This window comes from Magallana gigas, chromosome 9 (assembly GCF_963853765.1).
Source record: "Magallana gigas chromosome 9, xbMagGiga1.1, whole genome shotgun sequence".
Classification (NCBI taxonomy): Eukaryota; Metazoa; Mollusca; class Bivalvia; order Ostreida; family Ostreidae; genus Magallana; species Magallana gigas.
The window spans coordinates 44487840-44632018 of record NC_088861.1 but is presented as its reverse complement, the minus strand read 5'-3'; the positions used below and the strand labels follow the sequence as shown (position 1 = coordinate 44632018).

General features: G+C 33.8%; 8 protein-coding genes and 1 long non-coding RNA gene across 12 annotated transcripts; 5 read left to right on the top strand and 4 right to left on the bottom strand.

The window, feature by feature from the left end:
• The first annotated feature begins 23320 nt into the window (after window positions 1-23320).
• On the top strand, window positions 23321-24726 carry LOC136271919 (V(D)J recombination-activating protein 1-like). Its single transcript, XM_066072509.1, has 2 exons — window positions 23321-24450; window positions 24708-24726. Exons 1-2 carry the CDS (start codon window positions 23375-23377, stop codon window positions 24724-24726), a joined length of 1095 nt encoding a protein of 364 aa, XP_065928581.1. The 5' UTR covers window positions 23321-23374.
• Window positions 24727-32296: 7570 nt separating this feature from the next.
• Window positions 32297-55403, top strand: LOC117691599 (uncharacterized). The gene is made up of 3 exons (XR_010709314.1): window positions 32297-32946; window positions 38437-38506; window positions 53603-55403. It is a non-coding gene; the product is annotated as an uncharacterized lncRNA (long non-coding RNA).
• Window positions 55404-62286: 6883 nt separating this feature from the next.
• On the top strand, window positions 62287-87492 carry LOC105331677 (mediator of RNA polymerase II transcription subunit 14). Of its 3 annotated transcripts, XM_066070512.1 has the most exons (39): window positions 62287-62390; window positions 64341-64542; window positions 64835-64967; window positions 65463-65557; window positions 65796-65874; window positions 66130-66259; window positions 66537-66577; window positions 67060-67147; window positions 67675-67782; window positions 68227-68270; window positions 68587-68675; window positions 68989-69026; window positions 69932-70113; window positions 70266-70305; window positions 70788-70916; window positions 71415-71493; window positions 71723-71882; window positions 74464-74656; window positions 75049-75095; window positions 75462-75590; window positions 75854-75930; window positions 76506-76617; window positions 76953-77001; window positions 77462-77599; window positions 77898-77989; window positions 78143-78292; window positions 79180-79254; window positions 79478-79554; window positions 79779-79896; window positions 80361-80606; window positions 82945-83134; window positions 83440-83631; window positions 84052-84257; window positions 84895-85015; window positions 85425-85486; window positions 85680-85787; window positions 85967-86101; window positions 86469-86713; window positions 86756-87492. In XM_066070512.1, exons 2-38 carry the CDS (start codon window positions 64412-64414, stop codon window positions 86709-86711), a joined length of 4326 nt encoding a protein of 1441 aa, XP_065926584.1. In that variant the 5' UTR covers window positions 62287-62390; window positions 64341-64411; the 3' UTR covers window positions 86712-86713; window positions 86756-87492. The 3 variants fall into 3 exon arrangements, with proteins under 3 accessions (XP_065926584.1, XP_065926585.1, XP_065926586.1); XM_066070513.1 differs by having other exon boundaries at window positions 62337-62390; window positions 64387-64542; window positions 86469-87492; XM_066070514.1 differs by lacking the exons at window positions 62287-62390; window positions 64341-64542; window positions 64835-64967; window positions 65463-65557; window positions 65796-65874 and having other exon boundaries at window positions 66252-66293; window positions 86469-87492.
• A 762-nt stretch (window positions 87493-88254) lies between these two features.
• On the bottom strand, window positions 88255-108091 carry LOC105331678 (coiled-coil domain-containing protein 28B). 2 transcript variants are annotated; one of them, XM_066070515.1, is made up of 8 exons: window positions 108075-108091; window positions 97092-97127; window positions 95332-95459; window positions 93146-93289; window positions 92843-92942; window positions 92228-92288; window positions 91873-91895; window positions 88255-90968 (listed from the first exon to the last, which is right to left on the bottom strand). In XM_066070515.1, exons 3-8 carry the CDS (start codon window positions 95411-95413, stop codon window positions 90935-90937), a joined length of 444 nt encoding a protein of 147 aa, XP_065926587.1. In that variant the 5' UTR covers window positions 95414-95459; window positions 97092-97127; window positions 108075-108091; the 3' UTR covers window positions 88255-90934. The 2 variants fall into 2 exon arrangements, with proteins under 2 accessions (XP_065926587.1, XP_065926589.1); XM_066070517.1 differs by lacking the exon at window positions 108075-108091 and having other exon boundaries at window positions 97109-97382.
• Window positions 104044-104763, bottom strand: LOC117681053 (uncharacterized). The gene has a single exon (XM_066072508.1). The coding sequence runs from the start codon at window positions 104461-104463 to the stop codon at window positions 104044-104046; it is 420 nt and encodes a 139-aa protein (XP_065928580.1). The 5' UTR covers window positions 104464-104763.
• Window positions 108092-113175: 5084 nt separating the features above from the next.
• Window positions 113176-115634, top strand: LOC117691598 (secretin receptor-like). Its single transcript, XM_066072232.1, has 6 exons — window positions 113176-113392; window positions 113729-113801; window positions 113942-114025; window positions 114449-114587; window positions 114794-114835; window positions 115306-115634. The coding sequence occupies exons 3-6, from the start codon at window positions 114003-114005 to the stop codon at window positions 115600-115602; spliced, it is 501 nt and encodes a 166-aa protein (XP_065928304.1). The 5' UTR covers window positions 113176-113392; window positions 113729-113801; window positions 113942-114002; the 3' UTR covers window positions 115603-115634.
• A 317-nt stretch (window positions 115635-115951) lies between these two features.
• LOC117691597 (E3 ubiquitin-protein ligase TRIM45-like) lies at window positions 115952-122115 on the bottom strand. Its single transcript, XM_034478031.2, has 3 exons — window positions 121997-122115; window positions 119648-120892; window positions 115952-116052 (listed from the first exon to the last, which is right to left on the bottom strand). The coding sequence occupies exons 2-3, from the start codon at window positions 120870-120872 to the stop codon at window positions 115952-115954; spliced, it is 1326 nt and encodes a 441-aa protein (XP_034333922.2). The 5' UTR covers window positions 120873-120892; window positions 121997-122115.
• A 13374-nt stretch (window positions 122116-135489) lies between these two features.
• Window positions 135490-138401, bottom strand: LOC105326022 (uncharacterized). The gene is made up of 3 exons (XM_011425854.4): window positions 138284-138401; window positions 137574-137800; window positions 135490-136411 (listed from the first exon to the last, which is right to left on the bottom strand). Exons 1-3 carry the CDS (start codon window positions 138293-138295, stop codon window positions 135664-135666), a joined length of 987 nt encoding a protein of 328 aa, XP_011424156.3. The 5' UTR covers window positions 138296-138401; the 3' UTR covers window positions 135490-135663.
• A 1075-nt stretch (window positions 138402-139476) lies between these two features.
• On the top strand, window positions 139477-141439 carry LOC105326021 (orexin receptor type 2). The gene has a single exon (XM_011425853.4). The coding sequence runs from the start codon at window positions 139947-139949 to the stop codon at window positions 141093-141095; it is 1149 nt and encodes a 382-aa protein (XP_011424155.3). The 5' UTR covers window positions 139477-139946; the 3' UTR covers window positions 141096-141439.
• Window positions 141440-144179: the final 2740 nt, after the last annotated feature.

Sequence of the window (144179 nt, the reverse complement as noted above, 5' to 3'; positions counted from 1 at the left end):
TTCATACACGGCATAAAAGGTTACAAAGGTTAATATATAGAATACACAATACATGACTCAATATTGCAGACACAGAATCGCCAAATATGTCACATGTTGTTAAACTCTCAATTTGGATATTATTCTGCCCGTATTGTGCACCTGGTTTCATAACATCATTTAGGAATACTACGCATTGCTACAAGAGTCACAGAGTTCATTCTGTCAATCATCATTAACACCATTCAGTGCGCAGCATCTAGGTACACATAAATATCATAGTGACCATTATGTAATACTAGCAATTCAAGGTCATAGCATGGCTATCTGTTTACATACGTCCCCCAAACAAAAGAAATATCCCGAAGGGAGATTTCTCATGCCTGGCGCCCGGAATAAGAAAGCGTCCTTGATCTACCCTTGATCAGACGAACTGCCTAGTGACATACCAGTCAGAACATCTATGTTAAGAGATAGTAACAAGTGACATGTTTCCACCTCCGGCTTGAAACACCATTCATCTATAAAAACAAATCTATAACCAGGATGTATACATGTTCATAAAATCATATAGCTTGATTATATCGCATTACAATCATGAAAACAATAATGAATAAAGTATGACAATAATGACTAAGATGAAATAACCGTAGTTGAATATAATCGTAATTCATCATCAAAGTAATACGAAGTATGGTTAAGCTTGATGTCATTTATATATACAAAGTCAGTGCATGCTTATAAGTTCACAAAAATATCTCTTCCTTCCTAGGGGCGAGGTTAGCGTCATAGGTTCGGAGTCCATCGGTTTCTTCCTGACTTTCTCCAGAGTGAATCAACAAATACAAGATTTACATTAGCACAAGATAACGCACATTTCTACTTTAACACATTTCACATTTTTTAATTTTCGCTAATTTTCACAATCCGTTCATAAGGAATACACAACTTCTTCGCGGCTGTAGCTTAATTATTCATCCATCATCGGCACCCGTGGATAGAGGGTCGGCGCGGATGGCGAGGCGACTTCTCGCGGAGCGTCTCCTGCGTTCCTCTGTTGCGTAGACATCGCGGCCTTCTCTTCCAGGTATTTACGTGCCAGCTCTGGGTCCGGTCGATAGTATTTGGTCCACGGATAGTCTTCATTTTCCTCCTCTCCAAGAAATTGTTGTGCTAGTTTAGTCGAAATTGTCCCCGTGTTACTGGTCAATTTGCGAGTTGCGATTCTTCCGCCTCGTCGGGGTTTCTCTTGGATCCTAGTGACTTTCGGGATTGGTTCAAGTTTAATAATGTCGCTAGAGGTCCTTTTCTCTCGATTCTCACAACAAAATACAGTGTCTTTAAAAGAACCTTTGTTATCTCCGTCACTACCCCTTTTTCGACAACCTGTCCAGCAACCACTACATCATATACCACCCCACTTTTTAATAGTTTTACGTTTCTTTCTTACAAAGTCCTATCGTTATTGTTACTGCCAAAGTTAAACACACATAAAACCAGGGGCTTCCCATCCAAGACGAGGATTTCATGGGTTGCAAATTAATTAGTGGCAATTCCGCCATTAGTGCATTCATAGGGAAAATTTTTAATATCTTTTAGTCTTAAGACATTAAACAATGAAAACCTGATCAACCATGTCACATACTCAAGACGTCGATCGCAAAATTTGATTGTTTTTACGAATTATCTTAAATCACTTACAAAAATTAGTCTTACAGTTTCTTTACTTAGTCGTTGTTTCATGTATTTCGAGTATATGTTAAATCTCTTCAACTCCGCATACATGTATTTATACAAATAACCGAGGTGCTGAGTCCGCGTTTGCTTGTCAGCGTATCTCAAAACATGTTTTGATGTCACAGGGGTCATCCTGTCATACATCTTTAAAAGCGTGCAATATATACAAAGCTAAGCTTATTCAAGATTATTTACATCTACATTCGGTTTCGAGTGACGCCCTCCCTCCTAACGCTCGCGGAGGTGATTTCTCCTCTAATGATTAGCATAACCATATCAGAGTATGGCTCTGTATCACTCAAATAATGGCTGTATATGTTCAAGGTTGCTGTCAATGTGACTCCTCCAAACTTTATTTTGAAATAAAGTTCACTAGGGGGCGTCAATCTCAGTTCCAATAACTCAGATTCTGACATCTGAAAATAAAGGATACTTTATCTACCCTATTACTAACTGTTTTAAGACAACTAAACAATCCTCTTTAAATTTTTGTTTATTAGATTTACGGGGTTTAGGGATTGGTTTGAAGCCTATACCTACTTTAGGGGCTATTTCATCTATTTCCATATTTTCTTCTAAGGGTACATTTGGATTATCTAAGGGTATTTCATAGTCTTGACCACTATTTTCACCACACTGATTTGACTCATGGGTCTCATCCGATTCTGAATCTACGGTCTGATCATTCTCGTGTTTATACTGCTGATCATCCATGATCGTCTTAGCTCTTATACGTCTTTGAAGTTCTGCTAGGGGAATATCCTCTTTGTCTGAAGATCCTTCTCTTTCCCATTGTTTGGACTGTATAGCTCTTTCCAATGGTTCTGGTTGCATGTCTTCATTTTCTGACGACGATTCATCTTCCGGTGGCACCACATAGTTAGTTTTTCTTAGAGTTCTTCCACCATCTTCAGTAGTTTGTGAAAGGGGCCAGTGCGAAATATCTGCCAGTCTTAATTGTCGTGCATGGCATTTGGTGGTTAATCCAGTCAATTGATCTCTCACCACGAAACTAACTGGTCCTTTCTGCTCTATGATTCGATAATATGGTAGCCACTTTTTATCTAACTTATTTTGTCTTCTGTTGTTCTTAAGGTAGACAGGGTCACCTACCTGAAAATTTTCATCTTTGCTTCTCTTATCGGCTTGAGCTTTCTGTTTCTTCTTGGCTTCCTTCATATTACGATGTACTAGCAGGAAAGCTTTATGCTGTTCTTGAAGGGCGATCTTGTGTTGATCTTCTCCCGCATATCTCCTTCGAGGTTTCATTAACGTATCAAGAGGTAATACGACATCTCTGTTGTACATAAGGTAATATGGGGAAAACTTTGACGAATCGTTAGGATGGAAACGAATGGCTGCCAACGTCTGATTAAGATGAATATCCCATGTTTGAGCGTTGTCTGTTGTTTTCTTAGCCATCACGTCATGTAGAGTTCTATGAAATCGTTCTACTTTACCATTACCTTGAGGGCTGTAATAAGATGTTTTGATATGGTTGATATTCAATTCTTTTAAAGTTTCTTCCACTTTCTTATTCACATTTTCTGTTCCGTTGTCTGTGAGGATTTGAAGAGGACAGCCATATCTTGGATATATTTCTTCTAAGATAAGATGTACTATGTTGTCAGCTGACTTATCAGGGACGGGAAAAGCTTCTGGCCAACCAGAGTAAATGTCTATAAAAGAAACTATGTACTTGTTTCCCGACAAGGATGTTGGATATGGTCCTGATAGATCAAGTCCTACTTTAGCCATTGGAAAAGGTGGTATATCTGTCTCTTGAAGTGGAGGTTGATTTTTCTTATTGCTCCTCGTTTGGCATACTACACATCCTTCTATATAAGAGTATAACCTTTTGTACAAATTTGGTATGTAGTACTTTTGTCTGATTACGTCATATGTTTTGTCCACTCCCATATGTCCAAGTCCGTCATGATATTGCTGCACTACTAAAAGTTCTAACTTACGTGGTACATACAGGCGAAGTTTTGGGCCTTCTGAGTCTCCATCTGAAAGATAGTACATTAAACCATCAATTTCCAAAAACTTCTTTTCTTCGGTTGCCGTTGCTGTTCCTTTATTTAACCGATTCTTCAGTTTCTTGATCTGCTCATCGTGTTGTTGACTTTCTTTGATGTTGATTTCTTCTGGTAGATCAATAAAGGGTTTGACCAATTCGTCGTGTTGTTTAACTTCACATCTGGCTAATCTCTTAGGCGAAAAGGCATTGGAGTTAAGTACGTTCACTTCAAAGAAATTGTCCTTAACATCTGGTTCATCATGCTCTGATTGTTTTTCCTCTTCACACTCGAGGTTGACTGTCGGTAATCGGGATAAGAGATCTGCACAGCAGTTAAATCTTCCTTCTATGTACTCTACCTTACAGTTATATCCTGCAATACTTAATGTCCATAGTTGAATTTTCTTATTTTGCATTGGAGATTCTAAGATATACTTGAGCGGCTTATGGTCTGTTCTTATAGTAAACTGAGCACCGTGTAAATAATGGTCTAACTTCTGAAGGGCGTAATGGATTGCAAATGCCTCCTTTTCTATGGTTGACCACTTTTCTTGAGTTTTACTCAGCTTGTGGGATAAGTAATATATTGGCTTATCTTCTCCCTCATCTGTCTTTTGAGTAAGGCACGCTCCAATACAGTTGTCGCTGGCATCGGTGTGCAGGATGTAAGGCTTATTAGTATCTGGATATGCTAGTAAAGGCACTACCGTTAAACTTTCTTTAATAAAGTCAAACGCTTTTTGGCAACATGGTGTCCATTTGAACCTTGCATATTTTCTGGTTAAGTCAATCAATGGTTCCGCAATCTTAGAGAAGTTCGGTATAAATCTCCTATAATAACTACACATACCTATAAAGCCACGAACTTCTCGGACTGTAGTGGGCGCTGGTAACTTTCTTATAGCTTCGACTTTCTTTGGATCAGGTGTAACGCCATGTTCATCAATGATGAAACCAAGATATTCTGTCTGTTCCTTGAAGAAACTACATTTCTTTAGCTTCATTTTAAGTCCATGCTTCCTTAGGCGATTGAAAACGTCTTGAATATGCCGAAGATGATCTTCCGGTGTCTCTGAGAATATAAGAATGTCATCCAGGTATGCGATGGCAAACTCCTCTTGTCCTTGAAGAACTATGTTCATCAGCTCTTGAAAGACTGCCGGTGCATTACTCAACCCAAATGGCATCCGGTTGAATTGGAATAGTCCTTTGTGACATGCAAAGGCCGTTTTTTCCTTACTTGAATCTTCTAATTTCACTTGCCAATATCCACTCTTTAAGTCTAGTGCAGTGAAATATTTTGCCTTACCTAGTAAACATAGGATATCATCAATCAACGGTAGCGGGAATGATACGGGTTTCACTATCTTATTCAAGCTTCTAAAGTCAACGCACATCCGGTCTGATCCGTCCTTTTTCTTCACCACTACTAAGGGAAATGACCAAGGCGATTGTGATCTCTCAATAATCTTTGCGTCCATCATTTCTAGTATGGCCTTGTCAATTATCTGTCTTTTATTTAAGGGTACACGGTAGGGTCTGTTCTTTATTGGGTGGTGATCTCCAGTTTCTATCTTCATTTTAACAGTATCAGTCACTCCAAGATCACTGTCTTTCTTTGCAAATAAATCATTGTTTTTGCTCACCAGTCTTTTGATTGAGTGTTCAAATCTCTTAGGTACATCAATTTCTTCTTTTGTGTCTTGAGTAGTCTGTATTTCTGAGATTTCCTTCTGTTTTAATGCGGTAATTCGTCCTACTATGTAGCCTCTTGGAATTTTATAATTTTTGTTAGTTTGCTTAACGAAGATCATTGGAACTTTCTTATCTTTCCGAACTATACAAACGGCGTCTTTTAAATATAGTCCTGGGTCTTCCATAATGCAGTTATTGTCTATGCTGTTCACTTCAACCAAGTCATTTTTTTCCAGAGGAAAATTGTTATTTATTTTTCCATAGAATACAGTCACCGTGTTTGGTATCATAATAAGTTTCTTAGGAGTTCTTACAATAGTTGAGATGTGTAAATCGTCTTTAAGTTCCGCGTATACTTTGCCATCAATACGCATGAGTCCAAGATCAAAGTATAAACGAACATTGTTTTTCTTGAGCCAATCACGACCGAGAATCATGTTTCGGTTGAGTCCCTTTGTCACATAAAGTTTGTGGTCTAAAGTTAACCCTGAAATCTTAAAGGAAATATTTACATACCCTATCGCAATTAAAGAATTGCCATTTGCTGCTTGTAAAGAGGGGATGTCATTATTAAACAACTTGGGGCGGGGAAATAGATTATCATACATTTTCTTACTAATTAGAGATACGGCTGCACCTGTATCTACCAAAGCTCTAAATTTATTTTTACCTACTTTTAATAAACAGCTACTGGGGTTGTTAGTAAAATTAATTTCATATGTAGGTCTTTGTTTAAAGTTCTTTCTTCGGGCTTCAACGAAGGAAGAACGTCTTAGTTTTCCTGTTTTTGTTTGTCAAAATAAGAGCGCGATTTGAAATTTTGAGACGATCCCCTATTTACTTGGTCGCTAGATTTATATGTTCGGCCTTGACGATTTGATGGTCTGCCCCGATTTTGCTGCGCTCTTTGATACATATGCGAGCCCCAACAATCTGCACGCACATGACCTACTTTACCACAATTCCAACATTATACAGGCGAACGGGGTTTCTGCTCTATATTATGGACGGGTTTGTTTTGACTGGGTCGTTTATTTATTTGAGGACTGGACCTGACTTGGGGTTTATTTTGAGTACAAAATCAAGCCCTATGACCCGCCTGTTTGCATTTAAAACACCTACTATTACGCGCATGGTCAATTTCCATTGGTTCTACATGCCTTGTTTCTACTGAGGTAAGATTATCTGCTCTATCCTTTAATAAGGGAAGAGTAGTATCAAAATTTGAAAGAGTCCGTCTGTTGTCATTACTCTGTACAATTTCTTTCATATTTGACCCTCTTATCGCTAGTCTCTGTCTCAGATTTTGTTCTCGCATTGCTATTTGAATTGCGGATTCTAAATCTTTAGGGTTTTCTCGCAAAATTTTCATTCTGAGATAGTCGAATGTCAACCCGTCACAAAAGATATCTACTAACTGTTGTTGTATCACAGGATCTTTTAGTCTGTCATTACTGTAGGCGTCTTCCGCGATTTGCAATAGTCTCTCGGCGAACAACTGAACACTTTCACTTGAATTTTGTCGAGTCTTACGCATTACTGCTAACGCGTGTTGGGGATCTGTTATTTCTGCAAATCTATTTTTAAGGGATTCCTTAAGATCGTTCCAAGATGGGATTTCTTCAGACGCATTTGTTTCATCTAAATACCTTTTAATATAATCCCCAACTGAACCCTTACTCGTTATGTATGCAAGCATGGGGATCTCATGACCTTGTTTCCCAGACATAACACTGTACTTTTCAACTTCCTTTATCCACTGTTTAAATGTTTGAGCATCTCCCTCAAAAGGAGTTATCACAGAAGATAGGGGCACTGAGAGTGCGGCTGTTATAGCTTTAACTTGACCAATAAAAAAATCTTTTTCATCATCCTGATCTGGGACTCGGTGTCGAGTTTCACGAGTTTCTCGGAGTCCCCCACCTTGTATGAGGCATCACTTACTCACAATACGTTCATTCATACACGGCATAAAAGGTTACAAAGGTTAATATATAGAATACACAATACATGACTCAATATAGAATACTAGAGCTATCGTTGCAGACACAGAATCGCCAAATATGTCACATGTTGTTAAACTCTCAATTTGGATATTATTCTGCCCGTATTATGCACCTGGTTTCATAACATCATTTAGGAATACTACGCATTGCTACAAGAGTCACAGAGTTCATTCTGTCAATTATCATTAACACCATTCAGTGCGCAGCATCTAGGTCCACATAAATATCATAGTGACCATTATGTAATACTAGCAATTCAAGGTCATAGCATGGCTATCTGTTTACACATAACCGGAATTGTAATATGTAGAAATTGAATATAATAAATACTGATTATGTAAAAAAAAAAATGCAGACCATACGTGCTGAGCCATTTAATTATGCATGTTTATGCCCTCAAAACATTGGGCAAATATTGCATTTTTCCGTATATCAAAATTGTTTAAGGAATGAAAAAAATATTTATTAGTTTTATACGAAATAAAAAGGTTTGGAACAGTTTTCGCTTTAAAAACCACGAAGTAAACTGTCCCAAACTATATTATGTCGTATAAAACTAATTAATATTGAATTCATTTCTATTAATTTAATGTTTTGTAATGAATTGTGAATTTAAAAAAGTCATCTGACTGTCAAATTGTACAAAATTCAAACGTAACGTTAGGCGGATTGATACGTTTTTGACGTTAATTTTACTATGACGTAGACAACATTCTTCATACGATATTAAATAATTTTATCATCAAATCAGAAAGCGGGTTACATCCAAAATTATATTATTTTTCAAAAGATAAAACGTGTAAATGAATTGGAATTTTTGTTAACTTGTAATGTAAACTAACGTTATTAAATCCTGTTTTGCAAAAATCCTTAATGTAAACTAATCTGGTTTATATCATGACAAAAATGTTGTATGCTGCTTTGAACTTACTTATGCTTTGATTATGCTGGTTGATTTTGATTTTGATAATATGAAATTTTATTTTAACATGTTATTTGTGAAGATTTCAATTTTAAAATTTACTGATGAATTCAACATCAATGACTGAATTCAACTTATCATCCTAACTCACACTGTTACTTATGTATTCTTTTATGTATAGGAACAAGTTTGATTTATTGTTTTATTAGTAACTTTGATAACATTTCTGTGTCTTCATTTTTAGAACTTTACGACTGAAGACTGAAATGGAAAATTTAATTGAATTGATGTCACAAGAAGGCAACATAAAGCTACATCGTGGGAGTGTGTAGTCAGAGCAAATGAATAAAGAAGTATTATCGTTAGCTTTCCTATGTTAGAAAGCAGGAATATTTTGTAATTAAAAAGGTTTGTAAAGTGAAAAAATGACTTTAGACAAATTTAGACAAAAGATGAGACACCGTTTTAAAAACAAAAGGATGAAACAGTCTTGAAATTGCTCTTTTGGACAAAAAAAATATTAAGCATATTCCCATGTTGTCTGTTGTGGTTGAAATTGGAGTGGCATCTCGTGAAAATTTAATCATGCTGAACAAATTTGAAATACCTTATATTTACATTCACTTTCTTTCCCCCTATTAAATTGCACTGATTGATTTGAGTGATATTTACGCATAACACTGATGACCGAATCACTAAATCTGGTGCGCATAAATGCATTCTGTTTTCTTCAGTATTTCACGAAGAACATGTCTGACTCTCCTCGCGACTTTCAGACCCGATAACGACCTGATACGTTCGCTGATAACTATTTCATTGATGTAAATATTTTTAACAGTTAAATGAACCAGTTTATTAATTTCATATTATACAAACAGTTTTATTCTTCAAATAACAGAATAACCAAAAAATGTGTTACCAGAATCTAATACGCTGTTCACTATTTTTGTCAGCATAACTCGGTTGTTCTAATGGCTCTTCCGTTAATTGTGTACAACTTGTTAAATAAGGAAGAGATTGTGAAAATAAATATAATTCTTATTTTGAAGGATGTAGTCTCATAACCGCAAATGTATGTGGAAATAAATTTTGATTTGTAAGCCCACACCCTTGCATTATCTGACCACATTTATAAAAAAAAAGATTCAATGCTTAAATAACTAGAATTTAGTGAATGAATATCCCATTTATTTTCAAATATTTCTCATAATGATTACATTATTAAAAGATTTTTTTTTATCATACACTATGCGAAATCTACATTTGATTCATATTTTGAAATTAAAATGTACTATTGCTTTAAATGAATCCTTTAGGTTTTAGGAGATCGTTCATTTTTGCATCAGGTGTTTGTTTTACCACATTTTTAAAAAAGTTTCTTTTGCTCGCAAGTGTTAGTTTTTGATATGCTTCTGGTGTATTTTTATTTTAGTTTTAAATGATGAATTTTAATTATTTCGTTATATTTGTTAAATATCTTATTACTGAACTAATTAGATTGATTGTAAGATGTCTATTAATATTAGTATATGACTGTATATATTCCAACTGTTTAATGATATCTTATATTTTTAGGTCACTTGAGTAAACTCATTTTTGATGTGAGGCATCTCTATGGTAAGAGCAATCAAAATTGTGAAATCCATGGATCTACCACCCCCGGGGCGCCACATGTGGGGCCAAATATACAAAAAAGGCCAAATTTTCAAAAATCTTCTTCTCTACTCCCACACATGTGAGGAAAAAACTGGTTGCATAGTTATGATGTCCATGAAGCCCTCTACCAAAATTGTGGCCCCTGGGTCAGGTGTTCTGGCTCTAGGATGGGGCTAATATGGCCATATAGTAAAAATGTATTAAATCTTAGAAAATCTTCTTCTCTACTCCCATATATATTTGTTAAAAACTAAATAGATGATTGTAATGTCCATGAAGCCCTCTACAAAAATAGTGAAATTCATGACCCTTTGGTCAGGGGTTCTGGCTGTAGGGTGGGGTCATCATGGCCGTATAGTACAAATGTATTACATCTTAGAAAATCTTTTCTCTACTCCCATATATATTTGTTAAAAACTAAATGCATGATTATGAAGTCCATAAGGCCCTCTACCAAAATTGTGAAATTCATGGCCCCTTGGTCAAGGGTTCAGGCTCTAGGGTGGGGCCAATATGGCCATATTGTAAAAATGTATTAAATCTTAGAAAATCTTCATCTCTTCTCCCACACACGTTGGCAAAAAACTGAATAAATGGTTTTGATGTCCACTAACTCCTCTACCTTATTTGTGAAATATATGGCCCCTGGGTCAGGGGTTCAGGACATGAGGAAGGGGAGCAATGTGGCAATATTGTGTTATTGCATATAATGTTTAAAAATTTTCTTCTCTATTCTCACACATCTGTATTAAAAACTGACTTATAAATATGTTTACCAGGAAGTCCTCTACTGAAATTTAAATTTTCAAGTCCCATGGAGTATGGGTTTTGACTCTAGGGCAGGGCCAAAATGGATGTATAGGTGTTAATGCATATAATGTTAAAAAATTATTGTAACACATGAAAGGAAAACTTAATTCATGATTTTGTAGACCAGATCTTTAAGTTTTTCACCAAAACTATAGGTTTCATAGTTCTTTTTGAAAGATTTCAGGCAGGGAGGCGGTCGTCTTGACAAATTTATAATTTTTCTACTTCTGAATGAAACCTAATCAGTTTAATGCATATATGAGACTCCTTGATAAGTTTGTTTATGGGTTATAAGCTACTCAGGTGACCGTTAAGGCCAGTTGGCCTCTTGTTAATTTCTTGCAGTTTTGAACTAATGTTGTCCAGGCGCAGCTAAAAAAATAGAATGTTCACTTAATTTAAATATAACGATTTTAAAAGATACTGTGAATGTATTCATTTAAAAATTTTTTTTTTACTTCAAAATTTTATTTCATGATTAATCCGAACGGATTTCATAGTTGGCTAAACAGATTTTTTTTCCCTTGTTATGTATATGTAAACCATTAAAATTGAAATAGTTGATACCTGAATTTAATAAATGTGTTGTTCATTCTAAACTGTTATGTGTATAGCAAATGCATGTATATGTACATTAAGAATTTTCTTAAATGTCATACTTTTGGCCATGTAAATGTCACTAGTTAACTCCTAATTTAGTAATTGAAATGTTATTTTTGATTTTTGATCTTCGATTTTTGTTTTAGCAATGTACATTTAAGAAAACATTTTGCATGATTAAAATGATTTTGATACTTTTCGTAAATATATCATTGTTTAATTGTGTTAGTTTATTTATCCAGGAATTGTTTAAAATCATAAAAAAAACTATATGCTTCAAAATCTGATTTTATAAAGCTTGGTATTATTATTAACTACATGGAAAGCAAAAACTTGAGAGGGTTAAAGGGAGATAATACCTATCATATTCAACAAAAAATTGAATAAATCGAAGAAACAATAAATAAAACTGATATTCTAAAAACATTATATATATATATATATATATATATATATATATATATATATATATATAAAGTCTCTTTTTCAATGAATAAGAAAAAAAACCTTTAAGACACTGTTTCCAAATATTTATAGAAAGAATATTAAATAATAAATATTAAGAACAAAAAAATATTTATATGCCTTTTGGTATCAACAAAAGGGAACAATATTGTCTTTATAGACTAAATAATTACTAGTTTGAAGAGACACTTCCTATATTTTATGTCCCATTATTTATACATTTTTCATATATTATTTTTTTATGTACTAATAACTGCTATCAATGTGCTTACTATGGACTCTCATCTATATTTCTAATGTTTTTGGCGCAATATTGTTGTATGATGACACTTGCCAGACTGTATTCATATTGTAACGTCATAGTTTATGTTCTACGTTGTGTTGCTATAGACAATAAACACCGACTAATGAAGACCAGTAACACGGTCGAAATATTTGGAAACAGTGTTTTAATGTTTGATATATTTAAGAAATGAACTCAATGTCTACCCAAATTATATGAGTATAACCTTGGTTGGGGCAATTTACGCTTTATAATTCGCGAAGCGGATTATAAAAAAGCGTAGATTGCTCCAACCCAGGTTATACGAGTATAACTTAAATAATGAGTTCATTCCTTATAATTAAATTTTCTGTAGGTTGCTGTACAAATAGAGTCCGTTTTACTTTTAAAAATTATATATATATATATATATATATATATATATATATATATATATATAGATATAGATATATATAGATATATATAGATATTATAAATCCACACACGTAGCATTATATGCAAAAATCGCAACACCGAAAATATATACTCCATTTCTTTCGAATTCTTTTTTATGGGAACATTTTATCGAAACTTTCGAATTTAATCCAGAGCACTTTCGCCTGATCGGCTCTTCAGTGGGTTTTATATTGTAATAGCAATAATAAACAATGCTAGTGGCGAATCGAATGTAATCGGATGCCCCACTTTTCGGGATGGGGTCAGTGACCAGTTCCAGTAAGTGCATACAGGAAAAACCACAATAAAGTCAACAAATGGCAGGAAATGATAATTAACCACTTTCAAATCGGTTTTAGGGATTCAAAGAAGGCAAAAGCCAGTGTAAACCAAACGCATCAAACACATTCAAACGCTGCGCAATTCACATTCCATCGAACGTTACATGAGTCCAAGATTGTGGCATACCATGTAGATGAGAAAGTTACGTTTTCTCTCTATCACGGTATAGAAAGGTTACGAAAAAAATAAGTTAGTATAACGAAAACTCTGCTAAACGAGTGAGAGAAGAACCACGTTCACGCCATTGGGTTCTGGAAACATGCATGGACATGGCTATGAGTTCTACGTTCACTCTAAAAAATAGTTAATAGTAAATATCAATTACACCATTTACGTACTTTCTAAAATTTCTAAATAAAACGTATAGTTTTACCCTATGAAATACTTTGATGAATGTACAAATAAATGCTATTATTTACAATAATGCTGTATTATGTAATATTGTTGATGTGGCTAGGATTTATAGAAAAACATAAAACATGGTTGTGTGTATAAACTGCCATTTATTTTTGCTAATAAGAAAAATTAGGCAATAAGGGGAGGTCTTCAAACAGTCATAATATCAATTACCAGACATTGAATGTAAGTTATAAAAGGTGGGCAAATGACCTCCCCCATATTAAACAAATGTATACAATATCATCATGTACCAAATATCCATACAACAAAAATATTGTTGAACAAAAACAGCCACCAAAAGCAAACAGCAGGTTTGCACAAAAAAGACTAGCCAGATCATGGTAGTCAACAATATGAAAGATGGCAGTACATACAACACATATGGCAATGACTAACCCCTGACTTATACGGAGATATAAATATTAACATATCATGAAGGCACATATTATCTATATAACCAAACCAGTTAAAAATTTGAATACCACTAGGAACATCTTATTTTTAATCTTGCAAGCATAAGCACATCAGTTGACTTCTGCCCTGTGTTAATATAACTGTATAATATACATGTTAAAAGTTTTTTTTACTATAAAACATGTTTTAAAAGACAGATATACATGTAATCAAACATTTTCAGAACCAGTAGGCACATGTTACTCAAATGACAAAATCAAAGATCAGAAACAATGGTTAAAAAACTATACAGCACATAAACACATCAGTTTACTTCTGGCATATGTTATGTTATGTGTAACCATATTATGCACATAGTATAGATGAATGTTATACATGAATCACACTTGAATAATGTCCAACATCATAAGACAAATGATAAGGAATTGTGATGGGAATTGAATTTTGACATACAACTAATCTATACATTGAATTAAAAACACACACACAATGCATATCAGATAAAATTATAATTAATACATAGCAGTTAACTTCTGAAATGTGAAAATCTTCCAAGAAAAATATATATACATAGCATTTGCTTTACGTATTCAAAATGTAAAGCTTGACAAACGTATGTATCCGCCAATAGCATCAGATTTCTATCTTCCCATTTTTTGAATGCAGTTTTCAGAATAACCCAAATGTGCAAAATGAGTGGCTGCCCCTATCCTGAAGCTGTGCCCCTTTTATAGAACAGGGTTCAAACCAACAAAATCAATAATACTAGTAAGATTTTTCACTACAAATGCATAAGTTACTGGTTTACATCCCATAAATTGAAACAATGGACTTGACTTGTGGCCAAACGTATTGACGTAATAATATAATGCTTGAACGGGGCACATTTCCTTATTATCTGATGCTTTAAGATGGATTTGGGGTTCTGGCTGTAGGGTGGGGTCATCATGGCCGTATAGTACAAATGTATTACATCTTAGAAAATCTTTTCTCTACTCCCATATATATTTGTTAAAAACTAAATGCATGATTATGAAGTCCATAAGGCCCTCTACCAAAATTGTGAAATTCATGGCCCCTTGGTCAAGGGTTCAGGCTCTAGGGTGGGGCCAATATGGCCATATTGTAAAAATGTATTAAATCTTAGAAAATCTTCATCTCTTCTCCCACACACGTTGGCAAAAAACTGAATAAATGGTTTTGATGTCCACTAACTCCTCTACCTTATTTGTGAAATATATGGCCCCTGGGTCAGGGGTTCAGGACATGAGGAAGGGGAGCAATGTGGCAATATTGTGTTATTGCATATAATGTTTAAAAATTTTCTTCTCTATTCTCACACATCTGTATTAAAAACTGACTTATAAATATGTTTACCAGGAAGTCCTCTACTGAAATTTAAATTTTCAAGTCCCATGGAGTATGGGTTTTGACTCTAGGGCAGGGCCAAAATGGATGTATAGGTGTTAATGCATATAATGTTAAAAAATTATTGTAACACATGAAAGGAAAACTTAATTCATGATTTTGTAGACCAGATCTTTAAGTTTTTCACCAAAACTATAGGTTTCATAGTTCTTTTTGAAAGATTTCAGGCAGGGAGGCGGTCGTCTTGACAAATTTATAATTTTTCTACTTCTGAATGAAACCTAATCAGTTTAATGCATATATGAGACTCCTTGATAAGTTTGTTTATGGGTTATAAGCTACTCAGGTGACCGTTAAGGCCAGTTGGCCTCTTGTTAATTTCTTGCAGTTTTGAACTAATGTTGTCCAGGCGCAGCTAAAAAAATAGAATGTTCACTTAATTTAAATATAACGATTTTAAAAGATACTGTGAATGTATTCATTTAAAAATTTTTTTTTTACTTCAAAATTTTATTTCATGATTAATCCGAACGGATTTCATAGTTGGCTAAACAGATTTTTTTTCCCTTGTTATGTATATGTAAACCATTAAAATTGAAATAGTTGATACCTGAATTTAATAAATGTGTTGTTCATTCTAAACTGTTATGTGTATAGCAAATGCATGTATATGTACATTAAGAATTTTCTTAAATGTCATACTTTTGGCCATGTAAATGTCACTAGTTAACTCCTAATTTAGTAATTGAAATGTTATTTTTGATTTTTGATCTTCGATTTTTGTTTTAGCAATGTACATTTAAGAAAACATTTTGCATGATTAAAATGATTTTGATACTTTTCGTAAATATATCATTGTTTAATTGTGTTAGTTTATTTATCCAGGAATTGTTTAAAATCATAAAAAAAACTATATGCTTCAAAATCTGATTTTATAAAGCTTGGTATTATTATTAACTACATGGAAAGCAAAAACTTGAGAGGGTTAAAGGGAGATAATACCTATCATATTCAACAAAAAATTGAATAAATCGAAGAAACAATAAATAAAACTGATATTCTAAAAACATTATATATATATATATATATATATATATATATATATATATATATATATATATATATATATATAAAGTCTCTTTTTCAATGAATAAGAAAAAAAACCTTTAAGACACTGTTTCCAAATATTTATAGAAAGAATATTAAATAATAAATATTAAGAACAAAAAAATATTTATATGCCTTTTGGTATCAACAAAAGGGAACAATATTGTCTTTATAGACTAAATAATTACTAGTTTGAAGAGACACTTCCTATATTTTATGTCCCATTATTTATACATTTTTCATATATTATTTTTTTATGTACTAATAACTGCTATCAATGTGCTTACTATGGACTCTCATCTATATTTCTTATGTTTTTGGCGCAATATTGTTGTATGATGACACTTGCCAGACTGTATTCATATTGTAACGTCATAGTTTATGTTCTACGTTGTGTTGCTATAGACAATAAACACCGACTAATGAAGACCAGTAACACGGTCGAAATATTTGGAAACAGTGTTTTAATGTTTGATATATTTAAGAAATGAACTCAATGTCTACCCAAATTATATGAGTATAACCTTGGTTGGGGCAATTTACGCTTTATAATTCGCGAAGCGGATTATAAAAAAGCGTAGATTGCTCCAACCCAGGTTATACGAGTATAACTTAAATAATGAGTTCATTCCTTATAATTAAATTTTCTGTAGGTTGCTGTACAAATAGAGTCCGTTTTACTTTTAAAAATTATATATATATATATATATATATATATATATATATATATATATATATATATATATATATAGATATAGATATATATAGATATATATAGATATTATAAATCCACACACGTAGCATTATATGCAAAAATCGCAACACCGAAAATATATACTCCATTTCTTTCGAATTCTTTTTTATGGGAACATTTTATCGAAACTTTCGAATTTAATCCAGAGCACTTTCGCCTGATCGGCTCTTCAGTGGGTTTTATATTGTAATAGCAATAATAAACAATGCTAGTGGCGAATCGAATGTAATCGGATGCCCCACTTTTCGGGATGGGGTCAGTGACCAGTTCCAGTAAGTGCATACAGGAAAAACCACAATAAAGTCAACAAATGGCAGGAAATGATAATTAACCACTTTCAAATCGGTTTTAGGGATTCAAAGAAGGCAAAAGCCAGTGTAAACCAAACGCATCAAACACATTCAAACGCTGCGCAATTCACATTCCATCGAACGTTACATGAGTCCAAGATTGTGGCATACCATGTAGATGAGAAAGTTACGTTTTCTCTCTATCACGGTATAGAAAGGTTACGAAAAAAATAAGTTAGTATAACGAAAACTCTGCTAAACGAGTGAGAGAAGAACCACGTTCACGCCATTGGGTTCTGGAAACATGCATGGACATGGCTATGAGTTCTACGTTCACTCTAAAAAATAGTTAATAGTAAATATCAATTACACCATTTACGTAGTTTCTAAAATTTCTAAATAAAACGTATAGTTTTACCCTATGAAATACTTTGATGAATGTACAAATAAATGCTATTATTTACAATAATGCTGTATTATGTAATATTGTTGATGTGGCTAGGATTTATAGAAAAACATAAAACATGGTTGTGTGTATAAACTGCCATTTATTTTTGCTAATAAGAAAAATTAGGCAATAAGGGGAGGTCTTCAAACAGTCATAATATCAATTACCAGACATTGAATGTAAGTTATAAAAGGTGGGCAAATGACCTCCCCCATATTAAACAAATGTATACAATATCATCATGTACCAAATATCCATACAACAAAAATATTGTTGAACAAAAACAGCCACCAAAAGCAAACAGCAGGTTTGCACAAAAAAGACTAGCCAGATCATGGTAGTCAACAATATGAAAGATGGCAGTACATACAACACATATGGCAATGACTAACCCCTGACTTATACGGAGATATAAATATTAACATATCATGAAGGCACATATTATCTATATAACCAAACCAGTTAAAAATTTGAATACCACTAGGAACATCTTATTTTTAATCTTGCAAGCATAAGCACATCAGTTGACTTCTGCCCTGTGTTAATATAACTGTATAATATACATGTTAAAAGTTTTTTTTACTATAAAACATGTTTTAAAAGACAGATATACATGTAATCAAACATTTTCAGAACCAGTAGGCACATGTTACTCAAATGACAAAATCAAAGATCAGAAACAATGGTTAAAAAACTATACAGCACATAAACACATCAGTTTACTTCTGGCATATGTTATGTTATGTGTAACCATATTATGCACATAGTATAGATGAATGTTATACATGAATCACACTTGAATAATGTCCAACATCATAAGACAAATGATAAGGAATTGTGATGGGAATTGAATTTTGACATACAACTAATCTATACATTGAATTAAAAACACACACACAATGCATATCAGATAAAATTATAATTAATACATAGCAGTTAACTTCTGAAATGTGAAAATCTTCCAAGAAAAATATATATACATAGCATTTGCTTTACGTATTCAAAATGTAAAGCTTGACAAACGTATGTATCCGCCAATAGCATCAGATTTCTATCTTCCCATTTTTTGAATGCAGTTTTCAGAATAACCCAAATGTGCAAAATGAGTGGCTGCCCCTATCCTGAAGCTGTGCCCCTTTTATAGAACAGGGTTCAAACCAACAAAATCAATAATACTAGTAAGATTTTTCACTACAAATGCATAAGTTACTGGTTTACATCCCATAAATTGAAACAATGGACTTGACTTGTGGCCAAACGTATTGACGTAATAATATAATGCTTGAACGGGGCACATTTCCTTATTATCTGATGCTTTAAGATGGATTTGAAAAATGTCATGTTTTATTTGTTTTGAAATTTTTTAACACAATTTCAACAGCCACAGGTGTTGTTTGAAGCATTTCAAAAGTAGCATCATTTCTTTGAATTACTTTACACTGATCAGTTTTGTATTTACAACAATCTCACCAAAGCGCAAGAAAGCATTGAACGCTAACAAAAAAATGGATTTCAGAAGAATCCTATTGTACACATTTTTAACAGAAAGATCCATTGATTTTAACATATTTGCCAAAATGGGACCTGTAATCGGTAACCTGGAATCTTTACTAGGTGCAGAATGATGGCATCCCTGTATGATTTTCCTAACTAAGAATGTTTCAGATGGATCTTGAAGGCTAGGAATTTTGTGTACATAGCTTATGGCTGAAACATGAGAAAATATACTATTTGGGGAAAAGCTAAGAGAAAACAGACAAGCAATAAAATTGCATAATATTGCAGGTGAAAGAGGAATGGAAGTTATATTTGGAAAGTTTTGAATAAAGAGATTCCATCTTCTTTTGTAGGCATTTTTGTGTTGTCACATAATGCCGCGCCTAAAAGCTGCTGAGCTTGCTAAGTTAGAGTTCCATCAGGGGTTCTAGAATGAGTGTTGGGTTGGGTTCAAATTGAGGCATGTACTGAAAGGCTGCCTCAAACTGGAAAGGAGACAATTTGTCAACTGCAATATTGTATTTGGCAGGTATATGTTTCGCTCGAAAATGAATATTCCATTTCAGGTTTGCTAGCATTAGGCGGCGTACAAATTTCAATAGAGTCACTTCTTTAGAAGTCTGTTTATTGATAACCTGTACAACAGCTAAATTGTCAGACATGAAGAGAACCTTTTTGTTTGTCATCTCCTCACCCCAAATCTCAATGGTCAAAACAATTGGAAAGAGCTCTTTAGTAGCAATTTGATAATTTTCCATACATGTATTTTCTCGCCAATGTAAAACAAACCAGTTTGAACCAAAATTAGCTGCATAGCCTAAAGAACCTGATGCATCTGTATAGAGTGTGATATGATCTGATGAAAACCATTTTTGGGACAAAAACACAGATTTACCATTAAACGAGGCCAAAAATGAAACCCATGTTTCAATATCTGATTTTGTTTCATTGATAGCGGTATTTACAAACCTGTTGACAGCTGACAGATAAAATGACGTAGTCAAAACATCGCGCGACTAAACGCCGCACTCTGTTGGCTAATGTATACAATTAAAGAAGATCAGCTAAATACTCAAAAATTAGAATTACAATTATATTATGAGTAGACTATTATTTTTGGTACTGGCATAAAAATAACATATCACCATTTACATAAATGCTATTATTTACAATAATGCTGTATGATACTAATATATCAAGTAATCTGTGTTTTTACGTGTTACAATATTTATCACCTTTTGAAATTATTTATAAACAAATGCTAGGGAAAAATACTGAGCCGTGAATTTAGAAACGTTGCTAAAGACGTCATAAGATCATTGCAAAGATATCATTATATAGAAAATACAAAAATTACTTCATTGAAAAAAAAGGATATAAGATACAGTCGTTTGACCAGTTCCGAATTTTGACCAGTTTCGAATAGTTAAGAAGTTAAATAGCAAAAAATTAATGAAATAAAAAATGTGGGAAAAAATCAATACCTTTAATATAAACATTAATGCTTGTTTGAATTCTGCTGTAGTTTCATTTTTGTGGTCATACATGTATTTGATATCGGTCTTAGATTAGTCGACCTACTTTCGCTTTGTAATAAATCCAGGTCATTGGAACGCTAATATGCACGTACAATTGTCTGTCGGTGCCTTTAATTTTTACTTGTAACAAGATTTCTTTTTTTAAATGAAGGTTTGGTATGTATTCTAACATACCCAAAAGCAAACAGGATAAAAAATAAAATAAAAACGCAAATGGAAGCAGAATTTTATTTAGCCGTCATTTTACGAGTTCCGAATACCCAATTTGTTTCCCTCTGTTTTAGGATTTAATGAAGATATTGATTGAAAGAAATACTTCTGAAATTCATTAAATGTCTTTCTCCGTCTTAAATAAATCATATTGTACCACAATAATGATAAGTGGAGGGGCTGCGACTGTATTCCGACAAGATGTTAGAAACCAGGCTAAATTATTGTTACGGTGATTTTGTCTGTCATTTCCGTGCAAATCAAACTGTATTGTTAAGAAAATATCAATAACTGAGATGTTTGCATTAAACCTGTTATTCAACAGGTTCAATCAATAGTTTTAGGACCGAAAGTTTTTTATCTACATTCCATATGTATAGGAACAGTTATGTTATTCGGAACCCATCGGCTTATTCGCAACTGGTAAAATGGCTTCCCACGTAATTTGTTAGAATAAAATTCTATTTAAAAAAAATTAAATACAGTAATATTGCATTTATATCAGCAGGGATATGGTGTATATCGGCCAAAAAATTAGATCTAAAAATAACACCCAGGAACATTTACAGCACCTCCAAATCTATACCCTATTCGGAACTGGTCAAACAACTGTATTTCAAAGTCATAACTGAATTATTTTTTTTTATCATTAAAGATACACAACAATCAATCAAAAAATTGTAAAACTGATTTAATTCCTTCTTTTTATTTTGTACAATTTGAAAAGAAAGTTCATCAGACCATTATACATTATGCCCTTCAGATTTCAAAACGGCTTATAAAATATTCCAAAGTCATAATAAACAACCCTTTTTAAATAATCATTTAAGACATATAGAGATTACTGAAATAATATGTAAAATTATTTAATTTTTTTTTAAATCATCTACAACTTGAAATCAAAGTTCATCAGGTCGTAAGGACATTATATTCATAAGGTCATTATACACTTCCACATAGATGTGCGCATGTGCATACAAATATTTGCTCAAAATCGCTTTATCATATGGTGTGAAACATTCAACCGGTGAAGTAAAAGCTGTTGAAGGTAGTAAGTTACTTTGTATTGATTAATATGAATGAATCTATAACTTCTCTCTATTTACACTCATGAATACTCTAAAGGTTTCTTTAACCACTGGTTGGGTACACAGGGGCTCGTCATGCACTATCAAACTTCCCGTCTCCTACTCAGTCGGCCATTGTTTAAAAAAATACATTACAACTATGACGTCACGGTGCTTTCCAGACTCCGCTTCAGATTTAAAACTACAAGATATGGTACATGCGCAAGGAGTACCGAATATTATTCTATTTTTATATCTCTGCGCATAAACTTGAAACAGAAAGTACATGCAATAACGAACCCGACCGGTATGAGTTAAGTTTGATCGTCTGAGAGAAAATTTTGAAACGGTAATTTAAAATTGATATTGTTTACTTCCGGTACATTTTTTTGATAACATTATGCTCTTGTAAATAAATGTTTGATTAATTTTTATTGTTTTATGAAATTTTTCTGTAAAAAGAGATAATTTTACCAAGGTCATAAAGGACATGTAGATTCACGTAAATTTTTGTTTACTTGTGTACACTATCAATAAACAGGGTTACACATTCATTGAAATTGAAAAGTCTTGGTACAAAAAGTGCTGAAAATGGTAGTTAATGGCAAATGAAGAAAAGAAACTGCAGATTTAACGAAATAAATACAAGCTGCCTCTGTTAAAATTACAATAGTTATAGTAGCATGGCAACTGTTGAAAGTTTTTATGTTTTGTTATGTTCTGTTAGCTTGTGTGATTAAAAAATTCATCAAAAATAGTTCGAATACTACTTATATATACAGTAAAGGTCAATGAGCGGCTCAATAATACCATTTATACCTATGTGTACCTATTTTATTTTCACCTTGCGTTTCCTTGCTCAAAATTAAGGCCTATGGCCTGGGAACACCCCATCTGTTTAAATATTCAACATATATGTACATAAGTTGTATTGATAGAAAATTTGAATATATGTCAAGATTGACTGGACATACATATATACGTATAAATTGGTTTTTCATCAGATATTTGATATGAATTGCCTGTACATGGCCAGTCATGCGTTTCATGTACTTTTTGCTTATATATAGCAAGTCAACAACTTTCATAAAACATGTTGTAAATCAGTGTGTCCATATGCAAATGATTAAAAATGATTGATGCATGATGAGGGGATTGGGCCAATATGGGATGGTAAATTGAAAATATATATGGGGGCAGTTGGACAGTTATTTATTTCATGTCTATTTGCATATGAACACATTTATTTGCTACATAGAGAAAAACACAGAAAAATATGATGGTGATATAATTTATTTTGAAATATTTTATTTCACTTCTTCCACAGAAATGGAGCATGAATTAAAGTTGAACAGTTTGTGCAGACTTTGTGGTGTAAAAATTCCCATAAATTCAAAGTCTCATCCCAAAGAAAACTTCAAGTCGGCAATCACATCCCTTTACAACATCGACATTGACAGTGACTCTTTGAACATTCATCCTTCTAAAATTTGTACCCCATGTAGACTTAGACTTACACGATACAGTCAAGCTGAAGATGCCACATTAATTAACTTGCCTGTTTTGCATGAATTTTTGCCCCATTCTGACAATTGTGACATTTGTTATGTAAAACCTGGCCGACCAAAGAAAGTGTTAAAGAGAAAATTAAGTGTCCCATCCCAGTCTACTAAGAACAGTTTTATTTGTCAAGAACATTCCTATCACAGCGCGGACAAAGACAGTCAAGACAGATCAAGACCTTCAACATCCCCCGACTGTCCATCATCTTCAACATCATCCTCTTCTTCTACCGATCATCCATCATGTTCGTCAACATGCTCCATTCCTGTCCCTGTAGATAGTTCCCCCTTTCCCCCTCTAGATAAGTTGGCAATTGCTGATGCATGTGCTTCTGAGCCTGTTTCATCTGAAAAATTCAAAAATGTTGTTATTAGGAGCATTCCTATTGAGCGATTTTGTCAAGTAGAAGTTGCCCAATCATTTATGTGTTCGATTTGTCGTGGTGTTCCTTGTGAACCATATATTTCAAAATGCAATCATATTTTTTGCAAAGAATGCATAGTTGGCTGGTTTTCCATATCAAGTGCATGTCCTGTATGTAGGTCATTACTTGATGAGAGTGAGGTGTCCCCCCTTCATGGTCATCTTCTTCAAATTTATGATACCCTGTTAGTGCATTGTATACATACAAACTGTTCCCAATCACTTGTTATTAGAGATATTGATAAACATGAAAATGTCTGTACAATGAAAGGCAAAAAAGTTTTGTATGATGTTACAACAAAACCTAAGGTGTTTAAATTACCTCTTCATTCTGTTTCTGCAAAGCACACACGTCATAAACGTTTGAAACCCATTATATCTCAGGTAAATGAATTTTGCCAAACGCAAGATGAAAATGAGTCTGATGTTTTGTTTTTCATGTTGAAAGACCATTTGAAAGATATTAATGATCCACGTTGGAAACAGATTGAAAATTTGTGGCTAGGAAATGATAATATCCTTTCTCTAGAACAATGTTTAGCTATACGCGTTGATCTTTTACAAAGCAAAGGACAATATAGATCCCAGTATGAATTCCTTTCCCAAAATAATGTTCATGTTTTTCAAGCACCCAGTAAAATGGAAAGTTGTGAAAATTTGTTTTTGCCTTCTGCAGCTGTTTATCAGATTATTAATTATGATGGCAATGTACTGTTTGAAAACTCCCAAAATCCTTGTACAGATCCTTTGAATATAAATGAATGTTTTATGCAAGGTTTTGTTGAATTGGCAACTCCAAACTGTATGGGAGTTCGGTATTGTTATTTTGATGCACTGTCTGTTTCTTTACAAGAATTAGAGCCTGAAATTGTGAATGGGTTAGAAAACCATGATTTAATTGTTGAAAATGTAATTTTACATACACATGTTAAAGATGGGTGTGATGGAATGGGTGAAGGTTCTATTTATAAAGAAAAAGATTTTAAAATGTTACCAGACAAAGCCTTCAGATTTTCTTTTTGTATAGTTAAAATTGAAGCCGAATATCAAGGCAAAAAGTATGATGTGTTTACTGAGCCATTGCCAAACAGTGTTCGAACAAATAGACCCCTTTCGGTATCAATTTCGGATGAAAATAACCATGTATCAAATGTTGTTTGTATTCTACCCATTGAAAATGAAAGAGAAATTTTAATGCAAAATCGCATGAATGTGAAAACAAAACAGGGTTGGATATGTCATAAATTTTCATTTTTTAATTCAATGGTTGACGAAAAAAGGGACAGAGGAGATTCTGGTCTTCAGGGTAGTGGGTCAAAATATTTATGTACATTATGTGATGCAGACAAACATGCTGCAAAAGAATTACTTGAATCTTTTGTAATTAATAGGTCAATTTCTGAATGTACAAATATTGCTGAAATTTTGCGTGTCAATCCAAATGTTTTGTCTGAAAATGAATTGAAAAAATTATCAAAGGGTGTGAAATCTGCTCCACTTTCAAAAATTGAACCAATACAGAAAGGCATAGATGCAACACATGCAGATATCAATTTAGGACAGTTTTTTAAGAAAGTTATTATACGTGAAATTGCTGGGGTTACAAAATGGGAACTCACACAAGATGTTAAGTCATTAGTTCAAAGTGCAGAATCATTGCTTGATCAACATTTGAAATTTAATTGTGGAATTAATCCCCAACTTATGATGCCTGGCAACTATGCAAGGACTCTTTTTGAAACTCCCCATTCTGTTTTGTTAGAACTTATTTCAGATTCTACCAGAAAAGAAAATCTTTCTTCTGTTTTGAGTATATTTTTACACCTTAGAAAGGTATATAGATGTAAAGACCCTTTAAAGGAATGTCCACTAGATGTAAAAAATTACAAAAAATGTGCTGTTGAAATGGGAACTCTTTTACTTCAAAATTTTGATTACGTAGAGTGGCCCAATTATTTACATAAAATTATTGAACATGTTCAGCAACTTATAGAAGACCCAAATGGGCCTGGGTCAGTGGGGGCTTTTAGTAGTGAGGGCAACGAGGCAGGGAACAAACTGTTTAGACATTTTAGAAAAAATCTCTCGCGACGTGGGAATACTTATGGTAGTTTGTGTGATGTTTTAAAACTGCATTGGCTGTATAGCAGCAAGGCTCTTTTTAAGCTTGCCGAAGTTGAGCACAAGAAAATTCGCTGTTCTTTATGTTTTACAAGTGGACATAATAAGAGAACTTGTCCACTTCTAAAAACTAGTTTGTAACTCTTTCATATAAATATTCCAATAGATTATAATCATTAACTTCATTTTATTTCATGAAACATCAATGTTCATGAACATAATACATGTATAATTATTTTGAAAATTTGTCTAAGTTATACATTCATATTGTACTACATATTGATCAGAAATATGTTAAGTATTAAGGGTATGTTTCTGTACAGAGGTATTTTATATGCACATAACAATTAAGGTTGTACACATTTGTAAATATGTAAATACTACACATCTTTCATGTGTATAGATCTATATGATATATTACGACATAATTCATCTTGTATGGATTAAGTTTGATATGCCTATCACACTGTAAACATGTACATTATTTATGACCATACAATAAATAAATGTACATATATGCATATTAATACACTACAATGATCTTCAGGAAGTGCTACTCCATGTAGTAGCCCTTAAATTAAACAAGGAACATAATTATTTACAACTTTGACTTTATCCCAAAATCTAAAGTCTGTCCCAAGATATTTATGCTGCACATTTGGACGATTTTTAATAAAAATACACATACCTGTAAAAGAAGTGTAATTGAAATCCATTTAAGGGAAAATTTTTAAAATAACTTCATTCACATATTATCATTTTTCCCTCCTAAAAATTCACAGTAAAGAAAACAGATTCCCTACGAAGATTTATAATGGGAAATATTTACATCTTTTCTCCATTTGGCAAAATGTGAATTGAGAATACCATGAGACAGAGTATAGTTGATATATGCTTGAAAACAATTTTACATTTTACAGAAAATTCTACACAGGAAGTTTTCTCTTCTTACCCTTACATGACTTTGAACAAGTTGAACAAAAAAATTTTCTGCGGCTCATGTCAGTATTCAGTACACCTACACAAAATTGATGGAGCCACCTTTTACAAACACCCTCACACTGAATCCAAGAAATGGGAGATATTTCTGATGACTGAATAATTTTACAATCATTACCAAAGTCACATGGACTTGGTACCATTGGTTTACTGGTAAATACAAAATATTGTAAATGCACCCCCCCCCCCACATATCATTAAACAATCATTTGACAATTTACAAACTGAATGACCAGCTGACTTAAAAGACTAATCAAATTGAATAATATCACACAAATATGTTTCTACATTTAATACTGAAACAGAACTTCTGCCTTGAAGATTATTTTCATCTACCCCCCCCCCCCCCCAACAACAAATATGTATGGGCCAATCACTCCTGCTGAATGGTATGAAACACCAACAGCAGGAGAATTGGCAAATGTAAAAATTTCTGTTTGAAAATGTCTATCAGAATCCATCTTTAAAACAAATACATTTGATAATGGTATTCTTTGAAGATCACTTTCAGTTTTTATTACACCACCAATATATACAACAGACTTCATACCTCTGATGTCCATTTGTGTAGCGGTGTGATATGCTCGTGGATGAGAACCTGAGACAGAAAGTTTAGTCCAAAAAAGACGCTCATAATCAAACATATAAAAACTGCTATCATTTGTAACATTCGTAAAAAGAGATGAACCAATACATGAATTTCTATGTGGAAAACAAACTCCACCATGTAAAATAGCACAACAATCAAAATATGTAAAAGAATGACCAGATCTACCAGAAGGAATATCCCCTTCTAATTTTCTTACAGAAATGCCACCTGGCGGTTGAATAATTTCTACAATACCTTTTGTGTCATTTAACTTAACAACATATAATTCATTTGACATTGAAAAAGAAGACAAATTAAGTCCACCCCAAATAAACAACATAGCATCCATCACTTGACTGCAAGTGTGGGAACTGACCACCTGACAGTTTAATTTCTAATAAATTTTCAATGTTGATATCATTATCATCAACGGCATAAGATATTCTGTACAATTTATTTGACATATTCCAAGTACTCTCTTGCCCTCGCCTGGCACCACCAAAATATAAATAGGTATGACAATTGATAGGTAAATACACATGTCCTTCTGGGGGAAAATAATTTAACTCATCTTCAACTGCTCTCTTCCTCGTAATTCTTCTTAAGGGATTTGTAGTGTGGTTTTTAAAAGGTAACGCACGAAATTGTTTGTACAAACTCATCATGCACAGTTGATAAAAACGTAGTAAACAAACAGGAAAATGAACAAATATACCTAGGGGCCCGTCACCAAGTAACATGCATATAAATACTGTAATTAAGAATGTATACACTTTGGGGTTTTTTTTAGGGTGTGTGCAGATATATATATATATATATATATATATATATATATATATATATATATATATATATATATATATATATATATATATATATATATATATATATATATATATATATATTAGGAATCATTCTTTGAGTATTATGAGGTGATAATTTTGGTCGGGGCATTATCAAATCCAATAAAGCCCGAAGTGCTTTATGATAGATTTGATCACGCCCCGACCGAAATTATCACCTCATAATATTCAAAGAATGATTCCTTATTACTTATATTTATATATTTTAAGCCATCGTACGATTAAATCTTTAGATATAAATAAGTAAACCCCGCCGGCGCCTTAATTTGGCGTCATTTGTATTATTGATTATATAGTACAAAATTGATATGTAGTGCTATCACAGACAAAGACACTGGATAATGTAAATATATATATATATATATACACACACATACACACACCAATATAATTTTCTTAGTGTGTATATTAATAATTCAGTAATTCACTTTAATTTATTTTATTAAGAAAAACTTTTTAAGAATCAGAATGCAACTCACCTATACATGTGTTGACATGTGTTGGTTGAATTGATGGATTAATAATTCGATCAGCTGTATAAGTAAATATAAGTATTTCTTTCTACAAAAATAAAGTAAATCTAATTAGCTTAGCTTAGCCATTCTTATGCTATTATTAACATAGGTATCATTTGAAATGGATAACAATAGCTCTACATATTTAAGAAAAACAATGATGCAAGTTAAATGTTTAAATAACATTATGTATTATTATCAGAGAGATAAATAACGTTTATTAATGTCTGTTATTATATGGATTATGGTCCTGTGTTATACATGTAATGGAATGAAAATACATACATTTCATTAAATTATATTACATGAAACAATCTTATCAAAAAATACATTATATACCATTAACCATTCTTTATATATAAATAATTGACAAAATATAACTTACCTTGAAAACAGTTCAATATATAACACCAGCTAGTACCAGAAGACTATGGGGGAAGAAGAAGAAGACCGAAGCAGAAGAAGAAAACGAACGCCCGCGCAATATTTATGCAAAAACGGATGTGAAGAAATTATCGTTCTTGTAACTGGAAACACGAAAGAGTTACCGCTCTTGGGTAGGAGTTATCGTACTTGTTACCGGAAATACGGAAAGAGTTATTGTTCTAACGCACGAGTTATTGTTCTTAGCAGGAGACGCCGTAAAGTGCGGAAGTTTGATAGTGCGTCACTAAGTTTCGTCTTTTCATATTTGAGCACCCCTATACAACAAAATACACACTTGTTTATTTTATTGTATAGGGGTGATCAGATACAAAAATGATGCAAACTTCGTGCCAAAGGCTCGTCACGACGTCTAAATCTTTTTTAAATCTCTGATTACCCCTATACAATAAAATACTCAATGTGTAGTTTATTGTATTCTTTACTTTGTGACAAGCCACTGTGGTACTTGTTTTTGGACTGAAACTTCAAGTCGAACTGTTCTAAATAACATGGAAGGAACATCCATTTAAGGTTATCCCACTCCTCAATATTCTAGTATCAAGAATTTCTTGAGAAGTATATATTTTAAATCTGTAAAAAAAACGTACTTTCGGAAAATACAAAGATAATTGGGGTCAGTGTTCATCCCTCTGAGTTATAGCCAATTTAATTGTACCTTTTTGCACTTAAATGCAATTTCAGCCTGAGTAGGATTTGTAGTCAATATTTCTTATTAAGCAAACTTATTTTTTCAAATAATGTTTTTAATTGTGCACAATAGTCACATTGAGTAGAGGGATTATTATTTTTTTGTGACTTGCGACTTGAATATCAAGATTTTTATAAGATTAACCCAGTTTGCCTAGATATGTAGTTAGTATCATTTTCACATAATGCTTTATGAGTTATGGCCAATTTAATTGGACCTTTTTGCACCTTAAATGCAATTTCAGCCTGATAAAGATTTGTTGTCAGTGTTTTTAATTAAGCAACTTATTTTTTCAAATGGTTTTTATAATGCACAAATAATATTGCACAATGGTCACATTGAATAGAGGGATTATGAAAAAATGTACGAAGCTGCATTAATTTTTTATGACTTTTTTTGCACTTAAAATAGACAATTTCTATAACAGTTACAATTTGCTTTGAAAAAAAAAATTGTATATCAAGATTTTGAATTAAAAAAGACGATTTCTGTAACAGTAACAATTTGATTTGAAATAAGAAAACAATTAATATCAAGATTTTTATTAGATTAACCCAGTTTGCCTAGATATGTATTTAGTATCATTTTGACATAATTGCTTTATGAGTTATGGCCAATTTAATTGGACCTTTTTGCACCTAAAAGGCAATTTCAGCCTTATTAGGATTTGTTGTCAGTGTTTTATTAAGCATTATTATTTTTCACAATGTTTTTAATAAGGCACAAATAATAATGCACAATGGTCACATTAAATAGAGGGATAATGAAAAAAGAATGTACGAAACTTCATTAATTTTTTGTGACTTTTTGCACTAAAAATAGACAGTTTCTATAACAGTTACAATTTGACGTGAAATAAAAAAAAGGAATATCAAGATTTTTATAAGATTAACCCAGTTTGCCTAGATATGAATTTAGTATCATTTTGACATAATATAAAATGGGTGTCAGTGATGTCAAATTTCAGCAACATGGCTTAAAGGGTAAAACTCTTCCAAAATTTCGCTTAAAAAATCAGACATTTTCTTTATATTTGCATAATGTTATACTTAACGTCTATCACTCTTTCAAGATTTAATTTTGTACATGTCAAACAGAACCTATAGAATAATAAATACATATTCATTTAAAATATAATGATCATCTGCGCAATGAAATCAATTTGAGAAGTGAGATACCTTAAAAGTATTTTTATTTTGGCTAACCCGAAAAACTACAACTATTTAGTTTATTAAAAAAAACGTAGTCCAATGGGTTTTTTCCTGTTTTTCATCATGTTTTTATAATGATTTCTGCTATTTTACCCCTCGATATACTTTTTTGCAAACGGTTGAATTTTGGGTTCTATTTTTCTTATTTTCATTAGTATGATTTATGAAAGAACTAATAGGCTATGTAACATTTACAAAAAAATTACAATGATGTATGAAAAAGGAACTTAAACACAATGAATTTAAATATTCCTTTCTTTTCCCTTTATTCCCATCCTAATTAAATAATGTTTATTATATATTTGTGTATATTTTCTATGTAAAATTATAACAAATAAACATGCTATAAGTATGCTATATCTGAGATAGTTTTCTTGCGGTCTGCCAATGGTAAATAGCCATCGAAACTTCTCACCGGAAGCATTCCATTTCCATAATTTTAAATCTCGGAACACCTCTGGTGTTGTCCAAGTCACGTGGTTAAATTCAAAGTTCGATAACTCTAATTTGTTTACCATCAATAAAATCGGCATCGCTGACAATTAAAGTTTTCTTTGGTATAATAAAATACCTATTTACTGATTATTCGGACAATAACAAAATTATTGTGCCCATTTTCATCGCCTTCTTCTCGTGAAATAGATGCTGTCTCGAGGAACAATAAACTTGCTAACGTCCTTGTAGCCATTGAATAGGTAATACTATCTTTTATCATCAAATGTACCACTGGTCAACGATGATAACTAATTGCATATACACTGTTTGTAATACATTTAAACATACGATATGATTTTTCAGATACCGTTTGCTTTTTTTTTTAATTTAGGTGTATAAACAGCTGCAGTCCAACCATTTAACAATATGGTAGATAAAGAAGAAGAAAATTTTTTGGTGATCGTGTTTCTTCTCATGAAATTTGGATCAATGGTTCTTCAGGAAAAATTTCGAATGGAATGCCCAAATCCGAAAGATTTTTTCCAAGAAAAAAAACATAAAATACTTCATTTGACACTTAACAAACAATGTTGTTTAAAAAAGTGCGATATAAACAACCGTGAAATACCAATATCTCGGAGGAATTTAAACCTGATTTACGACAACATTTGGAATTGTTGTAAAAACTATAAAAACTGCTGTTCCTGTAACTTTGTCCCTAAATCTAGATTTGAACACGATAATTGGGATATAACCCTGACAAGTTGCTTGCTTTTAGAAGTATGTTCATTGAGAGCTTCAGACAGGACGCCTATCGAAGAATTACGAAAGCTACGTAACGACAATTTAACTCTGCACAGAGGGAACATTGTTATGTCAACTAATGAGTACGATACCACTTTTAAAGACTTGTCACACTATATTAGGACCATTGCTGCCAAATGTGATCAATCTTTCCACAGATGGATTTGTGATCAAATAGAAAAATTGAAAGCAAACCGCTTAACCACCGACAATTTAATTGAAGCACAACTGTATTTGGCAAAGGTAAACAAAGGTTGGCCATTCAAAACGTCATTTGGTCTTTCCACCTCTGGTTAAACATCTCTTGATTTAGTTGTTTATTTTTTCTTTTTTTTTGGAGTGGCTTTTTAATTTATCTAAACAATCAAAACTTAACGTAATGGGCCATTAAACGTTATGATCCAAAATTACATTTTGTTTAAAAACTTCCACAATTATTGCCCTTTGAGGAGAAAATACTTGTAATCGATATTCCTTTGAAACCTTAGAAAATAGTTACTTGAAACCTTTACCAATGTCTTAAGTTCACTTAGAGGGCTCTACAATTAATTCATACTAAAAGGATTTGAAATCCTTCTAGCAGATTTTGTTCCTAAAAGTATTTGAATTTTAATTTAAACACTAGTTACTTTTAGCTTCCCTGAGCATTTCTGATCACTTATTGTATGTCTGTTTGTCTGTCCGTCTGTCAATTTTTCTGCCTGTAAACCTTTTACATTTTCGACTTCTCTCCAGAACCATAGGGTCAATTTCAACCAAACTTGGCACAAAATATTGTTATTGTTATCATAATTAAAGGGGATTCAAGTCTGTATTTTTCAAAAAGTATTGTGTCTAGGAGGTGTGCATCCTCTGCTGACATATGAATATATATAGAGAAAATAATCTTTAAAATCTTCTCAGAAACCAATTGGCCAGGAAAGCCAGGAAAGCTGAAACTTGTAATGAAACATCCACAGGTAGTAATGTTTCAGCTTTGTTTAAAAAATATCCTTGGGGATATGGTGGAGGCACAATGAGTGGTTAAATTTTTATATATGAATATATTGAGAAAAAAAATCTTTAAAAAAATCTTTAAAAATCTTCTTCGAAACTGATTGGCCAGAAAAGATCGTCAGGTAGTGTAGATTCAGGTTTGCTCAAATCATGATCCCAGGTGGTAGGGTTGGACCACAATTGGAGATCAATCTTTACATAGGAATATATTTAAAAAATGTTCAAAAATCTTCTTGTTAACCGATTAGCCAGAAAAACTTAAACTTGTGTGGAAGCATTCTCAGAAAGTGTAAATTCAAGTTTGTTCAAGTCATAATTCTTGCGGTAGAAGGGAGCCTCAATGGAAGGGGGTTCAAATATTAAAATAGGAATATAGAGAGAGAAATCGTAAAAACTTTTATAAAACTTGTCTAGAAAAGCTGTAATTAAAGTGAGAGTAACCTTAGTTAGTGTAGATTCAAATTCGTCAAAATAATATTCTGCAGAGAAAGTCATTGTATGCAACCACAGATTTTACTAAGAAATTTTTTAGAATATTTAGATTTTTCAGTGCCTTTGTCGGTAATTACACTATGTATCGATTTTGTACCATACAGTTCAATAAATTCAAATGACGTATAATTGGAGCAAAAGGGGGTTTGCTTATTTTTAATCAAATATTTAATCATACAACTGCTGAAAATTATATAAATATAAGTAATAAGGAATCAATTTTTGAATATTGTGAGGTGATAATTTTGGTCATATTGGGATCAAATCTATCATAAAGCCCTTCGGCCTTTATTGAATTTAATCACGCCAGGTCCGAAATTTTCACCTCATAATACTCAAAGAATGATTCCTTATTACTCAATTCTTCTCAAATACCTGAATGTTATAATGTATGGAATTACTTACAGTTGTATATGCAATCAATTTGATTTAGTGATCTTATTTTTAATTGTTTAGGGTTTGGCACCTGAAAAATTCTTTAGTCTCCATAAGGGGCTCAAAATTTATTGTTGTTGTAGGTTTATATCCCATATACAAACAGTTGTGTGAGATCTTTTTGAGAACTGCAATGGCCAATATATAATATTACTGTAACACTACTAGCTCTAAAAACTCCTGACCATATGAAAATCCCCTGTCTTCCCCTGTCTCCTCCTGTGTTTTCACCGTCATCCCCTGTACATCCGCTGTGTGCCTCTGTACAGAGCCCCTAAATATCCTGTCATCCCTGTGCGCCCCTGCAAACATCCCCTGTGTGCCACTAGTACGCCCCTGCCACCCCCTGTACGCCCCTGACAAAAAAAAATGTGAAAGGATTTAGTATGATTTTTTAAAAATTGACATTGACCTTCAAATGTTATGTAATTTTGATTGATCAACTTTTTATTTTCAAGCAGTCCGATGTCTCTACGACGTATGGCGCAAAATTAGGAAGAGTTTTTAAGGTTTTTCAGGTGTGATAACTGCTTAAAGGAGACTTCGGATTCTTTTTGGTACGAATTGATTGAAAATCCACCTTAAGACATACGTTGGTAAAAGTATTAAATCTCTATCTCTGCCGTATTAAGAGGAGTAACAACTATTTCACGATAGGGACTAAATGGTTGTATTTTGAAATGTCAAAAAAGTTCTACTACGTCCAAGGTAAAGTTTTTTTAATACAATTTTAAAACAAAAAATATGAAAACTCAATTTTGTACAGATATTTTTGAATAACTATAAGTTTGATCTTTATGTTAGTTTGATTGGCCAAAGTATAATCTTTAATCCCAAGTGGTTCGTTGTCTCTACAACGTATAGTAAAAAAGTTGTAAGTAAGAATCTCTCAGGGGCAATATCTGCCGGAAGGGGGCCTTGTGCCCTTTCGGTAAAATACACCGAAGGAGCCTCTTAGTGGGCTTAGCACATTAGTAAAAGTTTCAAGTCTCTATCGCTTATGGTTTTAGAGAAGTAGAAATGTCTTCTCAATCAACCAATATTCCGTTGCACGAGTTCTGATTTTGTCGGCTAAATCGGCCAAGGATTGTAGAAGAGCAGAGTAAATAGTAAACCCTTGGCTAGCAAGGATGCTATTCCCCTGAAACCATGAGAAATAGACACTTAAAACGTTTACCAATGCTTTAAGGACACCTAGTTGGTTCTTCAGTATATTCATATCAAAAGGGTCTGAGGCCCCCTTTAGCAGATATTGCACCTGAAACAAACCTGCAGGGGACTCTACTGCGTTTACCTTGGCGTTTTACATTATTTAAGGGCGCAGCGGGATCGCCGTGAGGACGCAGCTCCGGTGTGACAGGGGTTTTACATATTACATGTCTTAATACCCCAGCCCCCCCCCCCTCCTGAACATTCTTAAAATTGAAATGTTTATTTGTACGAAAACATTCAAGCGGAATTCGGTCGAGTGCAATATGTAGTGGTTGAGACTTCCTCTGACAATAGAGCAGTTGTGTGGCCTATTTTTATCTTATTAAAAATGGGTTTTCCGTTTTAACTGGAAGTGTGTCACATGTTTTGATAGAATTAATTCTTTCTCTGTTTGGTTTTTTTTTGGCTGGTGTTTTTTCAGCTGTAAGTAATTTGATATTTTTTTAAAAGGGAGTACCACTTAGTTCATAAAATTCCCAGTTAAGACCTTAAATCTTTTACATTTTCGCAAAAAGTGAAAAATAAAATATTATATCATATTAAGTGAACCTAAATCTAAATATCAACTACTGATTCCAATTAGTACCATTAATTAAGAAATCTTAATGACTGCCATGCAATCCAATGAACATAAATTCAGATATGCGTATAAACATAAGATAGCACGGAAATTTGTCCTTACTAAAATCACAACATTAACATGTAATTCATAGATTCCTTGAAATATTCCATTTTTTTTAATTGTACAGTTTTAATTAATTAATTGTACATATGGCATCACGTAGTTACATTAACCAAATATCAAATAACAGTTACTATGTACGCGGTTTACTATGCACTGAATATATCAAATGATTTTAAAGGTTGTTTTAACCTACCTAGCTCCTGACATTACATTCCTGCTCGCCTCAGAAACAAAAATACGTCAGGCTGCACATAAAACAGCTGCCAATTGTTTACAAATATTTACACACAATCTTTGACTTATATTGCCGTCATTTCGTAACAGAATCTGTGGGGACATGTAACTTGACTCTTAGTATAATTTTTTTTATACACGCGCTCTGTTACAGAGAGAAAATTAATAGGGCTCGCGGTTTGTCAAAGAAAATCTAGTTGTACCTACTCTGTTTATTTTCAAAAATAAACCTGTATTTTTTTCAAATAAATGCAAGAATTCAATAGTGAATTGAAACTTAATACAACGTTTACATTCCCTTTAAATAAAAGGGAAACGAAAACGTTGTATGGAAGAAGCTTTAATTTTAGTTTTAGATATTATTTATATTATTTATAATTTCTATAAAATCAATTCTAACATTTTACTATTTGCCATAAAGACTTTGAAACACTTAAGATGGAAGTGTCTACCTTGGCTGATCAAAATGACGGATAGGTCAAACGTCAATGTCTAATAAAAGAAATTACACAGGGAAAGGGAAAGCAATTCATCAATTATATTGAAACAGAAATGTTTTACAGCGAATTACAGAATACCATAAGAGTTTTCTATCGTTTGCTGAATTACTTAATAAAGGTATATGATTTGGTTGCCATTTATCACATTAAGGTCCTATAGCTACTCAAGTGTATATTGTTATTATACATTCAACCATTTCATATTGTACAAAGACAACTAGCCTCTAGAATACTTTCTTCTGTTGTTAGGTATTCTATTTGAAGTCTTTTGAAAAGAATGTTCACCAGGCAAGCATTTCTGTTCTGTACAGAATAAGGTTAATGATATTTTAGAACATTTCTGATAAACATTATAGGGTTTTTTTAAGCATAGGAGTTTTTTCTTTAAAAAAATATCATTATCATGAAGGGATTTGTGATTTCCTCAATACCCAGTACACCATTAATCACTAGTATAATAGTACTTTAAGCTATAACTGTTTAATTACTGGAAGTTAAAATTATAGCAACAATGATTGATAAAATATACTGAATTTTTTTTAAAAAGAAATTGATTGTTTACTAGATATAGCCCACTATATTAATGTAATGAGTAATCACCACTTTGCGAAAACTGACTGAAACTAGTTGTACACCCTATTGAGCTATCTAGCAAGAAAACACTAATTTTGTAACTCACTGTAAAAATGAAAAAATAATAAGTGGAAAGGTCTCTTATTGTGTGCGAACAATTAATCTATTAGTTTTTAATATGCTCCTTTATATCTTTTACGAAACATGTTATTTTATTGTCTCTTTATATAGCTCATTAAGACAACAGATAGATAAATATCAAATAAAGTCCAAATGATCAAGGTTGTTAATTAAATCAAGTGTTTATAAAACAGCCATTTCATTTATTGGAACATATAAAAAAAACACCCTATAACGTATACCACTGATTGCCGATTGGCATTTCTAAAGATCACTTCTTGTTTTAGTTTCTTTTTTCACATCGCGTCGTCTTGATTAACTTTTAGTTGATCAAATGATAGAGAACCTGCATGCAAATGAAATCACAAAAGACTTTTCGTGACTTAATTTTTATCAAAAGTAGAATATGAAAAGCAAAACACAAACATTCTTATGTAGGCTTGAAGTATTTTTTAGAATATTATTTACGTGTTCTTCTTGTTTCAGAATATGATGAAATGCATGGAAGACTTGACAGATGGGTTAAAGCAAGACAATGAAATGGAAAATATTGAAAGTAAGTGAGGAAGGTAAAAAAAAAAAGAAAGTGTATATTTGGAGGTAGTTATTCCTTCAAAAAATGTGTAAGTCTAAAACACACACACACACACACACACACACACACACACACACACACACACACACACACACACACACACACACACACACACATATATATATATATATATATATATATATATATATATATATATATATATATATATTATATAATGCGACAGTCCAAATTAAATAAATTGTTTACTGTTAGCGCTTTCAGCCATGTCGGCTCTTCAGACAGTTACAGGCTTGGGGCGAATTACATTGTAAAGTAATGCATTACATTACCATTACATGAGTAAAGTAATGCATTACCATTACCATTACTTTTTTTTAAGTAAAGCTAATAAAGAGTTTTTGCAAATGTTATAAATATACAACATTCTCTAACATATCTACAGCTTCATGCTCAGTATCAGGTTCAAATTCAATGAATAAACAGAGTCATTCTTTATTTGCTCAATATATAATCATATTGTGGCAATATGAACAACATATTAAACTAGTAGACTAATTGTTCTCGAACAATTAGAGGTCTTTCCACCTCATTGTTGTTTATGTTTGAAATAAGATTGCTTCATTAAAATAAAGAAATTTGTCTGCGTTACTTCATAAAAAAAAGTGTCAAACGATTAAGTTTGCAATTTTTTATTGCTTGACCTTGACCTTTGACCTTTATGTCATTTTCATCTGACAAGGTGGACGCTTCAATACCAAATGGTCCGATGACTCTATGATTATTGATTCAAAAGTTATTTGTGTTTTTTATTGAATGTTCGAAACGTTCAGGGGCAATAACTGCTAGAAAGGGACTTCGGACCCTGTCGATATGATAGATTGAAGAAGCGTCTAAGTATACTGAATACATTAGTAAAAGTTTCAAGTCTCTATCTCTAACGGTTAATGAGGAGTATCGATAACAAGCATTTTGTACAATAAGGGCAATAACTCTATAAATGTTACATGGTAAGGGTCAAAAGTTTATATTTTGAAATGTCTTTAGATGTCCTACTACATCCATGAAAAAGTTTTTCTCTACCATCCTGAACAAAAGAGATACAAAAACTCATTAATTAAGACATTTCCAAATGACCTTGACCTTTGACTTTTATGTCATTTTGTTCGGCCAAGATAGACGCTTCCATCCCAAGTGATCCGAAGTCTCCATGATAAGTAATGAAAAAGTTGGAAGTGATTTTATAAAAATGAAAATACTTTCAGGGGCAATAACTACTAGAAGGGGGCTCAGATCATTTTGGTATGAATAGATTGAAGAACCCTCTAAGTGTACTGAAGACATTGGTGAAAGTTTTAAGTTTCTATCTCTAATGGTTTCAGAGGAGTAGCGATAACAAGCTTTTCGTACAAAAGGGGCAATAACTCTGTAACTATTTATAAGAAGGAGCCAAGGGGATATATTTTGAAATGTCTTAAGATGTCCTACTAAATCCATGAAAAAGTTTTTCTCTACCATCCTAAACAAAAGAGATCTAAAAACTCATTAATTAAGAGATTTGCAGATGACCTTGACCTTTGACCTTTATGTCATTTTGTTCGGCCAAGGTAGACGCTTCCATCCCAAGTGGTCCGAAGTCTCTATGATAAATAATAAAAAAGTTGGAAGTGATTTTATGGAAATTCAAATACTTTCAGGGGCAATAACTGATAGAAGGGGGGCTCAGATCCTTTCGTTATGAATAGATTGAAGAACCCTCTAAATGTACTGAAGACATTGGTAAAAGTTCCAAGTCTCTATCTCTTATGATTTCAGAGGAGTAGCGATAACAGGCTTTTCGTACACAAGGGCAATAACTTTGTAAGTTCTGGGAGTGATCAAGCAAAGGGTCATTTGGTACCATAACTTTTAATGGCCAGTAGCATAAAGAAAAAATAAATTCAATATCTCTTGAAATAAAAAAGTTGTCCCAAGGAAAATAGAAAAGAAAAATTATAAGAATAATAAAAAACATAAAGAAAACAAAAGGTCTTTCACCTGAAAGGTGGAAAGACCTAATAAGTAAAATGGTATTTATAGACATTTGGCATGATACAATATCAGGTATGAAATAGAGACACAGGATAACATGCGTAACAAAAAACAATTTATGAAATAATGTTGCGGTTTTTAAAAGCTAAATATAGATATATCCCCAGATTACACAAATCTTTAAAATTTTGGACACTTAATTTTATTAATTTATAAACAGATGATTTTTCCCAGCTAATTTCTTAATTTATTTTATTCGCATTTCTTTTTACGGAGGACACTTTAAGACAAAAGATTGCTGTTGCACTTAATGATCGAAGTTTCAAAGGGTTCATCTTTTAAATGCATCCACCTTCCGGTTTATACTAAATTAAATGTTTTGCAGGAGCAGTCAATGCTTGGACTGGAAAATACTGTTTGACGATCTTTATCTTAGGATATATTAAGTGCAATAATGAATTAAATACATAAATCTTGTATTTTCTATCAGTCCAAACTAATGTACAGTGAAATTAATATACAAGAGAGAGAGATAGAGAGAAAGAGACAGAGAGAGAGAGAGAGAAAGAGAGAGAGAGAGAGAGAGAGAGAGAGAGAGAGAGGGAGAAAGAGAGAGAAAATAAGTAAGATTATTTTCAAATAGGTTATAATAATGGAAGTGATATTGATTTTCATCATGGATGGACAGTGCATTTATTTTGCTTTTAAAGGTGCATGTCTGTCTCCTATTCTATTGTGACATAGCGAAGGGAAGGGGATTGGGGTGTTTAGCACTTCTTATAACAATAGATTGTTTTGATACTTAGATTATCCAGGGGGGCATAGTGTGTTGTTGACACATTTCTTATTGAAGTGCAAACTAATTGGAGTAAATTGTTTAAATGATTAAAAACTCTTAATAACAACACTCTTAAAAATGTTATGAAATTGTGCTGTTATCTTTCGTAATATAAACAATTCAAAAATGAATTTTAAAAACCTTTTTTGATAAAACATGTACAATTAAAACATTTTTTTCTCAATTAGAATTATTTCTTTCTTCTTTAAAAATAAATTTAATCAAATTCAATTTCAACTATTCATTTATTCATCACATTTTTAAAAGTGAACATGCATAAATATGCATAGTAATGCAAAGTAATGCCATGTAATGCCAGCATTACACTAGATTTTAGAAAGTAATGCATTACATTAGCATTACTTGTAATGCTAATTTTGAGGCATTACACATTACTAGCATTACTTTGAAAACATGTAATGCATTGCAATGCATTACCATTACATTTAGCATTACCCCAAGCCTGGACAGTTATACAAAATTAAACAGTTGTTTGTAACGTGAACGCGATACCAGTAAACAATTTATTTAATTTGGACTGTCGCATTCTGTTTTATTTATTTAAGTATTTTTTGCTGTACCAAGGCTTTATATATATATATATATATATATATATATATATATATATATATATATATATATATATATATATATATATATATATATATATATATATATATATATATATATATATATATATACCGTATAACGGGTATTTTCTGCGGTTGTTTATTTTCTGCCGTATTTTGCGGATAAGAAAAATCCGCAAAAATTCAAAACGCAAAATATTCTTTTTAAAAAATCACTAATTTTGACACTATTTAAAATACAAGGTATAATTTTCAAACGTGATCAGTCCGTTATTAGGGGGCTCTGCGTCGTATTTCACAATTAATTATCTCATGTTACCTGTGCGATATCAATTATAGCTGAACAGATATAAGGACTGTGTGTTTAGTCGAGTATGAAATAAAAATGATCTGAGAAAAGTTCACAAGCAGTATTTAGTAGACTTGTAAAACATTTGAGAGTTAGTTCTCATTCACCGTGAACACGGTAAGAATGTCGATTTTAAGATATGTAAAGCGCGGAAGTATTCTTCCAAATCCTAACGGACAGTTATCGGCAAGTTTATCCCCTAGATCTATCCAAGAGTATAACACAAGGGTGTCTGAAGTTATGGATAAATCTACAACACCAAATTCGAGCAAAAAACGTGGTTCATATTCGACCTATTCACCCAGGGACCGAGCCATAATCGGGAACTACGCCGCTGAACATGGACCTGCCGCAGCTATGAGAAAATTCAAAGCCGATTATCCAGAATTAAAAGAGTCCACGACAAGATATTTTAGAGATTCATATAAACGCGAGCTTACAAACAGAAAAAGAAAATTAGACTTTGATTGTTCTGAAGAGTGCCAAATCACAGAAATTCAAACTAAAAGACGCGGTCGTAAAACTCTATTGTCAGACGATATGGATCATCAAGTTCAGATTTATATTACTAATACAGAAATAAAAACGCTACAATAGTGTAAGTTTGGTTCTCTAGTTTACGTTCCCTAAAGCAAATCCGGTAAACATGTGTATTTTTTTTTTTGCGGTCTAATGTAACCGCAGAAATTGAAAACGCAGAATATAATTTGATACTTTTAAGGGGTTAAACCGCAAAAATTTCAAGCCGCAGAAAATACCCGTTATACGGTGTATATATATATATATATATATATATATATCGTCGCTTGAGAACCATAATGTTCTATGTGCCATTTTTGAAAAAAATGAGTTCTATACATCACTGTTATCCTTACAATCAGCTCTTTCTTAACACAATACAAAGTTATGGAGAAAATGATCAAATACAAAGGTATAAACAATTCTTTTCTGTTCTATCTCCAAAACCCTTAAATTCATCAGAACCAAAATGTTCTATGTCCATTGACCAATGGCATTGTGTCTTGACCACATGTGGCTATGTGTTTTCAATGCAGATGGACGACAACAAGATTGGGTCAGTATAATTCTATTATTTTTAATGTTTTTTTTCATTGTTTATCATAATTCTTATAATATTATGACACAGGAGGAGTATCAGCGTTAAATAATATTCACATAATGTTCAAAATATCAATAAAAAGCAGTATTAACAGGCAACAAACTTCCAAATGGAGATAGAACATTCTGATTTTAAACATATTTATCTTTTGTTAGAAATTAGAACATTAAACAAATATTGTGATGCTTTTTCATTTTTATTGATTTGAAGCAAATGTAGGATTTTTAAACAATTTCTGATATAACTTAATAAATTTATGTATTTCTGTTATAGGTTTAAGTTGACGGAACTCCCAGACAACATATTAGTGTCTATTTTCAAATTATTTGATCTACAATTTTTACTCCAAGTAGTCAATAGAACATGTAAGCGGCTACATTCACTTATTGAAGAGAATTCAATACTGTGGCGTTTCTTTGAATTTGACATAGAACTTGCTGTAAAATCATCGGATCTTGAAAGAATTTTGCAACATTCGAGCTGCTTCAGAAGATTTTTATTACCACGCTCCAATTTTGAAATCCAAATTCCAAACACAATTATTGAGGGTTCCTTGGAGAGGTGTAGGTACTTATATTGGTTGGATCTATCTGACAGTACAATTACTTCGCTCTCATTCCTTCGGAAGACCCCAGAACTAGAGGTGTTAGACTTAACAGGCTGCAAACTTCTGCATGACAGTGAATTTCTTGAAATTCATAACTGCACAAAATTGGACCACCTATTCTTATCATTTACAAATATAACGCCATATACATTTGTTGCAGTAGCATCAAAACAGAATCTGATTACTCTGGATGGGTGTGGAATAGAGTTGAATGTGTCACAGTGTAAAAGGATTCTAAAAGAAAATTGCAGACATCTTCAGTACTTTTCTTTATCTCTAGCTGCTTCAGTTAACCATTATTTGTTTGGAAGCGAGATTACATCAGTTTTTTGTGACTGTCAATTTAACATTTACAAAATATGAATGTTGAAGAAGCTTTGATGTTGCTTGATCGCTTATGTGAAAATGACAACTCAAGCAATCAGACCTACGAAGTTGACCCTGTCATAGCTTTGTCTTCTGATGCCACATTATCTCTAAGCAACTTGAATTCAAATCCAGATAAGCAAACAAAAGATTTTAATTCTGATAGTCACATTGAAAGTACTATTGATAGCAACAACAATTCGTTTAACATCGAGGAGCCTGAAAACTTATTTGAAAGTCTTGAAGAAGAAAGCTCTATTGAAGATCCCAACGATCCAGACTTTAACATAAATGAGGAGAATGGCGATTCATCAGATGGAGAGGCCAATAATTTGGATGCATTTGAGGCGTCAACAGCCACTGAGGAAGAATTTGAGGCGTCAACAGCCACTGAGGAAGAAAGCCTTTCAGAAAATGTTCAGTCAGAAGACACCACTAGGGATGATACTGAAGAAAATACTCTAATTGGTGATAGCAGTTCAGGAGAGGATATAGGTGCAAGAAAAAGCAGAAAGCGGACACGAAACGAAGATCAATGGAAAAAAAATATAAGAAAGAGACAACGTCAATCAGGGAAAGAATACAAGGACTCAAAAGGAAATATCCAGCGAAAAAGAGAAATAAAGAACAGAAAAGATTGTAATGGAAAATGTAAATTTCGATGTAGCTTAAACATTACATCCGAGGAAAGGGATGCTATATTCACCAAGTTTTGGAATTTATCAGATGATGGAAAGAATGCATTTTATGCCAAAACAACAGAGCGGACGGTGAAAGAACGTGTGAGAACTACAGCTGCTAAATCGAGACGCAAATACTCATATAGATACTTCTTTGTAAAGGGGGAGGAAAAAGTTAGAGTTTGTAAGGAATTTTACTTAAGTTCCATTGACATAAGTCAAAGAAGAATTGAGTGGTTTCATGACAAGGCAGCTAGAAATGAGTTCACAGACAAAAGAGGTAAACACACAAAATCACGAACTACAGATGATGCACGGACTTTTATAAGAGAGCATATTGAGTCCTTCCCTAGGATGCCATCTCATTATTGTAGAGCATCCTCTTCAAAGGAATACCTTGCTTCGGATCTTAATTTGTCTAAAATGTATAATCTCTACGTTGAGAAGTGTGCTGAGAATGATGTTGTACCTGTGAAGTCTCACATGTATCGCAATATCTTTAATACAGAATTTAACCTAGGCTTCCATGTACCAAAAAAAGATAGGTGTGATCAGTGTATGGAGTATCAGGCGGAAACAGATGCAAACAAGGTTACAAGAACATTGCAAGAAAAGTTCGATGCGCATCAAAAAGATAAATCTGAAACACGTGAAGAACGAGAAAGTGACAGAAAATCAACTAACAAAACAGAGGCCATCCTTTGTTTTGATTTGCAGAATGTCCTGACTTGTCCGAGAGCAAATGTTTCTAATTTTTTCTACAAGCGAAAACTGAATGTTTTCAATTTAACTGCCCATTGTTCATTAGATAAAAAAGCATATAATGCAATATGGGCAGAATGCATTGCCGGTAGAGGCGCAAATGAAATTGCAAGTGCCCTCCAAGTTATCCTTAGTGCTGTCTTGAAGGACCATCCACAAGTCAACTCGATAATTCTGTGGTCTGATTCCTGTGTCCCACAGAATCGTAATTCTGTGATGTCTCTAGCCTTAAAGACCTTTATGTCCCAAAACCCTAGCATAAATAAGATAGCTCAAAAGTTCTGTACACCTGGACACTCTTCCATCCAGGAAGTTGACAACATTCACAGTCACCTGGAAAAAGGCCTACGAATATCTGAAATTTACAGTCCTGTTTCTTTGCTACGAGTTTTAAGAAATATCAGGCCTAAGCACTCAAAGGTCATACAATTACAAAAATCCCACTTCTACAATTTTCAGAGAGTTTCATCAACTTTGAAATTTAGTAACGTGCCATACTCAAAAGTAAAGCATATCCAGTATGTATCAGGGAAGCCTTTTCATGTGCAGTTCAAAATGTCCTTTGCAGACATAGAGTTTACAGATGTTTCCATAAGAAGTCAAACTACGAGAAGCAAGGACCCATGTCCTAACATTTATCTTCCTTTGCCAAAGAATATCTCAAAGTCTCCTGTTCTTACCAAAGAAAAGAAACATGATTTCGAATCTATGTTAAGATTCATGCCCCTTCAAGACCGTTAATTCTTTGAGGTATTTTGCCATTTGAAAAGGAAGTAATAGCTACCTACTTATATTTCAAGCAGAAAAACATTGAATTGTTCCTACGTAGAAATTAGTTATGAGAAAATGTTGCATTTTTGAATTTCTAGCATTTTGAGTTTTGCAATTTTGTATCATTTAGATGTTCAAACTTATGTTTAATGTTGAGAAAAGTAACTCATTGTTCTGAGCATTACTATTAAAGTAGAACAAAACATTGTTGTGGTTCTTTTTCAATTATTTTTGCATCCATTTTATCCCCCCCCCCCCCGACTTTAAATAAAAAATAGAAAACTAAGCTATATAACCTAACTGCATACCATTCTCCAGTTATGAAAATATATTGGTTTCTTAAAAATAAAAGTATTATTTATTAATTAGTCACTTTTTATTTTCATATAATATGGTGTATCTCCAAATGTATTTTTTATTTTGATATAATACATAAAACCAATTTGTGCTATTTCCAAATACAATATAACTATCAATAGATATGCAAAAAGGTTATGTAACAGTGTTCTATCTCCAAATGAACAACGTCGAATTTGATATTTTTGGAACCCTTAAAGCCAACTACAGTGTCTATTTTAACAGAAATAACTCCCACAAATATAAATGTTAAAGGTTTAATTCAATTGGACATATGCATTAAAAGATATAGGGTCTCAAACTTTGAGTTCAATTTTCTCAAAATTAACTTTTTGGTGATAGAACAATATGGTTCTCATGCGACGATATATATATATATATATATATATATATATATATATATATATATATATAAATATATATATATATATATATATATATATATATATATATATATATATAGCACTGAATAAAATAAAAGCACTGAAAAGAGTCAACATCCCTAGGCATCTTTAAAGTGTCGGATTTAATATATAGATACTAAGCCAGTAAACTAAATATATACTGCATGAACAATTGATATTGTCAAATCTTCGGGACAATCAGTCCCTTTTTCAGGAGGAAAGTCAAGTTTTAAAGGTTTAAAAAGTGATCAGTATAAACTTCATTCCGATCTAAACTGTAAGCGCCCTACGAGTTAACAACGGGGCTTTTAAGTTTCCTTTATTAACCCGAACGTCATGTTTTAATTAGCTAGTTAACTCAATCAGGCGTGAAGTTGGCAGTCGATTGATTACTTGATAGCGATAAACCACATCGCCAACACCTTCTCAAATATTGTGATTCAAAACTGTTAAAAATGTAGCTGTTGTTCTATTTATTTATTGTTTCTTTCGAAGTGTTAGTTGCGATGGTAGATTTTGTTATACCCGCACTTTCTAAAGAAAGTTCGGGTATATTGTTGTTACCCTGTTCCGTCCGTCCGTCTGTCCGTCCATCCGTCCGTCCGTCCGTCTGTCACGTTTTACTTTCTCAAACTGCTCTTACATCTTATAAACCAGCAAACTGAACTCTTGGAGTTTGATTTGGGGTATCATGTTGTTTTGTATAAAGGTTTCAAAAATTCTCTGTTAGTCCTGGGGGTCAAATAATCGTTAAAAAATGACGTTTTTTCACAAAAAAAAACCTTCTTCCTCGAACTCCTCCTATATTTTCAACAGTAGACAAATCATCTTTTGGAATATGTTTTAGGGTATCCTATAGATGCACAATAAGGTTTCGGAATTTTCAATTTTGTCCTGGGGGTCATGGCTGAAAAATGACGTTTTTTTAACAAAAAAAAAATGGTTTCAAAAACGTTTTTTTTTTTGCATTAGCCAAATAATCTAGAATATGATTGGGGGTGTCATATTGAGGTGTGATCAGGTTCCAGAATTATTATTTTTATTAAGGGGATCAGTGGGCAACAAAAATGATGGGTTTTTTTTCAAAAAAAGTATGGTTCCCAGAACTCCTCTTACAACTTTTGGAGTAGCTACGTCATCTCTTGGGATATAATTGGGGCTGTCCTATAGATGTGCAATAAGGTTTTAAAAATTTAAATTTCATCCAGGGAGTCAAATAGTAGCAGAAAATTGACTTCATCACTGAAAAAAAAACCACAGATCCAAGAGCTCCTCTTATGATTTAATGGATAGACACATTATATCTTGGGATATGATAGGGACTGTTCTATAGATGTGCAGTAAGGTTTTAAAAATTTAAATTTCATCCAGGGAGTCAAAAAGTAGCAGAAAATTGACGTTTATCACTTCAAAAAAACATAGATCCTAGAACTCCTTTTATGATTTAATGGATAGACACATTACATCTTGGTATATGATAGGAACTGTGACATAGATGTGCATTACGGTTTTGAAAAATTAAATTTAACCCTGAGGCCCATTACCTACATACCTTTTGATGTCCTTTAAGGATCAAGAATATATATGGTTAAGGGGTGGGGATCTCAACCGTTTCGAGATATTCGTGCACTTCCTGTTCGAGGGGGGTCATGACAACCCCCAAGGCCCATGACCTACATACCATTTGATGCCCCTTGACACAAGGAAAAAGAATATATTTTGTTTAAGGTGGGGATCTCAACTGTTTTGAAGATATTAAGGGACTTGCTGTTTGAGGGGGTCAGGACCACCCACAGGGCCCATGACCTACATAACATTTGATGCTCCTGGACATCAGAAACATGAGTATATATATTATTTAGGGGTCATGATTATAACAGTTTCTGAGATATATGGTAATTTCAAATTCCTAGGGAGTGGGGATGATCCAGGGGTCAGATCTAATAAACCCTATATATTGCCAGTGACAGTTAATATATGATTATGAAAACCCTATATTATTATCTTTGTCCGTTTTCAAGTTACCATTTACAATAGAGTCTACGATTCTTCCTACAAGGTTCAATGTTAGACTCCACACCCTTTTGACCCCACACTCTTTTGAACCCACGTCCTTTTGACCCCCCAAAAAAGTGGTTGTCTAACCCATGAGAAAAATCAAACCAGGGTGCACAACTAGATATGCAGGCCTATCATATCCTAGAGTTTTGTACAATTCTGTTCAGCCATCTCTGAGAAACAAGTTCAGAGCGGGAAAAAAGAAAAAGAAGAAGACGAAGAATAATAATACATGTATTAAGAACCATACAAAAATAATAAGTCTCCAAATTTCATTCGGGAGACTTAATAATAAAGATTAAATAGAGATAGGGTCATCAAACATCAATAATTTAAAGATTATTGACAATTTCTGATTCAAAGGGGGTCAGGATGACCCCTTAGGGTCATGACTTACATGCCATAATGATCTGATGCGCCATGACTTAAGGAAGAATAATATCTTTGGATTAAGGTGTGGATCTCAATGGTTTTTATGATATTTGATAATTTCAGGAAGAGCACTTGGGATCATGACCTACATACCATCTGAAATGCCTTGAACAAAGAAACAATAATATAATATGTACATGATATATGATTCAATTTAAGAACCCAGATATAGATCAACCATCTATGTTTTGTAATACTTCCTATGCATATACATGTATACATGTATTAGTTTGTGGTTTTTTTCTATACTATTCATGTTCATGACTGTAGTATGGCTTAGTCTTATTTTAAATTACATTAAAAAATTGTCAAATATATGACTTGGAACCCCCACCCCCAAACAAACTCAAATATAAACTGCCCCCCCCCCCCGCCCCCACCTTTATTGTCGAATGATCTATTAAAATCAAAATATAATTTGGGTGTCTAGAAACTTTTATAAACTTGTTAAAAATGTCATTCTTAAAAAAAATTACATTACACCTTGCATAATTAACAAATGATCTATTGAGATATGATCAGAGGTCATATTTCTACCTTGGGATCAATAACTAGTAATCATTGACAAGTTAAAATTAATAACAATAAATGATTCAATTTATAAATGTTTATACTCCACATTCACCCCCCCCCCCCAATCTAATCTGGTTAAAAAGATTCAGTCTTCTTAATACATTCTTACATGTGTGCAGTAGCATAAATTTTAAATCATTTCTTGATTGCTTTTTCTCTCCTGATGCACATTAACATTTTGGAAATTGCTTGGTTCAATTTTTAAGATTTATAAACAAAATGTTATATGCATGTGTATTCGCCCATTTGGGGCAATTGTAAAGTCTCCTAAACACAGCAGTGACATCATTAGGCTAGGAATTACCCACATAGATCAAACACTACTGTAACATATGAATAAGATAAAATACTTTATCATTTCTAGTTCTAGAATGTCATGGTGTCTCCAAGGGGGCATACTCTATATACAATTTTACACGCAATGACACAAAGAGCAAGAATAAATTATATGGTTTAGGGATGAGGATCTCAGATCTCAGAAGTTAACAAAATATACAGTGTATCATCATTTCCTATTAAAGACAACACCTGGGGGTCATTAATGTACTATACACCATTTGATGCATCATAATGACATTAGAAGATATTTTGTATTTTCCTGATCGCTTCATGACCAGAACAGCCCCATAAGGTCATGACCTACATTGTATTTGATGCATTATAATACATTAAGAAAGAAATACTCCTTCCTTCCTATTATAACTCATAATTATAAAAACGATAAGTGTCTAGTACACTTACTTACATGTAATACACATATTTAATAAGAAATTGTTTATACAGGGTCAATATGGGGTCAACTCAATAGTGCAAGTCTGACAAATGAAAAAAAATAACCTTTGCAACTAAAATGACAGAAACTTTACAAATGCGATAGGATAGGTAACGATGATAAGCTTATTTAAATATTAAAAGATGATGATACGGGAGATCACATTTAGAAAGTGAAAGAAGAACTTTAATATGTATGCTGGCATCTCATTATTTTGTGCTGCGACTACTACATGTATTATGCTTACCTATATTGGTCAACATCATAATGATAATCCAATTAAAACACAATAATGAATTCCTTTAGCTGACCTTAACTAATCTCTTTCTGCATATGGAAAACACAGACATGTATACTTACACGTGAACCCATCTAATCGAAGAGCTGGGTAAAACTAGTACCCACTAATGAGACCTGCAGACCTGTGTTGTGTACGTATCAGACAAAGATCAGTTATTTGTAACATGCATGTATTTTTATGACCTATTCTTCAAATCCACTTGCACTATTCTATTAGGTAAATAACAGCTTTAAGGTGGTGCAGGACACCTGCATATTGTGATGTATACTTCCTATTGAGATAAACAATAAAGTATATTAGATATTAATTAAATATTTACCCCCCCTTCCCCCACAAATAATGTTACCTAACATTGAAGCGCAATGGGTTAGAGTGTTTACATGTCTGTAAGAGCATTGGGGTCCAAGGTGTATTTTTGGTTTTTTTTTACAATTGATATAAATGATTTTTCATTGAGGGGAGGGGGGTCTGGACCCCTCACTCCCACCCCCTTTTCTCTGTGCACACGATGATGTACATGTAGGCACACAGAAGCAAATCTAAAACCGGAAACCGCGTCGGGGAGGGGGCATAATTTAATTTTGGTTGTAATAATTATATAGACCGTTATACTTTCTATGACATGAAATGTTAAGATTATTGATTAACTGAAATTTCACTGCAACCCCAAATTGCACATAAAGTGCTGCTCATGTGTATTATCATACTCATCCTTCATTTATGAAAATTATAATTTTTAAATGTATTACTGGAGCTGGCATGTGGCCTTCATTTTTAATTAAACTGGTACAAAACAGTGTTATTTAGGGGCAAACACTTGGTGCAGGTATTATTGTCTAATGACAGCATCTAGTTGTACTTGTTTTTACCCCTGAAATTTATTTCTTTTGTCCTGAAGAAGGGACTGGGTGTCCCGAAAAGGACTGCAAACGATACATGTAGCATTGTCTAGCAGCCTACATAAAGTCAATTTTTGATAATTGTTTCATTATTTTTTTTAAATGTAAACATTCATGTATATTTTCATTAAATATAAATGATTTGGTCAAAAAAGAGATGTAACTTTGTATTTTGGGTTAAAATAGCTCATGCTCATTTCGTAATAGGAACTACATTTAACGGGAAACAGAATTCTTTAAAAAAAAATCGTTTCCCCCATGAAACAAAAATTTCCGTTTGAGGGATTTTATACAATGTAATTTAGCATATTTATACCAGAGGGTTTGTTGTTTCACGGGGGAAAATATGTCTACAGACCATAATACATTCCCCAAAAAAGCATTCTGCATTCTAACGTTACAAAAAATAATTAACAAATATGAATAAAATGCAATAAAATGAAAATTTGCTTAAATATCCAACGTAAACATGTGACTAATAAGTTTTTAAGCACATATTAGCAGCTAAATAATATTTTTCTCAGTCACAGAGACCGATTTCAACAACAAAAAATTGCTATCCCCCCCTCCCCGGAAGTAAAACTTTTGTTTTAAAATTGCTAATTTTATTACACATTTTATTTTGACATAAATTTGATTATACGTTTTAGTAGATATCTTTATTTTTGTATATCTGACAGAAACAGGCTTTGGCGTTCACAGTTTTTTGACAATCAAAAAAATGTGGTAGTATCTGTAGGGACACTATGAAATAAAATTAAAACATTATTTACAACACCTACACCTAGCACAGGCTACAGGATTTGGATGAACACATAGTGTGTTCTTTGATAACTAGCAAACTAACTGTGAATGGTTTTTTTAACATTAAGTGCGTAATATATGTTACCAGAGTTGTTAGATTCATGATTTTTACCCTTTCTTATCTGGACTACAAGTTTTGGACAAGAACTACAAAATCATTTTTTTCCTATCCTTAGGATTAAGAAGACATGATTATTACTGGTAAAAATAAGCAAGAATGTTGACAGCTTAGTGTTTCGACAAGCCACATTAATAGTCCAGAGTAAATGCCCATGGGCTTTTTAAATTCATTTTTACAGTTTACTTGAGGTAGTTGCCCTATACGTCTTATTAAATTTTAATCACAATATTTTTGTGTACATAATTAAATATTTACATTTTGTAGGCTACTCAAAATCATGCATCGAACGAAATATTACGTATGTTGAACCAAGGAGGGCAATGGACTGTAGTGTAGAACGTCTGCGCAAGAACAAGTTCGTCATCATAACTGGAGATGCAGGGAGTGGAAAAACTAGCTTTTGTCTACGGTTAATGTCCAAGATGAAAAACCTTTACCCGTATATCTCGGCAATAATCATCACACGTCCTTCCGAATTGAAAATATTAGATTCCACAAAGGGATACGTTCTCTTTATCGATGATTTTATAGGAAAATCGGACGCCGAACTAACAGCTTTTGACGAATGGCGCAAGCAATTTGATTACATTCATAATTTATTATTTGTCAGAGATGTTCATATCATTTTTGCATCAAGAAGTGGTATTTTGCATTCAATAAAAGACGACCTTTTAAATTACATGCTGTTCCAAACAATAAATAAAATCAATGCACCAGTTATAGATCTATCTGGGGAAGATTTTAAAATGACAATTGAAGAAAAGTCAAATATGCTAAAAATGTATTGTAAACGCAAAGGCGTTACATTGTGCAGTTCTTTAGATGACGAAACGAAAATACGTGAACGTTCAAATGGCACCATGTGTCTGCGTAAAGAATTGTTCGATAGCATTACTCTTATAGACACACCACCAGGGTTTCCTTTTCTATGTGAACGTTTTTTTTCCGAACAAGCCAGTTTAGACCAAGGATTAGATTTTTTTAAAGTCACTTCTGCTTGCAGTGGTGTAAAAAAACAAGTAGACAGACTTTTACTAAACGACCAATACCTTCATTATGCTGTACTAGTTTCAGTTTTTCAAAAATACACCTTGTATAGAAAAGATGGATGTGTAAGTATAGATGAAGAAGACATAGCTAATATTGGGCTCGTTAAACCTAGAGAAATAATTCCAGTTAAAATTAAGAGTTGTCTGGATGGTCTGCTAAGAGCATTCCTCGATTTTTCTGATGAAAAATACAGATTGAAGAATTTGGTAATATATGAAGCCGTGTTATTATCATTCGGTGAAAATTTTCCAGAAAGATTTTTAAAGATTATTTCTAAGGAAGTTTTATTTACTTATGTGAGATCTAAAAGTTATAGACCTGAAAAACATGAAGTAATTGTTCGTTTAGAAAATAAAATGACAGAGTGTTTAGCTAAAAAGATTGTAGAATGTGGTTTTAGCGCAGAGATTCCTTATTTTGATGCATACACACATCCATCATTTCGGGACAACGTACTTGTTTGTCATTTTTTAAACCACGTTGAGAGAGATGTAGTTTTTAAGACCTTTGTTAATTCATTTGTAGCTGGTGCATGTAAAGAAAAAATTGATAATTTGGGGTCTCAGACAATCAACCGATTCTCTGATATATATGATTTTGATGTTAATGTTTTTTTGATTGTTCTTACCAATGATTTATTTAAAACCTATATACAGTTTCTAAACAATGAAACATTTAAAATCTCGTTTTTAGCAAACTTGTTTCATGAAACATCAAACAATAATTATCTCATTACAGCTTTTCACAATAACGCCGAAAAATGTATGATGCACATGCTTGGATTTTTTTGATAGTGTTTTTGCAAAAGTGTGACATGTATATATTAACATATCAAGTGTTTGTCTTACTATTTTTGAAGCAATAGATGTAAGTGAAATAGGTTTATGTTTTGAAAAAAATTGGAATGATGCTATGATAGTAAAAGTAATAACAACTATGTGGAAGCCAAATAAACATTGTTTGGGTTTTGTACAGAAAAAGTATGCATACTTTGTAAATGTTTAAAACGGACTAATACTTTTATATTGAATAAATAAAACTATTGTTAAAAACCACTGTTTGTCTTATCTCGAAGATCTTGTGGTTTTCAGCACATGTCAATTACTGTCATTCAAAGTCCACGTGGTACAAATAAACGATATAAGATTATTCAGGTTTGTACGACCCTTGAATTTCCGGAAGCTCATAATTACGTTAATTAAGTATGTGAAAGGGATTTTCATGTATTTCAACTATTACAATAAACGTTATTTCTTATATCCTAACTATACAATAGGTAAATCTGAAGTTATTCACACATGTGTTTTCAGCTGTACAGTCCCTTTAAGTTACAGTTGATTTTTTTCTTTCATGTACTAACGATGGGGTCATATTCTGTGAAGTCTATTTAGATAGAATGTTCTATCGTTAAAATGACAGATGTCCTACGGACCCGGTTTAACCTGAGCGTAGCCTGATCACAGTAAGATTATTCTTTCTAAAGTCTATGAAGTTCATTTTTTTGAAATAATTTATAAAAAAGAAATTGTCTCTTAATTGTTGTATAATTGGAAATCCGATGAAATTATTTTGGTTTGTCAGAAACTGAGTTTGAATATGAAATTTCTCTTTTTTCTTTTTTTTTTTGGATATGAAAGACTGCATTTATTATGATTTTCTACTAAACAATAAAAACAAGAGGCCCATGGGCCACATCGCTCCCCTGAGCAACATTAGACATAATAAGATCAGCGTCATGAAGTATTATCCAAATTATTGGGACAATGAATGAGTTAAACAGATCCTGTTTTAAAAGATTTTCAAAATTTTATATTGAGCCCTTTTGTAACTAGATGATTTCATAGTTATATCACATATTGAGCATTACAATTCCCAAAAACATCTTAAACAACTGTTCATATAAAAATAAACCTACATCACACTTTAAACCCCTTGTGTGGAATTATCCAGGGCCACAGTCTGAACAACTAATATCAATATGTTTATATATTAGTAATACTACATGTATATACTTTATATTTTAGAGAACAACCAAATTAATTTCCTATGTAAAAATTTGCCATCCCCCAATTATAGTCTCATCCTTTTTTATTTTATTTTTAAAGATTGTTATATATATTACTCCACCTGAAGATGCTTCCACTCAAGTAATATCTTTCTGCTCAATTGATTTTCGAAAAGAAGATATTACTTTTACATTCCTAAGTAAAAATTTGACCCCCATGGTGGCACCAACCTACCCCCTGAAATAATGCATGATTTGAACAAACTAGAATGAATCAACACTACCTGAAGATGCTTTCACACAAGTTACAGCTTTTCTGGCCATTTGGTTTTTGAGAAAAAAAAAATTAAGATTTTTTGCTATGTATTCCTATGTAAAATTTCGACCGGCCCACTGTGGCGGCACCCTAACCCAAGGATCATGGTTTGAACAAATTTGAATCTACACTACCTGGGGATGCTTCTGTCCATTCTGACATATATTATTTTTCAAATAATATTTGCAATATTATATTTGAAGATTTTTTTATGCATTCCTATGTAAAAATTTCGACCCCCCATTGTGGCCCCATCTTACCCCTGGGGATCATGATTCTTAAAAAATGAATTGATAAAATAACCGAAAATTAATAAATTCATTACTGATAAGAAAGCCTAATTGATACATGCATGCTTCCATTGAATAATTTTGTTTAGTCAGGCAAGCTTTCTGGAAATCTATTACTTGTAATATGAATTCTCGTACTTTTCCGACAAGAATTTTTAGAAAAACCCTGTATGAATCGTGTTGTGTAATGATTATAGATAGAATTGATTCCATCAAACTATGTATAAGTAATCGAAATATTCAAAAAAATTGTATGGATCCAAGCAATAATGAACTCTAATCAGCGGCGTAGCTAAGGTTTGTTTAATGTTGAAGCAAATTAGGGCATGGGGGTTTGGGCGAGTATTCTGCAATACCACAGGTCAACAATGACAGGACAAAGAATGTTGTCTTATGCAACTATATACACATTTACAGGGATACCGAAGTCAATGTAGCAGCTGTTATTATCAGAATTTGCTGAGAAGATTTGTATTTGTATTTGTATGTATTATATATATGTTCCTCTTGTACCAAATTATTTGGTTTGAGCGAATAAACTGAACTTGGCTAGAAGCAAAGACGACTTGCCCTTTTTTCAATAAATAAGAACATAATAGATTGCTCTTCTGATATTTTCTACTATTATTTGCATACAATTCCATAACCTTAGTGCCAGGTTGTTAATGATTATGAATAGATTTTCGAGAATTAACGTAATCTTTAAAGTTTTAGATTTAAACATATAATTATTTTTTGTATTATAAGAGTATTTTTCTAGACAAAACTGTTATAGACCAGGGCCCAGTTTTTCGATAAGGATAACGACATGTTAAATCCTAATCAAGTGATTAGCTAACGCAGTGGTTAAATTCTGTTGATCAAAAGCAATTTAACGCATTGGTTAGCTGACACTGTGTTCACTGAGTTAACCACTTGGTAATCTTGCATTTTAGTCTTCCAGTCAGCTCGCATTTACCAGTCTCCTGTCGTGCCAAGAAGTCCTCTACCTTCCTCAGTGCTGACAATCTTCTCCCTAGCTCTCTCTTGCTCTAAAACAGTTGATGAATATTGAGCCGCTTAATTGTCCTTTGGTGGTAGTCTCTTCCTGGCTTTCTCGAGAGAGTCTGCAAGGACCGAAAGTATCTTTTCATGCCGCCATGTATATAGCGACCTTCAGACAATGTTACGGAACACGATGACAATATATGCTCCACATTTGCTTAAACGCTTTTTAATCGTTGTAGCATTTATGATATAGAGATAGAAATTCAAAACGAAATCCTACACAATAAAGGGATGTCAGGGATGAAATCAAATCTTTTTAAATCTTAAAAGATTTGACTTTCGTTTTATGGTACATGTAATGTTATTTTGAGCAACTCTTTTGTATGTTTCTTTTATTTCAGAGAAAATGACATGAAAAAAAATTATATTAGGCCCAAATGTCCACTGTTTTCGGAGATTTTCATTCTTTACCAATTTTTGATAAGTTTGCCTTCCAGTTTCAAAAAAAAAAATCCCTTCCTCCTGGGTATAAAAATCCGTATGCGGCACTAATTCCAAACATTTTTTAAAGATTGCATTATGTGTGATTAACTTCAGAAAAAATACTTCAAAAAAATTTTAAGCCCAGATACGCAATGTATATGATTGTATATACTTTTAATCATTTTTTTTTTAATAACAAATAGCCCCGCTTAGGGTTATTTTTTGTGATTGGCTTCGGTCGATCACTGTTGTGTCCATATGAGGCATCCGGCAACTGCTTCCACGTGCGCACACATTCCTCTTGCATAAGTAGTTCTTATAAAAACTTGAAGTTTGGTTTAGTATTTATATAACATTCTACTCAGTTTTATTTCAATTTATTTACCTTAAGATGCAAACATACATAAAATATAGTTCGACCTGTTAATTCAAGAATGCACATTTTGTCTCACGCGTAAGAATTTCGATCGAAAAATTCATTCAGTAATGCAGTTGACCTCGATGAACTGACCTCAATATCATAAGAAGATGCTCCATGAACTGACCTCGATCTATTGATGTTGCACAAGTTGCTGTCCTTTAAAAAAGGACTACAATACGTGGACCATTTGCATGCGTTTCCAACGAAAACGTGAAAGCCTTAAGGTGTCATATAACAGTATTTCAAAACATGGCTAAGCCAAAATAATTCCCGAATTTTCCTTTGAATTCGGGGCGTTTCCGCACGCGACAGGAGCTGAATTTTTTTATGAGATGAAAAACAATGTGTAAGAGGTCTAACTATCCCATTTTTGTAATAATGCGAGGTCATTTGAATTTTTGATGCGTCTTGTTTCCGGAAGGGGGGGGTGAAAAGGCCCGGGCTTGATTTTCAAGCACATGTGTAACTTTGAGGTAACAAAGTCTCACGCCTTGCTGGATGCACGTGTGTATTTTGCTAGAAAATTGTAAATGAAGCGTTGTTTAAAAAGATGTCAAGAGGATTTTTTCCAGAAGTTCGTTTTGAATATTTAATCTGTATGTAAAGTTGTGCAATTTTGGTAAATTTAATACTGTAGTGACACCTTAGGATTATCAGAGATTCCACCGACTTTAGCCCTTTGCTTTTAACCACTTTAACTTGCTTTTGTACGTTGTATTACGTATACATGTATGTAGAATTTAAAGGATTCATACTTCTAAAATAATTATGATCTATCTATGAATGAAGTTTGCATGTATAGTTTCAGGCATTCGGTGAAATCTACAATTTGCGCACACATTACGATTCGCACTACTTTGTTAACTATGCAGTGACAGCTTTGTGTAAATTAAAAATTGTCTATCCGTGAATCTTGAATTTTACAGGTACTGTTCTAATCTAGCACATGGGTTAGAGGTCATATTTTGATGCATTTTTCTTGAGATTTTAACTTTTATACAGTGACATAATTATTCAATCATACTTAAATGCTTAAAAAAATTTAATCGGGAAGTTCGCTAGCCTCGCCTACTATAAAAGTAAAGTTAAGTTACATGTGTATTCGGAAAACAATAAAACATTGCAAATTATGCTAGTTGATGCATGTTGTAGTTTCGGCTTAACATTAACTTATTTCATGATACTGATAGTTCATATCACATGCCAATCATTTCTTTAAACGTATACTTTGTTTCTGTACTGTTTACCGACAACTTTACAATTATAGCGCCTTTGAACTTATGTGTGCATATTGCACGGAATCCCGATCCCGATTCAGATAAACGTGTGCTAGCCTGGTTCCCTGAGCTACCCATTACCCCCAGGAACCAGGCTAGCTCATGCGCAGACTGAATTTTCCCCATAGCATCCGGTTTAACCTCGCTTATATATTTTCTGCGTGGACCTCAGGGTCCACGCAATAATAGTAGCTAGGAAGACGGCTTGATTTATAAAAAAGGTTACGTTATAATGCAACCTCAATAGCAAGTTGTGATGGCATTCAATGTTTTTCAGTCGCATGAAAGGGGCATGGTCACGATTTTGGTCAAAAATCATTTTTTTTTTTTCGATTTGAATGTTTACAATGCTTTAGTAACTAAAGGCATTTTTAATAGGCAACCAAAATTTGAGTGTCATTTGATGAGTTATTCGCTATGTAAACAAAGCGTTTGTTTACATTTCGAATGTTGAAGTGAACATTCCAGTTTTAGACCTAAAATAAATGTGTTATAATCGTTAGGAACTATTTATTTATGCTTTAAATGAATAATAAAATAGACAAACCAGCTTTAGTAAGATTTTTTACTGGTATATTGAACCTATGTAAACAAAAACAGGGCACGAGCCTTGTTTACATGACGGAGAATTGTGAGCCCTGTATCTTGCTTAAAACTCATCGACTGGCACCCAAATTTCATTTGATCATTAAAAATACATTCCTAAAGCATGGTAAATAATGAAAACAGAAAAATAAGATTTGAACAAAATCGTGACCATGCCCCTTTATATTATTTTAATACAACTCTTTCTTTGTATACGTGTTAATGCTCTTTGAAGAGCCCTACTCAGTATTCTGAAGAAGAAAAAGATACATTAACATTTAATAATTACGTTAAAAATATAAAACTAGACAAGGAGTTTACGAACGGCTTTCCCCAAATTTATTTCAAAATTAAATTTGTTGACGGTGTATGATGATGAAATTATTGTGTACAGATTCAAAATATTCTATATTTTGTAAAAATACAGTACTTTTTTAATTATTTTACATCAAACTGATATCATGTTGATTGCTTCTAGCTATTGAACATTGGCCAAATTAAAATTTCTCGGCATCATTTAGCCTGGTTCCCGAGGCCTTCCGATTGTGCAAGCACACTTTTGTGCTTGCACAATCGGAAGGCCTCGGGAACCAGGCTAACAGTCCATCTGAACCCGTTAATGTTTGCACACACACACACACACAGAGAGAGAGAGAGATATATATATATATATATATATATATATATATATATATATATATATATATATATATATATATATATATATATATATATATATATATATATATATATATATATATATAAAAAATGGGACGAACGAAATTACGTAACGAATCAGACTTGAAGGTGGCAGGGGACAGTTTTTTTGATCCAATTCATTGTAGCCAAGGGATGCGTGTCTTCGGAACTCTGTAACTAGAATTTCCTCAGTTCCCATTCAGCACAAATACCTTTAATTCACTCTTTATAAGGCCAATCACCAATTTCTGAAGAAAATTGCTAATCAAAACCTGTAAAATTCTCTACATACTGGTTTTTATGAGATTTTGACCCTTTCATATTTTGCTAATTTTTCATGATTTTTCAGCTTTTTAGACCTCCCCCAGCTAATTCCCTGCAGAGGGTTGACCTTCCGTACCGCGTGCATGCTGCACTATCACATGTCAGAAACTTACCGGTGTATATATATATATATATATATAGTTTACAATGTCCCATCCACCTACTTTTCGTGTTATTTTACCTCCCGTCTGTAACTTGCAATTTCACTGTGTAAAGTCAGCACAACAGTCAAAGCCGCAGGTTTCGCATTTTACTTCTGATTCTCATGTACCTAACATAAGGGGCCTACATATTGCATATCAATTTCAACAAGAGACACCCCTCTAACTAATGATAATCATTAAAAATCATTTCATGAATTTTAGCAACACTCATAAGCCTTCAAGTACAGCAACTCTCAATTTTACAAAAATATTGACGGGTACTTTATTCGAAACTGTCCCTTGCTACCTTTAATTAGCTCAGGACCGTGGACGAATATATTTCGAACGCATTGTCTAATAAATCTACATCAGAAAGGGCAGATAACTCGCATTCTAAAATGGCGTTGTGTATTGCCGCATTTTCTGATTTGACTAATTTTTGAACAACATTGTCATAATGGATCTCTGATTGGTATGGGTGTTTTCAAAAGACTTAGCGATATAATTTTGTAGATTTCAACCCAATTCATAAAATATTACTTATGTATATCCGCGGGTAATGGACACCAGTACTTTACCCTGTTTACTGGATGTTGAACACTGTTGAAGGCTCTATTTTCTTTATTTGTAGATTTTTATGTATGAGTTTCAGTGAAAAAATTCAAACTCAAGAAAATCATTTCAGAGAAACGTCTGAAAATTTTAAATAAGACATTGGTAGATCAGCAATATTGTTTATCTTGTAATATTTAACAGAAGTACAGTGTACTCCTTCACCTGTTGACCAGGTCCAGTACAACCTCCTGATTCAGCTATATAGCTTAATGAAGCTATTCAGAATAGCTTGATTTTTCTATTTTGTGATACTTTTTTCTTGAGTGGGTATTTTTTTCTGTATACATATAAACAAAATCGCACTTCAGTGCAGTGATAGTTTTCAACTTAGAACTGTTTCTGTAATCAATGCATGTAAAGATTACTCATCAATTTGTGTCTCCTAAAGAGACTTTGCGCTTAAAGTTTTAAAAATTTTGGGGAAATTGATTCATGACCTCCCAGGTACTTCTTGAATGAAATATAAAGAAGGCCAGTTATGGTAAACAAGATAATTGATTGGTAATAATTATGCACAAAGTAGCGGAAATCATACTTATCCATGCTTCAATGCACACAAGGTGATGGACAGTTACCCAAACAATAGAAATATATTTTTTGCTTAAAAGTTTCAAAAGCAGCAGTGTTAAAACTAATTTTGATTAGAATTGCTTTTTGATTGGTTCATGGTACATGTATAAATATGAACGTTACTTAGGCCTAAAAAAAAAAGTTGTGTGTTTAGGGTAACCCGACCTAACCTACAAAAATGCCCCGATCCTACCATTTTTAGATGTCTGTTTTTATGCAATTGTGATTTTTATATTATTTCTATTAAAATCCCATTATTAAATATGACACCAAAAAACATTCTTAGGATTCATGCAGAAAAAAATATGATAAAATAAAAAAATTCCCTACCTACCTAACCTAATTTTTTCATCAGTGTTACCCTAAACACACAATTTTTTAAAATAGGCCTTAACATGATTAACTTGCAATTTTTTGTATATTTCTGATAATTAACATTTTTGTGAAAAACAGCATATAAATAGCTTAATCAAGCTTTTCTAAATAACTTTAATAAGCTATATAGCTAAATTAGGAAATTGTGCTGGACCGGTTGACAGTGTGTCCCAAGGTATCCTGAATTCACATTTAAAATTTGCTTTATTACTCGACATTTTTAATACCTCAGGGTTCAAAGGATGTTTATTTAAAAGAGAAAAAAACTCTCAAGATTTCTTTGTTGAAACGTACTCCTGAAGACTGAGTCAGGCTTATCAAATTTTAATTCATGGCTAAAAAATTAAAAATTGTCATCGGGGATTTTGAATTACATCATACATTATAGTATCCAAATGATAATATTAAAAAATTGTCCGAGGCAGTTAAACCAATGTCAACACCATAATGATTATGAATCTCTGTAAGAAATTGTTTTTATTCGTGTAAATTTTTCCTAGTGAAGAATGAAAATGTTTCAATGAAGATTCTTGGATATTTTCCGTTTTATCAATTTCAATTGTACTTTTTTTTTTTACAGGTATGTGTATTTTTATTATAAATTGTCTAGTTTGACATAAACAAAAACTTGGGACAGACTAAGGCATTTCAACTTTTTTGATATCATGATTGATGCAATGGATAACTATTTAGATAATAATAATATTCAGAAATAACAGGTTGCACTATTTGCATTGCATTCAATATGTTGTTGTGCTAAAAAATATGTATTGATATCATGAATATAAATGAAACTCTGATTGGTTTAAAAATTGCTTACATGGAATAAAGTATACCAAAAGGGATATTTTTTTTACTCCAGATGACGAGAAAATTTTATCTCCAGACAATGAGATTTCATCTTTTAGTTTGAATGATTAGACATTAACAGAGATGCCCCCAATCATTGACCCCCACATTGGGATGAGCGGAGGGGCCCCAGGAGGGGGAACAATTCCCCTGGCTACCCTCATTGACTACATAGTACAGAGAACCTACCATGAACTATCAGTGCTGTCTGAACTGTAAGTAGGCCATGTATCAATATTTTTTGGTATCCTTTTGTTAATTGCTGAACCTAGACAAACTGCACAAGTTTGCAGTGTTATATAGTGTTGTAGTGTCAAAACTTAAAACCTTACTACATGTAGTTTGTTTACAAAAATCATACAGAACACTAAACTTAAATTACCACATGTTTTCAGTTCTTATTTTAGTTTTAATTTCTTTGTTAAATCCTCCAGAATGACTTCATGTAAAATCGATTCATTACCTATTCATCTCAAAGTGAATACTATATATACATATTTATTTTAGGCTTCCACGTAAAACAGACATGGAGAGAAAAGTGGAAATAGTTCAGTTTGCCAGCAGAACCAGACAGCTGTTTATCCGCTTACTGGCCCTTGTCAAGTGGGCAAGCAGTGCCACAAAAGTGGACAAGTGTTCAGTAAGTATGGCTGTTTATACACTTACGTATAGGCGATTATATAGGGTGTATTAGCCCTAGTCAAAGTGCTGTTGTGTTAAAAAAATATCAATCAATTCGCCTTCCAAGAAATTGTGTTGCTTCACAATACCCAATCAGATACTAGTAAGAGTAGGATACAGTCCAATTGTCTGAATTAACTACACAAATCTTCTTTGTATTAAAAAGAACTGAAAATAATTTTGCGTTGGAATTTTTTTCTTTATATGCATTAATAGATTACTTTTATTTATTCAGAAGGAAGTAAATGTTAAGGTATCATTGATGTATCGTTGACTTTGAATGATTTCGTCATTTATCTGAAATCAATTGGGGTGACCATATTCATGATATAACTATACGCTTAAATAATGTTGTAGAGTTTTACCTTAAGTTGAGATAAATTACTGAATAACAGATGCTCTTTGTGCGTTTATTTACAGGAGATCTGTAATTTCTTTGTCCATTTATTTACAGGAGATCTGTAATTTCCTGGAGCAGCAGTCCATGTGGTTCGTGGAGACGGCTGACATGTTGGCTAAGATGGCCAGAGAGACCCTGGTCAATGCCAGGTACTCATCTTGTAGTTTTATTCTTCAGCATTTTTAGGTCTGGGGTAAGACCCTTACTATTGATAAAAGTAGTAACGTAAGAGGAAAATTTGGAGAACTCAGTTTCCTTCCAGTTTCTCTCTCCTACTAACATTCTTTATCACTCCATCCTCAATTCTTTATAATCTTCTCCCGGATCCTTTACCACCATGTCCTCAATAATTGTTCACCTTGTCTTTTGTTATGCTCCTCTCCACAGACTGCCAACGTTCTCACTGCCGTGTGCCATAGATGTGCTGACGCTTGGGAGCTATCCCAGGCTGCCCTCCTGTATTAGGGTAAGTCTTCACTGTCTTCAGTGTATATCACGAAAGTCTACACTGTCTTCAGTGTATATCACAGTCAATACATTTTACTGAAATTTATATGAGCTGATGAAAAATTCTGAATGAAATATCAGTATTATCAAACAACAACTACATAGCAAATATACAATCAAAATCAATTTGTAAAGGTTATTTATAACAAGTTTTTAAATATGAACTGGTATTAAATGCATGCAATTCGTGATACATGTGTTTTTTATGTTACAGGACAAGATAGTTCCACCAGACGCCATCACTCCGGCAGAAAAAAGACAGACCCTGCAGAGGTTAACACAGGTCATACAGTATAGACTGGTGGCCACTGATCTCCCCCCACAGATGAGGAAACTCAAAGTGGGTAAGTTCATACAAGATGAGGAAACTCAAAGTGGGTAAGTTCATACAAGATGAGGACACTTAAAGTGGGTAAGTTTATAAAGGCTATATATCTCACCTCTTTCTCTTGATCTGGATGCTCCAAAAAATAATTATAAAGTTGAAGGAAGCTACAGTTTTACTCCTCCTGTAAATGAAGAATGATATGCAAAGGCTATTTGAAAACATCTTTAGTGTATGAATAATAGAATAACTACAATACAGTTTTTGCAAACACTTTTTATTTTTCATATTTTCAGAAAATGGTAGAGTGAAGTTTAATGTTGAACATGAATTTGAGGTAAGTTAACTTCTCTTTTCAAGTTTATTGTAATGTTTGAAAAATTCATAAAAGTTTGTTAGTTCAGTTGTGAAATGTTTTGGATTCATATTTGAAAGCTTCCTACTGAAATATTGATGCAACCAGCTGTGAACAAAGTAATAATGGTGATTTGCTAGTTAATGTGCACAGAATGTATGCTTATGTCAAAAACATACAAAAAAGTTACATGAAAAGAATGTACAGTAAAACACGGTTATAGCGAACACGTTTATATTCAATTGACACTTATAGCAAAGTGAATTTTATCCCCCTTGACTTTATTACATGTTGTAAACTTGACAGATATAACGAACTACGCTTATAAGAACAATTGAGCATTCCTGGCACTTTGTTATAAGCATGTTTTACTGTATGACACTCCTACAACATATGCGTACCAGTCACAGTTTAAAAAAGTTCCCCAGCAATACTTTCAGTGTTTTGATTATTTATTTTTTCAGGCAACCTTGACCTTGATGGGAGACAGTCCCAAGATTCCCTGGAGATTGCTGGACATCACTCTGTTAGTGGAGGATCCAGAAACTGGGGGTGTGTAGTCAAGTCTCTGACAGAGAGAATGTCTTTTACCACACACTTTAGGCTTGATATCTGTGACCAATATTTATAGACTATATTTATTTCCTTAAATGAGCAATGTATTAAAATATTCCAAATGTTCAAATCTTAAAAATTAAAATATATTTTTTCTTTACAAAATGAAAGTTCATATTAAATAAACGTAAATCATTTCTGAAATTTTAAGGTAGATTTGATCGTTAATTAATTGATTAGGCAACCTCCTTAATTAACAGCTAGGTGTATTAATTAGTGTTTTAAAATAGAATATGATTGTCAACTATTTTGAATTTCTTAGCATGAAAATCTATGTTACAAAAATAAAATTATCATTATGAATATGTTAATGATATTGCCTGCCTTTGTTATGAATTTAAATTTTGCATTGATAAAAAGTAATTCCCTTTGTAGAATCTACATAAAATTTATAAATTTGACATTTGTTTCAAGTGTACAGACTTAGGTATTTTTCAATTGATTGATTTTTCTGATTGTTACAGATGGGAAGTCGCTGGTTCACTCCTTACAGATCAACTACATCCACCAGCTGGTCCAGTCACGGCTGATGGACAACGAACGACCCCTGCATGACCTCTACAGATTATTACGTATCCTTTTGTGAATGAGAGCTGTTTTTGATAGATTAATTTGTTTTCCATGAAATAGATGCGTATTTGTCAGTTCTGAAAATACTGGGAATTTATACCCTCCAAAACAAAGTTTTATGGGGTATTTAGGAGTCATCCTGTCTCCCTGTTTGACCCAGTTATATGGGTAAAAGTCCTTCTTGGACATCTCTTGTTTATCATAGTCTTAGACATAGTGTGTTTACTAGTTCTATTTATTTGATATTTTTTTGAATGACATAATCAGAAGCATTTATTATTTTCTCTTTAGAGAGTTTTTTTTTTTTTGATAATCAAATAGAGTAAGTCAAGGCATTTTCTTGGGAGTTTTTAAACATTGTGAAAACGAGTATTTTTTTGAAAATTTTAATCAAGATGTTAAATTGAACACAAAGATATAATTGATGTGATCTTAACTGTAGTTAGACACATTCTGCCTGTCTCTACAGCTGGAGGTCCTATACTCTCAGGTAAGTTGTGGAACCTGATCACCACATCATAGTAAACACCAGAATTAATATGTAATGTTATGAAATTCATGAGTGAAAGTGAGAGAAAGAAAATCTACATACATGTGCTTTAAGATGTAGAATACCTACCGGTAATCAAAATCTTCTTAAAACAATCTTCAGAAAATCTATATTAAACCTGATTAATAATGCTATATGTACATGTATAGATACAGGTATACCATATTAATTATTTCCACACAATGCCTTTGTTCCTTTATAAACTGATTAAATCTGCTATAGTTGTCTTTCATAAAGTTGATTCTCTTCTCTTTAGACCCAGCGCCTAATCAAGGATCGTATGGGGGACAGCATCTGTGTGGAGAAATACGACATCGGCAAATGTCTGTCCCTCTCATACTGGAGGTAGGTTACCTGATGGCTGAACTGATTGATTCAAGTCGATTGTAAGAGGATAATTATGTGGGACATAATTCTTCCCTCAATCCATAAAAGTTGTAAAATAAGAACACTTTGGAAATGTCTGTCTCTGTCTGACTGGTGCTAGTTGATGATTGATGATTTAGATGGATTGTGAGAATTGAAATAATTATTAGTTGATATGTAAAATGACAATAAAACAAGCCTGAGTCAGTACTGAATGTTTAACCTCATCATAATTCAAAGACTGACCTACTCCCTTGCAGTAATTGATACATGTAACTGTTGATTATTGTAGGGATCCCAACAGAAGAGACAGATCACAGGATGCACTCTGTAAGTCAATATACACACATATAGAAATGACTGATACACAGTAAGTCAATGGGCAAATGATATATAATTATGTACTTAGTTACACACAGAAATGAGGCCTAACAAAAAAAATAGTTTGTTTCCGCTTTCAAGCTGAAAAAAAGTAGGGTCGGTCGGTCGGAATTTTTTTTTTCCTTTAATATTGCAGTATCCATACATGCCGGTTAGATACTGACACTGCTGAATGGTATAAAATGAGAAATACTTTTAATATAATTCCTGACTATTAAGCTGGTCTTAAGAAAACACAAAAATGATATTATATATCAGATACTTCCTCTGCCAACAATGAGAGCATTATTAAAATCTACAACACATGGAAACATACAGCCATTTTGAAACAAAACGTTTGAGTTACACTGATTTGAGAAGAGTAACTGCTTCAAGCGTTTTTGTGACCAAAATTTTGAGTATTTTTTTTCCAAATCGGATAAAAACAAAAATAAACGATTTTTCATCAAAAATCCTTAAAAAAAAGTTTTGAGTCGGGGGGTAAAAGCTAGGGTCGGTCGGGAAAGCGGAAACAAACCATTTTTTTTCTTACGCCTGATGGAATAGTCATGTACAGTAACGTCAATAGAACTAATCCAAAACCTGATCGACCTGAAATTACTTTTGTCTGTGAAGCAGTGTTAACTTGTAAACATTCAATACCTTTCTCTTGTTATACTTTTAAGAACCTCTATTTTTTTCCTCTGTGTTTTAGTGTATTGATGCAAGAGCCTAATTTTGGTTCCCTATTTTTCTGTTGTTGAATGGGACAGTGTCTATTTCGTTACTCTGTGTTTTGGTGGGATGATCTTAATTATAGTGTCTGTTTCTTTTCTCAGTGTTTTGGTTGAATGTATATCTCTTTCCTTCCCCAGTGTTCCGCTTGAGCGTGCACGTAGCGGAGGATGACGACGGCCGGCCCCTACAGATCAGTCACTTCCCATCCATGTCCCCCGAGGAGAGCAGCAAGGTGGGGCAGGCCATCAAGAGCAACCACCTGTCCATGGAGAGGCTGCTCATACAGACCATCGAGGTCCGCGGCCTCGCCAAGCTCAAGGTAGCGTGCCTATAACATGTACATATAGACGTAGATTATATGAATAGAACTGTATGCAATCTCTTTAATGATTCTTGAATATGCATTAATCTTGACAAAAACAATGAAATTTTGACATATTTTTACTTTTAAGTGTAAAATGTACATTACAGGACCTATCTAAGGATCTACAAAGGTTTACAGAGGGAGCTTGTAAGTAAAAAAATCAGTGTTTGGCTTTGAAAAGTGAAAATAGTTCACTTCTTATCTATTTTATTCAAAACTAAAAGGAGACCAGATTACACGTGTACAGAATTTTTTGTCTGATAAATAAAAGGTGGAAGTATAAAAATAAGAAATTCTTAAACCTTTGGTGTAACAAGTACTGTGGTATTGTTAGATTTGTGGTGGCTCAATTTCATTGTTATCGTGGGTAGCCCTCCCCCACGAATTTACATCATCGATGAAAACAAATTTTGAAAGAGTTTTCCTTCTGAAACTGAAATTTGATGCATCCACGAAATAACGGCCTCACAAATTGGCAAAAAACCAACAATCCACGAAAAGTAACCCCCTCGAATTAAAATGATTCCACAGTACTTTCTGTTTTGCTTTAGCTGAGATAAGGGACTAACCCTAATGCCCTCCATGTGTTATTGCTTGTTATAATGTGTCTACTTTCTGTTTTGCTTTAGGTGAGATACGAGACCTACCTATTGCCCTCCATGTCCCCCTGTTGGAGCCCAGCATGGACTCGGAGAAGCTGAGGGTAATGGTGGACTGTCAGAGGGGGAACCTGCTGGCATCTGTACCAACCTCCAAAGGTCAGGGTCACTGAAAATAGGTCAAATAAATGGGAGATACCCAGTGCTGACCTCCAAATGTTAGGGTTACAGAAAACTATGTCAGAGTTCAGGGTTACTGAAAATAAAGCAGTGAAGTGTGGAGTACCAAGTACTGACTTCCAATGGTCATGGTTCAATGATTCAATATCAATTATTATAGTACATATTACTGATCTTAGAATTGTTCAAATTCATGTGAGTGAAAGGTTGAGGTCATTCAAAACAATGTGAGATAAGGTGAATGTTCCAAGTTCTGACACCCAAAGGTTAAGTCAGAGATGACTGTGGCATGTGCACTGTGTAGTCAAAGATGTAAAACTTGTCTTCAAACCTCTTTATCCAAGTGAAGGCTCTTAGCAGGGCACAAAGGTTTATTTATAGAAAAGATAAACAAATGTCAATGATAGAGAGGAAATACATGTACATGCACATTACCTAGCATTGTTTTCTATTTAATCATGTTATATTTTTTGGTAGATTTACAAGAGGTGGATGAATTAGAAGATGCTCTGAATGGTGACCGGAAAAATCTGGACAGACTGGTCAGGAATCTCAGGTAATTGTGATTAATTGTTCGTTTATAATTGGATATCAAAACTCTAGAGACATGAAGATTGATTTATGAATCTACTGTATGTCCAGCGGACTAAAAGATCTCTGGTTGTTGCACTCAAGTACTATAAGTTTAATAAGAAATTAAAATATCAATAAAATGTATAATTATCTGCGAAATATTTTGGGTCTGTCTTTATAAGTTACATGAAGCCCCTGCCCATTTGTTTCAGGCTGCGGCTATGTGTGATGAGGTGTGAGAAAAGCTCCCAGTACCTGCCCACCATCTGTCAGAAGCATCTGCCATTCATCAACCTGACCAATCACCCGCTGGAAAAGTTAAGCAAGTCCCGTCTCTACATCAGGGTTCCTAAACAGTCCGCCTTCTACTTGGTGAGTTTATCCCAATAATGATAGAATTGATTGGCTTTTAGTTATTGTAGGGGATTATAAGGTATATCAACTATATGACAAGAAAGGTAACTTTCTTCTGGATAATGGCCATATTGTTTAGAGTAATTTTTAGCTCACCGAGACGAAGTCAGGGGGAGCTTATGCTATACCCTCGGCGTCGGCGTCCGGACCTGGTTAAAGTTTTTGTTGCAGGTCCTGTATCTAAGCTATTACTTGTCCTATCTTCACCAAACTTGCATGGATGATGCATCTGGACCTACTTATGGACTTGAAAGACTTGGATGCTGAATCTGAGTCCTAAATTTCAGATGCTGGAGGAGGTTAAGGTTGTGGGACCAGGTTAAAGTTTTTGTTGCAGGTGCCCTTTGATAGCAATATCTAAGTTACTGCAGGTCCGTACTTCACCAAACTTGCATGGATGGTGTGTCTTATGATGCTGATGCACCAGACATGCTTGAGTGCTGAATCTGAGCTATAGGTTTCGGATGCTGGAGGAGGTTAAGGTTTTTGGAGCAGGTTAAAGTTTTTGTTGCAGGTGCCCTTTGATAGCAATATCTAAGTTACTGCTGGTCCATACTTCACCAAACTTGCATGGATGGTGTGTCTTATGATACTGATGCACCAGGCAGGCTTGGGTGCTGAATCTGAGCTACAGGCTACAGATGCTGAAGGAGGTTAAGGTTTTTAGAACTGGTTAAAGTTTTTGTTGCAGGTGCCCTCTGATGATTATATCTTAGTTACTACTTGTTCTAACTTCACCAGACTTCCATGGATGGTGCGTCTTATGATACTGATGCACCAGACAGGCTTGAATGCTGAATCTGAGCCATAGGTTTCGGATGCTGGAGGAGGTTAAGGTTTTTAGAGCTGGTTAAAGTTTTTGAAACAGGTGCCCTCTGATGATTATATCTTAGTTATTACTTGTCCTAACTTCACCAGACTTCCATGGATGGTGCGTCTTATGATACTGATGCACCTAACAGGCTTGAATGCTGAATCTAAGCCATATGTTTCGGATGCTGGATGAGGTTTAGTTTTTTTGGAACAGGTCACATGTTTTATAGATGATAGCTTGCATTGTTGATTTAACTATATTATAAATGAAACACAGATGTTGCTTCAGATGCAGAGCCTGATCCCAATTATCAAGGATGCTAAAGAAATTTCCTACCTCACTCAAACTTGCCCGATAGATAGATGTGTTTTTTGATAAATGATATAACATGATTCATATGATATAGTATTGTATGGTATGAAACAATATTGTTTAATATGATACAATATAATATCATATGTAATATTATAAAAAGTTATATGATACGATATGATATTGTATAATTTTTTTTGATATTTTATGTTATGATATTGTATCATGATATCGTTATATATAGTACTGTATATTATGATACAATATTGTATAATATTATATTGTATTATTAATTTATTATTTTATCACATGATACTATTACATAAGATATTGCAAAATATAATATTGTATCCTATGATACAATATTGTATATTCTATAATATTGTATCATATGATATTGTATAATATGATATTAGTTTCTGTAATATAGAATTATATCACATGAAATTGTATAATATGATACTGTAATATTATATAATATCGTATCATACGATATTGTATAATATGATATTGGTTTATAATATGATATATTATCACATGAAATTGTATTTTATGATATTGTAAAATATATTATTGTATCATATGATACAATATGTATAATATAATATTGTATTATATAATATTTTACTTTATCACATAATATTGTATCATTTGATATGATACAATGTTGTGTATTAAATTATATTGTATCATATGATACAATATCATATTATGTATAAAAAATGATACAGTATCATACAATATCATACTATATTATACAATATAATATTATATGTTTCAATGTTATGATGTATTATGTAATATGATATTGTTATATAATACTTATTGTTTTTTATACTATGATATTGTATTATGTGATCAAATACAATAACGTATAACACAATACAATGTCATATCATATGTTACAATATCATATCTCATCCTTGTTTATTATGGTATGTTATTGTATTATATGATATATGTTGTAAATATGATAGGATGCAATATTTAATTTTATATTATTGTATTGATTAACATATGAACATATGATTATCATACAATTTTTTAACAGATGATATACGATATTGTGTCAAAACAGAATCCATGAATATCCAAGATCATAAAGTATGATTTTCATTTAATATGATAAAGGTGGTCTCATAAAGGTGAAGTCTCATAAGGGTGATGTCTCGTCTCGGTGAGCTTTGTAATCTGTGATTACCTATGTTTTAGATTTTGGATTGGATGTGTTCCAGGTTTTTACAAAACATGTTTTAATAGATGACAACGTATTGTCTTTTATTTTACATGTATTTCATCATGAGATCACAAAATGGTTTTGATTTTCAATTGAAGAAAGTGAGGTTCAGTAAGACTTATCTTTGAACAGTTTTACTATCATGACACATGTAACATTGCCTGATATGATTTCAGGTGGTGGAGCTGGTAGAGGGAGACACCACCGTGGACTACCGGTACCACCTCCTGGACACCACGCAGTGCACCTCGGACGGCTCGGAGATCGACATCAGCGAGGACCCATGCCCCAAGCTTTACCTGAGGGCGGGGCGTCTCATCCCCCTCGATGTCAACTCCTTCATCCACGGCCCTTACACCAAGCTTTATGGTGGGTAGTCATAGTGATGTACTGTGTGACTGAGATATACATACCTTATGATGCTTTATAATGATGTGTTTAACATACATTGCAAGTTACTACCATACACCAAGTGCAATGGTAGGCTAGTTGTTGTAAGCTACTATGAGATAATACTGTAATTTCATTAATATCCTAGGGCATAAATTTTCATGGATTTAATGAAAGTTTCAAGGATAATTAAATTTATTAGAAATGTCACATCAATTAATATATAATTTTGTGATCATCTCAACAACAAAATCTATTTATGTATGTGTTAAACTAGTATTGACAAAGCCACAGTAGCTTATAATGGTTCATAATGATGTCACTGAAAAAACAAGCAATGCATGTTACTCAAGAAATGTGTTTTATTGTAGATGAGCAAGAACAAAGCAATATAGAAAGCAAGAGAAGAAAAAGAAAGGTACTTGTTCCAAATCCACATGAATTTAAGATATTATTTATATTTACAAGTATACCCCTTTTCTTATCATACTGATGATCCAAATGATCAATATAATTCATAATGCTTTTTTGCATTTGATGTAAAACTGACATGCATGAAGTTGTACCTGTTAACAGCAGTTGACCTAGCCTATGGAGGTTTTGTTATTCCATCATCATTAATTTTATTGGACAAAGCATTTAGACTAGAGCTGTGCTGATTGGCAGCATATTTACACACTTCTCCTTGTACTCTAGAACTTACGAGGTTTTGATCGTTTATAATGTTTGTTTGCTCTGTAGAACTTTAGAGGTTTTGATCATTTATAATGTTTGTTTCCATCAGATCATGCTGGGAGAACTACGAGAGCCGGCAGTCAAGAAAACCAAAGGACAGCCGTACTTCACTCCCGAGCTGGCCTACATCCTGGCAAGTTGTGAGGAGAGGATCCCTTTGGTCAACCTGGGGCTAGAGGTAAAAGGCTTTATCAGTATCATTCTTGAAGTATTCTGAGATCTTAATATTTTTTTTTTACTTATAATAATTTAATCACTTTATAATGTTTTATTTTCTTTTTCTTAGTTTTGTGTTTTGAAAATGTGCCACGTTGATTTGAAAGAGATTTTCAATTAATTGTCATTGTTAGAGTGTCACCATCATACTCAATGTAGCTGGGATTGCTCAAATCACTGAGCACTGATCAAATAAGTTCACTTAATCTATCTGCTTTGATTTAGTTTGAGAAGAATGGAGTGGTGCATAATGGAGTACAGGCTGACTGTGAGGGGACCTGCTTCTGTCTCTCTATCCTCAGGTAATCTATCTCTTTACCTCAGGTAATCTATCTCTCTATCCTCAATAATACATGTTAGGCTCTGTATATCTCTCCATCCCCAGGTAAACCACCTCATCTTCATATCTTTATCATCAAGTAAAATATCTCCCTATCATTGGGTAAACTGTCTCTTTCCTCAGGTAAACTGTCTCTCTTTCCTAGCATAAAATGTAAATGTTTATGAAACTACATGTATGATTATTATGGTTGCAGGAATATCAACCATTTAACAAATTTCAATTGACAATGTGTAAACATTAAATTGAATGTTGAAATGTCATTTTAAGTATCATTTGCATCTCTAAGGCTTACAAAAAAGAATTTATGATAGAAAATATGGATAATATGTGTGATAAATGATTTGTTTCATCTATGAAATTGCTGTTTCTATTACCGTGGCAATGCTCAGTGAAAGGAGATGCAACATTTTTCAATGTACAGCTGTGTTAGAGCATGAATTATACATTTGTTAAGGCATTAAAGCATAATACATGGACATGATTTATCGTCAAACTGACACTGATGATTAATGTGAGAGCTGTTTGATTTTTTAGCATGCCTGATGTGGATGGCCTCAGTGAAGAAATGTGTACAAAGATCAACAACCTGCTCCTGTCACTCAAAGTCAGAATCCTGAGTAAACCAATGAGAAATTGGATTGTAGAGGTCAGTTGAATAATCCACCAATCAAAAGCTGTGTTATAAAATATTAAACAAAATAGCCAATTGAAGATAAGAAATAGAAACTGTCACTGAAAAGCTGTAGTTTAGAACTATCAGAAAAAAACCCAAATAGAACAGACAGCTTTTATAATGAAATGAAATTCAATACAGAATTTCTTAAATAATAAACAGATTAGAGTTTTCAAACTTTACAAAATGTTTTATTTGATGAGCATTAGATTATTTTTATTTTTTTTGGAATACATGAATGGTCATATACATTCATGTATTTATTCAACTATTCATAACTCATGATTCAATTTCTTTCTTTATCACAGTTTCTGTTTTCTAAGCCTGTTTTAGAAAGTTCCAATAAGAAAGAACAAGGTATGGATGAAAGAAATATCATTTATTACTGATAAAAGTTTTTGAGGTTATTTATTAACATTTACATTTATAGCTGAAATAAAAAGTTTTTTTTTTAAAGCAAAGCATCATCAGTAACATTTAGTTTTCTATTTTACAATGAAAATGTAATACAGTTTAACTTCAATAACTCGAATACTGATATTTCGAATACAGTTGATACGTCGAAGTGATTTGTAAGTCCCAACCACTTATTTTTTAAGTACTTTACCCATGATATCTCAAATGCTTGGATATCTCGAAATTTTTAACAGTCCTATCTAGTTCGAGATAACAAAGTTTGACTCTACATGTAAATTAATTCCCATATTTCTTTGTTGAAAATAGTATGGATATACCCCATATTTCTTTGTTGAAAACGGTATGGAAATACTTTTGTGAAATAAAATAAAATTAAACTTTGTGTTAAATGTATTCGTAGGTCCAGTACAGCGAGTCCACATCATGATGGAGCTGAACATTGACAACCTTAAGAAGGTGGTCAAGGACATCCTAGACGAGTGGGCGGGGATCTGTCACCTGTACAGCATTGTCCATGAGTTCGCCCAAATGTACTCAGGTATGATCAGTAGAGAAATGTACTCAGGTATGTATGATTCTTAGAGATGATCAGATGTTTTATGCTGCTAGTCTTACAATTTGAAAATTTGACAGTTTGCATGTTAGGGTATTTGTAGCTGCAGTCAATCTCCAAATGATAAACATTTTCCTTTTGTAACTGTCTAGTAACATGTAAACTCACGTTTGAATTAAAATTAACGAAACTGTAATTAATGTTTCAACTTTAATGAAGAATTGAAGACAGGTTTTAATATGACCAAAGATCTTATGCATGATGAATTTTTCTGTATTTTCAGATGTCAGAACAGAGCTCAGAAACACTGTTGATATTTACTCATATGACTACCGTAAACTCTCAATGATATATGGACCCAGCCAAACAAGTCTGGTATGATTTTAAATTTGATAAAGTTCATTGATGAAATATTAATAATTTCAGATAACTGTTACAAATGGCATGAGTATGCTTTAGAAGAAGTTGGATAATGGGAAGGTTTCCATACTATGATGCATCATATCTGACTTGTTTATGTATTTGTAGATAAACATTCAGTGGAAGGGGGATGCTAAACAGTTCAATGTATCGCTGGGAACTGTGGGTAATTCATCAACAGTAAACCCCCACACCGTGCTTCTGTCCCAGTACCAGAGGGAGCTCAACCACACCCGCTCCCTGGCCCAGATCTGTCAGGTAAATCACCACCCACACCCTGGCCCAGATCTGTCAGGTAAATCACCATCCACACCCTGGCCCAGATCTGTCAGGTAAATCCCCACACCCTGGCCCAGATCTGTCAGGTAAATCCCCACACCCTGGCCCAGATCTGTCAGGTAAATCACCAACCACACCCTGTCCCAGATCTGTCAGGTAAATCACCACACCCACACCCTGACCCAGATCTGTCAGGTAAATCACCATCCACACCCTGGCCCAGATCTGTCAGGTAAATCCCCACACCCTGGCCCAGATCTGTCAGGTAAATCCCCACACCCTGACCCAGATCTGTCAGGTAAATCACCACCCACACCCTGGCCCAGATCTGTCAGGTAAATCCCCACACCCTGGCCAAGATCTGTCAGGTAAATCCCCACACCCTGACCCAGATCTGTCAGGTAAATCCCCACACCCTGACCCAGATCTGTCAGGTAAATCACCACCCACACCCTGACCCAGATCTGTCAGGTAAATCACCACCCACACCCTGGCCCAGATCTGTCAGGTAAATCACCAACCACACCCTGTCCCAGATTTGTCAGGTAAATCCCCACACTCGCTTCCTGGCCCAGATCTGTCAGGTCAATTCCAACACTTGCCTTCTCCCGAAATCTGTCAGGTAATTCCCCACACCTGCTCCCTGGCCCAGATCTGTTAGGTAAATCAATGTGTGTGAAAGGTCAGGCTTATTTGTGTGTGAAAGGTCAGGCTTACCTGTTTGTGAAAGGTCAGACTTTCCTGTGTGTGAAAGGTCAGATTTATACTTGTGTGAAATATTTTAGTGTACTCCTAACATCCATTTGTTTAAGGTCATACTTAAGATTTTGTAATGATTGAGTATAATTGTGATATCTGTTTACTAGGTTCTGCATGAGACCTGGGCCCCAATGATGTCCATCAACAAACTGAACATGTCTCTGGTTCAAGCCGCCGCTACGGTCAGTGTTTACTGCTTACAATCAAATAACTAAACACACAAACAAGCTCCATGGACAAGCTCGATTGTCATGTTGTCCGATACTCCCTATCTACAAAACAATATTGTAACATTCTATGTCCTCCACCTGTCAAATATCAGTGAAATAGGTTAACTCTATCTTAATATTTCAGCACTGTTTAATAATTCTTTATGAGGTTGATATGTTTTTCTTTTATGTACAGAATACGAAGCAGCCCATGCAGAGCTTTACCGTGATTCCACAGTCCACCACACACGTACGGATCGCATTCAGAAACATGTATCCTTTCTTATCTATGATTTGCATAATGTCTGTGTGTGTTTGAAATTTTCCTGAAATGTATGAACAAAACCAGCAAATTTTTTTGTTGATCCTTTTCATGTTTAATATCTTATAATAGTGATATAAAAAAACCATAATGGTTATGATAAATGAATTCTCCCCTCCCCCCCAAAAATGATCCCAATTTGTTTCAAAGGGATTTGTCCTTGACATTTTATCAGTTCTTGTATTGATGTACATTTTCGTAGCAACAAGATTGTTTCCGTTAGGGACGGGGCCTACAGTCTGTTTGATAACAGTAAGGCAGTGGATGGATTCAGCCCCACCTCCATGTTCAAGGTTTGCAGTTTGTCTGTTGACATTCTACGGTTTTCAAAATTATTGATAATTTGTAAATTTACAAAATAATAATTAGATTCATATTACATCAACAAATTATCTTAAAAAATGATATATACTAAGCAAACAGTACTCATTTGTTGAAAAAACATGAAATTCATAATTGTCCTTTTGTGGTTTCATTAATCATCATGGGCATCGAATTGCATGGGTTTGTAAAACACAATTTTGAGCATACATAAACTTTTGACCAATAATTTTTCAAAAACAAATTGTTACTAAATATTTAACTTTGATGATCATTTTATACATGTATTGTGGATCCACTCAACATTGAAATCCAAAATACTGTTGCCCAACAAATACAGAGTTTGATAGGTCATACAAAGTACTTGAGAAACCATTGTACTCAGTCTTAGGTCACAGAATGATTTTCACTTAAACGTTTGTTTGATCTATTTCAGCATTTCCTGAACAAGTATGTGGATGATGCCATCACGGGCAGACACACCCACAGAATGTCCACCACAGAGGACGACAACCCCCCCTCCCCGATGGACTCCATCGACATCTTTAGCCTGTCCTCCCAGCCCCCCTCCACGGGGTCCCCTGCCTCCAGACAGCGGGGGGAGACCGGTCTCAGGTTCCCGATGACCCCTCCCTCGAACCCCCACACCCCCGCCTCCCCAAGTGCTGCCAGAATGTCAGGGGTAAGCATATTCACTTTGTGGTGTCTCTTTGTCTTTGTATTAAAAATGTGTTCAGAAATCTTTGAGTGTATTTTACCTGTACATATCAATGTTGGAATTGCGAACATTTGAAAATTTTGATGTCTTAGAGTTTATTTTAAAAAATTGTGAAGCTAAAGTATCAAAAGATACAATTATGTACATTTAACAAATTGATAAGCCCCCTCCCCCCTTAATGAAATATAATGGTTCAATATTTTAATGCTAGAATATAAAATCATACATAACTTTATGCTAGCATAGTACATATACGAAGGCTGTCCCAAAATAATGTAGACAGGACACATAATTTATAATCTGTTCACTGGAATTTCATTAGACTTCTATGTTTTCTTCAAAGACCCTTTGGCAAACAATGCTGAAAAGTTCAAATCTGTACTTTATTTATTTCTCGAGAAAATGAATAATTAGTAACAACAAGTTTTGTCAGGCGGCGCAATGTGCGACGTCAAAAATTTCCAGTTTTACGTTGTTGCTAAACCCTCCACATCGTTCACGATAACATTTACGTTTTATTTCCGAAAATGTCTTAGAAAAAATATTATCTTTGAACATGTACTCTGCGTGAACATTCAATATATATTTCTAGTTTTGTTTTGTTTTTAAATATTTTCTAAGTACAAACGATCTGTCGGCTCCAAACTTGCCCTGTATTACTTGTTCAGTTGTCTAACGTCCGTCTTACCGAAATGTGTCGTTCAACATTTTGACGTCCATTGATATCGTTCGGGGTTTCTTTTTTCCACTTATTGTCATCATACTTGTTCAAATATTTTCAATTTTGTTTAACTACTTATTCACAAAACGCATTTCTCATCGATTTTGTTAATTTCATTTACTTCCAAAGCCGCTTAGGATTTATTTCATGGTCTTTACAAAATTGTATCAGTTACTGCTGCGCCGCCTTAAACGCTGAAAACGTCATTTTATTACCACTTACTGTAAACGTGGAAATTTTGACGATGTGTTAATTTTGACTATGTTGGCGATTTTTATTTTCTCGTCAAAATTTCCACTCGCCAAACTTCACATCATATAATTATACAGCGTATTAATACCAGAATGTTTTATCGGCATTATCCCGTTAGGACTAGATCAAAGTTAATTATTCATTTATGTACATAGCTATAAAAACACGTAATTAGCATTGAAAAAACCCATTAAATCTAAACAAGCATGTTTTAAATGCAATTATCACTCAATCGTCACAACATTCTCTAATAACTTTGCGTGCGTAATTATCATGCCGTGTTTGACCTACTTTATTACCTCAGGCAATATCGTTTTGTGAATAAAAACAAAATACAAAGAACAATTTTATTCCATCAAATCTGTACGGACTTTTTTTCAATCAAAGTTAAATTTTATTAATACCAACGCTTGTAAAAGAGTTCGCAAGAAAGATAACTCTAACCTTGGCCTTATAAGAAATCAAAGATAGATAACTGTTACTCTTATTCAAAAATTCGTCAAAATTTAAACTCGCCAATTGTATCTTACTAAAAAATCGTCAAAATTTGAACTCGTCAATATAACCACGTTTACAGTAACCTTTCAACTTGTCACAAAACGCGCTATAAAATATTTAAAAGTTTTGTTATAGCCAAAACATTTTCTGAGTAAATAATAGAATTATTATCAAATATCGGTGTATGTTTTATTTGAATTTTTTCATTCGAAAAGTACTTTTCCGCCCAATTTTCAATTCATTATGTTGATTTTAACTTTAATTTTGTTTTTGACATAGCGCCGCATGTAGAATTTCTGATCTAACATGCTTTCATTTCACTAATTTAATCTCAAACAATATTCGATTTTAAAACATTATTTGAATGCAAATTTCTTGAACCCTTTGTGGCACAAATTTCATCTTCCTTTGTCTTCGATTAACTGAATAACGCCACTTGTCTACGCTATTTTGGGACAACCCTCGTATGTTCAATGCACTTTGATTTAATGAAAGTTAGAAACAACCTTATTTTCTTCCTTTATTGTGACTGTTCGATGAATGATGTATTCATGAAATATCTGGGAAATATTAGAATTTATTTATTGAACATAGTTAACTTACATGATTGTACATGATATTTTGATTAATGTATGGTTCCATATATTTACCTAATAAGTTCATGTATGTCTACCATGGTATTAAAAATTCACTAAATGTAGTACATGCATATCTACTTGAAATACATGTACATGTACTATTGAAATGCATGAAATTTGATAAATGAAAAAATACATTGAACTGTTTTTTCAATGAAATTTACTTGATGTAATGTTATGATGGCTGTTCCAGGTAACCCCCTCACCCTCCACAGCGCTGATAGGTACACCCTCTCCGGGGACCCTGCTTAACGTGGGGTCACCCGGTAACCCACAGCTCCATGTTCCCTCCCCGGGATCCAGTGCTTTTGTCCCAGCTCCCTCCCCCCAGTCGCTGGGAATTCACATGCCAAGTCCCGCCTCAGGATTCATGGGGCCACAGGGTAAGAGACAGTCAGCATGATGTTCACTAATAAAAGGAACTATTCTTAATAAGGAAAATCATCAAAATATGCATGGGCCAATTTTTGTGGATTGTCACACTTTCTGTGGATTCAATGGGATGTAATTTTGTGAATTTACTTGTAATATGATTATGTATGATAATTTCTACAGTATTTCACAATTCAGTCAGGAAGTGAATCTGTAGTTAAGGGGCTCAAAGAATACACAAAACTTAAGCTACCGTGATTTCTAGTGGTTGATATTAATCGTGTTTTAATGAGCTTTGCGATTCCTCCTTCACCAGGCCTGGACGTGGGGTCCCCATTCACAAGTGCTAGTCTTGCCATGCCATCCCCTGTACAGAGGAACTGGCCTAACTCACCATCAGTGGCTGGCCCCTCCCCCGCCTCACGACACACCGCCCACTCACCAGGGAACCCCGCCCTCCACTCCCCGCAGACACAGGCCAAGGACGGCGACCACAGCAAAGCTGCAAGTAAGGAATGCTCCCGGGAATCTGTCTGTCTAGTACCTTTATTATGATGTAAAAATGACTACAGATTCTGTATAAAAATTTCTCTTGATATCTTTGGATCTTATCCTAGGTAAATGGTTGTAAAATGGAAACTTTTTGTTAATGTTACAAAGCTTACAACAAAGAAATACTAATAGATATCTGTTACATATAATCCTTAATAAACAATATTGGTCGTAAAATGAAGACTTTCTTTAATATTAGTAGTAGAAGATCAAATTATGTTGCTCTACTCTTAAAACACCAATAAATAGTTTAAAACCACACAGTATTAAGAAGTCCTTACAAAAATATATTGATCCTGTCTTTGATATTCTAAAATGAAGACTTATTGCTAAATAAAAAAGATCTTGAAAAGTTCATTTAAATTTCCTCTTCCAGTGATAAGCCACACAACAAGAATGCTGCCACAGCGAGCTTGGGCTGCCTCCATTCCAACCCTTCTTTCCCATGATGCATTTGACACCCTCCTGACCCCGAATCGACCTCAGGGCCTCCCGTACACTGTGTCGTTGTCCCCGCTGGAGAGGTTTCTGGGAAGTGTGTACCTGAGGAGGAATCTACCTCGACTTATTCAGTCCGAGTCGGTAAGTCATGACTTACTCAGTCTGAGTTAGTACATCATTGAAAAGTTTTTATGAACCAGCAGTTGTCAATAAATCAGGGTTGAACCCTTGCTTTAGTGTATTGTATATCATATAAAACAAATTCGACAAAATCCACTTTACCTTGCAGAAGCTGACTTGTACAGAGTCTTTATTTTAAATATAAAGAAAAACTTCTGATTATTATTTTTAAGATGTTTATCTGTGAGAAAGATCATGCCGATCATGAAGCCTTCATAAATTAAACTAGAAATAATTGTATTCATTCTTAAAGGAGCATGTCAAGAGATCACTAAGATAATCTTGGTTGGTCACATGATCAAATCCCATACTGACTAATGGGATTCTCAGACAATTTAATCACACCAATCCCTATCATATCCCAGATAAAATTTTTACAATTGTTAAAATGACATATACTTGTAATTACGCTTAAAAAAGATGAATCAGATGACAATATCATGTTCATGATGTTTATTATTCAACTTAAAAAATGGGGAATGTGTTATGCCATTAATCACTGATAGAAGTTATATGAAACAATTGTTTTACTGTTTACATTTTCATGTATTAACAAGTGTAAACATATAAACAATGTGTGACCTTGACCTTTTTGTAGCTGACTCCATTACGCTCCACAGACCCAAACATCACTTCATTCAAAGTCGAGACCCTCCAGTTCCATGTGACCTTCAGCAACAACCTGCAGAGTCTCCACATGAATGTCCAACCTGTACCAGGTACCATAATTAATCCCTCTCCTACCTACCACTTCAACCCCCCCTCCCCCCCAAAAACAAACAAACAAACAAAAATAAAACATTTATAACAAAAAACAACAAACACCCACCCTTTTAGAAAAGCATCCAATCTGTACCAGATAACTAACCCTTCCTCCCCCCCCCCCTCCCAACAAACAACATGTACCAGGTAATAACTCCCCCCACCCACACCCCCACAATCTATTATTTCCCCCTCCCCCAACACTTACACACAGTCACTACATGAATGAGGCAATTGTGTTTATGCCTGTATCATTATTAACCATAAAACTTCATGTATTTCCTGGCATCTTGACGCAATATTTTATATTTTGAGTGCAAGTGATCGAAATATTGTTTTACTTGAATTTTTTTGTCTGTTTCATAGAACACAGAGACCAGTGGAGCGTGGAGGTGTTAAACATCATTCAGCAGTACTTTGACTCCAAGGTAACTTTTCATGGAATATGTTCAGTGAATGTCATAATATCAACATGTCATATTGAATGGTTGACCTCCAAATTATGTCAGTTTTACAGTACACCTTTGTGAAATAAAGATGTTGGTATGATCATGAATTTTATTGTTTAATTGTTATCCATGAATTATAAGACTGAGAGGTTTCTTTGTGATTTTTGTACAGGTCGCTTGCCCGCCCTACAAAGTGAACGCACTGAGAGCGTTCTGTAGAATTCTAGATACCCCGATCAGGATCCTCAAAGACTGTGTACAGATGATGAGGCTGGAGCTGGTAATTATTTTATATGCAGGAAAAATGAATTGATTACACTGTTCTCTCTTTAACTTTAATGATTTCTGAGATTCTGCTATCAAAATAATACAAAACATACAGGATTATATGCTTTTACTAGACTTTAAGTTGATGACTGTGAGTTCATACCACTGTGAACTACATTGTACAATTTGTAGATGGGTCCGAACCAGCCCGGTAACATGAAGTGGTCCATGCAGTGGTGCCTGACTGTCCCACCTCACGCCGCCTTTGTGGCGCCAGCCGGAACCGCTGCTGTAGCCAAGAACAAACAGATTAAGATGCTGCTCATGGTACGGCACTATTGATCAGTGGACCACTCGTCTTGTTAATACTTTGTTTCTGTATAGCTATTGAATCTTTATATCGGGAACACATCTACAGCGTTTAAGATATTAAGAATGAATTGATATATATATGATTATAAAAACTGAAGTTCCAGGCTTTGTAATTAGGCTTTTTGTATTTTAATTGAATTATTTCCTTATAATATTGTCATTGTCTTGACTATGCCTTTTGTAATTTTGGAGAATTATCACCTAATGTGTTTGTCATTGTTTTAATTATGCCTTTTATGATTTTCTCCCTAAGTGTGCTATTTTGGTTGTTTGAAATTCCTCGTATTGATTTTACTGTTACTGTCCCTTTGTGTTTTTCCAGCTCCAGTTCACTAGGGCCAACATCCAGCCCCCGGCGGGACAGGACCCTCAGTCTATCATCGTCCCCCTGCTGTACGACATCAGCGCTAACACCATTCAACACATGGAGCCGGTCAGGGGTCAGCCACAGACCCCCGCCTACATGGCCGTCTCACAGCTGCTCCAAAACTTCTACCACCCCCAGAGCGCCGAGTGCATCCTGTTCCCGGCCGTCCAACACATCATGGCCAATCTCAACCTGTAACTTTGTAAACTCACTAAACATTGAAACAATCTCAAACTGTAACTCCGTAAACTCCCGGGGATTGAAACAATCTCAACCTGTAACTCTGAAAACTCACAAACGACTGGAACAATCTCAACCTGTAGCTGGGTTAAATTACAGGGGGCTGAAACAGCCTCAGTTTAAATCTTAGTGAACTCACAAGGGACTCAAGCAGTCTCAAAGTACTGGAACAATCTCAACTAATAGCTCAGTAAACACACATGGACTGAAACAATCTCAACTTTTATTATAGCTACGTAAACTCACAGAGGATTTGAAGTCCTTAAGCATTTCTTTTCCCAATTATCTGAAATTCTACCAAGAAATAATGTTGTGTTTGAATTGCTCTAGACCGGATGGATGAACCATTAGAATTCCTCTGAAGTCATTCAAAACACAATCGTCACTGATTAATGTACTATGAGGGAGCAATGGTTGGGTAAACATGTATTTGACACCACTTTGTGTTTTAATGGACAATATCAATGACAGGAAATTTTCAATTAATGTGATGAAATTTGTTGGTGTAAATGTATCAAAGTAGTTTCTTAGGACAGTGGAATGTCCTAATTCTTGTCTGGTAGCCTTATAGGAATTGTAAATAAATATTTATGAATTCAGTACAAATGTACATAAATCATGATCATGATCAGTTTGTTTGAAATGTTTGTACAGGTGAAATTGATACATAAAAAGGTACATTGACTGTATGTATAGGTTATCAAATTTAAGCTTGTGTCAATAAATTTGCATCAAACTATGTGGGTCTTCAGCATATTGATATTGTTTATAAAACGTGGCCATTGCAGAATGGCACTTGAGGCCATAAAAGCTTGACAGCTCAATTTTGAACTTGAATCGTAAAAAAAAATTGAATAACTTTTTTTTTTTAAATTAAGGGTGAAACAAATTAAGGCAAAAACAGCTGAAAGTAAAATGTCAAAATCTTTCTTTATTACTGTCATTTTATTTTTTGAAAATTAAACACAAACAAACAAATGAGGAAATAATAATACACAGTAATTTCTTTAATTTTCACACGTTACTGATGGACACGAATTCTGTCAGATTTTGTAATTAATTGCAAGCGGAATAAAAACAAAATGAAATCAAGGATAAATGATTAAGCATAGCAAAGGACCTAATTATTAAATAAAAAAAATATAAAGCATGGAGATGGAAAATAAAATGATATAACAAAAAAAAAAGCCACAAAAATTCAGGAAAGCAAAAAAATTCAAACTGTTTATAAAAATAAAACTTCACAATTGAATTATGATCTTAAATGTAAACAAAAACAACATACACGTAGGTGCAAATGATGCAGAAAGAAAATATTAATTAAAACGCAATTGATTTCAGACAGATTTAAATATTTGACGTTTATGTTTTACAATTACCAAAACCATAAAATAGAAATAAACTTTAATAGTCAAACTAAATGTGGTTTTATGATATTATGGAAATAAATCAGAGTTCTTTAGAAGGGTGCAGTCATGGGATGAACATCTTTTTTAACAAGTTTATAGATTTAGTATTCTGATAGTACAATGTACTCATAGTTCATTTTGCCATCTGTATAATGGGCACTGCATGGCATATTTGGAAAATGCATGAATTTTGTTTTCAGTTGGAAAGTTTATCGTATAAATTAGGAAATTTATAAAGTGTCCCAATGTGAGTTTGTGAGCTGTGAAAGTTAAATTAATGGACAAACCATAGTTACAATACATTTATTAAGGTTTCTGACAGTATCCCACTTCATAGAGAGAACAGGATTACAAAAACTCCAAAGAAGCCATAATTGTGTTTTAAACACTACAAAGTTACAGACTTATAATTACACCCAATGGATTCAGGCAAGCTGGAATGAATTTCAGAGATTTAAAGAAATACGGACACACACATTTAAACAATGAGTGAGGTAATTTTTCTTAAAAACAATAAATACTGGACTAAAAATCATAAATCTATTGAATCACAAAAATCACGATGCCCATGAAAAATGAGTTCTACGTATACATGTATCAATGTGTAAAATCTTCATTAGTTAATAATAATTGGTTGCTTTCTACTTTGAGCTATTTGTCAATATGCCAATTATACCATCAAAGCCAATATAATGCATGAATTCTCACAATCCAAGAATATCAAATAAACATCTTCATTTCTGCAACAGTCAGATTTTTCTATTGAAACTATTTTTAAATTAATTCTGTTAGATATATTACTTTCAAAAGCATGTAAAAATATCTGTATTATCATACTAATTTTGACACATGTAAATACTTTGATCCTAATGAAAAGTAAACTTTAAATCAATAACTTGTATTCGATTTTCAAAATCCTGTAAGTACAAAAATAAGGGCACAATCAGTAGAATATGTGGTATCACCAAATTGAGAATACATTAAAACATAGTTATAGCGAACACGCTTATAATGAATTGACGCTTACAGCCAATTGATTTTCATTCCCCATTACTATATTATATATTGTGAACTATACGGATATAACGAATTATGCTTATAACGAAGCAAAATCGCCAGTCCTTGACACTTCCTTATAACCATGTTTTACTGTACTGACAAATACATGATTGTATTAATTGTACATTGTTTCAGAAACCTGATAATTTAAATTCAACATCAAATGACAAAAAATTCTATTGCACTAGCTGTATATGCAGATTTTACATTATCTTTACTTGATCATTTTCAAAACTTAATTTGCTTTATATGAGATCATAACCATAAGTTATAAATACTATTAAAGATATTGAAAGATATTTAAAATCTTAATTTTTAAAAAAAAAGAAATATGTCTTAAATACTAGTATGTGGTAATATGCATGTTCAACTAGGAACAACTGTGTCAACAATTTACAGAACCCAACTTCTGTCATCAAAATTCATTCCACACACTTCTACATGTACAAATTGCATGTGTTAATTAACAAAAACATAATTAAGAAACACTCAGGAGTACAGATGAATGCCCAAGGCAGAATATAAACTGAGGTCCCTTATTTCAGAAAGTCAGATATTGGATTCAGATTTGTATCAATAGAGAATTAAGAATACATTCTGACTTCCAGATCATATCTACATCATTGGGATGTCACATACATGTGGCCTCCTTGCGGTATTCAAAAGCTTAATAGATACAGTGTGTACACATGATTGTATACTAATATATACATGTATAATTATACATTTCTGAAGCTTTTACATGTAATTATGTATATACCATATGATGGTTTAAGACATGTAATATGCCCAAATCTGTGAATAGACTTCTAAAAATAGAAGCAAAAAATGACCAGTTTATCTATTAATAGATAAATTCAATCTATTCAGTTTCTAGAAACATTAAAGAAAAAAACACTTCTTTCAATTTACCCATTACCATAGAAATACTTATTAAATAATAGAGAAAAAACAATTTAAAGTATCAAAAAAATAAGTGGATTCAAATTTTCTTTGGCATGACTAAACAATAAATGACTATTCTAGCTTAATGTAAAAAATATATAAAACAATGATATGGCAAATTGATTATCATGGTGAGTAAATTCTATGGCTCAACAACAGTAGCAATAACGATCAGATCTGAGACAGCTTGTGGCTTCCATAAACTAAAGTGGAAATGATCAGGGGGAGAGAACTGTTCTACAGCATGTAAATCTAAGTGAGCAAATGTTGCGTAAAGAGTAATCTCCCTTCGTTTCACTATGTTCACAAGTCTAATATATTTTCACAATATTGTTTATATGAAGTGGTAAAAAATACAGAGAAAGATTAGAGATTTGTGTGCAAAAAGAGGGAATATATAAATACAATATCATATTGAAAGCTTAAAAATACCAAACACATGTTGTGTCTAGCTATATCAGACCCGAGAAAATACCAGTGTTTATAACACCATTGTGCAAAACTTCAATACTGACAAACACATTGAAAGCTGAATGGCCTAATAAATATACTAGCAAAAAATATATAAAAATATTTATATTAAATGAAAGCACAATTTGGATCCATATGTCATTATACACGTGTTACCATTGGATACTGCTCAAACCCTCTATGATTTGTAGCAGAGTTTATCAAAACTCAATAATAAAAGTGGATTTAATAAAAGATGAGAAATATCTGGAATCTGGAAAAATTGGAATTCCTCTGGATTTAGGACTCATTCATTATTCATCTGTGTCCACCATTCTTGGGTAGAGATTGTCTGAAACTAGGTCAAGGATAACGAGGACAAAATCATGAAGAGTTAAATAAGACCATGCCCATACACTGTACATGTATGCGCTATAAAGAGTCAGCATTGTCCATTCTCATCTCAATCATGAAGAGTTAAACAACAAGACCATGCCCATACACTGTACATGTATGTACTAACACAGAGTCAGCATTGTCCATTCTCATCTCAATCTTAAAGAATTGGAAGGGAGGTCTAATTTATCATAGCATTGCATGAATTTAATCCTCAAGTCTTGGGATGAAGATTATGGATGGATGAACAGAAACATGTATATCTGATATATGTAACAGGGAGAATTTTCTACATGTTTAAGTATTTACATTTTTGGAGGAAGGTGAGGGGAGGGGGTGTTGTGTTGAGGGGGGGGGGGTGTTAAAATAATAAGTTATTACATGGCATAAGTCAGGTCTGTGTTTCTTCAAGGTAAATTTTTGCATGGACTATCGAGTCATTTTTTGCATGGACTATCAAGTCATTTTTTGCATGGACTATCGAGTCATTTTTTGCATGGACTATCGAGTCATTTCCTAAAGAACTACAGATCATCCAAAAGTTATATAACCAGCCTGACTATATCAGAGTCATATCTCAATAAAAATTTACTGACATATAAAGCTTTATAATACAAAGACTGAACAGCAAAACTAATACAGCTTTGATGCTATAGTGGCTGTATATCACAACGTGACCTTGGTTCAAAGAAAGCGCAATGCTAAGACAATGGCTGGACCAACAGTTAGTCAAAAGGACAAAGGTCAAGGTCAGCCCTCTTCACATCACAGTTAAATCGCACTAATGAGTAATTAATGGTACCACACACTGATCAACATCGATCAGTTACACTGATCAACATCAGTCATAGAAAGGATACATGGAGGAGCTTATGGAATGCAGCTGAAAAAGAAAACAGTATGTAAAATGAAAAATTTTATTCAAATATACAATCTGACAAAGCATTAATTAAAGCATTTTGCTTGTAAATAATTAATGGATGTTGCATGTGATCTTTCTCTAAATGTAACATTATCAACCTCGGAACAATTTTTTACGCATTTATAATAATATGTATAATGCAACAAACAGTTGATTATTAATATAAAAAGAAAATGCTAGTAAATGTTAATCGGTAACAGATGACTTTCATTTACCTTTTAGAATATGATTGGATGTTACCTTTGGCTATAAGCATCACATGTACATGTACCAATCAGTCTGTCATTACTTACTTTGTCTACCAGTTTCTTCAGCTTGTCATTGGCTGCAGCTCTCCCCTCGTCGGTGTCTCTCCTTCAATGATAAACAATTTCAATGCAGTGAAATTTTTATTTTTCTTAACCTAACATTGCTCTATCATGTCTATATGTCTAAGTAGATGTTGCTCTTTTATGTTAGACATGATAAGGTAAAGTTTTAAGTAGATAAGCCAAACATCTGAGTGAAGAATTATTGTAAGTTGTAACATTGCATATATAGATAATATCTAAACCTTTTATGGTCAATTCCACACAGGATAATATTCCATCTTGCCCTAATTATATGATCAATTCAGCATTACTGCTAAGTTCTGTTAATTTAAATCTGCAGCCCTTTTCACAAAAATCCTTACTAAATATTTGACTTATTTTAATAAATTCTAGAAAGTTCATAAGTCAAATTATTAAGATTAAACTTACGTTTTTTAGTGAAAAGAACTCATGACTTATAAACTCATGGGATCTTGGTATTTTTTAAAAACGATGTACACTTATGTTTCAAATATTCAAATTTAATGAATTTGCACAGTTGATCACACTGTGACTACACCTCACACTGTGACTAGCTACACCTCAAAGATCCCTGACCTCTGCATGTCCTGTTGGATGTCCATCTCAAAATGGAGTCTGGCCAGCTGCTCCTGCTGTTCTCGGATTTGGTCCATCTTATCAAAGGTCATAGATCCACCTACCAATACCAAGAATAGCCATAAGTCAACTCAGAGAGGACCATGCATAATACTATGATGTATGAATAATCATGCATCAATTAATAGGTAAGCATATAATAACTCATAGATACCAGTGATCAACTCGTGCACAATTACATGCAATATGTCTTGCGACTCTTCAGAACTAAATCTAAGTATGCTTCTTTGATTTTGTTCCTACCAAAAGCCTGTAACTTTCCGCAGTGGAAGTCCTCAAGAAGTTGTAAAAGTCCATGTTCCATGGTCCGCACGTCCGCCACATCTGTCAGAAATGTGTGTTCCTTGCATGAACGCCCAGTACTACCTGAATCTGCCTCATTCTTATCTAATATCAATTAGAAAAACAGTATCATTAAAACAATTTTTCAGACTTTATTGTAGATCCCTACATTTAAACGTAAAGAATAAATATCTGCATAAAAAAGCAAAAAACACTCATTGCATATTATGAAATTTTGCTATTGTTTTCCTGACAGTTGTAAACTATATGAAACAAGAGATGTTTGTGAAACACTTATGCCCCCTTCCCTTGAAATCATCCACGAAGAAATGAATGGAAACTGCATATAATCCAAATTTTTTTAAGTCCAAGGAACATAACTCTGTTGAAAATTGATTGATCATATTCAAAATAAAACTTGACCTAAATATTATTATGATAAATCTTTTCACCAAATTTCATTTCAGTATATGCAACCTCTGCGAAGAAAATGAATAGAAACTACAAATACTTGGAATTTTTCTATTTCCAAGGGACACAAATCTGTCAAAAACTGTTCGATTGTACCCAAAAATGAACTTGACCTATATATTATTATGATAAATCTATATACAAAATTGCATTTCAATATGTGCAACCTCTGCGAAGAAAATGAACGGAAACTGCAAATAATTGGAATTTTTCTATGTCCAAGGGGAATAACTCTGTAAAAAATTACTCTATTGTACTTAAAATTGAACTTGACTTATATATTATTATTATGATAAATCTGTATACAAAATTTCATTTCAATATGTGCAACTTTTGCAAAGAAAATAGTAGAAACTTCAAATAAATTGAATATCTCTATATACGTTCTAAGGGCATAACTCTGTTGAAAATTACTCTATCGTATATAAAATTAAACTTGACCTACATATTATTATGAAAAATCTGTATACCAAATTCCATTTCATTATTTGCAACCTCTGCAAAGAAAATGAATGGAAACTGTTGGACTGACTGATCGACAGGCGGACAGAACAACTGACCAACAGACGGACAGCAGCAAAGCAATTTGACCTCCCTTCTTCGAAGAGGGGCATAAATAATTATGACAAATGTTTGGTGCTTAGATTTATATTCTTTCTTTCTGATTCCAGTGGTTAAAAGTATCCATGAATTTGCATACATACAGCAGTTATGAAAAAAGTGAGACAGCTGTAAACATGGTAAACACAAAACCATTTAAGATTTGAATGCTTATTTTTAGATGTTTTCAGTCTTATAACACATCTGGGAGGCTATGCAGGCAAACAGAATACAGCATGTTAGGCAGTATCAAAATTTTTCATATTAATGGTCATTTGTATGAAATATGTGTATCGTTGCTTTAAGGTTCTTCACTACACCCAGACTTTAATACTTATACATTTTAAGACACTACGTCACAAGATGGCGATTTAAATGTTTTGTTAAACTGTTTGTATCAATCGATTCAGATGCATATTGTCATAGCTCAGTGGTTAAAGTATCAGGCTTGTGAACCACAGGTCATGAGTTCGAATCCACCTGGGGCTTTTGTTTATGTTTACTGAATAAAATTTTGAAAATACCATTTTTTATCTAAAATTGCACATTTGTTCGCCTATTTGATATATTTACTTCTTATCCATCATGCTTTCTATCAAACTCAAGTAATTTTCTGCTGATTTGAGAAATTATTTCATGGTGTAATGAGGCACCTTAAAGCCATTTTATAGGCTTTTAGTCAGAAAAATAAAACATACATGGAACAGCCATATCAACATGTTGTTTAGTTCGCTTCTGCAACTAAAAATATGGTGCCAGAAACTTTGTCAAGAAAAATCTTTTTTATTAATAAATAGATATGATTTAATGATTATTTTCATAAGTACTTATCAAATTGGTTATATTATATGTTTGAATTTTTCTTTTAATCTTATAATAATATATAAATCAAAAATGCATAACAAGGCTAAGTGTGTTTCCAGGAAATTGAACGTCGCAGATTTCAAATGCAAACATAAGGGGAAATATCCACTGTATGTAAATATTTATATGCATTATATTCTCCAGGTTGATTTTTTCCTCTCACATTACATTACATATTACAATGAATTGACCATCGAATACACATATAGTACCTGTTTTTCTGGATTTCTTCTCGGGGGTCCTAGATGATGCAGGGTATACATCCTCCTTAATGATAGCCGTGGTAGCCTCCATATTGCATGGATTCAAGAGATTTACATGTACTTCATGGTGCAGAGATCTGTTAAGATTTTTTATCATTTAAATGGCTAAATTTTATTTTAAATCATTGTCAGTGATAAAATTACAGGAAAAATGTAACCTTTACATTTTACACATAGCAATTTTGTTGCATGTATAAAGTGTACCGTAAACTATTGCCACGACAGTGACAATAATGGTTTAAAATAACTTATTTTCAGACAGAGTCATGAGAGTGGTCTAATGTTTGTTAATGTTGCAAATGTTTCTTATAGTCTATCCCAAGATTTTTTTGCTGCTATTTTCTTAAATTATGCTATATTTATAAATACCTCTTGATTTAGAAGATTTTCATTCAACAGTACCAGGTAATCTGTATGAAAATTGAAAAAATTCCAAGATTTCCCTTTTGAAACACCCCCTCTAGCTTGTCACGTTTCTCAATACAAGGCTAATCAAAGCACTGAAGTACTGATGGGAGTCGATTTTATCGATTATCATTTATTTTAAAATCAATTTATCTTGCATGGCAATTAGTTTCTAGTTTGTATTTGAATTACGCACTTTATTATAATATGAATTTTTAGACTTTTCTGACAAGAATTTCGAGAAACCCCATATGAATCATATTGTGTTATATTTAAAGATAGAGGTTCAACTATACAAGTATGTATTAGTTATCGAAACAACTCTAAAAATTGTATGGATCCAAGCACTATTGATATCGAACTCTAGTCTCATTTAACTAGACGCTCGGCTGTCTCCGTTAATATCCGACAAGCAAGAGAGCCCCCTCTCTGCTTGTGGCAGATTTACGGAGACAGCCGAGCGTCTGGTTGAACGAGACTATATTAACTCTGGCGTAGGAATACATGACTACAAAAATATCTAAATTGTAGTATATAAAATTTGACTATTTTCAAAGTGTTTATAGATAAGTTTACTTGAAAAACAATGCTTCAGCATACATTACATAAATTTTTTTCTATTATTTTCAAGAACTTATATAGTCTTGTCAGCGGTGATAATTTGTGCTTAGGTCCAAACACTGTTTCACTTTCGGTTTGCCAGAGTAACTGCATAGGAGAGTTGATTAAAATCAACTCCCAAAAAAGAAAGTCTACAGGGATCTTGCATTGCATCAGCCATAATTAAGCCCGGATGATAACATTGAAAAATTGTGCGAGGTATTCTGAGAGAATTCCGAATGGAGAAAAGATGTCAACATTCACCATTACACAAATTTTCGTAGGAAATCTGTTTTCGTTCCTGTGAATTTTTAGGAGGGAAATTTTCCCTTTCATCGATTTCAATTGCACTTCTTTAACAGGTATGTTAAAAAACTGTTCAAATGTGCAGCATAAATATCTTGGGACAGACTATAGTTCTTGCAAATGTATTTGTTTACAAAATCTTAAATCAATAGGCCTACTTTTTAATTATCTACAAACTTAAACTTCATTAAGCTGTATCATTTTGCCCTGCAAAACCGCAGTTACTACGAAAGGGTCTAACGTTAACTGTCTAATTAGGGGTCAAACCACCAAACGATGGGCCCAACATGTTTGGCAAAAATTATGACACTGCTATTTCATTAAAATCATGCATGTTTTAAACACGCACCCGTGTAAACTAAAACATCAGATTATCTTAATTTATATATCAGATTTACCTTTTTATTGGGCTTACCCGTTTCGTCAACTGGAAACGGTCATACTAAAACACGCCTGCCGACGCCTGCCGAGGAAAACACGCCTGCCGAGAGAAAACCGCACGCCTGCCGTTTACAGAATGAATTAAATGGACAATTTCTTCTATATTTAGGTTCTCTAAACTAAATTAAAGGACCTGGCACAAAAATTTTTTTTTTCTGATGATTATTTAGATCAAAATTAATAAAAATATGCAATTTACCTGACGACTTGTTAACTCGTACATGGATTTCGTACGCCCGCCGAGAAAATTAGCACGCCTGCCGCTTATCTAATGGGCTTTTTAAAAAAATTCTTTTATATTTTACCTTAGGTAACTATATCAGTCATCATGCAAATACAAGCTTGGCTTTAAACTCGTTTGTCGTCTAAGAACTCGCATAAATCTGTGTTGGTATGTAAAGAGGGATAACTCGTGGCAGGCGTCTCCGACGCCCGCCGAGAGAAAACCATACGCCTGCCGTTTTTCAAATAGATTAATTTAATTTTTTCTTCGGTATTTCAATTCAACCAGCTAAACTGATAATCATGATGTAAAAAATCTGAGTTTATAGCTAGAAATTAACACAAAATCATTAAAAAATGCAAATGACAGGATAGGTCGTACGTAGATTTCGTACGCCTGCCGAGAAAATACGCCTGCCGAGAAAATTTTTGTTGTATTCCACCGTGATCTTTAAATTATACTTTTAAATAATACTCATAAATTTGAATGAAGGAATAAAAGTTAAATACATCATGGCGTTTATTTACTTTATGGTATATACAAGAAGTTAACATCTGTTCATTGCTCATTGTTTAAATTCATTATTAAGATGCTCAGGTTTGTTTTCATTTGTCTGAGTTCAGTTTTGTTTTTTGATCACTCAAAACCACAAACATTAATATTAATATGGGAAGCCAATAAAATTATTGAAAAAAAAAATTAATAAAAACTATGTGCTCTGGGATAAATTTTCTGTAACTACTGTTTCTCTTAAATATCCTCACAAATCTTGATTAAAAAAGAATTAACGGGGTGAACAGACATTAATATTCTTTTGGTAATTTATTTCAAAAAAGCTATTGTAAATCCTTCTTTACGTTGACACCTGTTTCAAGTTTACTATCACGGTGTCATTAAGTACTAAAATGTAATTATAATACAAGTGCAAACATGTTTTCATAACACCAATCTCCTTGAGAAATTTAACATTCATATAATGAACCTGAGAATGTCAACACCAAACTTAATTATGGTATATGGGTATCTTGGAAGATACCCCTTAACAATTAATTAAAGTTATAAAGTTAGAACGATTTCCTTCTGGGGTGAATTATAGTTAATTTCCAGACCTCAGAATTGTCAACAAATCTTTTTATTTAATGTATTGAAGAATTTTAATAACCCATGGTGCGTAGCCATTAAGAAAACTTTAAATCAATGTGGATTGACATATATATATATATGTGGTATCAAAACACAATAAACATACCCTGGTTAAAAGTATACAATATTTTATTACACCATGGCAATTTAAGCAATCATGGTATAGCGAGGTACATAATTCTCCCAAAGGTTTGAATTATACGATTTTTAAAAAATCACTGGATTTTGAAAAGTATTCATTGACTTTGCCAACAGAACTATATATACCTTTATATATATGCATGAAATATTGTAATTTCAGAACTGGTAATGCTAAATTACCAATTGAGATAGGTAGATGCATGGTTTAATATTCCTAGAGAAAACAGAATTTGTAAATTATGTGCCTGCAATGAAATTGGGGATGAATTTCACTACTTTTTCAAATGTACTGATGTATACATATATTATAGCTCTCTTGGTTCAATTATATCTGTTAACCATTCATCATGCCTGTACCAATGATTTTCATCTATTGTGTATATATATATTGTAGTTTGTATACATACTGTACATAAGCATTTTCTCTACACTGTAAATTCAGTTCTGAGAATAAAGTTCGTTGTCATTGTTACTGAACGGTTCTAATAGAGAAAGAAAGGGTTAATTAAAACGTGTTAACTATCTAAATTAAATAGTGTTTGTTGAAGTACATGCTAATTAATTGCTTTACACAATTATTTATTTTACCAATATTCCATCAAAGCGTTGGGATGTTGACTAGAAATGGGGGAAATTTTTGAAGACTTAAAACTATACATCCTCGTATTAAGACAGCTTAAAGCGAGTGGTTCTTGTGGTATTTTAAATCCGTCTAATGAGTTCAAAGCATGGGTCTACATTTTTACAACATGCATATTATGACATCATAGAACTGTTTTCTGTTGAACATTTAAACATACTGGTGCATACTATTGATGACTATGACCAGTCCCAATATTTAAAAAAAAAAACTCCAAAAAAATATATAAGAAATTAACCAGAATAAAATATTTGTGACTAATAAAGTGAACTGATGCATAAAATTTAATTGCTATTAACCCCCGTTGTCCAATGTGGCAGAAACAGGTGTACACAATCTGTCAATCAGTGCATGATTTCTTGTATGTTTATGATCAAAATCAAGGTAAATGTAAGGTGGGGGAGGGGGGGGGGGTATGTGTAGGTGGGTGTTAGTCCCCAACTTACACACTTTCCCATCGTTGTGTATACACACACATTGATAATTAATTAACACACCTGTTACGTTCACACCTTTTGTATATATGTCTGGTACCCAGGATATTGACAGTTACATAACAAGCTTACTTGTAGCACACAGACCTGTACACACATCATTGGATTTATTGGACTTTTCTTAAACTTGAACTTATTTTTTAGATGGTCAATATTTGATACAAACGATTTAAATTAAAACTCGAATTAATGTCTTTGAATGAAATATAGAATATATAACATTGTTGTGAAATTTAGAAACGAATGATACAATGAAAGTAATCATAAAGTATTATACATGTAATGTATATACATATAATCCTATATAGAAAATATAGTTGATTTTAAATAAGTGTTCTATTTGTTACAGTTAAAATAAAGTGATAGCATGAAACATTCATAAGAAAGGACGTTAGCCATGTGGAAATTATGAATTTTCATTTATCCGTAATCTCCACATGTTTCCAGCTCTAGCCACGTGGAGGCCTCCTTGTTGTAGAGCCATAATTTCAGTAAAATTTGTAAAAAAAAAAATAAAAAAAAAAAATGCCAAAACAAAAAGCCAAATTGAATTGAATACATAAATCAAATCATTATGCCTCATTCATTTACTATGAAAAATATAAGAATTATTTGGGAATGAAGCTTTTGAATATTGAATGTAAATTCAAATGAAATATTTTTATCTTGAAACTGATGAAAAAAAAAAGCAGAAACCAAAAATTAAAATAACTTTCTGATTTATTTATCTTATAATATCTGCATATGAAAAGATGTAGAACTCCTAGCCACAAATTTTGTGTTCCCAGGTCCTACGGCGTGGACGTGGTTCTACTAAAGGACCCTTTTTTTTTTTAAATAAATAAATAAATAGATAAATAAAAATTATGAATTAAATATAAAAGAAAAACCCTTCCAATTCAACCTCTTTATTTACTCGGTCCCATCTAAGGGGGAGAGAAATAAAAAAGTTACCCAAAAAAAATTCCCTAAAATTCTCCTATCTTAAAATTATTACTCTAAAATGGTCATTTCTTTATTGACTCGGTCCTGTCTAAGTGGGAGAGAAATAAAGAAAATGACAAAAAAAAAAAAATCACCAAAAAATATCTTCCTACCCTTTAGGTCATTTCAAGGTCAGTCGTCATTCTAAATCTTAGGGCGCTTGTTCATTGAAAGAGTTTTAGTATTTCTAATACGTTTGACTTGTCCCGGTTTTTTAGCCAATCGAGAAGAAGTAGGTATTTCTAGCAGGCCATCTGAAGACTCGACAGTGTTTACACGGGGCCTAAATTTTATGAATTTATTGAAGAATTTCTTTCGACGGTCACTATCCATGCTAAGCCAAAACTCATGAGTGACCCTAAGAATTTTTGCTCTGTCTGCTAATTCAAGATTTCCTCTACCATGAAGGGCACCACGGATTTCCAAAAGCTGGCTTTCATGGATATTTTGGAGGCGTTCTACCAGTTCTGGGACTTTTGAAACGCGCCAGTCCCCCAACTGTTTAATTTTATGATTCATTGATTCACAGTTGTTATTTTTCCAGTCTGGTGGGATAATTGGATTTTTAAGTCGTGGGAGGAAAATCTTTTCTCTGATTGTTTGTCTTCTAAATACTTTAATCCTAAGTCATTAAATTGTTCTAAAATTTCTTTCTCTTTTTCTAAAAATTCCATGCGCGAACCAGAGTAAAGTAAACCATTAGGTCCAAATACCGCAGAAATAACCTGACTTCTATTTTTTTCAGAAATGTTTTGGTTAAGCATGTTTCTTTGAGCATTTTCTTTTAAATGTCTAGTACATAAAATGTGCTGTGAATTTGGAAAGATAGTTTTTACTGCATTAACCATAGCTTGTTCCTCATCAGTTCCAAATACAATTTTTTCAACAGGAAATTGAAAGCCTAAAGCTGATCTTATTTTGGAGAAAAATTCACAGTATGTTGAGAACTGTCCATCCCAATGGATGAAAACAGGCCCAAGCATAACTGGGGAGGTTGAGGAACCTTTTCTTATTAAATTGAAATTTTGATAAACCAGAGTTGTGAGAAAACAAGGCCCTAGATTGAATGTCCTGTCGATGCCAATCACACTGTCATTTGTCATGCAATTTCTCATGTCTTCAATTTGCTCGTCAGTGTAACATACAATGTTTGGTGGTTTGCTGTCATTATTGGCAACTACGCAGCGGATATAAGAATTGTGTTGCAGGGATGTTAAAATTGTTTGTATGTCATCTGCCATATTATTTGAATTTGAATTTGGTGGTCTCTGTTTTTTATTTTGGTTATATACTTTGAATTTTGAATGACTTTAAGGTCCAATAAATTTTCAGTATCAATTTTCTCCAGATCTTTGGCAATTGCAGATGGTTTTTGGCCATGCTTGATCCCTTCTAAAATAGCAGATTTTTGAGCCAAAGTTGTACGAATATATGGTTGATTTGTTCTTTTTGAATTTCCATGAATCTGTTCCCCTGGGTAATTGCCAATATATTCAAATAAACACATCATGTGTAGGTCATTGCGTTGTGGCACATTCTGGAACCAACTAACCCTCCTTTGAAAATTTTTGTCTTTTCTGTGTTTTGAATGATACCGCGAAAGGATAACAACAGAATTTACATCTGGCTGAGGGTCTAATAGAACTAAATTACCCTTTTCTTTTTTAAAGAACTGATTTTGTTTTTTGTGAATATATTCAAATTTTCCAGTATTTGTAGCCAAATAGTGATGATTTTTTAATGAGGGCTTGTTCCATGCTCCGCAATCATCTACAAATGTTCTGTTTTTTGATGTCATGTCAGAGTCAATAACAAAATAAACATTTTCTTTTTTACCACAAGGTATAGATTTCAAATTTTCTCCAACAGTGGTGTCCAAAAGAATTTTTAAAGAGTTGTCAAAGTCAGTAAATTTCCCATTTAAAGTATTTGTATGTTTAATGTCCAAAATTTGATTAGCAGAGTCATTGATTCTGTCCTCATGACCAGTTTCTGTTACAGAAATTTCATCAGTCAATTCCTCGTCTTGTCCAACATGTCCAATGTCTGAATCATTGTCATTGTCATTTGCTTCGGTAGCAGATAATACTTTTTCAAACTTATGATTAGCATAAGAATGGTCTGTCATTGAAATGTCATAAGCAATGTCTGTTGAATGTGCTTCTGGCTCTTGTAAAGAAAGGTCACTGTCAAGAGGGGGTAGTTCATTATTATGGTCAGAAGCACAGTCTGAGATCAGGTCTCTTAAAGAAGATTGGGAGTCGACCAGGTCAAAATTTATAGGGAGTGAATCCTCATTATCTCCTGCATCTAGAGATGAGTTACAACTGGGAGCTTTAGATAGTGGAGTGCTTGACTTCTTTGGTGAAGCGGACAGTGGTGGAAATTCAGCCTCATCAGAAATATCAAGAACAGAAGAATTTTTCACGAAGCTAGCCTCTTTCATAAGTAGAACAAAATGATTTGGAGTCCAAATACCATTTCCTGAAAAGGGATTGACACTGGACCATAAAATGCAAATAGGATTTGAATCCTTTTTGGAGTTCCTTGCACTCTGTTCACCATCTCCCTCTTCTTCTCCTCCTCCTCAGCTCTCTGAACCTGCTGCACTCTGTTCACCATCTCCCTCTTCTTCTCCTCCTCCTCAGCTCTCTGAACCTGCTGCACTCTGTTCACCATCTCCCTCTTCTTCTCCTCCTCCTCAGCTCTCTGAACCTGCTGCACTCTGTTCACCATCTCCCTCTTCTTCTCCTCCTCATCAGCTCTCTGAACCTGCTGCAAAATGTAAACATCTCCTTCTTCTTCTCCTCCTCATCAGCTCTCTGAACCTGCTGCAAAATGTACATCATCTCCTTCTTCTTCTCCTCCTCCTCAGCTCTCTGAACCTGCTGCACTCTGTTCACCATCTCCCTCTTCTTCTCCTCCTCGTCAGCTCTCTGAACCTGCTGCACTCTGTTCACCATCTCCCTCTTCTTCTCCTCCTCATCAGCTCTCTGAACCTGCTGCAAAATGTACAACATCTCCTTCTTCTTCTCCTCCTCATCAGCTCTCTGAACCTGCTGCAAAATGTACATCATCTCCTTCTTCTTCTCCTCCTCCTCAGCTCTCTGAACCTGCTGCACTCTGTTCACCATCTCCCTCTTCTTCTCCTCCTCGTCAGCTCTCTGAACCTGCTGCACTCTGTTCACCATCTCCCTCTTCTTCTCCTCCTCATCAGCTCTCTGAACCTGCTGCACAATGTACAACATCTCCTTCTTCTTCTCCTCCTAATCAGCTCTCTGAACCTACTGCAAAATGTACATCATCTCCTTCTTCTTCTCCTCCTCATCAGCTCTCTGAACCTGCTGCAATATGTACATCATCTCCTTCTTCTTCTCCTCCTCCTCAGCTCTCTGAACCTGCTGCACTCTGTTCACCATCTCCCTCTTCTTCTCCTCCTCGTCAGCTCTCTGAACCTGCTGCACTCTGTTCACCATCTCCCTCTTCTTCTCCTCCTCATCAGCTCTCTGAACCTGCTGCAAAATGTACAACATCTCCTTCTTCTTCTCCTCCTCATCAGCTCTCTGAACCTGCTGCAAAATGTACATCATCTCCTTCTTCTTCTCCTCCTCGTCAGCTCTCTGAACCTGCTGCACTCTGTTCACCATCTCCCTCTTCTTCTCCTCCTCATCAGCTCTCTGAACCTGCTGCACAATGTACAACATCTCCTTCTTCTTCTCCTCCTAATCAGCTCTCTGAACCTACTGCAAAATGTACATCATCTCCTTCTTCTTCTCCTCCTCATCAGCTCTCTGAACCTGCTGCACAATGTACATCATCTCCTCCTTCTCCTCCTCAGCCCTCTGAACCCACTGCACTCTGTTCACCATTTCCTTCTTCTCCTCCTCCTCCTCAGACTAACCAGAACTTAAAAGAGCGCGTCGCATTATTAGGTCATAGCTTCATAAAACATTTGGAAGACAGTATTTTAGAAGGTCCATTTCATTTAAACTTGCCAAATCATTTTGTCCACTTTTTTAGCGAGAAGCAGGGAACTACATGTTCTCTTCACAGTGAAATTCTAGGTAGAGTTAATGACTTTAGGCCTACAAAAGTTTTTCTACAAATAGGGGAAAATGACATAAATTTAAATTCAGCAAACGTTTCGGAAGTGGTCTCAGGAATACAAAACATTTTAGAAGTTCTCTTAGAAATAAAATCTGTTGAAATTATATATATTGGAAGTCTTTTTCAGCGACTAGATACTATTCAACCACCGATGTTCAACTCGTTAGTGGATAAAATAAATCTTCGGCTACGAAAATGTTATTCAAATTCAACAAACATTATTTTTTGGAATTTAAGGGGATTGGTCAAACCCAAAAAGCACATTTGGTTAAATGATGGAATTCATCTAAATAAAGAAGCAACTAGAACTTATTTATTACAAATTCGCTTGGCTGTCAATTGTAAAAAGCCCCGAAATTCCTGTACTTTCTGTACCGAAGGCCTGTACTTTTCATTTTTAAATTAAATGACCATGCTTTTAAATAATTACATCTGAAACAGCATTATTATGGTATGGTCACATGCTACTGTAAATTTTACTTTAACAATCATTCAACAAAGTGAAGAATGAGTTAAGAAAATAATTTTAGGTTGCTTTGGACTTTTTTTTACATACACCTATTAACAAAAAACAATAAATTCAAAATTATGGCTCTACAACAAGGAGGCCTCCCCGTGGCTAGAGCTGGAAACATATAGAAATTATTTGACACGTAAATAATTTCTATATGGCTAACGTCCTTGATTACCAACCTGCGATCAATTAACGCGCAAATCATTACTGACAAAAAACACATCTATTGTACCCTGGTAGGGAAGTAACAGGGCCAAATGCAGTTGCTCAAATTTGCCTTCATTTTTAATCCTTAAATCAGCATAAGAGCAAAATTATCATAATTGAAAATGTTATAAGAATATTTAATATAATTTAATATTTTCATGTATAATATTTCATCAAACTCAAAATCTACCAAATGAATTCAAATGCTCTTTAAAAACCCTTTATTATGTGAAAGTTGTTGACTATCTTTGTAGCGCAGTGGGTATAACTACAGTCTACTTACCGGCCCTTTTATATGGTGGATATCATATTCTTTTAATAAATTTTTGATAATATACCTTGTATTCTTACCCAAAATGATGTCACAATTTAATATTATGTAGCCATAAGGTTAGTCGTGGAATGATGAAGGTTAAAATAGTACATATTTAATAAAATGCTGAAGGGAATTTAAACTCTCTGATAAAAATGCATAAAATTCTGCTTTTGTCATAAAATAGTACATATTTAATAAAATGCTGAAGGGAATTTAAACTCTCTGATAAAAATGCATAAAATTCTGCTTTTGTCAGCAACGTCCAAGAATAAATGTAAGAGGACAATTTGTTTGGGATGAAGATTCAAATAATTAGAGATGTCTTATTAATTAAACGAACGAATGGGCTGTGGAATCATTTTAAACCTTTGTAGAAAATTAGTAGTTATATTGCGAATGTTGATTGGTGCAAATAATTAATTGCCAACTTGATATATTTAACATTTGTTTAAATAAGGGTTTATTTATGAAAACTTTTATGGGAAGATCAAAGTTGCATAATGTAACATAATACATCTGAAGCATCATGGATCTTCATTCATTATGAAATATATGCAAGACCTATTAGCCTAATCACTAAAAGTGCTTTTACATGTTCATCATGCGCGGATCTAGAGGGGGGGTCGGGGGGGTCCCGACCCCCCCTGGAAAATGAAAATTTATTAAATTTACATAGTAAAATTATCGCGAAAATATGCCTCGGACCCCCCCTGGCAAACACAATTATCCTTCGGACCCCCCCTGGAAAAAATTTCTGGATCCGCGCATGTTCATGATGTTGTACACAACTAATTAACGTATACATTATTAATAATATATCATTTGAAATTAACATACCTATATGTATAAGATCCTATAAGTTGGCTTTGATCCATATTCTTATGACGATCATAAAACTTGGTAAAACAATGCAATGAACAAGAAAAAGTCCTTCCAATTTTCTCGGAAAAAACTTTAGCCAAGAGTTATCTCTCCTTGATATCTACGAGAATTATTTTTTGGATTTTATGTTGACAAATTGGTATAAATCCAGATTTTTATTATTAAGATTGTTTATCTAGTTGATTAAAATAATATTTCAAAGACAATGGTTTAAATTAAGGGCATAGATACAAGGAGGGCATGCATATTTTCTCGGCAGGCGTATTTTCTCGGCAGGCGTACGAAATCTACGTACGACCTATCCTGTCATTTGCATTTTTTAATGATTTTGTGTTAATTTCTAGCTATAAACTCAGATTTTTTACATCATGATTATCAGTTTAGCTGGTTGAATTGAAATACCGAAGAAAAAATTAAATTAATCTATTTGAAAAACGGCAGGCGTATGGTTTTCTCTCGGCGGGCGTCGGAGACGCCTGCCACGAGTTATCCCTCTTTACATACCAACACGGATTTATGCGAGTTCTTAGACGACAAACGAGTTTAAAGCCAAGCTTGTATTTGCATGATGACTGATATAGTTACCTAAGGTAAAATATAAAAGAATTTTTTTAAAAAGCCCATTAGATAAGCGGCAGGCGTGCTAATTTTCTCGGCGGGCGTACGAAATCCATGTACGAGTTAACAAGTCGTCAGGTAAATTGCATATTTTTATTAATTTTGATCTAAATAATCATCAGAAAAAAAATTTTTTTGTGCCAGGTCCTTTAATTTAGTTTAGAGAACCTAAATATAGAAGAAATTGTCCATTTAATTCATTCTGTAAACGGCAGGCGTGCGGTTTTCTCTCGGCAGGCGTGTTTTCCTCGGCAGGCGTCGGCAGGCGTGTTTTAGTATGACCCTTCTTAGACGACAAACGAGTTTAAAGCCAAGCTTGTATTTGCATGATGACTGATATAGTTACCTAAGGTAAAATATAAAAGAATTTTTTTAAAAAGCCCATTAGATAAGCGGCAGGCGTGCTAATTTTCTCGGCGGGCGTACGAAATCCATGTACGAGTTAACAAGTCGTCAGGTAAATTGCATATTTTTATTAATTTTGATCTAAATAATCATCAGAAAAAAAATTTTTTTGTGCCAGGTCCTTTAATTTAGTTTAGAGAACCTAAATATAGAAGAAATTGTCCATTTAATTCATTCTGTAAACGGCAGGCGTGCGGTTTTCTCTCGGCAGGCGTGTTTTCCTCGGCAGGCGTCGGCAGGCGTGTTTTAGTATGACCCACTGGAAATTCGTTGATGCGATATAAACCCCCAAGTCTCTAACAACAAGAAGTTTTTTTCCGGATCGGTTGTTTGAAAAAAAGGCACGGTAAAAGTTTTATTTAAGGAATGAATTCAATATTTATTTGTTTTATACGATATAAAATGGTTTGGGGCAGTTTACGCTTTATAAACCGCGAAGCGGTTTATAAAAAAGCGTGTTTCATGTTGATTTCATGTCGATTTTTTATCGTATAAAACTAATAAATATTGAATTCATTGCTTATAATTTAATTTTTTACTCTGCATTGTAGATGAAAACGGTCATTTGACCTTTAAAATGACGTAAAATTGTACAAAAATCAAACGTAACGTCAGGCGTATTGATACGTTTTTGACGTTATTCCTACTATGACGTAGGCAACATTCTTTATACGATATAAAATAATATTTTAGCCAATCAGAAAGCGCGTTACAACCAGAATTAAATTATTTAACTTTAACTTCAAATCCCTACTGTACTTTAAATCTCCAAAGATTTCAGGTTTAGTTTTTGTTGAAAATGCTTGCTTGGCCATGAAGCATAACTATTTTTCGAAGATAATTGTTTGTCCTTTTTGAAAGCTGATACTAAAAGTGCATTATTACATGTGGTATTTGATGCCATATTTCCTAGTCTGATATATAGTACTGTACTTAAACATGTTTTCATAACAAATAGTAAAGTGGATAAGAACCAAGTTCAGCATTGGTTGCTAAAGTTGATGCTTTTCTATGTACACCTAGAATATCTTGGAATATATGATTTTGAATTTTTCAATTTGGAAAACAATCTGAAGATTTTATATCTTATTTATAGTCTGTGATCCATATTTCAGATCCATGTGTTATTATTGGTACAATTGGATGGTATAGTTTATAGTTGACTCTGAATGGTATAGTGCATAGTATGCCTTTTTAGCTCGTTCTGAAGCCAACTTAAGTTCAATTAGATGTAAACACTAGTTCTAAATATTTATATTGATCTTTTATAATTTAATTTTTACATGCTCTCAAAAAGTATGTGTAAGTGTGTGTGTGTGTGGGGGGGGGGGGGGGGGGGCTCAATGTTAATTTACTTTTTATAAGTAAATTGATGATGATGCCTGTAGATTACACACATATGTTGGTACTGTCTCAGTGTACATGCGGAACCCCTCCAAATTTCTAATTTCTTTAAATTACATTACCGTCGGATCCCCCTTGAAAAGGTTTCATGGCGAGAATGCATAAGTGCTGATATTTTTTATTGCTATAAGAAACACAATTATATTCCTGAAACGTATGTGCTTGTATTTTAAGAATTTAGGTTTAGAAAAATATACAGATAAATTATCGATTAAACGTGAACCGGTGTTGTATAGCAGTCTTTCCCCCATAGTAGCTTTTCCCCCCGGAAAACCTACTATATAGTAGCCTTTCCCCCCGGGGGGAAAAGCTACTATATAGTAGCTTTTCCCCCATAGTAGGGTTTCTCCCTAACGTTTTTGGTTCAGATTTTATAAAAAATATTTATGGAAATCCAGTAAGGATTAAAATCAATGTTTCTACACTCCCAGGTTGCATACATGTATATCTGCATTCATCTGTACAGGTTAAGTTTCGTTTTGCCGATTTATTATTTTTATAGACAATGCTGAAAGTTGAACATGTGTGTAATGGAATTACACATAGAACTTAATTTAGGTAATTTATTGAAAAAAGTTTTACAAGTTATACACCGTGGCTTATATGCATAATTCTGTGTTCTGAGATTGTATTAAACGAGAATGTTTTAAGAATTTCTTGATAAATCTATCAGACTGTTTGTCTGTTTGTGAAAATTTCATCCAGGCTAAACCTCTGTTTTAGAGAAATTTTGTTTCCAATGTTTCAGAGCCCGATTTTTAAAATCCTATTATAATAATTATAGTGCATATTTTTTAGGGTCCAATGTCTCATAAACTAGAGATGACCATATCACCATATTTTTATAGTGGCAGTGGTTTACCACTTGAAGATGACTCTGAAAATAGGGGCCCTTGATGTTTCAGGGCCCGATATTTAACCCCCCATTATAATGATAGAATAGTGTTCTATAAGTGGGGCCCCGAATCTCAAATTCTAGAGATGACCAATTAACCATATTTTCAAAGTGATAGTGGTATACTACTAGTAAATGACACCGGAAATTTAAGCCCCCATGCAGGGTAGGATCCTTTGTTGTTTCGAGCCCGATGTTTGAAATCCAATTATAAAGAATATGTATTTTTTAGTGCCCCATATCTCAAAAACTATAGATGACCACATGAACATATTTTTACGGTCATTTAAAAGTAAAAACATCATTTAAAAATACACAATCACTCACTTTATCAAAATGAATGAAAATTACGTTTAATTCTGCTGCTTTTTTTTAAATTTGCGAACAAAATCTTTTAAAAAGGTACGCGGTTAAAATTCATTATTCTTCAAAACATTTAATCAATTCATAAGATGACTAATGATATAATAAATAATTAGATAAATAAATCAATGAACTTTTATTCATAAAAGGAGAAACCGAAAATCAAAAATAAATAACCAACCTAAGTGCGCGCATTTACGACTTTTTTACTTGTTAGTTGATTAGAAGAACAAGCTTATATGTAAAAAAGGTCAGCTCATCACAATATATGTGTTGGTTGGTTTTTTTTTTTTGGTTTTTTTATTTTGGGGGGGGGGGGGGGTTGTTTTGTTTTTTTAATTACCCATGTTTAATTGTTCGAAGAAATAATATGGTACACAAGTAAATCTTTATTGCAAAAATATGAAACAAAATAGTATAAATTTTTTAGCTAACTGAATCGTATATCTTGATTTATATGGCATCGTTTTCAAAATTGTATATTTATAAATCACATTGCAAACTTAAAAGTGGAAAAATTAGCAAATAGTGAGTGACAATATAAACATAAAGTTAGTTCAGGCTCCATTTCACATTTTCCAAAGTAACCAGCAAAGATACCGACATTGTTCTGGTTGTGAAGACATTTCATTGTTTTTTAAAATGTTTACATCATAATATCTCGTGTTTCGTTGAAATGTGCTTAAAAATATGAATATGCGTAACTTTAAAACGAAATGGTAAACACTAACTTTAGTTACAAATGCTTTTAATACATAATTAAAATACCCCTTACCCATGACCTAGAACCCCATCAATCAAAGTAAAACTAAAACATTTCAGTTTCTCATCATATCATTGCATCCTGTCTCCCGTTTGATATTTAGAAGAAGAAAGAAATATATATATATTTTTAAGATCGTCAATTCTAACGGTATAAATTTAAAATTGATAGCCTTTTGGACGAAGGGAGTAATACGTTTCCACTTTTTATTCCCTTCCTCTTCAAAATTAAGTCAAGATTGGTCAGTTAGTTCCCTGGGAGAAGCTTATACATTGATGGTAAAACATTGGAAAATTAAATTTCCAAACCGGCGTATTTTCACTCAAATGTGTTCTCACGTGTTCATAACGTCGAAGTCAAAACTGTAGATAAGCATCGATTAGATGAAAAGGATTCGAGGTATTCTGAAATCCGTGAAAAAGGTGTTCCAAAAAGGGGTGAGAACAGGTGAAATAAACGATGATGACACATGCATGTTATGAAGGCGCATGCCTAAGTTCATATTTGGGGTTGAAAAACCATTATTTTATTCTGTGTATTAATAAATTCCATAATTATCCTTTTCTGTGAGAAATTAATATCATATCAGTTATTGCAAATTATTGTAACGAATGGTCCGCAATAAACATGGCCGGAAAGTAAAAATGGGGGAAAATTTACTATATAGTAGGTTTTCCGTGGGGGTAATCTGGCTATAAAAAGGGGGAAAACACACTATATAGTCAGCTTTCCGTGGGGGAAAAACTGCTATATAGCCATTTTTCCGGGGGGAAGAAATGCTATATAGCCATTTTTCCGGGGGGAAAGATGGCTAGGGGGAAAAGGCACTATATAACACCGGTTTACACGTTTAGGTATTTAAATTACCTATAAAAATGGTTATATGGGGTTTTCGGTTAGCTCTGTTGCGTGTAGATTATTTATAGATTTATAGATCAAATCGCACAGTAATTATTAAGGAAAATTATGTGCTTGTATTTTTTTTAAAGAGTTTTTGTTTGAATCATTGAATAATACATGCAACTATACAGATAATCTATCGAGTCATCAACTAAAAGTAGAAATATTATTTGAACGTTAACAGTTGAAAAGTTTAGTAATTTAAATTATCTAAAATAAGGCATATGTTTTATTTTTAGTTTTACAGAATATAGAGTATTTTTAGACTGAAATTTCCATACATATTTCAATTCGGGATTACACATAGAAGGTAACAGCACTGTTTGATATTGCTCCTTAATGAAGTTCATCTTTGAACTAGTTATTTCACCAGAGTAACTGAATATTTTCCAACTTTGTACGAATAGTTCTACTTTTGACAAATTGAATTGTAAATTAAGCTTTTCGTTAAGATCTAAAAAGTCTAGTCTTTGATATAAATGTAGCTTTAAAGGAACATGGACACGATTGGAGGTAGATTTTTTTTTTTCTAAATTTAAATTTTTACTGTTAATGTCTAGAATGATCAACCTGGATATTTTGTTTTATGGATTTTTGAGATGGTTGACGGGTTGTTGTCATTTTTTCATGAGGAAAATTAGCAGTAGTGTCTTGTTAAGGTGGAATAACACATCGTCACAAAAAGGGTGACATCTGATCGAAACGATAGTTCGTTTTATTTTAAGATGATTAATATTTTCAACTTTTAAAAGTTTTTATCATTTAATTATTAAACAATGCCAAAAAACTGCCATAGCTCTAAATATAAAAATGATATTACAATATCATATTTTTTTCTTTTCCGCTGAAAATTTAATCATTCGGTTTTTAAAGTAAGTCTATACTTTATTAGGAAGGAAACTCTTGGCGCGTAAATGAAATCGGTAAACCAAAGAGATTTTCGAAAAATTCCGTCTATCTCAATATTGATGAGGTTAAATCAGATATCTATTTTTCCAGTCCTTAACTGTATCGTAATGTTTAACCAAAAAAGTATTTGAAGTTTATTTCTTCAGAATTAGAGCAATTGCAACTTTTCGGGCCTTTCCAAGAAGAAGCGAAAACTCCAAGCTCCGAACTGTTGCGATTGTAAATTCAAAGGGAGACATATTTGTAGCCATCCTATAGACTAATGATTGTCTGTGTTGTTCTTTGCTAGGTTCGCCATTACTCTGTGTTGTTCCCTGGGTCATCGTACGCAGATACCTGGAAGACACGCTGTAAGATACACTTAATATTGCATTAGAAACAACTTGGGTTTTTTTGGAATATAAGTGCATATTATTTATAACGCGCAACCAATATTTCTACATTTATTCATGAAATACATTCTATATATATAAAAAAAAAAGCAATGTAGCAAAAATAAAATTTAATTGTGTTTTCCCAACAATAATAAGAGTTTTGTTGAATATGAATACATGTAAGAAAAAAAAAATGATGGCACTAATGATGAAGAACATATCGGCACTCATGGAGTAGAAATGCATTAATAGTCTTCGACATATTATAAAAAGCTGTAACACTCAGAACCGTCCAATTGTTTTCATTACCAGATGCTGGAGCACGCACAGTTTAGACAAGAAGTACGTCTGGATCATCCAGGGACCTATCGTTATCACTATAGCGGTAACTACCTTCTTAGTCCCGAGTTTGATCGATACGCCATGATTACCATATCTATACAACAACGAATTTTGTGACAAGCACAAAAATCCAATTTCAATTTAATTTCTGATTATCTTGAGTTCTTTTTATTTTTCTTGTAGATTAATCTTATTCTTCTTGAACATCATACGGGTACTTTTTACGAAACTTACAGCGGTACACATGAGTGATCCTCACCGATACAGGTAACATATGAGAATTGATTATGAAGTGAATTTGAAAAAAAATCAGTAATTAGAAATGAAATGTTCACATGAGAGAGAAGGGACTCGATTTTACAAGAATGTAGAAAATGAAGGCTGTTGTTTTTAAATTCACATATTATAAACAACTTGTAAGGTTGAATACACTTCTCTTACTGCCTTGGACTAATTCTCGCTGAATGTCATTTCTAGTCTTTTTAGTGAAACGTCGATTACAATTATATTCAAAGGAATACTGACGAAAATTAACTTGACAAGAAACTGAGAATTGGTCTTGGACCAGTATTTCCCCGAGATCTTTACATAATGTTCATCTCTTTGAGAGAAAGCCTGTTTGCGTTCAACGTGCGTTCTGATTTTTCTGTACATACCTGGGGATATGCCTTACCTGCGTTTGTTTTGCAGGATGCTGGCCCGCTCCACCCTGGTGCTGATCCCGCTGTTCGGGGTCTACTACATGATCTCCGTCGTCATGCCTGAGTGTATGGACCCTGGGGTGGAGCTCATCTGGCTCTTTGTGGAGAGTGGGGTCAACTCCTTCCAGGTCAGAGGGCTTTTCATTGCATCGTCATTGGCTGTTCAACCACCATTTAATTTATGAATTTGGACTCTTTCTCATATTACATGCAAATATGTTAAAAAATCTAAAAAAGTTACAAATTCAAAAACAAAAATTTCCTCCAAACCTAACTTTTTAATCCCGAACCTAACAAAAAGAATTCAGATGAAAGAACTGTGTTTTCATTGTAGGGTCTCATTGTTGCAGTCTTGTTCTGCTTCGGAAATGGCGAGGTACGTAACAACCAAAATATCGTCAGCACAAGCAATTCTTAAGGTGGTGGGGGGGGGGGGGGTACCTGTCAATATCAATGTAAATAAAAGAACAATATAATCAAAATGATTTGACCTGTTTAAAATTTTATGTTTAACAATATTAAACAAAGCAATACGTTGAAAAAGTTTTTGGAAATGCAAAAATTATAAAAGCCCAAGTGGGATTCGAACTTTATAATGCCCTACAAATTTTTCGTAAATGCTCTAACGCTGCTTTAATCTGTTAGGTAAAATTTTTTGTAAAAAATGAAATAATACCGTTATATTTTTTTAAATGTATTTTGATAGAAAAGTACGTCACATTATGGAGGTGTCCCAAACCACCTTAACTTATTACAGTCTTTTTAGAGAGAGAAGTAAATTGGTAAACAAAATTACATCTTGTTCTATTTTGTTATAAAGTAATCGAACATTGCTTTGTCTTTAAGGTCCAGCATGAAATTCGTAAGAAGTGGAACCGCCGCTGGGCGTTACGTCGACTGAGCACGCTCTCCACGCGCTCCACACGCACTCTGTCCCTGGGCTCCGCAGTGTTCGTCCGCGACAAACCAAATCCCTCCGCCATGTTCTCTGACGTCACAATAAACGTCAACGTGGACGACAAGCAGTGTCGCTTGGAGTTGGACGATGTGAAAAGTGGCGATAAAGTGACCAATAATAATATTATCGATGACTCCCGTAAAGAGGGTGTCCGGAGCGAGGAGGAAAGTGACACGTTATTGTGAACGCCGTTATAATAGTTTGTGCAGCTACCGAATTTAATGTTATATATATATATATATATATATATATAGTGACCAGTGACGCGCGTTCTCCCGTGTAGAGAGCGGGCGTATTGATTTACCGTTGACGTTGTTTATCATTGTTATCTGACTCTAAATGTGTGATATTGTCATCCTATGTGTGTATTCGTACACGTGTACAGGTATAATTTTGATTTGTTCAATATGATAATAAATAAGGTTAAACAATTTAGACGAATGTGTTACATTGAACCATAAGCAACAATATTGTGTGTATATATTTGATGATGAGCAAGGACGATGTAGTTTTCTATGAGAAGTAAATTTGCTTTCAGAACCTTGCGGAAAATCTTGTCGCCTTCCGTAGGATTGACTCAGTCCATCGTCCTTCCTGATCCAACTCTTTCAGCAGGCTGTCACTCCCTGTGATATCTAAGATTTATCATTTATGACTCTGATAATGATTAACTTAATATACTGCATGTCTCTTTACGTTCCATAACGCACTTTCTATATTATGTCACATCCAAGAATTAATTTCTTTTAATTGCGGAAGAATAAACATCAGCGTTAATTAGGCTTCTTGTAGATGTACGTCTTTCAGCAGGCTGTCACTCCCTGTGATATCTAAGATTTATCATTTATGACTCTGATAATGATTAACTTGATATACTCTCTCTTTATGTCGAATAACGCACTTTCTATATTATGTCATATCCAAGAATTAATTTCTTTTGCGGAAGGATAAGCATCAGCGTTAATAGGCTTCTTGTAGATGTACGCGTCCGAGGTGCAGAACCGCACAAAAAGATGAATTAATTCGACGATAACCGATGGAAAGATGAATTAATTCGAGGGTAACCGATGGACCAACAATAATCGGGGCTGATTTATTACAAGGATGCAGACACTATCGCCAACCATTCTGTTACGCAATGTTGACATTGTCAATGGATATTTCATTTTATGGTAATTAAATGGACGTCCGGTCAGACCTATCTATTAACGGGACTACTTTATCAGATGTATTAATTCAGCGCACATAATCGTTTCCCCATCGTCCAAATTCCCCACGAGTCTCATTGCCTGGAATCCAACTGCAATAGGCAATACATAAAGTTATGTAAAACTGGGTTGCTGATTTTTTTGAGTTATACAAGATGTTACACTGGCGTCGGAAGCAAATTGAAAGTGGGGGGGGGGGCTAGACTAAACCTCAGGAATAGTGACAAAAAAGTAATTCCCAAAATCATGGAAATCCTAATCCGGGGGGGGGGGGGGGGGGGAGTATACCTATACTTCCAAAAGAAAAAAAAATACTAAAAATACTTACCCAATTTTTTTCCCAAAATCATGAAATTCCTATACCGGGGGGGGGGGGGGGAGGGGGGGGGCTAGTGTGCTTCTGAATCCAACTTCTCATTCTTTCAACAATAAAATAACCTTTCCTGCGATAAAAAGTGGGGGGGGGGGGGGGAGGCTGAACCCTCTATCATGATATGTTTCTAATTGTTAGGTATAAGTTTGCAAAAAAGTGGGGGGGGGGGCTAAGCCCCCCCTAGCCCCCCCACCCCCACCTCCCCCCCCCCCCCCCCCCCGGTTCCGACGCCTATGTGTTAAGGTTATTGGTGTAATGCGATAATTTTAGTGTTTATCCGGTCACATACAATCCTCCTGTCTGAAGTTGCAATAAGATACATGTATATATAAGTGTCAAAGCATGTTTAGACAGGTCTATATTTAGAAGAGGAACAAAATAAAGTCCTTTACAAGAAGTGTTTTTATGCTAACCGATGTCTGCTTTGATTCCAGTACTGCGATATTGATGTCTTATATTGGATTAAAAGCTAAATGGGGGAGATGAATCTTTAATTTTCAGCGTCTTTCGTAAAAATCAATAATTTAATTACATTAGCAGTGATATTAAAACACATATGCTGAATTTCACTCGTTTGTCCATGGTTAAGTAAGTAAGACAGGAAATGACGCATTTAAAGAGCGACCATGCAGTGTTATACTTTGAAAAAAAAAAATACAAAGATACAAGCATAAATTATAGGGAATAAATTCTCGGGTAATGTGATTTTCATTTTTGTTTGTATTTCACATACATGTAGTTTCTTTGAAGATGATTAATATTTTCAACTTTTAAAAGTTTTTATCATTTAATTATTAAACCGTGCCAAAAAACTGCCATAGCTCTAAATATAAAAATGATATTACAATATCATATTTTTTTCTTTTCCGCTGAAAATTTAAAATCATTCGGTTTTTAAAGTTAGTGTAGACTTTATTAGAAAGGAAACTCTTGGCACGTAAATGAAATCGGTAAACCAAAGAGATTTTTGAAAAATTCCGTCTATCTCAATATTGATGAGGTTTAATCAGATATCTATTTTTCTATTTTATTCCTGACAACATTTTGTACTACAATTCTAGAAATTATCAACATTTAACATTTATTCACAAACAAATAATTCCATTCAATAAAACGCTTAATAGACCAGTCCGCGTGAACCCTCCTCTTGAGTTGCCAATCAGGATAACTTCTATTTTAAACAGCGTAGATGGAGGGGGGGGGGGGGCGCAAATTGCTCCCTTGTTTTCAAAGACTTAATTTGTAGAATGATAAAATAAAATGTTACATGCCTGATTATTTTCGAGAGAATATAAACAATGAAAAAATACTTCGTAGAGGGGGGGGGTTAACAGAAATTCACATCTACGGGTTGCTTTCTAGAATACTCTCAGACAAACAGACGGGCGCAGACAGACAGACAGATAGATAGATAGATAGATAGATAGATAGATAGATAGATAGATAGAAGATAGAAGATAGATAAATGGATTGATAGAGATCGATTACAGGTAAAGATTGATTATGAAATTTTGTTTCTTATTTCATTAAAAAATTGCTTTTGTAAATTTTATATAAAACTCTTTTCATTCGTTTAAGATAAAAGAAAATTATCACTAGTAGCTATCAATGTATGTACGTGCGGCTAATCTAGAATAATGATTTCTAAAGGTTAAAAAAAGAAAAACTCGCGTAAAATGATGCGTTAAGATATCCAAGTCATCAATGGATTTTACGCACAAGTAATTAGTCATCTGGCGATGAATTAAAACATTTGTATAATTTAATAAATTTATTCATTCTATCACCAGTGTGTTTATTTATACATAGTTATAAAACAATTCACATACAGCAATTAAACTTATCAGCATGTAGACACTTCGTGTTTTTACATATTAATCAAAATATACAAAGTATGTAATTATAATCACCTACTGGAAATATTAATAATATTTATGTGGAACAAACGGTACACTGCCTCAATGTCCAATGAAACAATCCACAAAGATTGCTATGATAATATATAAACTCAACTAAAACCTTGATCTGTGTGATCAAAATAGTATATGTTTTCATATCATTTTGTTAGAATATATTACATACACACAGTTTGTTTACATATGACACACACATAGAGCTTGTTTACATATAACAAACTGTATCATATAAAACACACACAGTTTGTTTACATATAATACACACACAGTGTTTACATCTGATATTGTATTTTCTTCACTTTACCTGTGTCCCACTCAGCCACAAAGAGGTTGTCTCTGGTGTCCACACATAAACCCCGTGGTTCCTGTAAATGACAGTTGTCAATGTAGCGGAGGAACTGTCCGTCCTGATCCAGGATGTGGATACGGTGGTTGTCACGGTCTGCTGTCAGGATCCGACCCTGGCTGTCTGTTGTGATGCCGTATGGAATAAATGATCCCTTGGTAGTAGAGGGAGGACCAGTGTAGGTAAACCGGAGTTTCCCGGCCTGATTGACCACCACTACTGCACGGGCTCCACAGTCTGACACACAGATATCTAGGTTCCTGTTCTCACTGATGTATTTAATGTTACCAGATGAATAGAGAGGTTGTCCTTTGTCGTCGTACTGAATACTTTGTTTCTCTGTGGAGCCAGAGTAACACACAACTTTTGTTTGTTTATTATCATCACTGTCCATGACAACCAGGAGGTCACCAGAGGAGGTACTACAGACACCCCAAGGTCTCCACCCCTGTAGTCTGATCACTGTCTGTATCTGTGTATTCTTCACTATGTTCACAGTTCTATCTCTGTTATCAGTATAAACTAGATCCCCACTCCTTGTCACTGCTATGCCCTTTGGATTGTTCCCTGACTTGGTTTGGACTGACTTCACTAGTTTTCCCTGCAGGTTGTAGAGACTCATCATCTTATTTAAATAACTACACGTCCAGATTTCTTCATCACTGGGACAAGTAACACTGGTAGTGGTTAGACCATTAAAAAAGCCTCCATACTGTGTCTGTATGGTGGAGATGATTCGTGGCTCATCAAGCAGTGGTTTGAGAGGAGAGGATCCAGCTTCTGAGGTTTCCATGCTGTAGCCATGTTCCTCTGTTGTAATGGAGAATGCTGACAGGGAACCAAATTGTTGGTAAAGTTGTTCTGGGTTAATTTTCTGAGGGGTGAAGTTTGGTAGAGAAACTGTAAGTTTAGGAGGCAATCTTCTGAATTCAGCAATCCTGGATTTGTAGGCAGAGACACGGCTGACATCATTGGAGTCCAGTAACTTCTTCAGATCTGCAATGCTCTGTGTGATTTCAGAAATGGTGCGTGTGATTTCATCTTCTTGTTTGTTTAAGATAGCCAGGTGTTTGGCGTCCATTTCATCAAGATCAGATTTCATTTTCTGTATAATGGTGTCTATTTCTCTGTGCCAGACTTCTCCATGTTTGTCGATTGCGGTTGCCAATTTCTTTGAGTTTTTATTAAGATCAGCTTTCTGAACTGTGATGTTGTTTGCAATCTTTTGATATTTTGCAATAACTGTTTTATCTAATTCTTGTAAATCTGTTTGTAAATCATGTTTTTTTGCTTCAAAATAACTTAAAATGTCTATTTTTTCGTGGTTTTCGTGACTTTTAGAGGAAACACAAAGGGCACAAATAGGAATGTCACATTGTTCACAATGAAGTTCACATTGTTTGAGGGAATGTTTTTGGCAATTAGGATAATTTGGAGTAGATCCTCGGTCTTGGAACGGTACCAGGTGATGTTTTTTGGAAAAATCCAGCACATGGTCCCCAACACAAGCTTTGCAGAGATTGGTCTGACAGAAGTCACAGTGTAGTGGGGGGACAGGGGTATCACACACATCACAACGCACCACATCCTGGGCGCTGCTTCGGGGGTCCATGGTCAAGTCCTTGGTAGAGCCTGAAATATACATGTATATCATTACTTTCTACCACAATGGGGCATGCCATACAAGTTTATGTTTTTATAAAGTCAAAATCCAAACTTTTAAACAGAGTTGTTTTTCTTTTATTCATTAAAATAACTCGACTTGTACAAATAATTGAAATATTAGTGTATACTAAAATGCATTTTTTAAAAACGCATATATATACAAGTTAAACATATTTCTTAAAAACACATAAAATGATTATAATAATTGTTTTTTCGAAGGGTTGTATGAGAAGGATTCTGACTGGCTAACAGTTGTCGGGTGTAAATTTTAATGATTTACTGAAATGAGTTTCCAACGATTTTTTTTCAAGATTTGAATGTTTTGTTGCGTCAGTGAATAAAATATTTAAGTTAGACCTGTTTATCTAATAATAACACTTATTGAAATATGGATGTAACATGTGCAGCTCTAGATCTAGGGGGGTACGTGGGAGGGGGGTTGGTTGGTCGAACAGAGTCCTTTGGAACAAGTTTATGTAGCAAGTAAGCGAGTGGATCAAACATCCAATTTTAATTTGACCGATTCAATTATTGGACCCCCTGGCAATCTGAAATATCTATCTGACCCCCCCCCCCCCCCGATGGAAAAATTTCCGGGTCCGCAAATATGTGACACATGTTTAGGGTATGTCTGGGGAGAACGTACATGTCGGTGTAGTAAACAACTTCAATATGACTGATGTTAAAAAAGCGTACAGAACAAAGGTGAAAGGAATGTAAATGATGTGTAAAGGCTGATCTCGATATGTGATACATTTTTATGATTTCAGTAGCATTCATATTTGTAATAACTTTGTGCGTCAGCATCCGACCCCAACATAAAATTAAGGCAAATTTATTGTAGATTTTAATGAGAATTTACATAGGGCCTCTATCATAAATATAAATGCTTATACTTCTTATAATAAAAAAAAACCTGTTTATATTATGTGTCGGCAACCAACCCCAACTTACGCTTTAAAAACCGATTATATCTTGTATATCTGCCTTTTCTAGACAACCCTAGAGCACTTGCAAGTCAAGTTACAACCGATTAAAAACCCCTATAAAATCCTTAATCAAAAAACAAACCTTGACTTTATAACAAGTCGGTAGTAGTCATTCCAGCCAGACCCGCTATCGTCTGCAGGTGTTTCTCTTGTCACATGATAATACGCCCTATAGTTAAAACTCACGTGATCACTTAACGTATCGGCTCCGGGTCAAAACGGCCTCTACAGATTTCGGTCCGTCTTATAATTTGGCAAAGCTTTCCATTCTTTTTTTAAGTTTCATGAGAGATTTTGCACCCAGCGTCCCTACCTTAAATTGACATAATAAAGTTGAATTATACTCTTTCTAGTCTGGCAGAGAAAATGTACAAATTGTGAGTTTTAATTATCAGCGTTTTGGAAACTCATGAGATTTCAAATTTATATTAGAGTAATCAACAGAGAAGTATGCAGAAAAACCGTGTGTTCAATCGCGTAACGTGCAAAGAAAGCCCATTTTAGTTAACGCTCTCCTTGGATTCAAATGTGACCAGTCACCCACTTTTAAGTAATTGGTTAAACTAGCTTGTGTTTTTAACGACTCATCCATGCTTATCATGATACAAGCCGGCATTGTTATCTTTTTGTCTAACTTCATTTACATTTTCTCATTGAAATAGATTTTTGTAAACTAATTAATTTACAGCCATTGGTCAGGTAGAAAATAAAAGGAAATGTTTCTTTTATTTCTTCAAGGCAGATGGTTTTGATGTGCATTCTGCATGCAGGTCTTAAATCTCCAAACCTTTAAAAATTGTAAACAATTGTTTTACCTTTAATGTATACGTTTACTCAGAATGAAAAAAAAATCCACTGATGATAATGAAAAACCATCTATTGTGTGTTAAAGACCTTTCATGGAAGTGCTATTTTTCACTTTCAAAAAAGTAGGTCATTGACCTACTTTTTGAGATAATGGCCATTGAATATTTTTTAAAAAAATTAAGAAAAGTCCCTAAAAATTCTACAGTATGATTTAAATTTTCTTAATTATAAAAATAATACAAATTGCTTAACTGTTTAAAAAATGAAATATAGTTTATGAATGGCAGTGACACTAAACAGACACAAAGCATTACGTTTTCATTTACAATTTTTATGAATATTCCAGTCCGAATTTCCTCTATCTGTTTTCAAATTCCTACCCTTTTTTGATTCAATTTTACAAAAATTGAATGATGATAATACTAAAACATTTATAGCATCAAACTATGTATATTGACCTTACTATGCAGGCATAACAGTTATATGAGGTCAATGATGAACATTTTGAGATATGGTGTCTTTTATCGTTTTTAAGCATTTTTCAATAGTTTTGTAGTGTGTGCCATTCGGATATCTAAACGAAAAAGTGAGATAAAACCAACAAAAAATTTGCAAAATTATGTTGACTAACAGATAAAATCTTAACTTTGAATATTACAGTACTACCAAAAATATTTCAGTGAAAAACAAAATCTAAAAGTTTTAGTCCGAAGAACAAGGGACGTTATTGGCCGAAATTTGCCGCGTTTCAAATATGCACAGCACAAAACATTTTTAAAAGCCTTGAATTTATCAAATCCAATGGTATATAGCTTTAATATGTTATTTAAACATATACATCATAAAATTCACGCTGAAAACTGTTCCGTTTTAAGCAAGACGTCGCAAGTTTACCGATCATTTATACGCAACGTCATGCATACGAAGGTTGTCCAAAAAGTTCGTGGACATATGACGATTGTTTTTTTTTATCCTAAATAACAACGCAATATTCAGGAAAGTATTATAATATTTTGTTATAGACTATAATAATGTATAAAAATCAGAGGAATGAACATTCTTACATTGAATTTGTCATTATATATACATTGCAGCTAGCCTATACAGGCCGCAGGGTCCAGTCTGACGTAGAGCTATAATGACGTTTTTATATAACGTCGTAGTCCTTGGTTTAAATAAGAGTCATGCCGCATTCACTATCGGCCAAAGGGTACAATCGCACGTACTATCAGAAAATTGCTTGTGTTATTTTGCGATAAGTGATTTTAAAATTTTCCGATATCGATGTCTTGAATCCGTTATCGTTTGTTTCATTTCTATCAATCGACGTCGCTTTTCTGGCGTTTTTAAAACATGTTCTTGCCGTAACTTAACTTAAAAACCATATGCTTATTTAAAAACGGTTTCAAATGACATGTGAAAATGACGTACACAATACTTATACTTCTTAAAATTAACGATTATGATGTTTTGACATGTTTTAGAAAAAAATATTAAATATTGATATCTTTAACCTCAATAACGAAGTGTGGATAATTTTTACACTGGGTCGTGCGTAGTTTCCGCGACCCTTTAATGCAGTAAAAGTGTAGTCAACTTTTAGGGAAAACATTATGTATGTATAAACTATGGTGTTCCGATGGGGCCACTTCGACCTTCGCACTTTCGCCTTTAGGTCGAGGTGCGAGAGTGCGAAGTTGCGAGGGCGAAAGTGCGAAGGTGCGACGGCGAAGGAGCAAAAGTGCGAAGGTGCGACGGCGAAGCACGAAGATGCGAAGGCGAAAGTGAGAAGTTGCGAAGGCGAAGAAGCGATACTATTATCGCTCCTTCGCCATCGCAACTTCGCACTCTCGCCTTCGCATCTTTGCGCTTTCGCCTTCGCCTTTTTTATAATTGTGGAGCTCTCTATCGTTTAAAGACAATTTTAACTGTATAAAAGGATAATCTCTCCCCCTCTAGATCCATACATGAGCAAGGAATGTCGCATAATGAAATTAGAATGTTACTGTGTTTGATCCACGGTAAACAGACAGCTGGTAAGTGACAAGAGTCTGGAAGTGCATATGTACACATTATGGCGGACATTACATTTTATGTGGAGTATATAACGATTAGGCATAGCCAGCACTGGTAAACATACATGTCACATAACACATTAAAATATTTATAAATATTCATAGTCAGCACAATGGTCTAGCGCATGCTTACCAATAATATCATGGATTAATCGGAAAACCTTGGCGAGCAGGGTGCCTGCATCAAATTCTATGTAATCGACCGAGACTTTCTGAATGCTATCAAAAAGGCGAAGGCGAAAGTGCGAAGTTGCGAAGGCGTGGGAGCGATAGTAGTATCGCGCCTTCGCACCTTCACACTTTCGCCATCGCATCTTCGCGCTTCTCCTTCGCACTTTCGCTCCCTCGCCATCGCACTTTCGCCTTCGCAACTTCGCACTCTCGCATCTTCGACCTAAAGGCGAAAGTGCGAAGTGGCCCCATCGGAACATCATAATAAACCCATTTTTAATGACAAGAACGCGATTGCCGACAATCGAATTTTTTGGACAGCCCTCGTATTTACGCGAGAATTTGCTGATTCTCGACCACCACCCCCCCACCCCACCCCCCCCCCCCCCAATCCGCTTGATCCACGCTTAAATTGCGGGCTGGTGGACCGCACATCACAAGTTTAAATCTGCAGGCGGGTTTTTTTAATTACATACTTTGTGAAAGTATGAGTTTTTAATACTGAACTATTATCTGTTCGCCTATTTGATCTATATACTTCTGATGCATTATGATTCGTTGTATTTTTTTTAATTATTTTATCGGGCAATTTTCTGTTGATTTGAGAAACTATTTCAAGGTGTAACGAGTCACCTTAAATAATAATGCGAGTACTTTACGACTACCATTGGGTATTCACTAAAGAACAGAAAAAAAAAATCATAACCCTTCTGATCACATGTTTTAATTTAAAAATGCCCCAAAATTATAAACTCGAAGGAGGTGAAAAAAGAGGGGAAGCGGGGGGGGGGGGGGGTGGGGTGGGGGGTTGAGTTCCTCGACTTTCAGCACATCTGATACGCAACCTCAATTTAAAACATCATTGAATCATTGAATGAAAAAAAGGTTGGACTGGACCTGAAAGATAATAATCTGTTCCTGTTTCACAATCTTGTTTGTACAATTAACGAGAGGGAGAGAGAGAGAGAGAGAGAGAGAGAGAGAGAGAGAGAGAGAGAGAGAGAGAGAGAATATTATATTATACATTAAAGGTCATATGAAACGATTTTTAACACTATGATTTTCTTTCATGAATATAAAGCTTGGTATAAACAAATGTTAAAATACATGATGTAAGATTATTTTGCCTTTGCATTACGTAGAAATAACCGTGAAAACTGAGCACCTGAAAAAATTCTTGCCCGCTTATCGTTCTTGATTTTGTGGATTTATGACGTCACAAAGACCCACCGATGTAAACAATGCATTAAAACTAGTGTAATTTTACAGTAGTTTATCGATTAAATTTTAGTAATTTTTGCATATATGAACGTGTCTTTCTTTTCAAATGAGATCATTTGATTTCGTAGTAGCCTACAGATGACTTAGTTTTAATTGGTCGTTAATGAATAAATCTAATATCAGCTTCTCACAAAAGTAAAATCATAATGAAGATCCCGTACTGGAGTGGAAATTTAACGAAAGAAATGCTCCAACATTTACAGCTGATTGATGAATTATCCTTATCCTTTTGAAATAGAAACATCAATTTCTTCTTCGGTACGTATAATGATTGAGCTACATTTAAAGGGAATTTAAGCATTTAAATTGATTTGATTTATTTTGTCACATAAAAAAGTATATAAGGCAGGCCAATTAAAATGTTTGAGGCATTGTGTACATAGTTTGTATTTAAGAGCTGCTATAAAATGCCTCAAAATTATTCTTAAATTTTATTTCGAAATAATATAAATTTCTGACTTATTGATATATACATGTAGCAATATCTTTAGAAAATACTTTGTGTACACGTGTATTAACGTTTTATTAAATTAGATCGCGGAAATATGGCATTTAAAGATTTAGAAATGTATCGGTAAAATAAATCGGTTGTTTGATAAAAATAGTTGTGAACGAATGTGAAGATAATCAACAGATTTTATTAAGAACAAGCATCAATAATGATAAAAAAAAACGAAAAACATTGCGGAATAAAGTGAGATAAACGGGATCTGTGAGTAAACACCGCACATACACGTTTTAAAATCAAAACACGGCACATTCAAGTACACGTTTCAAAAACAAAACATTTGAAGAAATTTCTCTTAGACTAAAAATAATTAAATGGTAACGTATTTGTGAATTTGAAAGTGAAACAAACAATATAATCGTGAAGCGAATGAGGCACAATGAGGCCTACAAGTTGTTTAGAAAAAAAACCTTAATGAATTGCATGAACGTGCAAATGGGAAAAAACGATCAGACTTATTTTTGAATTTGTCAATTTCATTAAAAAGATCAAAATAAAACATATAAATATGCTTATATTAAAATTACATTATACTTGCATGTGGATCTATGAAGAAAATCATTTATTTTCCCTGAAGTCTCGAAACTGAATATCATTATGTACACGCTATTACATGTAAATAAAAACGCACACGATTTCATTTCTTGAGAGAAAAAATACTGACGTGGTTGATTATTGTATAATTATACAAGTTTTTATATAAAATAGTATTTTTTTCTTTTAAAATGCTGCAAAATGACATGGATATTTGTATTCACAACATAGCTTTATAAGGCGATTGGGTCTTACTGACGTCATAAGCAAGGGAGGTAAGCCGCGTAAGTCAATGTTCCTTTTCCCGATTAAGTAATTTTGATCGACTGTAGCGCTCACATTTTGCATAAGATATCCAATAAACAATGTCAGTCTTATTAAATAGGCACTTATGAACTCATTCCCGTATATAACTCAATATGGTCAGGATATCGTTTCATATGACCTTTAAAAACTCTTAATACTTTATTGTTACACATATTTCTATTTTCTTCGGACAAAAAACTTTATTGGAAGGAGCACATGGTGCAGCTCGCGGGCTGATTTGATTGACAGGTGTAGCATGTGGACTCCGACTAAAACTGCTTGGTTGGTTCTGTACAGTTTTTGTCTGAAAGTAAAGCAGAGCTACTTCATGCTCTATCGCTTTGACCCACAACGCACAATTTCGTTTCTTCACTGACATGTACATCACACACATGTTTTATTGAAAGATTTAGATTTAAAATTTAAAATTGTATATTATTATATTCGAGAAAATACAATATTGATTTTATTGCCTGACGTCATGACGTCAGGCATACATGACGTCAGGCATATCTAAGGTTTAAAAGTTGCAATCTCCGAAACAGTGCAGACAATGGGACAAGTAATATCATGATATTTCACAAAAAAGATTAACCGATGCATGTTTAAAATGTCAGCATTTATGTTCATAATTGATGAAAATGTTATATGGCATGTAATAACAACAGCGAGCAAGAGTTTTCAAGTAAAAGGGACGGTCACCATGCAGATCACGTGTGTAATCCTGCTTTAAAAATAGAACAGCATTCCACCATATATTTGAACGGTGAAAAAGGGGGATGGGGTCATCGCAACAAGTTGTAACCTATTGTCTATTACGGTACAATGTAAGAAATAATTGGTGTTGGATTATCATTATTACAAGAGAGTCATCAGTTTGGATTAAAACAAATAAATATTTATACAGCTGGAATGTTTACTGGAGGAACTAAATCGCCAAAGCGGGATGTGACCCCATTTTCGTTTAGTTGGGCGATTTCATTAATCTTGAAAAAGGAACATATATAACTCGCGTGTCTTACTAAATGTACATTACCACATTTAAAAATTACTAATCAATTAAGTGTGTTTCTTAATTCGATAGATTTCTTCCAAAACATCCGACCCAGAGTATAATATACATGTATATAGAGCTGTTACAAAACAAATGTCAAAAAAAAACCCAATGGATCTCTGCCAATGGATGAGTTCATTCGTTGCGTGAACGGTAAAGCAGGATTTCGCGCCAAAATGTCTCATTCATAGTTTTTGTGCGTCGATTAGTTGACGAGTCTGTTGGGATCATGCAAATACCCTAGAACACAACATGTATTTACATCACAGGCACGGAGCATCGGGGGTTGGGGTGAGGGAGGTTGTTTCCCCCTCCCCTCTTTTTTGACAGCTGGCACTTGCTTAACTTTACAAGATAAATGGAAATATCATGGATTTGCCCCCCCCCCCCCCCCCCCCCCCACACACACTTTTGTAGGAGCAGCATGCAATAATGAAAAGTTCTGCAAATAAGGAATTCTAATTGAATTTAAGTTACAGTTAGGGTTTCTTTCATGAATTTGAGAATTCACCCTTTTTTAATTGCTTGTCAAGATGATTTTAATGAAGCTGCCCACACACATTCAAAAACAATACGTGTTTGTATACCCTCTCATATTTCATAAGGTTAGAAGTTTTAAAAAATGCCTTTCAGTTGATTTTGCAATTAATTTAACAATTTGAAAAAAACGACAATTTACTCTCCAGCTTTCAAACTTACATGTACTTATATGATATGTGTGCATTCCTAAAAAAATGAATTAATAAAATCAATGAATTCCAGTGATATATATGTACATGTTCTAGATCGAAGAAAAGACTAACATTTCGTCTTAAATTTGCATGTTTCATTTATAAATTTATGATCAGCAGCGAAAATTAAAATTCATTTCTGATAAGATAGCCTAATTGATACATGCATGCTTCCATTGAATAATTTTGTTTAGTCAGGCAAGCTTTATGGAAAGCTATTACTTGTCAACCCTTTAGATTTGATACTGTTTTCTTGAATAGAGTAAGTGATAAAAGATCACGGACAGGACAATCTGTCTTCCGTTATGATTCTACGCGCTATTTTAATTGATCAAATTACCATGTATATGATCACATATTACAGTTACAAATTGACTTATACATAATTTAAAAAAAAGAAACTATACGTATTTTGATCAAGTCTTTCAATATGTCGGCGTTTATTTTCGGTTTTGTCTCATAAGAAATCCGTCAGACCAATCGCATAAGTCTAAAGTTGCGTGTAATGTAATTTGTTGTTGTTGATGTTGTTTTCAGTTCCTTTTCCTGTGGCTTCTCTAACGCACATGTAAATGAATAAATATTTAATTTTGTTTTAAATAGTTAAATAAAAACACAGAAAAGTTTAATCCCTGAATAGTCCATTTTCACAGATTTATACCGCGTGTTACATAGTATAGCTGCCTTTGCTTCATTGCGTTGCGCCGTGTCGCATTGTGTTTTTTCATGTTTTGACGCCGTAACAGAGAACAGTAGATCAAAGGCACCGACTTAAACGCGGTGGCTGGTCTTTTTTTTTATCGGGATACTCCTGAGCTGTACTGTTTGAATAAATTAAGAACCAGTAGAACAATATTAAGAGCAGAGAGAATAGTAACTTATCAATTAATACATTCTGCTAATCAGCTTCTTATTCAGTGTTGATGGCGTTGTTTACGTCGATACTGATGGATAATAGCGCAACTGACGTCATTCTTCCGTATTCATTTTTTAAAAAATTCATATTATTCACATGTAACAACCAACACTATTTTTAACACGTGAATAAATAATCAAATGATGAGCCTTTATGTAAAATATAAAAGTGGTTGTCGCATGTGAAAGTGTCTAATTTTAACAAAAACTATTCAAATAACAGTATATAAGTAAGGCATTTGAACAAACATTCCATGTTTAGCGCACATGAGTGACGTCATAGTGAAAAATGACGTCATTTTAACACCTGTAGGATTTAGCTTATATCATACTTAGTAGAATACATAACATCAAAAACCCAGACAAAGACCTTAAAAATATCGTAAATTTTGCGGCTAAATACTGCCAATACCGTATCTTGTTTTTTTCCCCTCTGTTTTGCTATAGTCTGTCCCATGATATTTTTGCCGCATATTTTCTTAAATTATTCAATATTTATAAATACCTCTTGGTTCAGACGATGTTCATTCAATAGTATGAAAAAATCCCAAGATTTCCCCTTTGAAACGCCCCCTCTAGCTTGTCGGGTATCAGTACACGGCTAAAAATAAAAAGTCTACGAGGTTTTTCCATTGCCAAGGAGATGAAGACGCCCGGATGATAGCGTTGAAAAATTGCGCGAGGGGTCCCGAGTATTTCCGAATGGAGAAAAGATGTCAACATTCCCCATTATTAATCTCCGTAGGAAATCTGTTTTCGTTCCTGTGAATTTTTACGAGGGAAAAATGATAATGTGTGAATGAAGTTATCTTGGGAATTTCCCTTCCATCGATTTTAATTGCACTTCAGTCACAGGTATGTGTATTTTTATTAAAAATCGTTCAAATATGCAGCAAAATATCTTGGGACAGACTATAAAAGTCCAACTTTGTTTGAGTCTAATTCCATCAATTAGTAAAAATATCGAATGGTTTGTCAATAATTATTCATTTCATGAATATTTTTAGTGTTTTGAACAAATTTTACTCATGACATTGAACTTTATAACAATCCGAATTTGAGAACTCAAACCCTGAGTAAACAACGTCCCTACGACTACATCCCGAGTTCGAATCGATTGGGAGCTGTAACTTACTGAATTGATTTTATTTAGATATTTATTTTTTATCCCCAGACTACAATTTTCCCGCTTTTTTGACATATGTACAATTTATTCAAATCATTATATCTTTCAGAATAAAAAAAATACTGTTAATTCGAGTGACTTTTTCCGTGAATGTTATTCCACCTTAACGAAGGACCCAAAGGAAGAGGATCCTCGGGATCTGTCGACACCGGTATCAATGGACGATTATTCAAGATGGCTGATGTTTGTGCAAGAAACGTGGTAAGTAGTTTATGCATCAAACTTTCTTGTGGTATTTCCAGTGCAACAGCATGGAATCAAGGGCACGCCTGGTCACTCCAATGAGGCGCCCCCATACGAGTCCATCCTCAACATTTACTGCGTTGATGCGAAGATGTACCCGTGAAAGAGTGCCTACGCAAAAGGGGAGTCGTATGGTTTTTCAACTCACCACACTCCTCTCATTTTGGAGGTGTATGGGAACGCCTCGTTGTTGTCAAATGTTGTTGGATTGAAACATATACTTGTGGTCAGAATAAAATGATTCTAAAGTAGAAAACGAAAAACCAACCAACACAATGAGACGCGCAACCTCAAAAAGTAAGGTAATTCAGATGATTACATCACCGAGCACTATCATCTATGTTGCATCATCTTAAAAATTTAAACAAATTCAATCAAGCCGTTAGAATTTGCATGCATGGTCATTTTTTGTAACCCGGTTTTTTTCTATAAATAACGATTGAGATATCCAGTAGTAATGACTTTGTTTGGAGTTTGTCCACCTATTGTCAGGATTTTATCGCATCTATTTGTCACGAAATTCTTATATGTTTCACCTTTTAACCGTTGTTTCAACTGATTTTAAACCACATGATTCTTCTTTCTAGGGCACATGATCTTACGTCAACACTGAACAAGACATTCACAATATACTGGATATTTTAATATATCTTGTTTCGGGGCAAAACTGCACTTTTAGCATTCTCGCTTTTGAAAAAAGTCTCTCAAACATGATGGAAAGAAAAATCCCAGGGGTTGAGAATTGTTTCGTTGCAGGATCAGTAGGAGAGGGTCTTAATCTATTGTCATGTTTGTTTACAAAAAAAGAATTTGACATTGATGTGATGGGGAGTTTACTTGAGACTGTGGCCATTGAAAGACAACATGATGGAAATGTCAATGTTTTAAAGCTAGAGAGTTCCAAGTTACATCCAGGTTATGCATTATTAAGAATTTTAGGTAGCGACACGAGTACAAATGATGACCGGTATTTGTCCCCACAGAAAATTAGAAACAGAGATAAAAGTTGTATACGTGATGCTGATTTCGGGGGTTTATTGTCCAGCTTTGGAGGAATCCCATGTTTACTACACGGTCCAGCATTTACGTTTGATATATCACGTAGAAATTATCAAGAATCCGCAGTTGGATATGCTACATCTTTAGACCTTGTTCTCGGCATTCGTTGTGATGAATGGCCTTCTGTGGCTGACGAATGGATTGAAAGAAAACGTTCAGGTTGGCCCTCTGGAACTATGATAGCCGAAGCTGTAAAAATGGGTTGTGACCTAGTACCTATTGGACCAGCTGGAAATAGCATGGAAGATGAAGAGTGGAGAATATCATTAGTAAGAGCCGAGAGACATCTTGTTCACACACTGAATTCAGCGCAGCTAAAAACACTTGTTCTTTTAAAGATCATTTTCAAATATGGAGTATTTGGAGAAATATTTCACAAAAGAATTAGCAGTTATGTAGCTAAAACTGCATTTTTTTTTACTTCCGAGGAGAATAATGGTGACCAGTGGGAAGACAGGCATTGCATACACTATCTTTCGTTATGCTTACGACAATTGCTTTATTTTGTAGCTAATCTATTTTGTCCAAACTATTTCATACGAGATTGCAATGTTTTACGCCAAAAACTGAACGATCTGGAAAAACAAAACTTTATTGACACTCTTGACAATTTCATTACAAAAGATAATTTTAAGGAAAAGATACTAAGCTTACTTAAAACTTCAGGGCCTCCAACTACATTTGTTGGTTGGCTTTCGTACGTGAACTTCTTCAAAAATGTTCAGTTTTTGAGATTCTTGAAAAGTGGTGTCGACAGAGAAATACAAGAAAACTTAGGAAGAGATCTTCTTATGTTTTTATCTTCACCTACAGCGAAAAATTTTAGAAGTTCGATTGACGAATTGTTGTTTCTTCTGAGGTCGTTCCGGAAATCTTCTCTGACTTCAAATGATAATACGGATAACATTGCTTTTCAAGATTTTTTTATCAGGTGTTTAACGTGTGCTCAACTTCGATTAGTAAATGCTGCTATCTTTCGCAACGAATTGACAGAGAATGAACGTTTCGATATTCTTCATAGGCTCTTGTCAAATGCTAATTTAAAAACTGAAACTCTCTGTGCCGCTGATATAACACAAATTGCACATGTCTTTTTCACAAACGCTCTTTATAAAAACGCTTTACATCTAATTATTCCAATGCTTGAAGAATTTAAAAAAGTGCAAGATATTGGACTAAAAGGCATTCGTTTATCTTTAAAACAGTTTTATTATACTTTCTTTAACTGGAACGATCTGCCTTTAGTATCACTACGGAGACCAGTTTGTGATATCTCTTTTTTCAGTCTAGAGGAATCCATTCTGACTGAACATCTAAGGCTAGAGATAGTTTTAGCGGAGCTGGGGTATGGAATGGCTGTTTGGTCTGGTCAGAGCAAAAGTTTCGCATGTCATTACCATGTAAATGTCCACTCACTTGTGTATGCATATTACATGAAATACAAATGTTGTCTATACATGGGAAGAAACGTCGACTCCTTTAGGGCTCTGCAAGAACTAGAGGATCAGGTGTTAGAAAACACGGAGCATGAATACTTTAATCTAAACCTCTTAGGATGCAGTGTATATGAGAGCGGAAACTTTGAGAAAGCAAGAAGATATTCGCACTCGCTTACAGGAAACGTGATAATCGTATTAGCGTTTACTACCATGTTGGCATCCTACTCCGACGATGTCTTAAATACAATTATAAGACGGATATTGGTACAAACTAAAACACGTTCACAGAAACAACAACAGTATCAATATGTGATGTATCGCTGATATTTAGGGCGAGGTGATGATTGTGATGTTTACAGTTGAATTGTCATCAGCTGATGTTTTCATAAATAAATGTTAGATTTACATTAGAATTATCTTTTGGTAAGATTCCTTATTTATAATCACAGATGTCATCAAAGTTCCATTGACAAAGCCATAGCTCTTCTTATGTTTCATAGCATACGGTTACCCATTGACGTGTATCGTGCGAACTATAGAACATAGGGTGATCCAATGAATTAATGTATATTTTACGCTCAACCGCTATTTTTAATTAAGCATTGAGTAATCACTAGCTTTTATTGAATTGTTGATAGATGGATCATGAGAGGCCCCCTATAATTTGTGTAAACCGACTTGCAAGAGAGATGTCTATAATTTGTTCTTTTACCCAGAACTATGCGAGTACAATTTAAACGTACATGTACTTCTTGGCAAAGTATCGTCATATTAAGAATTGTTTTTGATTTTTAGAAAACACATTTACCAGTATTGCAGGAAGGAAAATATAGTATTCATAGAGACAAATGCTGATTTTTTCAGCATATGGAATAAAAATGCATTTTTTGCAAATTCATGACTGCATTCTAAACAATTTGGCTTACTGCTTTCCAGTACTAGCAGTACTTTGATTTTTAAATGAAATTGTTTTATGTTTGGTTTTGGGGTTGAAGACATTTTTTCTAGCTCTATTTCCGGCTGTGTCATTAGCAGATGATTTGGGATTACCCAAGTCTTGTTAATGGGAAACCTACGTGGTATAAAACTAATGAGAATTGTGCTGATTTAGGAACAATTGTGGTGATTTAAAAGCCTGTGCTTAAAAACTTATTGTTTTCATATATCATCATTTATTTCAATAAAGTTTCGAGTAAAACTGTTGCTTGTTAGTTACTGATCATCTATTGTATACAAGGAAAAAGTCGCCCCCGTTTTACCCCCCCTTTCACCCTTGTAGCCAGCGGGCGAGTTAAAGACTTGGCGAATTCCAATGTCTCCTATTATCTTTCTTTATACACAACTGTGTCTTGGCGAATTCAAGACGGATCGAAACTGTTTGCAAGTGTGGTAGAGCGAAAACTACACGGGGTGAAAATAACCTTGTATATTGTATATCTATCACACACTAGCGATGGACTCCTCTTTCACGGTCGCTAAAGCTATCCCGGGGGTCATCGGAGTGGCGCGAACGAAAGAATTGAGTGTCTTCTGCTTCCGTTTACGTTTGGCACTTTTCTTGAAATGAGCACTTTTCTCTGTTATTTGTGTTTCCCTTCTTTTCAGCACAGACAGATGGTCCGGAAAATGTAACTCCCTCAGTCTTCGTTTCCGTACCTGCATCATATGCCCTTCCTTCATGACACGGGCTAGCTTTGGCTGTACCAGTCTCTGTCGCGTCAAATCCATTTTTGGAAACATAATTCTCTGCAATTCATCACCAATATATCGATTCGTTTTCTCTATACACGTTGAACATGCACTCGACCCAAGAATCTCGCAAAACTCGTTCCCGCTCTCGCACTTGATGGGATTTGTTAGAGACGGGAAGGAACTGATCTGAAGCATACTGGGATCGCGTTGCAGGTCTTGCATCATGACCCGGAATGGGTTGGACTCCCGCGTCTCTGGGCGAGGCATGCCGTAGCCAGGGTGGGACTTGGGGGCCGGGGCTTTGAAGAAGTGCTGAATGATCGCCCGCGAGAACTTGCCGAGACTGTTGTCTCCCAGGCGAGCGTTGACAATGTAATCTCTTTCTCTCTTCTGCTCAAGGTTGAAGTTGGGATCATCGGAATGTCTAACTAGCGGCCTCGCTCGGAATTCCATTTCCCGGCTCGCAATGTTTTCACGTTTAACGGAATACAAAGTGCTAAAATGAAAAAAAAATCTTAATATTAAAAAAATGCAGAATAAACAAAATTAAGTGAACAAAAACTGCAGCATACGAATTAAAAAACCCATATACATTTAATTCAGTTTATACGTACATGTAAAACCTATTCAAAAACATGACAACAACAAAGAATACCATACAGAAAGAGTGATCTTAATGTGAAATTACTTTATCAACTGTTTTATTTCCAGTGTTCAATTATTTATCATTATGATATCATAAGTACACATACACGGTAATTTAATGTTACTGTAAGTAGCGTTCGAACGTATAGGGAAACATATAAACAGATAAAAAGTGTACGTACATGTATCTACGTGCAAACATAATACGGATTTTTAATATAAGAGATAATTCTGATGCCTCAAAGACAAATTAGAAATGCGGAAAGCAAAAGTTTTATTTTTTTTTATTTCCCTGTTTGTTTTAAAAATCATATAATAAAAAAAATTCGAAACCAATCACAATAAAGTGTGTATGCATAATGGTGGTTGAGAAGCATTCCGAGGACATTTTCTCTCCTCTCGTTGAATTTAAATAAATACACAAAATATTAATTTCTATATGTACAAATGTATTAATGCATTTTGTTTAATATGGTTTATAGACATTATATATATATACCAAATGGGTCCCTATCGACATACTTGTGTAGAACACCTCATCAAGATCCCTAACCTTGCCGACCTATTACTGATTTGTCTTATGGCTACTCTTTATGTCCATGTGTGCCGATCTCCCCTTATTTACTTTTTGATTTGAATAAAATGTACATTTCAATGAATAATAATATGATTTATATTCATGCGAGTATATTCTTTTTTTTCCCGCACAATCTTCATTTACATAGATAAAATTAAACTGGTCCCTCTGTTGTTTGTCTGGTTCATTCTTTTTAAAGAGGTGTGGTGTTGTGATGTAACAATAATTGCTAAATATCATCGCTTAAAATTTATTTAAAATTGAAACGTTGCTTAAATCAAAATGAAGCTACAGCATTGTATTCCATTTTTTTTGTGACGGGTTGATCTAAAAAATTGATCAATTATTATGAAAAAATGTGATTTTCGGTATCAATGAAATTGTAACTGAACATTGAAAAAATGATTCATATCTGAAAATAAAACAACGAGAATACCTCTTATCCAGAAGGTTAGACTTTGTGGACCGCTTCTCCGCGGCGACGGACGCCGCATCTCTGGGTTCCCAGAGGGGTTCCGAAGAGAAAACGGAAGTCTTCTTTCCTTGATGCAGACTGTTGCTGGTCTCCTCGCGGAGTAATTTGACGGCGTCTTTCCCGGTGAACAGCGGCAGAGAGACAGCGGAGGACCGGCGCCGCCGATTTTTTAGGTACTGCTCCAAATTCTGATTGGTGGGGAAAAAATTGTATGATATTGCGAGATAGATTAACCAAAAATTCAAAGATAATGCTCAATTTTTATATATAATTATTAGACACATATGCGTACAATTCATACATGCTATGCTGATATAAGTTAAAAAAATAAATTTTCATATTGTTTAAAAAATGATAGTTATTATATCGATTTCAGCAGTACTTGTTGACAAGTACGTGTATTTTCGTTAAAATTTGTAAACGAATCTACTTGTAAGCAAAGTTAATTATATTTTAACTATAGAACAGATAATATTGAAATCTTTAGCAAAATCTCGCATGGAGGCAAGAACGTTAATATTCAGTGCATTTTGGAAACAAAGAACAACAGCGTAATATTATAACTGGCGGTAAAAAGAAAAAGGTTGAAGAAAATAGTCTAACACTAACATTTTTTCATTCCAAACTAAAGTAAAATAATAGGTAAATTGAGTAAATTACGTAATTATTACCGTGGAACTCATAATGTTAAGATATCCTCATATTGTTTTTATGTCCGTTTTCAACATTGAACTCTCGTCTCAGAACAAGTTCTATATGCGACAAACATAGGACAAGAGATTAGTGAAAACGGTCTTCTGAGGGATTATGAGAATATACCGGATTTACTCTAATCCGCTTAGCGCTAGCCACCCTCATTTACACACTTCTGTTTTTTAAGGTATTTGTGTAGATGTTAGGGATTATTTAGTTTATGATTATCGATTTTAAAACACGACGGTAATTAGTAAGATTTCGTTTTTAGCAAAGACACTGAATATTGATTTAAAGGCATTTAAAAAACATGCAGAGAGAGAGAGAGAGAGAGAGAGAGAGAGAGAGAGAGAGAGAGAGAGAGAATTCTTAATGCAGGTCCCTCCAAAACTCTTTCATGCACTGTGCCATGTAAAATTCTTAAAATATTTTGTATCCTAACCCAGCAACCTCAGACTAAACATGAGGCTGTTAGAGACATTATTTTTTCGACAGAGATTTGTGTCAGGAAAAGGGGATTTTTAAAGTTGAAAATTCAGCGTACAGTTCCAGAGAGGTTCCATCGTCAGATAGTATTATTAAAGTGCAATGTACATAGGAACGCGTGTTTAATTGTTTAATTTATAACAGCAGTTTTAAAAACTAAAAACGGCATGCACATTATAACTTATTCTAAGATTTTACAATTAAATAGTCTGCGAGTTGTTAGGACGTTTAAACTTTTTCATGGCAGTTTCATGACATTACTTTATTAAATATAAATGGATTTGTACAGAATTTGATCATTTGCTGAAATTTAAGAAAATCTTTCTTTAAAAAAAATAGATTAAAAAATTATTTTACAGATGACTTATATAAAATAAGCCAAATTATTTACAAATAAAATCCAACTTTGCAAAAACTTAAAAATAGTCATAGAGCCCATTGGAAAGGGGGATGGGGGGTTGCCCCTAGCATAGAAATTCTTTGATTTTACTTTACTTACTCGAAAAAATATAAACAGTATAAATATAAACTATGAGTGTACATGTATACTAATAAAGCTGTAAAAAAAAATTAATCATTTTCATAAACATATTGTTTTGTAAACATATAGTCGGACCACATCTCACATTTCATTAACGATGTAACTAATTTATCATTTCTTGTTTACCTTTTAAATATGAGATATTGTTAACTTTTTATCAGATTATATTTTTACAAAAAGATAATTTGCTATATGTAACGCACATAATTAGTAGAATTAAATAGAATTAAATCTATTATTGTGAACATAACTTTGTATTTAAATAAAAGCATTAACATACCGGGAATCTTCATTTCCTTGCCCCACCCCCATCCCCCGCACCACTGATTATATACAGTACTCGCTCGCCCTTCCCGCCCCCAGTCCAATTAATGACTCCTCCTGTATCATCTCATTGGACCAGTGTATTTTCGTGCAGTTTTATGTAGAAATCAAGCTAGATTAAGGCAGTATATACGTCCCTGGATTAAGGCAGTAGTTTTATCAAAGTAAAGGTAATACAACCAGGAAGATTAAAAGTAAGGATAGGCATCTTCACTTCCGTCTTAATTGGTGTTTATGGCATGTGCATGACAGCACGTATAAATTAATGACTGGATTGATAAACGTTAAAAATGAATGAAATATCAACATTCAGAACCGAGTTCCATACGGAAGGGGGAAATAATGGGACTAAGGTAGATCCGGATACATTGCTTCGAGAACTAAACGACAGAACCGCACTCCGGTTCCTTCCCGTAATAATCTACATGAGTCTGTTGATGCTGGTCGGGATATTCGGGAATCTGATGGTTTTGATTGTGTATCTCAGGAAGAGGTTAAAATGCTCCTCGGATTACTTCATCCTAAATCTAGCGTTTCTGGATCTGTTGACGTGCTTGATCGGCGTTCCCGTAGAAATCGTGGATCTTCGGGACCCATACATGTTCTACGCTCCGGCGGCGTGTAAACTCCTGAGAACGGTGGAGTCCTTCTCCAACATGGGATCCACACTTACTCTCATGGCTATTGCAATGGATAGATACAAACGCATTTGTAAGTTAGGGGAGAGATTTTCAAATCAGAAAGCCAAACGGCTTTGCATTGGCGCCATTTTGATCGGCGCTCTAACGTGCTGGCCGGCAGGTGTTGTGTTTGGAAAGAAAACGGTGGACGTCGGAATTCCGGGCGCAAATACTGCTGACTGTTCTACTGCAGATGAAATGAGAAACACGATATACCCACTGCTGTACTATGGACTTGTCATGTTGTATTTCATTATCTGTGTGATATTTGTTTTGTTTGTGTATGTGAGAATATCAATTTTCATTCGACGGGGAAAATCGAACCAAAAGAAGACGACAAAACCAACAGCGCAGCATGCGCCATCCTTGAATCTCCACTCAAGTAATGATGGCCATACAGCCCTGTCTAGTGTATCAGGAGAGGAGGATGTAAATAACCGACAAGTCATTGAGAAAAAGGCCGTTGACATTTCACAAGGCGGAAGATTGGTTAACACCATCAAGGTCACAAGAACCACAACTATTTTTGTTGCCGTAACTGCTGCGTTTATTCTAAGTTATCTCCCGTTCCTTGTTGTCATGGTAACGAGAAACATTAAGAAAAACTTTGAGGACATCTTATCACCTTCGGCCGAGGTTTTTTACAAGTTTTGTTTAAAGTCCTACTTCATTAACAATGCTATTAATCCCGTCATATACAGCTTTCTGAACAGAAACTTCAGAGCAGACGTGATCAATATTTTCAAATGCCGCCATTGAAATATACACAAACAAAACGGAATAAATTATGTTTGCATTTTTAAAGATTATTTTACTAAAATGTGAATAAAATGTCAATGTTAAACTGTTGTGTCTGTAATTGTCTTCACTATTATGGATTCTTCTTGGTTTATATGTCGACCTGTATGTCGGTCACCTATAAGATCGGAATAATTCAAAGTATTAAAAAGGTAAACTTTGAATTTTTTTCTAAATGAAAAAGCTTAGTGTTAGATTATATATCTCCTATCTTTTACATGTATACTGTATCTATTGAGAGAGAGAGAGAGAGAGAGAGAGAGAGAGAGAGAGAGAGAGAGAGAGAGAGAAAATTGAAAAAGAATTTAGGTAGCAAATAAAATACAAATATTGAACCCTTACTTCCGGTGTAAAAGTTACTAGGACCACAACAATATTTGTAGCTATAACTATCGCCTTTATATTCAGTTTTCTTCCCTTTTTGTTGGTTATGATATTATTAAGCACCATTGAAGACATAGAGAAAGGCATGTCAGAACCAATGATGGTTTTTACCGAATTTTGTGCAAGAGCAGATTTTTGGAATAATGCGATTAACCCTTTAATCTATAGCGCTTTGAATAGAAAATTCCGACATGATGTTAACCAACTGTTTTCAACAGACCAATGTATTAGATGATTAAATATGTAGGTTCTTCAGATACCGTCTAATGTTTACCAAGTAAAGGAATTGTAGATTACTAAATCAACTTTTACAACATGGAAACGTCAGGATCTATGTTTAACATGCCAGCTTTTTGGATTTATGAATTCCTTAAATTGTATCTTGTTAATTATTTCTTTCTTTTTGGGGTAGAATTTTATCTTTATGTTTTATGTAGTAATCCTTGTACATGTATATATGCCGAACCGGAAGTAGCACTTTAAGATTATGTAGCTGTGTGCTACAACTCTAAGAGGATATCAAAATATGACATGGCGTCTTAAGATAACTAATATCAAGACTTACTGTTTTCTACATATGCATCATATATGCATCATATGTGCTTTAAGTAAAAAACACCTAACAGATGCAATAAAAAGTCAACATTTCACGAAGTGAAAGTTAAATGTGTTTTGGTATATCTAAATTCGTAAGTGTTTGAACCTCCTACCCCTATCACAAATCTGCAAGCATATCTGTTAAGGACAGAGAATGTGTTGTTAATATATTCGGAAAAAAAAAAATAATGTGCAAGTCAATAAATTCTAGATTACGAAATACGATCGAATACGTCATGTACAATTTTACCGCTGCCACTTACATCCTATAAATGTCTTAAAGCATAACCGAAAAACGGTATTGACTACCCCGCGTAGTTATACAAAACATGTGGTACATGAAATATTTTTTAAAAAAATGTTGTATTGAAGTGCAGAAATTGGAAATAATATAAATATAGGTAAAAAGGAATGAATCTTTGACGGGTTTTATTGGATTTGACCACGCCCCGACCAAAATTGGCACCTCACAATACTCAAAAAATGATTCTTTATTCCCTAAATAAGTGACACTATGATAATCCAAAATACCTGTCTTTCCGATTTTATATATCTACATGTTAATTGGTATTACAAATGTGAATCTGCGTCTTTTATCACCAAAGATTTAAAGTAAATGCTATAATAGTTATAAAAAAATGCACCAACTCCAGTTACAATGTAGTTTTTAGTATAAGACAGCTGATTTGTACACTTTTTATTAAAAGGAAAATCGGTGGTAATATTATCAATAAACGAACAAATAAAAAAAAAAACCAAGCTACAGTTACCGTTGTATTAATTTGTTTTCCACTCGTTGTTTGAAATGATACTTATACAAATAGTAGTTTTGATGGATCTTTAGAAAATGTAATATTGCTCATGAAATATTTAAATTGATGGAGACAGGACTTGTATCTAAACATTGGTATCTATTTTTCTTATTCTTAAAAATACACACAGTAAAATAGTTTTGAAATTTTTAGATATAAAAAAGTTAAATCAACGAACTGATAATACTGAAAAACGCTAATTTAGCCTGGTGCTAAAGGAAATTTACTTTGTGCAAACTAAGTTAGAAAGAATCGATTTGATTTTTCTATATTTCAGCTTCTGTTTAGGCACTACATTTCCTTATCACTGCGTGGCGGCCCCTGCGATGATGTACGTAAGCCCCGCACCTTAGATTCACAATAGCCCGTGGAACCCTGAAACTGGTTCCCTAACAAGTTTGAATGATGTTAGTATAATTATGCTCATATGGGGCGGTTATTTGATGAAACCGGAAGTAAAAGTCTAACGACATTAAAACGCTTAGCTATGACACTTCTTTAGTAACTCTAGAACACGTTTTATTTAAATTTAAATTTAAAGTGTGACGGAAGGAAATACCACGTGTTCTGCAACATAATTGATAAATCATGTCAACATACACGAACATTATGTGAACATGCAGGAAAAGTTTATGTTCACCTGCAAGAAAATCACATGATCAGGCATACTGTCTTTTATGACATTCTAATTAAGATATGGATGATCTGATTAGCGCTAGAATCTTTATTGTGAACTATTGTTTTACAAATGATAAAACAACAGGGTACAAATCCCCATGTATTTTATCTTAAAAGGGACATGGTCACGATTTTGTTCAATTATTTTTTTTGATTTCAATGTCTACAACGCTTCAGTAAGTCATTTTTGATAGGCAATCAAAATTTGAGTGTCATTTGTTGAGTTATAAGCGAGTTACAGAGCTTACACTTCTTCGCTATGTAAACAAAGGGTTCGTCTACATGTTGAATGTTGAAGTGAAATTTCCAGTTTTAGACCTCAAATAAATAGAACTGTTTATTTATGTAGAGTAGGAGCTTTGTTTAAATGACGAAGAATTGTGAGCCCTGGGTCTTGCTTAAAACTCATAGACTGGCACCCAAATTTCATTTGATCATTAGAAATGCATCCCTAAATAATAAAAGCAGAAAAATAAAATTTGACCAAAATCATGACCATGCCCCTTTAATGTTTTTTTTTTAAAGAACATCTTGTCAGGATAATTCATATAATTATTGCACACTGCATAGTGTT

Coding starts and splice junctions, on each gene's coding strand:
- LOC105326022 (XM_011425854.4), bottom strand. Junction 136,412..137,573: donor TCTAACCTTCTGGATAAGAG/GTATTCTCGTTG, acceptor TTTTCATTTTAG/CACTTTGTATTCCGTTAAAC.
- LOC105331678 (XM_066070515.1), bottom strand. CDS start 95,413: ATGGAGGCTACCACGGCTATCATTAAGGAGGATGTATACCCTGCATCA. Junction 92,943..93,145: donor CGGAAAGTTACAGGCTTTTG/GTAGGAACAAAA, acceptor TGGTATTGGTAG/GTGGATCTATGACCTTTGAT. Junction 92,289..92,842: donor ATCCAACAGGACATGCAGAG/GTCAGGGATCTT, acceptor TTATCATTGAAG/GAGAGACACCGACGAGGGGA.
- LOC117691598 (XM_066072232.1), top strand. CDS start 114,003: ATGAGTGATCCTCACCGATACAG. Junction 114,588..114,793: donor GTGGGGTCAACTCCTTCCAG/GTCAGAGGGCTT, acceptor TTTTCATTGTAG/GGTCTCATTGTTGCAGTCTT. Junction 114,836..115,305: donor TCTGCTTCGGAAATGGCGAG/GTACGTAACAAC, acceptor TTTGTCTTTAAG/GTCCAGCATGAAATTCGTAA.
- LOC117681053 (XM_066072508.1), bottom strand. CDS start 104,463: ATGTTGTACATTGTGCAGCAGGTTCAGAGAGCTGATGAGGAGGAGAAG.
- LOC105331677 (XM_066070512.1), top strand. CDS start 64,412: ATGCCCCCAATCATTGACCCCCACATTGGGATGAGCGGAGGGGCCCCA. Junction 79,555..79,778: donor CGGATCGCATTCAGAAACAT/GTATCCTTTCTT, acceptor ACATTTTATCAG/TTCTTGTATTGATGTACATT. Junction 85,487..85,679: donor AGCAGTACTTTGACTCCAAG/GTAACTTTTCAT, acceptor ATTTTTGTACAG/GTCGCTTGCCCGCCCTACAA.
- LOC117691597 (XM_034478031.2), bottom strand. CDS start 120,872: ATGGACCCCCGAAGCAGCGCCCAGGATGTGGTGCGTTGTGATGTGTGT. Junction 116,053..119,647: donor CCTCCTGGTTGTCATGGACA/GTGATGATAATA, acceptor GATAAATCTTAG/ATATCACAGGGAGTGACAGC.
- LOC105326021 (XM_011425853.4), top strand. CDS start 139,947: ATGAATGAAATATCAACATTCAGAACCGAGTTCCATACGGAAGGGGGA.
- LOC136271919 (XM_066072509.1), top strand. CDS start 23,375: ATGGAGCATGAATTAAAGTTGAACAGTTTGTGCAGACTTTGTGGTGTA.